General features: G+C 39.1%; 1 protein-coding gene across 4 annotated transcripts; it reads right to left on the reverse strand.

Annotated features, from left to right (window-relative positions):
* Nucleotides 1–25,611: 25,611 nt before the first annotated feature.
* On the reverse strand, nt 25,612–92,013 carry FBXL4 (F-box and leucine rich repeat protein 4). 4 transcript variants are annotated; one of them, XM_014868382.3, is made up of 9 exons: nt 91,893–92,013; nt 75,233–75,350; nt 74,008–74,591; nt 66,887–67,232; nt 57,698–57,942; nt 51,807–52,020; nt 34,473–34,544; nt 30,548–30,860; nt 25,612–26,157 (listed from the first exon to the last, which is right to left on the reverse strand). In XM_014868382.3, exons 3-9 carry the CDS (start codon nt 74,517–74,519, stop codon nt 25,994–25,996), a joined length of 1,866 nt encoding a protein of 621 aa, XP_014723868.2. In that variant the 5' UTR covers nt 74,520–74,591; nt 75,233–75,350; nt 91,893–92,013; the 3' UTR covers nt 25,612–25,993. The 4 variants fall into 4 exon arrangements, with proteins under 4 accessions (XP_014723868.2, XP_014723871.2, XP_070352368.1 ...); XM_014868385.3 differs by having other exon boundaries at nt 75,262–75,350; nt 91,893–91,992; XM_070496267.1 differs by having other exon boundaries at nt 75,262–75,350; nt 91,784–91,948.
* Between the last annotated feature and the right edge of the window lie 52,166 nt (nt 92,014–144,179).

Genomic DNA, 144,179 nt, shown 5'->3' on the forward strand with positions numbered 1-144,179 from the left:
AAATCCTTGCAGAAGTGTTGGGAGTTCTTTCTCTCCTCCTGTTAAGAAATCTCATTCCGTCAGAGGAATTTTTCTGTTCCACAGCACATGATTCTGGAAAGAATGACTTGACATTAATAACTTCTGTTTCTTTGCTCCCCTAACAAAATATTCCTTCCAAGTTGTTACAGCGCCTGGGCCAGGCGGGCGAGGGGGCCGCGACCAGCATCTGCTCTGCGCCCGGGCGCAAGGGAGGCGCCCCCGCCTCGCCGTGCGCCCCTCACCTTGGGGTAGCGAGGGCCGCTGGAAGAAAGGCCCAGCCACCCCGCTTGTCGGCGCAGGGACCGGAGACAAGCGAGAGGAGCCGGGCATTCCCTGTCCTCCAGTCCGGGCCTTCTCTCCGGGATGCTGAAGAGCCCCGGAGTGTTTGCCAGGAATGGGGATTCTCTGCGCCGCCGGGCTGAGACGCCTGAACCCTGATGGGGAGGGTCGACAGCCCCGACGTCGAGGGCCATTCCATCACTCTTCCTTTTCAGGGAGAGCTTGGAGGTGGGGGAGGGGGGCAGCCCGTCGACTAGGGGTGGGTTCTCCCACCCGGGGCACCAGCCGAGGTGGCGAGGAGGAGGAGGGCAGATGCCTTAGGTACGGCGGCCGCCCCTGGGAAAGTTGGTTTCAGTCGCGGCGAGTTGGCGGGGCCTCTGTAGGGGCGCGCGTGGCAGGGACAGAGATGCGATGGGGCGCAGAGGTGACTGAGGGTCAGTGGTCCAGGGGTGGGTGAATCTCCTAGCTTTCTGCCTGCGCGGTTTTTCTGCTTGACTCTGCAAAGTTGGGCCCAGGACATTGCTTTTTGCATGGGAGAGGCAATCGTGGGAAAAGGTGGCCCAAGAGAAGAGGGTAGAGAAGGCAACTGCAGAAAAATCAGGGAGGAAAAAGTGATCAGGTGCCTGTGAAGTACAGTAATTTGGCCTTTTCCTGCTTGTTGGGGGCGGGGGCGGGGGGGGGGCGGTGAGGGGGTGGGGGAGGGTCAATGAGTGGAGCAAGGGAGCCGAGGCTGGCAAGGAAGTTCTGAAGCGTGCTCCCTTCAGCTCCCACCCATCAAACTTCTGGCTGCTCCTGACCTCAGCTCCCTGCCTCCAGTGGAGAGGAACCTACCCTCCAAGCGCTGAAGCCTGGAGGAAAGCGAGCCTCTAAACCCCGGAAACCGACCACTCCCTGCTGGGCCTCAAGTCGCTCTTCTGTCTACACAGGAGGAAAGCCAATTCCCCAGCGCAGGGAATCTGGGGGCTCCTCTGGGCGCCCCATCATCCCAAGTCAGAGCTGAGGACAATGAGCAGGGAGGGGCCGCCCCAAGACCCGAGGCCTGGGGTTCTCTTCCGGGGGCTGGGCCCTCGCAGCAGGAGCGGACGCCCCTCTTAGCCCTCCAAGGGCCCTCGGAGGAGTCTCCTGGTGGGAGGAAATCACTAAATTCTGAAAATCCTCGTAGATGGGCGCTGGGAGTTCTAACAAGGCCTTTCGCCTCCGGAGTAGGAGGTGAGGCCCGGCGGGGGAGAGGGGCTCCTGGGGCCTGGGGTGCGCGGCGGGGCCCCTGAGGCTGGAAGCCGGCTGAGGAGGAGTGGGAAGGCGGCCAGGGCAGAGGCAGGGCTCTGGCGGGGCGCAGATCGGTGCTGGCGCCCAGCCGGCCTCCGCCCGGCGCGCCGGGCCTCCTGCTCGCTCCCGCCGCGCCCGCTCGCGGCCACTCACCGGGCCCTGCGGCCAGCCCGGGCGGGGACGCACGCAAACAAGGATGCTTCTATTTACTCGCCTCTGCCTGTGGATTTCTAAGACATTCAGCAGGCACAATCATTAAACTAATTTGTATTTGATTGTTTGGGCGGACGGAGGGTAGTTTTATTGCGCTAAGCATTCAAGCAGGCACGCATCGCTGATTACCAGTATACATTAAATAAAGTTGTTTGTACACATTGTCTTACCACATATAGGCAGAGGCTTATTATTCTAATTACTCTAATTAGTGCATTGAAATGTTTTCTACTTGATTTGAGGAGACAGTGATTAGTTCTATTACTTCTTTTAACTCGTATTTTATGGAAAACTGTTGGTGCATGTTCCAATTACTTTATTTGCCCCTGGAATATAACGTTGACCCAAACGCAGTGAACTGCACGGCCCTTGTGGGGCCCCAACTTTGATGTGGGCCTCGGCTTGGAAGAGGCGTCAGTTATTTATTATCCCCCCCGCCCCCCCTGCACTGCCGCGGCTCCCGGGACAGGTCCCACCGCCCCCTGCCGCATCCTGAGCCCCAGATGCGCGCCCCACGCTGGCCGAGTCCGAGCAGACGCGGATCCGAAATTCGCTCGGACGCCGCGTCGCTGGCCTGCTGCCCGTCGGTTCCCTGGGTGCGATTACTTTTAAAAGACGCCCTAAAGCATATTTTCCGTGAATCTGTTTCTTGAGCTTTAATGTTACTATTAATTGATAAGATCAGCTCATCAAACATACTATTTCGATAGGGAATTGTAATTAAAACCTTAATCCTGTTTGAGACTCTTTTCCTTTAAATTCCTTTTTCTTATGGAAGGGGTGCAAAGTTCACTATAAAAAGTATTATAACAGGGAGATTAATTCGTTATCTAAATAACAATCTTTGCTATTGATCCAACGTACTTTCCGCTACCTTTTGTGTTGGTCGGGGAGGCCCTTAAAAAGGAGAATATGACAAAGCAGAACATTTGGACCGAGCCCCGCAGACTCGGATCGGCTTGGCAAAGCGAGGGGGTCCGCGGCCCTCCCCGCTGAACCACAATCCGAGGAAGCTCCCGAGGTGGGTCCTGGCGGGCCCAGCGATGCCTGGGGGATGCGCCGCGCCAGAGCCGCAGGCCTGGGAGCCGGGCCTCCTCCGCGCTCCTCTCCCCTGGCAAAAGGAGATCTGCTCAGTTTCTAGGTAAATATTCCACCGGTTCTGCTTTTACTGTTAATATTTAAACTCGGATTATCCCGTCTCTAAATGTGCGTTCCTAACCTTTGCCGGTGGCTGGGATGTAATAAACCCTGGCGGGGCCGGGGCGCTCAGCCTCCCCTGGTCGCGGCCGCCGCCTCCAGCCTCCCGCCTCCCGCCCCCACCCCGCCCCGCCGGCCCCCGCCCCTCGCCGCCCGCAGCCAAAGCCGCCCCGGAATGAAATCAGCGCCTCCCGGCAGCTGACGGCTGAGCATCCAGGACGCTCACAGGCTGGGGGGGGGGGGGAGGGCGCTTTACCCCGGCTGAGAAGTCCTCGGGGGCTACAGATGGAGTTGGGCAACCCCGGGGCGCCCAGGAGGAGAAAGAGCCCGGCGTCCTGGAGGTAGCAGACCCCACAGTGGGGTGGGAGGCGGGGAGCTTGGGCGGGGCAGCTGGTGTGTTTGTGGACAGCAGATTCTCTCCAAACCTGAGTCCCCTCCTCGAACGCCCCCTTTAAAAGAGGTCGTGGCCTCAGTTTGAGAAGACGCCCAAGAATTTCTGAAGCGAAGAAGAGCGTCTGTGCTCCTTGGTCAGTTCGGTGGTCCGAGATTTTCTTCTTTTCTAAGAGCTCGCCCCCTCCCCCAACCTCCTTCTTCCCTTCTAACAAAGTCTTCTTCCTCCACGCACAGACTTGTTATGTAACAAAGTCTCCCAGGCGAGTTTAAGTGGAGAAAAAAGGACACCCCAGCCCCACCCCTCCTTTCCTTTCCCTTCCCTCCTTCCTCCCCCCTCTCTTCCCCCAGTGCATCTGTTCTCCAGGACTTCTGTCCTTGCACCCAAGACGGCTGCAGGCCTTAGCCGAGTAGAACTTTGGCGCCCCACAGTGGCATCGGCTCGGAATGACTCTTGATTTTACAGCCTCCTAATGTGTTCAAATGTTTTGTTTCAGTTCCAATTCTCCTTTCCCCTCCCCTTCCTCTCCCTCGTCACCCTGCATTCTTTCCCTCCACTCCTCCTGGCCAAATCTTTATGAAGGTGACTCTATGCATACGACTCATGCAAAAGTTTCTAAACATCCATGTCTAGGTAGTTCCTGAGTAGGGATTTGAAAAGCTTCCTCTGGGAAGGCCATACATTCTATACCAGAAAAGTTCCCCAAGGTAAGAAGAAAAACATCGCTCCCCCAATTCTTGGTTCCTACATGTTTGGACTGTGGTAGGCAAGTCTTCAGTCTCTCAGAGAAGCCCCAGCTTCTCAGGGCCATCAGGACCCAAATACCAGGTAGGAAGCAATGGTTAATAACAGGTAGGATCCTTCAGCAGGAAAAAGGCAGCCCAGTGAATGCTATTTTAACTAATCCCAGGGTTCACCTGTGACTTCTTCCCATACAGTAGGTTTGTTCATAAGCTTTAAGGTTCAAAAGTGAGTTTCCAGCTGTCACTTGAACAGGGACCTATCCATGGAAGAACTTTCCAGAATGGAGAGAAAACATCCCCCCCACTCCTAGATACAACCACCAACGATGTCAATTCAGCACGCGGAGCAGAACTTTGCTCCCTTCAGAGCCCAGTGATTTAGTCCTTCTCCCACACTGTAGGCCGTTTCCACCACAACTGGTGATTTTTCCTTCTGCCTTTATGCCAAGTGACATGACAAGAAGGAGGAAGAGGAGAACAAGGCCCACAGGCAGCCCCCAGCAGACCTAACAGAACGGGAAATGGGCCTGCATCAGAACACCTGCATTTGTGCACCAGCTCTGAGCTTATGTGTGAGCAACCTCGAGGAAGTCAGTTGACACCTGCAAATCTCACTTTCTTCACGTGCAGAATGTGGATAATCCCACTTCTTTCTTTCCAACAGGATTTAAGTAAGTCCCAGAGGAAACAATGTCTATAAAGTGCAAGGCCAACGTGAAGTGCTGTTGTGGCCAACTTCAGGGGAGGCCTCTGCTGTGACTGTCCAGCAAGATATGTTAATTTAAAAATAATGATGCAGCCTTACGTGTATCAGTGTGGGGAAAGAGAAATGCAGGGACAGCCATCTCAATTGCATTATCCAGGAAAAGCACTAGTGATTCTGATGAGCTTTAAATCAGGGCTGCCACTGCAGGGGATTTTTTTGTATTTAGGATGTTCAAGCCCTGGCTTGTAGCTAAAACCATCATTAGTGCCTCCAGCGCCACACACCAGTAATCACAGCGATTGTAGCTCCAGTGCGATGCCAGGGCTAGCCCAGTGCTCCTGCAAACCACTCCATTCCTTTAACATCTTACCACCGCTTGATGTTTATAGCGTCCTTCTCTGGGTGTCATTTATAGCAGCCTGCACTAGTCAAGAAGGGATACTGGGATCATACTCTTAAAACCAGTCACACACACACACAAAGCAAAGCAGCAGCAGCAACAGCACTAACCACCAGCAGCTTATCTTGTATGGATACAGGCCTCCCACCTGTGGAGAGCTCCAGCGGGCTACGGCCACATCCGGTCCCTGGGCTTGGAAAGACAGTTTGGATCCAAAAGGCGCTCCGCGACATCCCGGAGTCGCCCGGAGGGGCGCTGTGGCGGAAGCCGGTCCCCAACTCTGGGGTCCCCTCCGCCACTCAGAGTTCCCATCCCACTCAGAGCGTCCTTCCACCACCCCAAGGTCCCTTCTGGGGGTCCCTCCGCCACTTTGGCGGAGGAGGAGTGGCCCGGCCGGTCCCTCCCTTTGCCTGCACACGGAGAACCCCCCGGGGCACCCAGCCAGTCAGAGTGGGAGGAGAGGGGCCGGGCGCTCCCCGCCCGTGGCGAAGCCGGGCCCCCCGCGGGCCGGGTGCGGGTGAGGCCGGGTCTCCGCGCAGTCCCCGCGCAGCGACCCGACGGCGCGGGCGGGCCCCGGGCGCCTGCAGAGCAGACAAGGAAGGGTTTCGCCCCGGCCGCTCCGGGGCTGCCTCCTTCTTCTCCTAGTTGGCAAGGCAGGGGCGGCAGCTGCTCCAGGGCCAAGGTTTACAAACACTTTGTCTCCCCAGGAATTCTCAGGGAGGGGGTGGCGAGAGGCGGTTGGGGACCAGAGCCGCCACCCCGAGCGGAGCAGCGGGGCCCCAGCATCGGGACACCCGCGGGACCCGGCAAAGTCGTCTCACGCCGACCAGGAGGTGGCCAGACCGGGAAATGACCAGCGGCCTACGGTCCCCTCCTCTCGGCCCAGCCGCGCTCCAGCGGCTCTCGCCTAGATGTTTCCTTCTGAACCCCGGAGGCCCCCGAGGCTCCCCCATCCCATCGCGCGGGACGGGAGAGCCGCACGGCCCAGGCTGCAGATGGCCCCGACGGCAGGCAGCGCGCCTTGCCGGCGGGAAGGGAAGTAGGAAGACACCAAGACGGTCTCCGAGAGCCCGCCTATCCTGCCTGAGCCGAGCACCTTCATCTGCTGTTGGGAAAAGCCAAACCACTAGCCGAGGTCAGCAGGACTTCTGCCAAATGCGGAGTCCCTGAACCAAGCGGTGTGGGCACTGCCCCCGCAACCAGGCGTCGATAATGCGGATACGTGACACGCGCGCATTCCCGAAAGCACAGATCCAAGTTCAATCCATCAACATTCTTAGTTGGAATAACCCAAGTTGGAAGGGAAAGGTAATTTAGCAATCGTTCTTTTTTTTTTTTTTTTTTTTTTTTTGGGTTGAGAGACAGGGAGCTTTGGCAAAAAGAAGAAAGAGGTGGACTGGGCACTCTGGGTAGGAGGCAACTGGCACGCTGTGAGGCAGGGAGGCTGGGCCGGCTGGGCCGGAGAACAGGAGCCGCGCCCGGCGTGAGAAGGCTGCTAAGGGAGCCTGCGTATGGAGTTAATTGGTAGAGGGTCTTGAAGAAGTTTTAATTAGATTCAGAGGCAATTAAGAGCCATTGTAGAGGAGTGATCCGATGAAAATAATGCTTCAGGAAGGAAGAGAGTTGGTGTAGTGCATCGGATAGGTTGGAGAGGATGAAAAGCTCGGAGGTAGAGAGGAGGCTGCGGGAGGAGTGACGCTAAGTGGTCACAGAGGTCTGCAAAAGAGGCGGATGATGGTGCCGGAATGGCTATAGGGGCTCAAAAGGAGAGAGAAAGAATATCGAGACCATGATTGGGTTCTTGCGGAATCAGATGGACAAGGATAGAGAGATGGGAACCAAGGAGAATTGTAGAAACTGTGTTCGGTTTCAGATATGCTAGTTTCACTACTTGTTCTCTCTCTCTCCCCCTCACACACACATACACACACGCGCACACACGCACAGGCAGACACACAGAGTATCATGAAGCCATCAGGATGGCAGGTTTGTCAGCAACATTTATCTTATATTGAACCCACCTCCAACGCTGACCCTAGTAAAATCAACGTAATTTCAATTCAGGAAATTTGTATTAAGTATCTACCACATGCTAGGCACTTTCCTAAATGATGTGTCTGTAACCGAGCTGGAGAAAATAGGAAGAGAAAAAAGTGAACTTAAATCAGAGGCCACACGTTTTTCTTAGACGGTAGGCGCTAACCACGGTGTGGAGAAACCTTTACAGGAGGACCGCAGCCAGGCTTCCAGCAACTTCCAAGAAGGAGGCCTCCTTGAGCCACAACACTTCTTTTTTCACGTATCTTCTACCACATATTTTCATCCAAATCTTTATTTGCTTCTAAGGGAGTTAAAGAAAGGAGTCTATTTTAAAGAAATTTAGACGGACATTAAACTTTCCTTATTTAACGTGTCAAGTCAACTAAAATTATGAAGGGTTAGATTTGGGGATAATATATTTGTTTATATTTGCTATTATTTCCCAGTTAAAAGATAGGGATGCTCTACTGGATTACTCTGAGTTAGGAAGAAAGGACAGCAATCTGAATAGAGGCCAGTGGAGCACAAGCATGTCGATATCCTCTTGAATATAGTTTAAAGTAACTGACACTGCCTGGCTTAAAACACAGAGCATGAACGGACTTCCATACCATTTCTCTTCCTCTTTTGTGTGCCACAGATAGTCAACCTACATTGCTTCTATTTTCCACTTCTTATTTAAAATCAAGCTCACCAGAGGACCTTAATTTTCTTTTTCTTGGAAGCATCCTAAGTAATATTCAGAAAAGGACTTTCCACCTGAAAACGTTTGTTAGATATTAATATTTTGGGGATACTGGGGAAAGAATGAGAAACTATTTTCAGCAATATATGTCAGAATAAGATTTAGCCCTAATTTGTTAAGAGGATTAAAGTTTACTGGGGTCCTTTTGCAAGCATCTTTTTCAGATGTTGACATACAACTCCCAGCCCACCCCACCCCCTGCCATGTTTTACAAAATGTACCATATAAGAAACCTTTCAGGTGCAACTAAGTGGCCAGGAGAGGCTTGTGGCTCCGAATGAGAAGATGTTTGTGTGTAGTGGAGGAGCTGCTGGATGCTGCCTGCCTGGCTGCTTGTCATTACCATAATTAATTTGGAAAGAAGAAAAAATGGTATTATGGAATGGTGCTGCATGTGGGCTGAATTATCAGAATTATCCGTATAGTGAGGCAACACTTTAGAAACCAATAGAAAAATTATTTCTGGAAGAGTTCCAGGTAGCATAGATTTGAATGATAATTAGAAGATAATTATGAAGTATTAAATTCTCTTTATAATTTTGTAGTATTTAATATAGAAATATCTTTAAAAAAAATAACAAATACCTGCATAGCTGCCACACCATTTAAGAAATAAAACATTGCCAATACGTTATTCACCTCTCAGTTAGGGGTCCTCGATGGCCTTCTCCTCGCTTCCCCGCCAGAGGTAACAACCATCCTGAATGTAGTATTTGCCATCCATGAGTTTCTTTCCATTTTTACACAAATATTTTTATTCTTCAGTTTCTTATGTATTAAAACTTTATATAAATTATATAAAACTTTTGAATAAACCACACCATAGGAAAAATGTTAAATATCTCAAATGAAAATAACGGCATTGTGGATACACTGCTACACTTCTCAGACTTACAGAATGCAATGTATTGGTTCAAAGGCCTGTATGACTCTTTCAACCTAGTTATGTTTTCAAAAACTAAAGCTCTACAGAGCAGAGTAAAAGGCAGAATGGATAGTAATTACAATATTTATGTTTTGCCTTTTCCAACAAGAGCAGAATCTATCTTTTTTACAAATTATCAGCTTAGCTGTGTATATAAGCCAAAGAAAATAGACTAGCATATGTGTGTACTTATAAATAACTGTATGTCCTAATACATGGCACTTCAGAAATATTTACTTTGCAATGAAAAGCATTATTTTTCATTTTGAGTACTTTTATAAGTATTAAATGGTTCAGGAAGGATTCTATTGAATGCACCAAGAGGATTTGGAAATAAAAAGGTGCACTGGTTTTTCTCCAATTATAAATAACAACAACAGGGTTTCCACAGATGGTCACCACAATAGCCCGCATCCTGCACAGTTTCTGCGATGAGGCTTTGCCACTGCTCTCGTCAACTGGTGGAATTATTCCCCCTACCACCAGTCCTGCTTAAGCTGGGCTGGTCCTTGCTTTGATCAAGAAAATGCGACCATGCAAATGACTCTACATGGGTTGTAAGATGAGCTTCTAGAGACCTTGAAACTTCTATTTTTGCACTCTCGGAACCACTGAGGGAAGAGGAGAGGTTACCTCAGCCACCAACCTGGCAGAACCCAAGCCCGGCCAATCAGCTAGGTGAATGCAGCCATAAGTGAGCTTGGGCAGGAACAGAAGAATTGCCCAAACAATCCACAGAATCACGGGAAGTAATAAACCATTATTGTTTTAAGCCGTACATTTTGAGGTGGTTACAATGCAGCAACAAGTAACTGAAAGAAAACAATATGAGAATGGGCTCGTGCTATAGGTCTGGCGTATTTGCACTGTAAGGTGAGGCCATAAGAAAACGTTCACAAAAGGAAGTCTTCCTAGTTCTACATCACAGCAAAACTCAACATTTAAAGGTTCTTGGGGTGTCATTCCTGCCCAACTCCCAGTCCTCCGAGGTATGTCAAAAGTGGGTGAAAAATTTTCAACCAACGAGTCCAAATGACACAGTCCTTGTTGCTAAGGGTGTGGGGAACCCTGAACTACTCTGATATCAATACTATTTATAACTGCCACAAGAAACTTATAATCCAAGTACACAAATACATATCAATTTCCAGAACAACAGAAGCATGTGAATAGTATGTGTAAGCTGACTCAATTAGAATTCTGAGTTGGAGGAGAATTCAAAGCTAGGAAGGGTAATATAAGAAAATGGTTCAGCAGTGTTTAATAAAATGAGAGATATGATTTGGCAGGAAGAAACGGGATGGTACTTTACAGAGGGAACAACTGGAAAAGACACAAAGGGAACTTGCCCTTTATGGGAAATGAGTGGGAGAATTATAAGAATATTTTCTTCAAAGTAGTAATATATGACTAGTAGTATATGACTTTCATTTGTAAGTAACCGAAACTAAATCAAACAGATTTAACAAACAACTAAAAAATAAAGTTATTGGGTCATGCAACATAAAACTTCTGAAATGACTCGATCCGGGAGGACAAGAGCATCAACAGGACTGAGTCGGGCTCTCTTCCTCTTCTGGCAGGTGAACTCATTCTGGTGACTGGAACTGCTGGCTTGATGATAGGTTAGGTTTGTATCCTGTCCAACAAGGAGCCGCACCTTGAAGAGTTGCACAGGAGGCCCAGAATGAGTCTTATTGCCCATCTTTTTAAACACTCCGTGTCTGGGTGATTGCAGCATGAGTGCATGGGTGAGCGTGCGCGTGTGGACACCTCTGCGTAAGGGGGTTGCAATGCTCTGATTGGCCAGACCTGAGTTCACGTGCCAACTTCTAAAACCAAGGAATTGGCTCCATCCAAACCACATGTCCTGAGAGTCTGAGAGAGGTGTTTCCCCAAAGAAAGGCGGGGTGGTGGTTCAAGAGGAGTCAAAAGATGGCTAAACAGGAAAAAAAAAAACTAAAGAAAAATGAAAAGTGTCTACTAGAAGCAGTGCACTTTCAATACAGTAATGCTTTTATTTTAAACATCTGCACGCTAAGACCTAAAAGTAAGGGTATTTGGAAAGCTCTTTTTCTTCTCTATCTTGACTTAGCAACTTAAAGGAAAACGTTATATCAATTTTTAAGTGAGTTAGAACAGTGAAGATTATTAGTCTCTTAACCCACAGTTTCCCTATTTTTTCCTGTAGAGGTAATAGACCTTTCTAGGAAACTACGCTTAGAAGATTAAAAGATTTCAGCTAAAAAAATGTACTTATTTGAAATTCCACAACATTCTTAATGAAAAAAATATTATCTGCATAATTACATTAAATGGCTTCTGGAATACATTACCACTAATGATGCTAATAGAGTTAGTCCAGATGCAAACTATAAAAACATCCATTATCTTTTGTCCTTGAAGGAACTTCAAAAATTGCTTTTTTTTCCTTGTAGGAAGCCTACTAATGGTATACTCTAATTTCTTGTATGTTGTTGTGTAAACTGTTCTACAGAGCCTCAATATCTCACAGAAGTTTCTGAAATGATTCTGAAAATATATCCCATAATTTTGTAATTTTTTCTGTGGCCTGATTTCATATTGATTTAATGAATGTAGTAGCCAACATATTTGAGTCTGATTTTCACATTCCTTCCTAGCTTGTATTCAGCTTACCAATGTTAGGTAGCACCATACACAATAAAAGCATTTTTTACTATTTTGTAAGAAATAAGTTACCATTATTGATAATACATAAAGTTGAAAACAAATTTCATTGAGCATCAGTGTTATGTTAACTTACAGAATTTACAAAATATGTCTGCAGTGATAAAGTGTTTAAATATTCTGGGTCTCAAGTTCATTAAAAAAGTCCTACGAAAATGCTGTTTATTAAAAATAGAGTAGATGTTTGTAAGGTAGGCAAGATCATGGCGATAGTTCAGTCTACACACTTAAAGCTCAATGAATGACTAGATCTCTCCAATAACGTATGTATAATGCAAACTTCTGCTACCTTTGAGTGATTGTATGACACGGTCATTAGTACAAACAAATGTTTTGAATCTAGTTAATAAAATGTCTTTATTTCCTTGTAAATAATTTTAGGTCACAGACTTTTTTGTCCTTGTTGGGAAGTGTATTAGTCAGGGTTCTCTACAGAAATGGAACCAACAGGATATGTATGTATGCATGTATGTATATATATTTATACAATATTAGGAGGAATTGGCTCATGGGATTCTAGAGGCTGGCAAGTCCAAAATCTGCAAGGTAGGCTGACAGGCTGGAGACCTGGGAGAAGCAATGTTCCAGTTTGAGTTCAAAAGCAGTCTGCTGGAGAACTCTCTCTTGCCTGGGAGAGGCCGAGCTTTTTGTTCTAGTCAGGCCTTCAACTGATTGGGTAAGGTCCATCTACATTAGTTAAGCTTTACTCAAAGCCCACCAATTTAAATATTAATCTCATCCAAATATAGAACACACCCAGAATAATGTTTGAGCAAATATCTGAGCACTCTGTGGCGCCAAGTTGACACATAAAATTAACCATCCTGAGTGCACCCCTTGTCAACTTGGCATCCATACACACCTCTTGAAACCATACTTAATCTCCAAAATAAGAGAATAAGAAGGGCATAATACCACTCAACATGAAACAACTATTCTGCATACAACCAAAACCACACTAATGCTTTCCACAGAAGAGGATGCAAAGTCCTTAGACGATGATCGCTCGTCTTGATATCCCGTAACTTAAATACTACGATGTAAAGTTAACAATACTTAACTACTCTGATATAAAGTCAATACATCTTATATTACATGATAAGGAGATAAGAGAGAAGACAAAGATATTTGCTGTACAGACACACATAAACATATTCATAACAAAATAAAGAGGAAATACTCATGACAATTACAGTTCTTATTTCTGAAAGTGTTCACATGGTCATATCCATGACCTCCTCCTTCCACTCCTCATTCCATATTCCCTTTGCCTTTAGCAAGCACCTCTGCTGGTCCTGGTTCTTTACCTGGAAGGTGACACGCCCTTCATTCCAGACAGTTTACTGGCACATAGGGCATTTCTAGTACCTGGTCTGGTAAGTAACAAGCAGGGAAGTCTAGGCCAAGGCAGGGAAAATGTCCAAATAAGTGGACTATTTTAATTTTATTTTAGTAAAAATGTTGTAAACATTGCAACAGCTGCTTTTTCTCCTTTAGTTTTCAAAGTGCTTTGGACCTATTGCCTAAATAAGCTCAGTTCTCTTATAGTCAGTTATATTTTTATGGCATAAAAACCTCTATTGATACATATGCTGGTTTTAGAGGGCATGAATCAGAGGATGCTAAGGAATAAATTATCCTTTTAGTTAGTTAGTTTGTTTTTTAATCAAGAAGATTTCTAGTTTTCAGAGGAAATCCAGAATGCTATTACCCACTCATATACCTACCTCATATACGTAGCACATAAAGGTAAGTGCTCAGTTTTATGGGAATGTAAATCTGGTGCCTTTCACCAACAGTGAATTCATAGTTGGAGTTTCATATTTCAATTAAGTAATTAAAACTTGTTGAAATGAAATATCAACTTTAAATTGCCCATAATTCAAAATAAAGTATCACACATAATTAAAAAATAGACTAGAAAAAGATGGAAAGAAGAGAGTTTGCAAAAAGGATGATGAATCTGAATTAAATTAAAATCGCTTTCAAAATAGATGGGAAATTAAGAGAAAATAAAAAGCCTTTAAAACATTGTCTACTTTATAAAACTTAGATCTTAATAGTCTTGCCTTGTACTGGAGACAGGCCAAGCTGCAGAGAATCTCCAAAATTTATTCAACAAATATTTATTGAGTACCTACTATGTGCCAGGTATTATTCTAAGCCCTGTAGATACAGCAGTGAACAGAAGAGTCCTTGTGCTTATAGACCTAAAATTATAGAGTGGTGGGTATAAATCAATACATAATATGTCAAATAGTTATAAGTGCTATAAACAAAAATATAGCAGAGAATGAAGGTTAGTGATTGATGGATAGAAGGGAATATGCTATTTAATTTTGGATGGTCATAAGGGCCTCTCTCTGAGTAGTTAATATTTGAGCAGAGACCTGAAGAAAGTGAGAGCTGTTATGGTGAAGCCATATGGAGAAGGGTATTTCAGCGAGGAGCGAGGTGCAGAGGGCGAGTGGGGATTTGGGGAGATAAGATCCTACAGGAGCCAGGAAGAGGGCTTTGGTTTTTATTCTGGAGGATTTTAAACAGAGAAATGACAAGATCAAGTATGTTTTAAAGGAGTACTTTGGCTGTGGAGATTCGACTGTAAGGAAACAAGAGAAGAACAGGGGGGCTGGATGTAATAAGCCAACTGTAGTCTCGTTTCATAGCATTTCATTCTGAGATGAATCTGCCCTGTATGCATTTAGAGAATGTTAATACCAAAGCACTTTCACTTTAAAGGTATATTAAGATATTTTGGTTTCCACATTTCTAAAATTTATATATGAACATAATTCCGTCACTTACAGAGGTCCAATACACTAAAAGTGGTAACAAAAAAAATTAAATTCATGAAGACAAAATATGAACACCCAATAAAGAATGTATAATTGAGAAGCATGCTATTATCAACAACTAATTTTAAATTATTATGATAAGTATATAGGATCCCAGTATGTGGGGTTTTATTATTATTATTATTATCAAAATAATTTATAGGGTTTGTAATGCTTAGACTAGTTTGGACACCTGGGGTGCTTGTTAAAAATGTAGTTTTCTGGGTTCTATCTAGTTTCAGAAACTCCAGGGGTTTGGGGACTGCAAATTTACATTTTAAACAAGCTCCCAGATGATTCTTATATATAATGATGTTTAAACCAGCAAATCTCAGAGTAACGGAAGAGGACTAGTTTGAATATCAAGATTAACAACAAGGAGGACTGTATTTTATCACTTTCCCTCAAATACATTTTTGAATAGGGTAGGATATGAACAAAGGAAAATTAAAATTGCTCTTCTATAATTCTAAGAAAAACAATGAATTAAACTATAATAAAAATTGCAGAAGTATATGCTTTGTTAATTAAATGACAATAAAAAAGCAGTAGAATGAGAGCTTTAGAGTAAGAATGACCTTAGGAAGCTTGTGAAACAACTTTCTTATTTTACAGATGAGGAAATTGAGACCCAGAAAAGTTAAATAACAGCCAAAAGGCAGCGCAGTCCAGATTGTGGACTCCTCATGACTCCTGTTTCCCCTCTGTCATTTCCATTGCTACACCATCAGTTATCTAGGAATGTCTATTAACTTATATTTTTTATTTCCTACAGAATTAGGTGATAGTGATATTGGGAAAAATTTCTTTTATTTTCCAAAAACAAAATAAAAAGAGTGGGGATCCTTCTAAAAATTCTGATTCTAAACCAACATAATCAGTAATACATTTCTTTTTAAAAAATTCAGAGGTAATTCCATTTTATATTATTTTGACATCCTTGGGCTACTCTTGGTGAGCTCAAATATTTGCGGTACACTGTGTTACCTGGAGTACTGTTGGTTAAAATCATTAGTTCCCAACACTTTTGGCTATGACTTATGATGGTTTCCTCTAGGAAGGGGAGTCTTTTCGCTCAATGGTTGGGCTTGGCCACGTGACTTGCTTTGGCGAACAGAATGTGAACAGACTTGATGAGCAGTATGTCTTAGACACTTTTAGATAAATTTAATGTTGCTGCCAGTTCTCCTGCATCTGTGCCCTCTGCCACTAGAAGGGCATATCCCAGGTAGGGCCTTCTCTTTCAGCCTGGGTCCTGGACGGAGCAGACCTGAACCCAAAACACAGCCTGGAGGACAACCACAGCAACCCATTTACGGTAGCCAACATGCCACATGAGTGAGAAATACATGCTATTGAAAGCCACTGAGATTTTGAGGTTGTTATTCATTGTAGCCTGACAAAAGCTAATATATAAATGCTTCCAAATCTGGACCAAAAATGTGGTACCCGAGGCAGAAAGATATCAAAAGTAAAAATTCTGAGGTTCCTAAACTAAGAATCTTTGTTATAAAAATGTGTAAATATCTTATCAATGTGCCTGCATATATATTAGTGATAGAATGTTTTTATGCAGTTTAGAGTTCTGTATATGATAAGTACATATTTGAGTTATGGTCATTTGCGTTGGGAAAATAGGTGTAATGAATCTACGTGACAATTTCATAATATAAAATTGGACCAACATGCAGAAAGGAAATGTCAGAGTTTATCTGGGGATATAGTTTTCAAAGTCTGTGAAAATATAGTGGGAGGTTTTTTAAAATTGTAATCCCACAAACACACACTGCCCCATCCATTTAAGTGACCAACGTCAGATTTACATCAGCAAAAACAATTTGCTTCTCGTCATAAGTTTTTTCAAAGTTTTTCTTCTTAATATTCTTAATTCTCCTACTAATGATTATTGGATATTAGTTTAGGAAAATTTATTTTAATTTTATTCTTTCAGTGTATTCTGTGGCACGGAAGAATTGCACAGATTTTGAAGGACCACTTGACTACGGATATTACCATCTCTGGGGGAAAACCAGCTATAGTTTATTATGACTACTCTTCAGAAATTATGAGATCAATTTCAATAACTTTATCTGGCAGTGGTGAGCTGGAGCCGGTTCATATCAACTCAAAAGAGCGAAGTGTGTGCATCTGATCCCAACCCAGCACTGAGCGACTTCACAGTGAGAGCTTGAAATCCGTCACAGTGGGAGGACATATTTACATGACAAAAATTGGAAAGCACTGCAACTCGCAGCTTTCCTCAGCTCCCCCACCACCACCCAGAGAGTTGGTGGTTAAACATTTATCAGTGTACCACTAGGCTTAAAAATTCACCTTCCTTGACCTTTGGTACTTTCACGTTCAAAACATAAAAATTAGGGGGCCTAATTTGATTTATGGGGGAGGACTGAAAGCCAGAGTTAACACTGAAGCCAGTGGCTTGTCACAGAGGGTTAGAAGGCTGGAGGCTCTCAGGAATGAGGCCTGATAACGCTTCAGGAACACTCCTGCTCCGACTGTAGGCCCTGGTAAAAGAGATGCACCGGGAGGAGGAAATGAGAGCCTTGACTTTGGCAAGGAGTGTCCCTAGATGGAAAATCAGAAGATATTTTGAGAGACAGAAGGAAAACAGTAGTCTCATAGTTTTTCTCTCTTCTGTGCAGATACCCATGGTCAGACACAGTGCTGACAAACGGGAAGGGAACATCTGCTGGGAATACACATTTCGAGGGTCTCTCAATTTTACAAATATTTCTGATTATAAGGACTTACGAATATTCATTTTAGGTTTTATTGGTTGAAACTACCTTTAGGACTTTTGAAAAAGTAAACAGGGCTTCAACACTATCAATTCTTTATTTGAGGTATCTATCAGCAGAAACATCTCAAGTGAGAACAATGGTGTGCCAGAATTTGTGTTAGTATTAATTCCCTAGCTTTTGTTGTTGTAATCTTAGTGGCAATTTATAAATATTCTATAGAAACCATAGCAGAAATGTAACTTCCCATTAAAAAATAGTTTAACAAAATAAACACATATTTCCTTGATAGACTGAAATGAATATGTGTGTGTATATATATATATGACCACATATATAAAATAGGCTTCATATAAAAGTATCTATTTGGGAAGAAATGATTCTTGTAATAAACTACCGCCTTCCTTCATTCACAGACTTGAGTAAAACAGATGCTGGTAGTGAATTTTTACTATATCTTTCTTTAAAAAAATTATTACATATTAAACATTTTTTAAATAGTCGCTCATCAGAATTTAATCTAAAATTTGTAATTTTTTTATTACTACAGAATTGATTAAAATAGTTAATGGACTAGCACAATCTATAAATATAAATAAAGCCACTTGACAGTGAAATCCTACATTCAAGTATTAAAAGTCATCAGATAGCACAGCAGTTCCTTTAGCCATTCCCAATGACTAGACTCGGATTCATATTTCACAGAATTCTAGGATACTAAAGGTAACCACATATTCTAAAAAACCTAATATATGAATAAAAATTGAGTTAGGAATTGTGGGCCAAAATAAAAAGTAACCATGCTCAGAAATATTTTGTGAATCACATCACCCAAGTATTAGTCAACTTCCTCATCTTCTTAAATAATAAAGACATTTTTCTTAGAAACAAATTACAATGCATAATCTTTAGCAAGTATATTAAGTTACTGTAGTGAATACTTTTTATAATACATCATATAATGCTGCTTAGCAACATTGTCCAAACTGTACTCTGAGAAAGTGAAGTTTCCACAGAAAACTGGGAAACACTACAAAACTTAACTCATTCCACCTTCACAGTGTCCATGAGATATCAAAGGTTTTGCAGTTCCGCAGTAAAGAAACCTAACTTTGTTGAATTCATTGTAGCCCATGTTTATTTCACCATAGAATTTTTTCTTGGCATATAACCATTTTTGAAAATTGCTCTGTGGTTTTTATACGCATTCTGTAAACCTGGCCCCATTACCCCAAGCTGTGCCTAGCACACAGATATCAATATATATTTGCTGTCAATATATATTATTGACTAAATAGATGAATGAATGTGTCTTGTGTTTGGGTGTGACTAAGAACTGCTGAACGATTTGGGAGCTAATTAGCAATGAAGGAATTGGCTTCTATAAAAAGCAAATACCACATTACATGATAACTTAGAAGTAGGAAAATGCTGTATCAAAACTTTGGTTTGTTCTAAGTAACAAATCAAACAAACTTCAAGTAAATAAATCTTATTTGGGGAAATTACTGAGAGAGCAGAAAGAAGTAAATAACAGAGTGAATGCCATTTACAGTTTAATTGCAGACTCATGTAATTGTAGAGTTTAAAATGCATCTGAGCTGATGTCATTTTATAGCCTGAGGACGGGCTGTTAGTGTTCAGCATGTAGATGACAGCTCATCTTCCGGGCTTAGCCTCGTCTCATTTCAGAGGCTGTGACACAAACCTATTTCCCCAAACCTTCCATTACATTCAGCAGTGTCCTGAAATGATCAATTTTGAAAGTGAGCTAATGAGATACTCAAGCTTATCTTATTATTCTAAAGTACAGAATAATACAAACAATAAAAATCATTAGACATTGAACTACATTTTTATACAAATAAAATTTTAAACATCTCAGTCTATACAGATTCTCATTTGTAATAGAAAGAGCTGTCTTATCTTTGGTGTAATCTACTCGTCTGATCATATGACTGCTTTGCTTTCAAGTTTTTCCTTAAAAATTTTATAGCTCAGACTGCACTAATTTGCTTTTTACCAAAAACATTAATAAAGATCTTCCTTCCTCTGAAAATGTCAACTTCAACATAATTACTTTTTTCCTTTCAAAATGCAATCAAATAAACCAGTAACAGTATTCATAAGTACAAAAATTCAAGCCAAAAATTCAGACTTACAGGCAAAAATCTTAAATATACTTTCTGCTGTGCCAAGCGTAAAATCTTGGCCTCTATCCATATTTATAAAAATATATATATAATAAATCATGATCTCTGATTAAAGTATCTTTTCTCTTTGACTTGTAGCTATTGCTGTCACTTATCACCTCATTTGCTTATTGACATTAGTGCACCACTAGGGAACTAGGCTGCAAGTATAAAACCATGGTTGCTAGCACAGTTTTTTGGCAATAGTTAACATTTTAAGGGTCATTGACAAAATTTTCAGAGTAGCTGAAAAGAAAAATTCTTCTCAAGTATCCATGTGTTAAAAGCTGGAAAAACTAGATGCAACACTGATAAATCGGCATAAACGGCTTTGAAAATGAAAATTACTCTATAACAAGCATCCTTTAATACCCTAAAGTGAAAAGTGAAAAGCCAAACACTCATTATTAATATACATGGTAACCAAATGTAACTTTTTTTTTGAGGAAGATTAGCCCTGAGCTAACATCTGCCACCAATCCTCCTCTTTTTTGCTGAGGAACACTGGCCCTGAGCTAACATCCATGCCCATCTTCCTCTACTTTATATGTGGGATGCCTACCACAGCATGGCTTGCCAAGTGGTGGCATGTCCGCACCCGGGATCCAAACTGGCGAACCCTGGGCTGCCAAAGCAGAACATGCAAACTAAACTGCTGCACCACTGAGCTGGCCCCCAAATGTAATCTTTATTGAGTCTCCTTGCTAGTGTTATTACACTTGGAAATATGAGCTTTCAGTCGTTAGTTAATTCCTGGGAAATACCAAAAAATAAAGACTTCTGCAAAGAAATCAGTTTTTCTTCGCTAGGTATTGGTTCAAAACTCATCACTCCAAAGGGAAGGAAGAATAGTAACTGTCTAAATGTTTTGCTACATATTGTATATTTTCAGGGTCTTATTTCAGAGCAATTTACATTGAGAGGCTCCTTTAATTATCCTCAGAGAGTCAGGGATATATCTTTACTATTACTAGCCAATGGGAAGAAATTTATCTTACCAAAATGCTAAGATAAATGATTATTACAAAGTTTAAGTCAGCTGACAATGTTAATAACTCACTCGGCTTCAAACTTTCATGGTAGTCTACATATTCTCTCTTGTTAGGGGAATCCTTGTACACTGTTGGTGGACTGTAAATTGGCACAGCCATCATGAAAAATAGCATGGAGTTCCCTCAGAAAATTAAAAATAGAAATATCATAGGATCCAGCGAAACCACTCCTGGATATATATCCAAAGGAAACGAAACTAGGATTTGAAAGAGAGATCTGTACTCCCACATTCATTTCAGCATTATTCACAATAGCCAAGAAATGGAGACAACCTAAATGCATGCCAGCAGATGAATGGATAAAGAAAATGTGGTGTGTGTGCTTATATATACACATCATTATATATATATATATATATAAATGGAATATTATTCAGATTTAAAAAGTAGGAAAGGGGCCGGCCCCATGGCTGAGTGGTTAAGTTCGCACGCTCTTCTTCAGCAGCCCGGGGTTTCACCGGTTTGGATCCTGGGTGCGGACATGGCACCACTGGTCAGGACACGCTGAGGTGGCGTCCCACATGCCACAACTAGAAGGACCCACAATCAAAAAAAAAATGTATACAACTATGTGCCAGGGGGCTTTGGGGAGAAAAAGGAAAAAATAAAATCTTAAAAAAAAAAGTAGGAAATACTGCATTTGCAACACGGATGAACCTGGAGAACACCGTGTTAAGTGAAATAAACCAGACACAGAAAGAAAAGTACTGTACAATCTCACTGACATGTGGAATCTAAAATAGTCAAATTCATAGAAGCAGAGAGTAGAACGGTGGTTACCAGGGACTGCGGGAGGGGAAATGGGGAGATGTTGGTCAAAACGTACAAAGTTTCAGTTATGCAAGATGAATAAGCTCTGGAGATCTAACGTACAACATGACTACGGTTAACAATACATTATCATACACTTGAAATTTGCCAAGAGGTTAGATTCTAAGCGTCACCACCAAACAAAAGTGGTAACTCTCTGAAGAGACAGATATGTTAATCAGCTTGAACGTGGTGATTATCTCACAACGTACATGTATTATCAAATCATCAAATTGTATACCTTAAATATATACAATTCTTTGAGTTAACATACACTGCCAATCCTCTTTTTGTAGGTGAGCTGCTACCACAGCATGGCTACTGACAGATGAGTGGTGTAGGCTGGTGGCTGGGAATTGGGCCTGGGCAACCGAAACAGAGCACGCTGAACTTAACCACTAGGCCCCCAGGGCTGGCCCCAAATATATACAATTCTTTATTATCAAATATACCTCAATAAAAAAGAAAAAAATTCCAAAATTCTCTTGTTATAGTAAAAAGTTTTTGTTTTCTTTATGTCCATAAAATACTGTTCTTCATTTTAAAATCTAAATGGTAGAATGAGAAAGATAAAGGCTGAGAACAGGTTTGATTGTGGTTTATAAAATTAGGGATGGGCAAACCTGGGTTTACTAACTGATTTGAGAATATCCTAGAACGGGGGTTGCAAATCCAGTCCACAAACCAAATCCAGACAGCCACTTAAAAATGGTTTTTACATTTTCTAATGGCTAAAAATAAAAATCAGAGGAAGAATAATATGTTGTGACATATTAAAACTCTATGAAATTCAACTTTCACTGTCTATAAGTAAATAGTTTTACTGGAATATGGCCACATTCACTGATTTATGCACCCTCTATGGTTGCTTCCACACTACAATGGCAGACTTGAGTAGTTGCAGAGACCTACCTGGTGCTCCTATCCTTTGCACTGCTGCTTGACACATTACAAGTTGCAGCTATAACTACCAGCATTTTGAATGCCACACATAGTCACACGACAATATTTTTTAAATTTTTTATTATCAGTGCATACCCATAATGTCCTAACAAAAAAAAGTAGACTTCAAATGTCATGTATTTAAGGCACAGTGGAGTATGGATTATTTTGTTACCGAATTAGATGGCAAAGCATTGTGTTTAACATGCAATGACACCGTAGCTGCTCTGAAAGAATACTTTATATACATCGGAATGACCAGACGAAGTACTCATCACAATATTCTCAATTCATAGGAATGCAGTGGAGAGAAAAGTTAGAAAATTTAAAACAAGGTATCTCATCACAGCAGGGTTCTTCACAAAACTAAAAAATGAAAATAAAGCTGCAGCCAAAGTGAGTTTTTGAGCGGCTCATTTATTAGCCAAGCACGGGAAGCCTTTTACCAATGGTGAGTTAATTAAATTGTTTTTGATTCATCAGCTGAAGAAATATGTCCAAAGTAAATGTGCTTAAGACTATTTAAATTAGCCATTTGGCAAGAACAGTTGCTCGAAGAATTGTGAACATTGGGAAAAACATCAGTAGTAATAAAAAAACAAGGCAAATGATTCTGAGTGGTTTTCCTTGGCCCTTGATGAGTCATCAGATGTTACTGATACAGCCTAGTTATTGTTTATTTGATAAGTCAAGGCCAAGGTTGAGGTGACTGTGAGTTAGTTTCTATGAATAGTCTGAGTGGAACAATGACAGGCAAGAATATTTTCTCAGAGTTAAGAAAACGTGAATTCAGTGCAATCTGAAGTAGAATCTGGTAAGATGGATTACAACTGGAGGTGGTGAAAATGCATATGGAATAAAAAAAGGCTTAGTTGGTCAAATTTACAAAGCTTGTGAAAATATAAAGTATTTAAAACCAAGGGTTCTTTACTGTATTATTCATCAGCAGGTACTCTGTGGAATATCTGACTCAATCTTGTGTTACTGAAGCAGTCGGGTCAACGGTGAATTTCCCGTAACCACCATCAGTTATCTTTTGTCAGGTAGAGAAGCTGAATACCCAGACTGGCCCTACCCCACAGCAGTTTGTTGGCTTAGCAGTGGTACTTTTACTGTGACTTTTTGAGCTCAGAGCTGATACTGAAATTTTTCTGGACAAAAAGAAATACCCTCAATCACTATTAAGAGAATGCTGATGGCTTTGGAATTCAGCTTTTGTTGCACACTTGAAAATGTTTTGTAATGACTTCCATCAAAAATTGAAACAGTGCAAAACAACACAAACTGTTATTCCCACTGTATGTAGGATTCATTGGGGTTCAGGAAAAGGCTCCAGACTCAAAGAGAGTTCTAGAGCAGTGCTTCTCAAAGGCAGACCAGCAGCATCAGCATCACCTGACTACTCAGTAGAAATGCAAATTCTACTGCATCAGAAGCTCCAGAGGTGGAGCCAGCAAATCAGTGTTTATACGTGAAACCTACTAAAGTAATTTTGATGACAACTAACACTGTGTGAATCACAAAGTAACCCAGCAAGCTGCTTTGTATACTTCCTGTGCTATCAAAAGGTAAGACAAGAAGTGAGATCTCCATTCTCAGGCGAATTTGCAGCAGACATATTCTCTGAGGTTTCCTCACCTGTAAACGGGAGTAAGTGATGGTATCCATCCTACAGGGCTGTTGTGAGGATGAAGTGAGCCAGTAAATGCAAAGAACAAGAAACAGGGCCTGGCACACAGCAAGCATTAATTCAATGTCAGCTGCTGATTTAAGATAAAAGTACTGCTTCATCCAGTTGGTAGTCAAATGATAAATCTCATCCTCCTAAAAGGTCCACCGAATACAACCTTTAAAATGCTTACATATATTTGTGAGTGAAAAGAAAATCCAAGTGCATGAAGATAACAATGGAAGATAACCAAGATCTTTTCCAACTGCCCCTTGCTTCTGCCATCAAATAGAAGAAAGGGCAGGGCAAACAGGACAACAATTCTCACACAGATGTTTCTTACATGGAGGAGATCATTTTAACATTTTAATATTTTAAATGTCACAATATTACTTTGTATTCTATAAAAGAATAAACACAGTACTACTAGTAATAATTTATAACACCTACATTTTTAAAATTTGACATATTGTATGGCTTAACTCAATAATATATTCTTATTTATTCAGTAAATATTTATTGAATGCCTAGTATTTGCCATACGTATAATTCACTAGCTTAATAACTTTGGGGGGAAAACGCTTTCATATACGTACTGTGGAGAATACCCTCAAGAATTGCCTACAGATATATATATTAACCATGCTAATTTTTTAACTATGTGCTTTTTCTTAAATGCCTATATCTAATAACACAAGAAATTCTAGAATAATGCTGTCTGATATGATAACCACTAGCCTCAGGGGACTAGGGAACCCCCGAAATGTGTTAGTACAAATGAGGAATGTGTTAGTGCAAAAATGTGCTAGTACAACTGAGGAACAGAATTTTTTTTTTTTTTTTTTTTTTGGTGAGGAAGAGTGGCCCTGAGCGACTATCTGCACCCATCTTCCTCTATTTGTCTGTAGGATGCCTCCAGCATGGCTTGCTGAGTGGTGTAGGTCTGTACCCTGGATCTGAATCCATGAACCCCAGCCGCTGAAGCAGAGTATGCTGAATTTAACCACTACCCCCCCAGGTCAGCCCCAGGAACAGAAATTTTTATTACATTTAAGTTAACTGAAATTAAAACAGCCACACATGGCTCATGGCTACCATACTGGACAGCAGAGTTCTACGAGATCACTCTCAGACTTGCAGATGTTAGAACATTTTGCCCTATGTGGGAAAATAAATTTTGTTACATTATACCCTTAATATCAGTTTGGTATTCAAAATAGCCCTGCCTTTTCATGCCACAGAATATTCTGTCTACTTTCTTGGCAGCAGAACTAAATCAATTCACTGTTTAGCAAAACAATGTTTCTTCTTCCACTATAGCTGACTTCTAATTATTTAAGGTGCTAGGACACAGAAAAAGAAAACCCATAAAATCCACAAATAATTCAAGTCTTAAACCTTTCCCTCTGGCAAATTTTTAAGGCATCTGCTTAACAGGTGGAAAGCTAGTTTGTTCAGTAGTTTACACCTTGTTCTAGATTATGCCCATATTTTTATACTGGTATTATCCAGTTATAAAACAGATAAATACATCAGAAGAAAAGTAGAAAAACTAAAAATTTTCAAGTTGAGGAGTTACTGTATCAGCTTAAAACAATAATCTTAACAGATGAAAAAGTAAGACTCTTTTCTCCAGCTAACTCTGACAATTTTGTACATATCAAACAAAATACTGGCCAGGTCATAAGGCTTATTAATAAGGCATCCTTACATGCAGGTGTGAAAAATTCATTTTATTTTGCATAAATATCATGACAGTTTATTGCCCAACGTGTTCCTTTAAAAATAAGTTAAAATGTTTCCATAATACTTTTTTTATTAAACACATAATTATTGATGAAAGCATAATATCACTGATTAACATAAGATAAAAATAATATGAGCCACTCAAAAATTCTTGAAGAAAAGTGCTTGCAATATTTTGTGAAAACATTTGTTTACATTTTTACTTGATTTAATGGACAAATTCATATTTTTCTTTAAAATCTACAAACGTCCTAATTCCCACCATTATAAAAACTAAGCAAAACAAAAAACAAAACCACCCCCAAATAGAACCCTAAAAAAGAGCATTAATTTTATTATAGACTATACATTAAGTCACTGAGTAAAGCTCTTTTTTATGAACACTTTTGGAAAGCTCGCATTGAGTTCTAGCACAGCTCTATTATCAATCTGTGAACAGAAGGACACATCAAGTAAGGAGAGATCTCTACAAGATTCCAGGAGTTTTCTTAAGGATGCTGGACTTACCATTCTTGTCCCTGTTTAAAAAAACAAAATCAAACAAAACACCTTAAATATAACATTTACATAATATCCTGATAAAGAGTCACTTAATTATTTATTGTTTAAAATGCATTTAAAATAATTTGCCTTTTAAAAATGTAAAACATTTCTTTAAACAAAAGCCTTCATACTGAAACAGTCCTCTAAAAAAATACAAAGTGAGTCTTCCCAGCCAACTCGGCATCTAGGACCTGAATTTTGTCACTACTCTATCCACTATCTTCATTCCTGCCTCTTCTCCCTTCCGATCAGCTCTCCAGACTTTCCTATTTCTGTCACCCCAGTTCAAAAGGATTTGCACATCTCAGTTTCCTCAACCCATGGGTCAAATCAGGCAGCAATGCTTACAATGATTCAACCTCTAATTCTGAGCAATTACTGAGCAACATCCCTGTAGAAACTTCTGTTTCAAGCACCCAAGATGCAAAGATGAATAAGACCTGTGTCTGCCTCAAGGAACTCTTGGATCAGAGTTGAAAGCAAATGACTACAACACAAGGTGATCGGTTTTACAGTAAGTGGTGGGTATAAAATGGCACTACTGGAAGATGGACGATGAATACTATTTAGCCCATATTTAATCTGAAGTGATTATGGGCTATTTGGATGGAAGCTAAATTATAGAAATTATGTAAAGCACGTGATACATGGCAGGCACTCACTAGGCTCAGATGATACCGTCAAAACATACCTTGCTTTAACTACAGCTTCACTAGGGAGGAAAAAAAAATCAAAATTGTATTATATAGACACATCTACTGGGATGGGGATTAAAGTTTCTGAAATGTTAACCTATACCTTTTTTTCTGAGAACGCCTTTCTACTCTCCTCTCTGCCATGGGCTCCAGAAGCTGTAACTATACTGTTACCCTATACTGCTGTGATTGGCCCCACACCAAACCAATACAGATTCTCCTGGGAATTTAGAACTGGAATTCAGCAAAGCCTTCAGTGTCCACAGATCCCTTGAACTAAAGACATGGACAACTGGGTTGGGACCGATATATTGGGCCATGGTACCTGGAGAAGGAGACATAAAGGTCCTTGTGAGGGTACTGTGGCTAAGGGCAGGGGTAGGACACAGGGCCAGGGGACAGGTGCCTGAGCATGCAGGATAGGAAAACGAAGGAAAGAGAGAAAACAGCTTCCTTGCCTTTTGATGGTTTTCCAGTCCCTCCTGAGGGCTGACCATAGCTAGCTCCTAACCATGGGATCTGAGAGAGACACCTGTATCTTTATAATAATTTTCTTTTGCTTTTGCTTAAGTTATCCTGAGTGGGTTTCTGTGAGATAAGATCAGAAACCCTCAACTAAGACACTTGGCGATGGGGTGCTCTTCACGTAGGGTTGTGACTGTTCTTTATTTGCCTGTCTGGGTCATTAGAAGCTGAGTTTCCTGATAAATCAGGAGTTCCTAAAGCCTGAGAGAATGCCACAGAAGGAAGCTGGAGACTGAAAATTTAACTAGGCTAGCATCCCCTGTCCTATGCTTCCAGAGCACCCTGCAAAGCTTTTCTTTTGTTATCCACTGATGACACAACTATGTTTTCAGTCAGCTTGATCCTTCACGCAGGGGCCATGTCTGTTTTGTTCACTGACATATCTCCAGTGTTTAAAAGAATGCCTGACACAGTATATGCTCAGTAAGTGTGTAAAGAATGGATGAATGAAGGGATGGTAGTTAATTTCCTAATACTATCACCCTGGTTTGGACCCTCATTAGATGGATTATTGCAGCTAATCTCTCTGATTTTGATCTCTTCCTTCTCCAATTCACCTACTACTTGTTTCCAGATTAATATTCCTAAAACACAGCTCTAAATATATCACTCATACCCCTAATTAAACCCGATAATAGCTCTTGCTTGTTTAATTTTGTGCAGATTCCTCATCCTGGTATTCAAAATGCTCCATGAAAGCCTCATTATTCTAACATTCTAACTCAAATTAGATTGCCTATTCTCTGAACATATTCTGGATTTTTAAGTCCTATGCTTTTGTTTCATTCTATTCATTCAGGCTAAAATGCCCTCCTCACCCTATTTCTTACTCACTTTTCAAGGATATTTTTCAAATACCTATTAACCTTTTTAATTAAGCTTTTCCTTATTTCTCTAATCATATACACTCTCTATTCTTTGAGGCCCACCAAAATGGACTTGCTTCTGGCTTGCATTACAGTTATTTATATATTTGTTTTACTCCTCCTTGCTGTGTAATAAACTCTCTGAAGGTAGGGACTGTATCTAATTCAGCCTTGAACTGATCAGGAAGCATTTTCAGCATGAAGAAGGTATGCCATTTAACACTCAAATGTGCTCATCAGAAAATGACAAATTAAAATAACTATGAGCTTTATTTGACTCAGAATCCTTAAAAAAAAAAAAGGGATTCCAACACTTAAGGATAAAAGGAAACCAAGAAACAACAATAAAAATAAAGAAAATACAGCATAGTAGTTAAGAGCATACATTCTGGTTTAAATCTGGATTCCTTATTAGCCATGAGACTCTGAGCAAATCACTTAACCTGTTTCAGGCTGTCTCTTCAATTGTGGCTAACAATAACGACCTCATAAGGTTGTTGTGAAAATTAAATCAGCTAATATACACTTAGAACAGTATAAAGAATACAGTAACACTGCTATTAACATTACTATAAATTATTATTATTGATATCATTTTTTACTATGCTCTTTATATTTGAAATAAGATATTCCAATATATTGGCATGATGGCTGTCTGCCATCTATAATTAGTTTTGACATACAGATAATGATACTTCCTTGCTCTTATGCTCATGAAAGTTACAAATGTTTTCAAAAAGAAGTCATTATACTTCTTACCTATTTTTCTTTTATGTCTCTGCCAAGTAATTCATAAACTTACAGGCCAAGCTAGGTCACCTGACAACAGACCCCACTGTTCATCATTGTGAACAGTGCTTTTGTTTTAGAATCAGTGTTAGTGATGTCTCTGTGGTTCTGTAGCATCTCTTTTAGACACGAGCTACTCTTCATCTCTAGCGTATGAATCTGGTATTTTTTTCTTTTTTTGGTGGGGGAGAGTTGTAAAATAGATCTTAACCAAAAACACACCATCCTCTCAAATGAAGCCTGATGCAATTAGTGATCCATTTTAAAAGCCCTAGCCGCCTTTCTTCATTCTCCCTGTAAATTCATGACTCCTTGAACTTTGCAAAATATTTCTCTTATAAAAGGTCTAGGCTAATTCCAGGAGAAGGTGGGTAGGAAGGAAGGAAACAAGCAAGGTAAGTGGGTATGCTGTAATGAAAAAACAGTACAGACTGTGGGGTCAAAAACCTTGGGTTTGAACCCTTGCTCTGGCATATACTAACTGCTGGGTTTCAGTACCCTCATTTATGAAAAGACAACGATGTCCAACTCCCTGAGCCATGAAGATTAAGGAAAATACAACACAGATAAGTACCTAGCCCCAAGTGTGCATATATTAGGCAAGAATTTCTCCCTAAATTTTTAGCTTAAATAAGTAACATACAACTATATAAGCAACATCTATAAATGTATCATCAACCTGGACTGTGGAGAGATTTTTAAGTGAAACCACAAACACAGGTGTTGAAATCTCCAGGTTTTCCTTTTGTTCAATGTTTAATAAACAGGAACAGATATAATTAGCACTTCATGGACTATTCTATCAGTAATTAGTAATGATTAGCATTAGTAGCAATCCACTGGTAATAGATTACCAGAGAACACAGTGCAAGTGCTCTGTGGGTTCACAAAGTCCCAGTTGTGTGGGCAATCGTAACTGTGGCATTGCTAGCATTTCTGAAAGTTAAGGTAAGAAGGCACAAAATCTCCCGGGGCTCCTGGCTGATAAATTGCAATAAGGACACAAGAAATCCCAGAACTGGGAAGGATTTTCAATAGACCTGCCTTGGGATAGAACTACTCCTAAAAACTAGAATCATCAGGGATGGAGATCTTCCAAAAGTCCTTAATCAAGTTTAACATCAAGAATGAACTTGAATTCATTTTACCAATGGATTAACTTCTTACCCGGCCTTCATAACAATGGAGACCACAGCTCATATAAGTTCTCACTCTTCTTACTAGAGCAAGAACTAATGGTCATTTAGAGCTTTCTGATAGGTTTAGACTAAAAAATTCTGTTATTGTCCTCACTCTTTTACTTAAATTCATATATAATTACTCTCTATATCAGCTGGCCTGTCTTGCACTTCTGATCAAACCAAACAGTCTTAGTAAGACAAAATTTTTACTGCATCCAAGAAGTTTTTCTTTTCCTTGCAGGAAGTCTGAGATTAGCTTTTATGTCAAAGAAATAGACGTTATCACAAATTTATATATAGTATCCTTACCTAATATGTCCAGTTGCCGTAATCGGGTACAATTACATGCCAGCTCTTCAATGTCTGTGTCACACACAGACCTGTTAGCCGTGAGGAAGAGTTTCTGCAAGTTGGGGAGCTGGCGCGCCAGTCTAGCGAAGCACCCGGTGCTGCTCTGCAGAGTGGGACACCAGCCGAGGTCAAGCTCCTCCAGCAGCAGACACCCAGCAGCCAGCTCTGCTATCCCGTTCTCAGTGATGTTCTTACACCTCCACAGATCCAGAGTGCGGAGTTTTTTGCACTTGGCTCCTATCATGCTAGCTATCACATCATAGTCTTCAATCTGGAAACCAAGAAATTCCAATCTTTCACATATTATGCTCAGAAATGCAAACTATTGAGAGCAAGTTAAGACATTCTTAATCATCTCCTATTGTTTGTTTCCATGTAAACATACCCACATTCTCATTAATACAGATCTGCCCACTCATCTCACAGATCTGCCACTGTTTCATAAAACAGCAAGAGTAATCACTTACTTAAAAATCCATTTAACAGAACTCCAGACAGAGGACGTTAATGAATTGAATCCCAAGGCAGTTGGAACTCCTCAGTCCCTCAGGAAGAATTTGAGGATTCTGCGCTGTTCTTGTAAGCCTCCCATTCTGACCTTGCTGCTGCTACTCATTGAGACGGCTAGTCTCTCCTCTTTTATATATGATGATTAATAAACTGGTAGGTATATAAGATCTCCCTGAGAAGGGTGTGCACTTCGCTAGGCTCTAAAATAGTATGTGAATACGTTGATAGTACTAAAAAGGACCTAGTTTTGGGTTAAATGAGGCATCTGGGGACTGAATATACGACATGAAAATAATTGAGATTAGGCTATGTTCACTGTTGTCAGTTACTGGAGGTGTCACCTGATTTATCTCATGATCACAGGATAAACCTCTACTAATCAAGGAGTAAACACTTCCGTTCACAGGCTTTATATGCTTCAACAACGTTTCTTTAAACAGGTTCTTGTAATTGTTTCATTTGATTTTGTTATAAGCAGGTGTCCAACCTACACCAGAAGTCAAAAAGAAATAAAATAGCAAACATTTCCAATGATTATTTCCTTTGGATCATTTGATTATTCATACTTTCAACTACCATGTGCCAGCACCACTCTCGATGCTAGGAACAACAGGGAACCAAAAAAAACTCTGTTCACATTTTGGGGAAAGACATACAAATAAATGAGCCAAATAAATTCAGAGAGTAGTATGACAATAATAAAACAGGGTGACATGAGAGCAAACAGAGTGTCGGGTGTTGAGGGAGGGAGTGTGGTTGTTGGGATCTCCAGGAAAGAGCGTGGCGCACTTGAGGAACAGAAATAAGATGGGTATGTCTCAAGGCAGCAAGGGAGAGGAAAGGCTGCGAGGGCAGAGGCTACACAGGGCCAGGCGAGTAGGCCATGAAAGGATTTGAATTTTTAAGTACTAAGGAAATCAATGGAAGGTTTGAAACAAATATGATTAACATTAAAACAAAACCAAAAAACCGCTCTGGCTTCTGTCTGGAGCATGGTCTATGGTGTGTAAGAATGGGGGTGGAAGCCCAGTGAAGAGGCCTGCACTAGCTTGGAGATGAAGGGGCTTGGACTAAGGTAGTGGAATTAGAGACATGGACAGATTGAAGGCTATATTTTGAGTAAGAACCAAAGGCTTAGACACAGTGGTGATGATTTCTGAGGTTCTGGTCTTCAGCGCTGTGTATGTAGAATCAAGTAGAAGACCAGGAGAAACAGATTGGGGGAATGGAACTATCTAGGTGAGTGTACCCAAACAACACAAAACCATAGCTTTGATAAGCAGTGCAGCCAATTAGCTTTTTTAGAAAGAAGCAATTTAAAAACTTTACATAACTCATGATTCTGATTGCTATTATTTTGATAGTCAAAAATAAAATATCAAACGAATCATCTTGTCTTTTGGTCAATTAACAGGAAAGAAACTGAAATAAACATGGTACTAAAATATCAACCAAGAGCTGTCCGTGTTACTGTCCTGGTGAACCCTGGACAATGTTTCAATCTTTATGTTAGTGGCGGTTTCGGTAATAGCAGTATTTCTGAACTTCAATGTCAAGTCCTTAAAACCTCATTTCCTGGCAAACAAATATCAATGGTAACAATACTTTACTGGTAACTACATACTTTAATTTAAAAAATAGTCTATTTACCTAAAGTAGTCTTTCCCATAATATAGTACATATTAATAGATATAAAATGAAAAAATGAATTCGGTAGTCAGGTAAAGTTGGAAAAGACTGGTTTAAGCAAAGGCAAACAGTTTCTTTGCTGTAGGACATACCACTGAAAACTCCAGGAGGACATAAGTAGCCTCATTTCCTAATTTTGACCAGGAAGCCCTACTTACCCTCTCCCCAGCCCATAGACATCTTTTATTAAGTTAATATCTTTTAGGACTAATGATCCATGGGTCAACTCTGGAAAATGTTGACTTGAAATACACCTAATTCCAACTATAAACATATATATATAATTCCAACTCTAAAGTGACTGTGGTCAGAGACCTGCTTTCTAGAGAATGCTGCTCCATTTTGAGGGGAGGTAAATAAGAGGCAGAATAAGGTACTTCTAGCCAAAGTTAAATAAGGTCCTTAACAATCTAGAGAGGGGAGGCTAGCAATAAGTAAAGATCCAAGTGGCAGTAATTGGCAGGTTTGTTGTCACAGAAAGTGCCATCAAATGTCACAGGGCCCTTCTAGAAGAGCCACTGGAGGGACCCAATAGAAGCCCATGAAATGGCTTGCTATGGTAAGAATTTGACCATAAGTAAGGAAAACCTAACGCTGAGTTACTGGGCTCCCAAGATTGTTTCCAGAGACAGGAGAGGGCCTGAGCCCATACTTGGGGTTTAATCAGGCTAGCGATCAGGATTAAAAACCAAGGAGACATGGAGATAAATTTGTCATTAGAACAGGCCTCTCTAGCCCACACTGCCAAATCTTGGGGCATCTCTAAAGCCAGTGTTGAGCTCACAAAGGTGCTCAAATGCGATCTATTTTAGGTTGAATCCAAGCATAGGGCACCAGGAGAAATTCTCTGATCTTGCAAGCATCCTGCTTATTCAGGTCTTCCTAAAAAGAGGATGCAAAACTGGAATGGTTTCTGCTTTGAAGGGGTAAGGACTGAAGAGGAATGGACTGCTCCACCGTCAGTTATACTGGGAGATGCATTTCCTGTGAGGGTCCGTATATGTGCATGCACACACACACGAGTTTTATTGTTCCTTGAGTCTCAATAGTATTTACAAGCCATGTAAAAAAGACTTGACTTGTCCCATGAGCTCTTTCAATGGCACATAAAATCGTAATTTTAAATCTGGGAGGACTTTAAAGACTATGTAGTTCAATAGTCCCTGGGCTTTTGGATTTCACAGACCAGTAACATTTCAAAACAATCTGAGTTCTGACATAGGGTGTCCATCTTTTTATCTTACCCAGAAAGAACAGTGAAACAAACAAAAATAAACCTATCTACTATCATCAGCATTTCCAGGAAATAACCTCAGAACTTAAAAACTAAAATTGGCTTTGTGAAAACTTACTGAACTGCTGGCATTTGGGTATGATGGATATCTTATTTTGTAAAGAAATCCAGAGAGGTAAATAGCTTGTCTGAGATAACATCTGCCTTGAGGCAGAACCGAACTCTTTCCACCACACTGTATGCTTTCCTTGCTCTCACAGATAAATAATGTCAATGTTCCACAGACATATTCTCTGATTTAAGAAAAATGCTTGAAAGTGGGGTACACAGTAGTGAACCATAAACCTGAAAAGTTGTGGGTGGGGGCGGGGTGGGGTGGCTCAGGATTAAATTCACCCATGGAAAGAAAGAGAAAAAGTGATTGAGTGAAAAGAATTTTTAAACACTTACCATGACACAACTACCCAAACTGAGGTGCTGAAGCTCTGAGCAGAAGTTCAAAATGCTGAGCAGCGCAGTTTGCTGCCATCAGGGACCACATCAGAAGCAAACGTGAAAAGTGAAAGAAAGTGAAACAAAGAGAAGAGGTCAATTAGACATTAAAGGCTGTCACTGCTTTTCCTGAAATAGAGCTCAAAACCTACGTTACAGACACCACAAATGCCATTTAATGAGTCCCCAGTGCTCCTGCCATTGATTAGCTTGGAGTCAAGGTAATCATTACAAGTCCCCATGTAAGCCGTCACTTTGTATATGGTTTTGCATGCCCTAAACACACCTATATTCCCTCTGACCTCTCAGTTCATTTCCCAGAGGTAAGCAATTTGGAAGTCTGGTTAGGACTGAACAACGAGACAAGCTAAACAACCCCTCCCTCCAAAACACCCACAGAGGGCTGGTGACACTCTGAAGAACAGAGGCAGCTCTGACATTCGCTGATCAGCTGCAGCCTGATGGAACTGCCAATAGAGTCACCCCAAATCAGGACTGTGCTGGTGACTTTAATGTCAAAGGATTCTCTCTGCTGACAAGGATACCAACAACCATTGAGCACCTGTCACTAGCAACATGCCGACTGAAATATACACAATGTGCACTTTCTAGTCATGTTCCTGCCATTTAAGCCCATCTATCCTGCACAATGAAAACGGTCTCACCACTAAAGAAACTGAAAGGGACGCTACACTGCTCCATAACCACGGTACCTAAAATATTTCTAAACAGTCATAATTTCATTTGATAACATGCTTGCTATGAAAAATTGTCAAAAACAAACAGTGAAAACACTCAAATTTACGGTTTTTCTTTTACAAATTGAGAAAAAGACTATCCAAACTTATGTGGCAAAATTTCTTTCTAAACATTTGAACTAAATCATATCTAACCAATTAAGATGATATGACAGAAACTCTGTTTAATCTGTTACAAGTGATCAGAAACAGAAAAGCATCAGTTGGGAAGGGGATGAAGGAGGTGTCAATGACAATACAGAACATTTGTGCAAACTCTAGATAAGATTCTCATTGAGAAAATAAAGTATTTCAGATAAATAAACTTAGTTAAGGCAAAAATAAAATAATAATAGTTCTAATAGGTCCTAGGGCAATACTGGACTTAAGACTGTTTCCCTGTCAGCATTTCTCTAAATTTAAGCAAAAAATAAATGTCTACTTGATTTTATGCTTAATTTTCAACACAACTTATAATATTTACAAGACAATCCCATGTAGCACTCAGAAATCTGACATTAGACGAGGTATACGCACATAAGTTAATTTTCAGATTCTCCAAACTAAAACTTAGCTATTTTAACTTACTACCAGATGGGAAAATGACGTTAGGTTTGTTTTTATTAAAGTACCAGATCCTTATAACAAGGTTATTTTATAAGATTTTCCCATGAGCAAGATCCAGAACATATTAGAGGATGAAATTAAAACAAAATACACACATTTCATTCATGGAACCTGTTTGGTAATTTGTTTTTAAATTACTTACAATGAAGACTTTGAAACAGACAAACAAGTATAGAGTCTAAAATAATGAACATCCATGTAGCCATAACTAAGATTTATCAAATCTTAACATTTTGCCTTCTTTGCTCATCCTTTTCTATTTGTGTACCCCTCCAACCATTCATATACTTCCTCAGAGGTAACGTTTATCTTGACTCAGTGTTTAAAAACATGCTTGAAAATTATGCAAATTTACTATACGTTATGGATCCATAAATAGCATATAATATTATCCCACAGGGTTTTTACATACATGGTATTACAGTGTGCATACACTTCTGCATCTTCCTCAACAGTATCTTTGAGGGATTTGTCCATGTTGATATTCACGGCTTTAGTCCACCAACTTTTTAACTGCTGTATACTATTCTGTTATGCAAATATACAATATACACTCTCATTTGATATTTACTTTAGAGTTTTACCATAACAAAGAATGTTAGACTAAACATTCTCCTATGTGCTTCCCATGCATTTATAGAAGAGTATTTCTCTAGAGCACATAGCAGAGGAAGAATTTCCAGGTGTTTAGGTATGCTCTGACTATTCGATTCTGCAAAATAGCTCTCCTGAGTGCTTGTGTCAACTGATGCTCCCACCACAGTGTAAGAATGCTGGGTCCCCACATCTTTGCCACTGTATAGTCTTTTCACCCTTTCTAATGTCTGCCTATCTGATGAGTATGGAGTGGGATAATGTTCATTAGTATGATTACTAATGGGGTTGACGATCTTTGCAAATGTTTATGGGCCACTCATATTTCCTGCTCTAGAAATTGCTTAATCATATGCTTTGCTGATTTTTCCATTAGGCTGTTTCTTCCTTCTTGACCTGTAGGAAGTCTTTTTTATCCTGGATACCAATCTTTGCCAGTTATATCCATTACAAATATCATCTCTAAATCTGAGACTTGTCTTTTTGCTTTGTTTACAGAATCTTCTGAGACACGAAACTTTAGATTTTAATATAGTCACATCAATCTTTTTTTCCCCTTTATGTTTGTACTCTGTTGTCTTTTCTAGAAAGTCCCTCTTTACCCAAAGAAGAATATTCTTCTATTTTTTTTTAATGACAGCTTTAAAGTTATTTTTTTTTACAGTTGGGTTTTTAACCCAACTGGAATTGATTTTTATACATGGTAGGATATCAAATTTAATTTTTTTTCCTTAAGAATAACCACTTGTCCCTGTTCAATTTATTGAAGATTCTACCTTATCCACTGATTTGTGATGCTTCCTGTCAGAAACCAAGTTTCTGTATATGTGTGAGTCTATTTTCTGGGTCATTTTGTTTCACTGGTCTATTTGCTTTTCCCGGCACCAATCCTTCAGTCTTAATTATTATAGTTTGTAATAAGTCTATAATTCTAGTAAGAAAAATATGCTTTCCTCATTCTTCAAAACTCCCTTAGCTGATTCTTGGCCCTTTGTGCTTTCAAATGAATTTTAGAATCACCTTAAAGATTTTAGTTTACCTTTTTAAAAATAATACAAAAAGATTAGGTTTTTCTTCTTCCTCGATATTTTAATTTACTGGCATTTTATCAATTTCTGTGTCATAATTGCTTATTACATCTGATACCTTCTTACGGAATTTTTCTTCTTTTTGAAGAATATTTTTAATAGTTCTCTTCACGAGTGTCCCTGAGTGGCAAAATCTTAACAACAATCACATTTACCAAGTAGCTAATATGTCAGGCACTGCTGTAAATTCTTTATACATATATCTTCATCCTCACAACAACCCTAGTGTTCATATGTTTAATCTTCACAACAACCCTGTTCAGTCGTTTACTCACTCAATAAATCTTTATTGAATGCCTACTATGTGTCAGGCAGTGTCCAGGCACTGGGATACATCAGTAAACAGAGCAGATAATAACCTTAAGAGATACCATCATTCCCACTACACACAAGGAATTGGAGTCAAGGGAAGGTGAGTAACTTTAGTTTTTATACTTCCCCTGAATCTTGAATGAAAGTTGAGCCAGGCTGAAAACTTTAGGGTAACTATCTTCTCTCATCACTTTGAAAGTATCACTCCATTACTCACTAGCCTCTACTGTTTGGTAAGAAGTCCACTGTCAGTCTAATTGTCTTCTTCTGCAAGGAATGTCTTTTCTCTCTGACAGCTCTTATCCATTTGTGTATTATATTCTACAATTTCATCACAAGTATGTCTAGATAAAGATTTACTTTCATTTATTCTGTTTAGTATCCTGAGTGAACACTTGATTTGAAGACTTGCATCGTTCTTCATGAAAGATGAAGATTCTTAACATTTCACTCTTCAATTTTTGCTTCTCTATCATGCCTTCCATTTTTTTTCTTTTGGAACTCCTACTAAATGAACACTGGAGTCTCCTAAGTACCAGTGCCTAGAGCAGTTTAAAAAATATGTCCACAAATTATTCTGTACTTCTTCCTTCCAGAGGTGGAGATTAATTCTTCTCCCTTTGAGTGTGGGCTGGACTTACTTATCTCTAACAAACAGAACAAAGCAGAATGGTATGATGGTATGTTAGGTTATTGTGATGGTTAATTTCATGTGTCTTGAGTGTCATGGCTCACTTGACTGAGCCATGCTGTGCCCGTATTTTTGTTCAACCATTATTCTGGGTGTTTATAGGAGGGTGTTTTGGGATGGGATTAATATTTAAATCAGTAGGCAGAGTAAAGCAGATTTCTCCATATTGTGGGTGGGCCTCATCCAATCAGTCAAACACCTAAAGAAAACAAAAGGCTGACTCTCCCCCAAGTAACAGAGAATTCTTCCTGCTTCAAACTGGGACATCAGCTTCTCCTGACCTCAGACTGCAACTGAAACATCAGCTCTTCCTGGATCTCAGGTCTGCCAGCCATCAAACTGGAACCACACCATTGGCTCTACTGGTTCTCAGGCCTTCGGACTTGGACTGCACCACACCATTGGCTCTCCTGGGTCCCCAGCTTGCCGACTCACCCTGTAGGACTTGGGACTTGCCAGCTTCCATTATCACATGAGCTAGCTCCTTATAATAAAGCCACACACACACACACACACACACATGTCCTCATTTCTGTTTCTCTGTAGAACTCTAATACGGTTACAAACGGGCTGTGGCTCCTCTTGGGTTCCTCTCTCCTCCAGTGCTCACTCAGGCAAAGTCAGCTGCCATGTCATGAGGACACTCAGGCAGCCAACGGAGAGGCCTATGTAGAAACACTAAAGAGGAACTCTGCCAATAGCCACGTGTGAGCTTGGAAGCTGATCCTTCAGCTGCAGTCAGGCCCTAAGACAACGGCAGCCCCAGCAACAACTTGGCCGCAACCTTATTAGAGACCCCAAGAAAAACTACCCAGCCAAACCGCTCCCAGAATCCTGACCTAAGAAACTGAGTGAGATCATGAACGCAGGATGTTTTAAGCCATTACATTTTGGGGCAATTGATACACAACAATAGATAAATAATACAGTGACTGGCACATAGTAGGCACAATATATTTATTAAAGCAATTGCTATGAGGATTGAGTTTATACATATATATACATAACAAATAAACTACTTCAGTGGTGCCTGACATTCAAAACTTCTACAAATTTAAGTACATTCCTCAGACCTCTCTTCTAATTTAGGAATTCTCTCTATATCCAATTAAGGATTTATGAACTTATTTTTTTTATTACAATGACTGTCATTTATTTCCTAGATTTATTTTACTACTTGTTCTTGCTGTTTTAGCCTATTAATGCTCCATGATTTCTTTTCTCTTTAAAAAGATGCTTTCATTTACTTCTTTGAACTCCCATGTGCCGACCTCACTCTTTTTCTTCTTCCCTGTCTATGGGTCTTGCAGACTGCCCCCATCCAGAACCGGACTTCTATTGAAAGTGCAGTGGTCGTGCTCTGCAGTGGTGCTGGGCATACTGCAGAACCAGAAGGAGGCTTGGCTCAGTCTGACCATGAGGTGCGGCCAATGCCAGGTCACTATATACCTTTTGGTATATCTGCCCAGGCCCAAATCCCTCCTTTCTCTCAGATTTCCATCCAACCCCTGGGGTGGCTTGGACAGCCATCCAACACCGTCAGTCTAGCTCTAACCAATTACTCCCATACTGGGACAATGAGATCCTCTTGATATAGTTTGACATTTATTACATGGTGAATCAGTCCTTCTAGTTAAAAATAAGAGTAGGACAAAAAATATTTGTTGTTGAGAACACCATATTAACCTCTTGGACTGTTCCTTAGAGGAGCTGTATCTATTGGTTACTGCCCCTCTTAAAGATTGCATGTAACTTTAAGGCATAGACTTAACTCACTTTTGAATTAAGATTCTCATAGTTATACATCTAGACAACATTTTGAGTAAAGGTAGATGTATGCTGGAGGAATTTCAAATTGTAAAAGAGCAACACATGGATACGACACTTAATCAGGCAAATATTTTATAATAACTATAGTCTGCCCATTAAATTGGGAATTAAAGTTCATTTAATAGTAGAGAGAATTATCATTTTTCATTCCCCTCTTAAAGAAGTAACTAACATAGAACAAAGATATGCATGCTGAACAATATCACACATCTTTGCTAAATAAGAGATGGGAGATCAAATGTTGAGACCAAGATATAAGGGGACGGAGGTGATGGCTAAAGGAAACAAGGACGACCTTGGAAGAGATGCTGTGAGGAATGTAACAAGGAGTCAGACAGAGATAAATAAAAGGGCTGACAGGTAGCACTGAGGTGAGCAAGTAGAGGTTAACAGTTTCATGACTTTCTCCAGCAGAGCTCATGATAAGCCAGAGCCTGAGGGTGTACCAAGGTTGGTAGAACAAGGTCTATAGATTGGTATGCAATCTCTCTAAATCCTTTTACCCAGTTTCCTCCTAGAATATCTTTAGGATATCCTTTCTCTATGCTGTTAATATTCAGAATTAAAGTACTGCAATTGATACTAAAACAAAGAGGAGAAACTAACTCTTCATTTCCAGATATAAAAGGGCCTGATTTTGGAGAGACCACAGGCTCAGTGGTTTAGAGGAGAAGTTGGCAAACTACTGCCCACAGGCCAAATCCAGCCCACGGCCTGTTTTTGTAAATAAAGTTTTATTGGAACAAAGGCACACCCATTCATTTATGTATTGTCTAAGGCTATTTTCACACTACACCAGCAGGGATGAGTAGCTGTGACAATGACCATATGGCCTACAAGGCCTAAAAGATTTACTATCTGGCCCTTCGCAAAAATAGTTGGCCCACCTCTGCTTAAGAGAGTAATTCTGCCATAATGAGTACTTGCAGCACTTCTGCACATCTAGAACACACAAATAGGTGCATTAAAGCTACATGATTAAGTGTACTATGAAAAAGGTATTCAGAAATAAAAAGTGAAAAATTTTAGGAACTTCTTATTAAGACCTAAGGTATCTTTTAGATCTCCAAGTCCACACAGATTCTGCTGGTTTGTTTTGTGAAACTGAATAGAAGCACAAGAATAATTCTATAAAATTAAAATACAAGTTTAATAGTTAGAAGCTTTAATAATGGAAGGCAGCAGATTCATTTCAAATGAGTCTGTAATTTTTAAACAAAGGCCAACCTTATTTAAATCTCTGTGGAAAGGAATTCACTAAGAAGTGACTGGATCCATGTTAATTTCTTCTATAGAATTATCAAAACATGCCCTAGGTGAATGCTGGCATCTAGTAGCAGAATATATGATCATAAAGAAAGAATCCTTTTGTATTCCACCTAAAATCTACCTACTAACCCTGTTAAGCAGCTTCAGAATCTAACGGATAACTATAAGTTATAGAGAATTATTATTAATGCCTCTACTTGTCACAAGGAAATCTATTGAGGTGGAAAAAAAAGGTAGAAATTCAAATTTTCATTAACAGCTTTTTAAGAGATACTACCCATAAACATCAGAACCTCCCATCCTCCAGACGTCTAAAGTGCTAAGCAAAAATACTTAATAAAATGATAACTGAGGTTTATTATACTCACATATAAGTTTTAGACAGTCCAGATTTACAGCTTAGTAAGAGTTATATTTATGCATACATTATGTATATTTCAATAACATAGTGAGACCTTGTATAATCAATGTACGCAGTATTCTGTTCACTATTTAACATTAATACAGGTTTATAGTTGTTATAACTAGTTTATGACTTTTTTTGCTCAGTTAAAAATTAATTATTGCTTATCTTTAATAAAGAATGCTTCCTTTAATTATAACACTTAATATAGCAAGGTAGGATTCTAAATCAGCATTCTCCACGCTGAAACATGGTTCCTAGAAAGCATATTAAAGGAACATATAATGAGTTTATATACTACAGACATACGTTAGCTAAAATATAGACTAGTGACATCACCTAAGAACAAACAAATGTACTTTCACTGATCATGATATATTTTAAACACATCAGAGCAATATCTACAAGTAATGAGACCTGATTTTATAAAAGCATATTTGCTAAATGAAAATTCATAAATTTGCATAACAAATACCACCAAAGAAATCCTAAGAACACAATCGCTCAATTATTAGAATTTAAAATACATATATATGTATAGATTTCTCTTTCTGTAATTTTTTTTTTGGTCCCAGTGTTCCAATCTCAATAAATTTGAGGAGGGGAATATAGAATAAAAGTTGAAGCATTTTGAGAACTATTTAAAGTGCTTGAAACTAACTCTATGTAGAAATAAATAATCATCATTCCAAAATGCTTAAATTCAATTACTTTACAGAGATTTGCTCTGAACCATCTACTACAAATTCTTCTCTTTTATACAGTTTAAATATACAATATGGTATAGGTTATGTGCTGATACATAATCATAACTTGAAAATAATATTCTTTTATAGGTTAAACTTTAAGATCAACATTGTGGTGGAAAAGTTAAACTTCTGATTGATCCCTAAAAAGAAAAGGTTAAAGATCATAAATGAACATAAATTAATATAAAGCTCTTACACACGGCTTTAAGGAAAAAAATGAAAGTTCTCTAAACCTAACTGTAAATGGCTAAAGTTACTCAAGATCACAGACTTAGAAATTTGGCTATATACTACAAGTTTCAGTATAAGGTTCAAATAATTTGTTACATTACAAAAGTCCATGTGTATGATAGAATAAAATCTGAGACTAAATCACACACATTCACCTCCCCCTGTAGTCTCATTTCAGAACCCTTTTTACCACGGTAGTGGGTCTCTCCTATAATAATACAGTTGAATACATCTTTGCTCACAAATGACTAAACTGATCGATTTCCATATCAACCCATAATGGATGATGGCAGAGATCTGCAGTCAAAAAGTCATGGCAGTTTGCACACCAGCTAGATTTTACAGTAACCTTATTGACTATCTAAAGGAAGAACTTTTGCTCAGAGGAGTCAGGGGTGAACTGTCAACATGTAAGAGGAGTCTGAGGCATATGTTGGTTGGCACTGTTCATCTAAAGGATGCCCAGCTAAGAGAGTGCACTGGTCCAAAGGTTTCATCTATCTTCTTCCAAAAGCATCTCTTTCCTTCCTGTTAAGATGAAGGTGTCAATCTGTTCTGTGCTGATGCCTTTAAGCATTTAAGGCACATAACTAATTCTCAGTGTTGTCATTCTAAACTCACTAAAGAAGTCTTATAACTAATTTGGTTTCCCTCGTGACATGCTAACAGTACGAGACTGTGTTCATCAGCTCTCTCTAATGAATGGTGTCCTTCCCAGGTAGATGTCTCATACCTGGTTTACTGGTCACAGTCATGAATGTGGATAACGAGTCCGAACTCCAAGAGATGATCACCCTCCCTACCACCACCTCACTGCACTGCCAAGTCAGGCTTCTTGACCCTGACTGAACCGCACACTCAGGTCACACACACACACAACTCAACCAAAAGCCTCATATTCCCACCAGAACTTCTATAAAGCCAATCAGGATAGAGAGAAGTACAGATATATTCTTGCCTGGAGACATATCAAAGACTTTTTAAAAGTTTGTTACTTTTAGTATCTGATAGTCAATAAGTTAAATATATTAAAAGTTATTAAAAATCTTAACTCGACTCTATTTAAGAATAATTATTAATATCCTTTTGTTTTATATGTTATCTAGCTAAATTAATCTGTCTGAAATTGACTGTATTTTAGGTGACAGCTAATGACAGCCTGCATTAGTCAACTTAGATGATCAAAGCAGTTTCTTCCTATTTCAATTTCTCCTCTTGGTCTTAGTTAGTTATCAGCACTGGCTCTGTTAGGTGAGAGGCCATCCCTTTCATTTGAGTTTGTTAGCTGTACGGCCTCTATTAAAGGAAAGGCCATGCCTGCTTCTTCTTACCAACATGAATAATGTGTTCTTTAAATCAAATAAGAATGCAGGGACCGGCCTCGTGGCCGAGTGGTTAGTTCGTGCGCTCTGCTTCGGCAGCCCAGGGTTTCACCGGTTTGGATCCTGGATGTGGACCTAGCACTGCTCATCAGGCCATGCTGAGGCAAGGTCCCACATGGCACAACCAGAGGGACCTACAACTAGAATATACAACTATGTACTGGGGGGCTTTGGGGTGAAGAAGAAGCAGCAGAAAAAAAGAAGACTGGCAATAGATGATAGAGCTCGGGTGCCAATCTTTAAAAAGAAAAAAGAATGCACTAAGAAGACTACCATTATCTATGTATCGGGAAGGAAATTCATGGTACTAAATCAAATCATACTGTTTTCAAAAGACAGTTTATATATCTTTTGTAGGAAAGCCCAGGTGCCTTCATCAACAGACAGGATGAAATGAATTTTTACTTATATATCTTCTGCTGAATTACTCTGCCAAATAAACTGGCACCAGAGGAAAAAAAATATGAAGCGAGTTGATATCCAGCAGAAGTAAAGATCAACTACTTTTGTTGTCTGCCAGTTCATGAGGACGAAGGCAGCGGGGTCCTTGAAACTGTCCTCCAGACCTAGCAGGCCAAGTAAACCGTTGCTGAACCATACTTATGGATTACTGTCATATACTAGTCCCCCACAATACCTATAATCAGTTTTCTCACTTCTTCAGATTCTTTCAATTTACGCTCTATCATTCTTGAAGTGAGGCAATCAAAACTGGATGCAGGTGTTCCATTTATAACTCCAACTTTTAAAAAACACTCTTGGTTTCTTGTCTGCTGCTAAGCAACAGAATGACATTCTTACTGAGCAACCTTTCATGTCCCATCTCAACCCCGAATCCAGATTTTTTTTTGCAAACAAAGAATAGGTTAACAGGCTCAAACTTCTAACACTAGTCTAGATTGTCTTAGTATATACACAGGACTTCTCTTAAAGACACGTTTTATGCAATACGCTAAAAAGTTATTCTTATGCCATTCTTACAAGTTGTATTAGTTTACTAGGGCTGCCATAACAAAGAACCACAGATGAGGTGGCTTAAACAATAGAAATTGATTTTTTCACAATTCTGGAGACTAGAAGCCTGAGATTAAGGCGTCAGCAGGGTTAGTTTCTTCTAAGGCCTCTCCTCTTGGCTTGAAACTAGCTATCTTCTTCAGTTATCTTCATATGGTCTTCCCTCTGTGTGTGTCTGTGTCCTAGCTTCATCTTCTTAAAAGGACACCAGTCATATTGCATTAGGGCCCAGGCTAATCACCTCATTTAACCTTAATTAGCCCTTTAAAGAGCCTGTCTCCAAATACAGTCACATGGTGAGGTACTTGGGGTGAGGACTTCAACACATGAATTTTGGGGAGACACAATTCAGCCCATTACACAAGTATTGAAGAGTAGGCTACAGATATATGGCCTTTTAGGGATAAAGGAGAATTATATCTTCTACTTATTTTCAAATGGTTCAGAAAAAAAATCATGCATATAGTAGGGGAATTTACTTTTTATGCAACTTTTCTGTAAGTCTGAAACTATTTCAATATAAAAGGTTTTTCCTTCTAAGTATTTAAAAATCTATTCAATGAGTTAAATTTTCACAGCCCTCCTCATGAAAATACATCATCATATGGTTAAAGAAGTGCCTGCAATCAATGTTTATGATACATAATAAGAATCTTGTGAATGGAGAAAAAGGGACCAAAGGGACTGAGACAAAGTCCTTCTAATCATCATATATCTTACTCTACTATAATGACTTCCTTGTCACGCTGGTAAAAGAAACTAAGTACAATACAACTAAAGTTTCTTTCCCGTCTGTTCCAAGTTGCCATCTTTTGCCTAAAGTGTTGTCTATGTAACCCTAAAAGATCCGCCAAATTCAGTAAAAAGGAAATTACCCTATTTACCAACCCATTCCATTAATTACTCTGGGATCACACAGTAAATAGGGCCTAAATCTCAGCTTGAAGGTCATCTCCTCTCAAAAGCTTTCCCAGTACAGACCATTCTCCAACCAAGCACAGATGTGTGGCACTGCCGGCAAGCCTTTGGACTTGACTGTATACCAGTCCACTCTCTCTCTTCAACGTAACAGTACCTCGTTCTTTACCAGGCACATGTTTACTGCTCTGCAACTATTGAACTTCAACAACTGTATACTACTAATGCTGCAAATAGCTTATTTAGTGATTTTTTGGGGGTTGGTGTTATGACACTTGTTCTTTCTCTGATAAAGCGATTTTTTCATTGCAATCCTAAACACATGTAAAGAAAGAAAAAGATCTCATGAGATAAACTAACAAAAGAAATTAAACTATATTTCACTATCTTTTCGGGCTAAAAATTCTGAATACAGTTCAAATATTTTCTTACAAGTTTTTCAAGTTGCCAATCCACTCATTCATCTGCTTAATGTTCAGTACAAAGACAAACTCATCTCATGCTTACTAACTTACCTAATAATGAAAAAATGAATTGATAAGAGATAGCTATCAGTCATTATTTCAACACGAATTTACTGAATATCTACTATATATATTCACTACGGTGAATACCAGACATTAGTCTATGTACTAGATGTAAAGAAGTAAAGAAACATGGTCCCTCTCATTATGGAGTTTACAAGTTAGGAATGAACGTTCCTTTTACCAGAAACAAATCATAACGGTGAAAGAGACAATTCAGTCTAAGTCTCTCTTAGCATATGATGGAAAAGGTACTCCTATTTAGGCAGATTTATAGGAATACTTCACGAATGTGGGAACAACTGTGTAGGACCACGATGAGTAAATCTATACTATCATTTTCACATTTACACATGCCCATCTAATTTATAAAGTGTGAGCATTGTTTTTACATGTATGACCTAACTGGGTCTTCTCAATAGCCTAAGTGATAGGGTTTTTTTTTTTTTAACAGATAGATAAACTTTTAGCTTAGTATAAGTTACTTACCCAAGCACATAAATCTTTCAAGTTGGGAAAGCCAAGATAAGGACTGAGTTTTATGACTAGGGTCCATGACACAGACTAAATAACAAATATCTTCCCAGTTTTCAACCATCAAATAATGTATCAATCAGATACCCGAACCTCACTGCTAAGCAGTTTTGATCTTAGCTAAAGTCTCAACAAGATCCTACTACTGCTTTCTCTCACTGTAGGATGTTAGCAATAGTATTTCCAAAGCAGTGGAGCTGGAGAGAAAAATCTTCACGAGCTAGGCCAGACCATAAAAGGCTGGGCTTGAAAATTACTGGCAATTTTTGAGTGACACCTGGGACTTGTTTTAAGGTTGCTCTCATTTTAGTTTACTACCAAAACAGCAATCAAGCAGTACAAAGGATGTGCACTAGGATACCACCCCGGTTCCTGACAAGGCTACACTTGAGGCTCGGTGGTCAACGTAGCAGCCTTGTTGGTAACATCTGTCAGGCAGAGAGAAGCCCAGCGCCTGAGGCCCACTGCCTGTTTCACCACTGGCTCAGGGAGGGGCCACATCAGCATGCCAGGATCCACCCTCTGGCATATAAAGCAATTCTGATCCTCCCATAGTTTCATTCTCCTGGGTTCTCATTTTTATTGAGTTATCAGGCCTGCAATAACCTGGCTATGCCTAACCACTTAAGAACACATTCATATCTTCTTTTTCTTCTCATATATTTCCTTAGAGCAAACAGAGACACTTGAAGTCAAATGCTATTCCTTTGTTTCAAAACAGTTTATAACATCTGAATGTACGGCCAGTGATTACGTGGAAGGTTTAGAGAGAAGCCAGTCCTCTAAATCTTGTCTTCTCCTTCCCCGTGTGCTCTCCTCCACCATCATCATCGAGTGCAGGACCGAAAGGGTGGGTGTACGGAAGGGAGAAGGGGGTGACATGAGGCTTTGCTTAAGTGACAAGGGAGATGTGTACAGATTGTATGAAGACCAGGGCTGTGGCATCTGCTTGTTTCAAAAGAGACCAGCTGATGGTGTTGCCTTCTCCCTTTATTCTCCTGAGTTACTTAGTGCCCACGTGGGAGTCTGATATAGATCTCACAAATGAGAAGATGATAGAAGGGAATAAAGTACAGGCAGAGAGCAGTGAATACAGAGTTTGGAAGCAGAAAAAGTGAACAATGCCTGGGGAAGTTTATTGTAATTTAAAATTTTGCCATTTATATCACTAAAATGATATTATTTTTAATTTTATTATAAGTCAACTGTAGACCAATGAAAATCAATTTTATAAATTTTTCTACATACTCAATGTCAGAAAAATTGTATAGGATAAATTTATAAATGATTTTTACAGTATTTTAGCAAAGGGACTACTAAAAACAAACTTCAATAGGTGGTAACAGAGGATACAACCCAAATTTTAACGCATTCACACAATGATTTTATATCTATATTTAAGCAACTGAGGGAATCTGGAGCTGATGCTATCTAGACCTAGATACACATATATAGATCTCCACTCTTGAGATATGAAATCTTCTCAATCCTTATAAATCATATTTTTAAAAAATATAATCATATTTCATAAGTTTCTTGAAGTAAATTGAAGAAAATTATGGACTATTTAATGATTCTCTGACAATTAGATCATGTAAATATACGGGATATATTTTTACAAATCATCACAGATTATATTAATTAGCAAGCTACTAAGAAGGTTTCTTAGTTTTTACCCTATTTTTTTCCCAAAGGTTTATTTAATAATTAACTCTGCTACATTTCCTCTTAAAGTTAAATTTAATCAGAAAATTGCTAAATGAGGCATTATCTTGCTCAGAGAATCTTAGACTTTATACTACAGACCAATAAAATAGTAACTATGCTAGTAAAAAGCAGGTATGGCATAATTTCGAAGGGACAGGCCTAGCCAAGATAAGATAGCTGACAATTTTATACCCACACAAATGGTGAGTCATTTCACCACAGACCAATGAAAACACGGGTTAACACTCCCTTCTAACTGGCATTCAAGGACGGTTGTCCTCTCGTTTTACAAATAAAGAACCAGGGAATTTGACGGACTATGTGACTTAACCTAGATCACTAAGCTGTCACTGGTAGGGCCAGAACTAGAATCAAAGTCTTCTTTCCATGATACCAGGTCGCCAGTTAAACTCTAGCTAAACATTTTGCCCAAAATCAGGAATACTGCATTAAATAGAAGATCTCATACGCATACACTATCAGGCTTCCATAGATTAGGAAAAAAGCTATGTCTAGAAAAAGGTATCTATTCTTTACCAATTTTACCAATTGGTAAAAAAGGCTATTTTATTTACCAACAAAAAAGGCTATACATTCAGATGGCTTTACAGGTAAACTCTATCTAACAGATAATTCCCATTTATTCAAGTTATTCCAGATCAAAGAAAAAGGTGGAAGTTTCCCAAATCATTTTACTAAGCTTTCATAACCCCAGCCCCAAACTTGATAAAATAGCATGAAAAACCACAGCTCAATTTCCCTTAAAAAGCAGATGTAAAAAGTATTTATGTGTTAACCCTTAAAGAATATTTACTATGAACCATGCACTATTGTGTATATTAAATCATTTAATCCTCACAACAACTCTTTGAGATGCATACTATCATTATCTGCACTTTATAGAAGGGAAAGCTGAAGCACAGAGGGTCAAGAAATATCCTCAAGGTAACACAGTTACTAAGTGATAAAGCTAGAATTCAAATCCAGGCAGTTTGGCTCCAAAATATTAGGAAATTAACCTAGCTACGTATTAAATTTAAAACACATAAGGATTACCCCAGGAACATAAGGACTGTTCAACATAAATTCATATATTAATAAATAAATAGAAGAAAAAAGATGAGTGAGTTAATGGGGGCTTAAAAACTTACAATATACATTTTTGATAAAATAATCAAACAAGAATGATAAAGACTAACTATCAGAAAGCAACATCAAACAACACATAAGATTAGCAAGCCATATGAGGAGTTGTCTATTTAGCTCACTACTTAAGTCCTACTGCTTAGAACAGTGCCTGGCACATATAGGTACTCAAATATTTGTTGTATAAATATTAAAAAAATGAAACATTAAAGACATTCCCACTATATTAGAAATAAGATTGATATACCTGTTGTGACTCTATTATTCCACATTATTTAGGAAGTTCTATCTAATGTAGCAACACTTCAAATACAGCTGTCCCTCGATATACATTTGGGATTGGTTCCAGGACCCCCACAGATACCAAAATCCATGGATACTCGAGTCTCTTATATAAAATGGCATAGTTTTTGCATATAACCTACACACATACCCCCGTATACTTTACATCATCTTTAGATTACTTATAATACCTAATACAACATAGATGCTATGTAATACTGTACGTTATATTGTATTCTTTAGGAAATAATGACAAGAAAAAAACTCTGTACATGTTAGGACAGACACAACCATCACAGGTCTTTTGATCTATGTTAGGTTGATTCCACAGATGCGAATTCAACCACCGGATACAGAGAGCCAACTGTATTGTAAAAGGAAGAAAAGTATATTAATTTCCAAATTATATAATTGCATCATCAGAAAATCCAAAAGATAAAAGTAAAAAATTATTAGAAGAATTATAAGCATTCAGTAAGGTGAGCGGATACAAGATAAATATACGAAAACCAAATTTTTATTTACACTAACAATAACCAATTAAAATTAAATAGAAGAGAAAATAGTATCTGAGACTACAAAATGCAAGGGATAAATTTAACCAGAAAGACATAAAACCTAAGTGAAGAAAACTATAACATGCTCTTGGACATAAAACAAGACCTAAATGAACAGACAGGAAGCCTTATTAAAGAGTAAAAGGGAATATAATGAATGTGCTTCTAATAAAATCCTTGCTGAAAAAGATACCTGGAAGAATAATATACAAGGATTTAAAAAAAAAAATCCCAAAACATTTAAAAAGAATAGAGAGAGGAGACTTTCCCTACCACATAATACAACATACTACAAAACTACCATGATGATATTATTACTACTACTGTTATTAGCAGCTCATATTTGTTGACAGTTTACTACGTTCTAGCACCCTCTAAACTACTTTACATGTAATTTAATTCTCATGATGACCCTAGGAGAGCTGTATTTTTACTATCTCCATTCTAGAGGTGAGGAAACTGAAATATTGAGAGGTTGAACACCTTGACCAAGGTAACATTCAAGCCAGACAAGGATTCACTATAATGGAAAAGCCATTGGTTTATCATTTAGGAAAAGTAATTTGGTTATATTATTCATTCACTTAATAAATATTTATTGAATGGTCAATTTTTACCAAGTACTATTCTAGATGCTGGACACATGGCAATGAAAAAGATAGACAAGGATCCTACCTTCATGAAACTTATATCTTACCTCTACTTTTGTTCGATAGAGAACAAGTCGTTTAAGGCCACATAATTTGGCAATGTGGTTGAAAGCTTGAGGTGGCAGTTTATCACAGGAAGAGAGATTTAAGTCTTGTAGATTTGGACACATCTCAGAAATAATCTCCAAGCACGTTTCATTAAGAAAGTGGCTGCAAGATAATTCAAGGCGCACTAATTCAGATCCACAAACCTTTAGAAACCTGTAAAGACAATGTTCCATGTGAATTTCGTAAAACTAAAAGATTTTTGCAAGTACTTTGAATTATATCAACTCTAAGCAGACACTTTCAGAAGAATAGGTTCCTATTAAGGAAAACATAAAATTGTTTCACTTAAATTTTCATTTACTGCATACTGAAATGGTTAGGCTAAAATAATCAACCCAAGAAGATAAAATGGATTCACATCACATAAAAAGTCAGCTCATGCTATGTGGAAAATTAAGGAAGCAGAGGGTGTATTTCTCCTTCTTACCTGTAATTCACACCCGAGTTGGCAGAGCCAAAAAACAAAATATGACCAAACTCTAAACTCTTGGAAGCTATTTCCCCCTAAACAGTACCCATTCAGTACTGGATAATTTATTTTGAATGTGGCACACAAAGTGAGAGCTTTAATTAAATGACCTTAAAACAAACCAGAGTAGCCTTCTCTCAACTCAGAAAATTTCTGGGTTGGTTTTACTGTACTATTATGATACGTTCCTTGTAACTGTTACTATTTAGCAGCTAGACTGATGTTGAAATTATTACAAGACACACAATTGCAGCTTCACATAAAATACACAGAAATAATTACACTTAGAGAACACAAAATTCCCTATCAGAGTAGGAATAACAATATTTATCGTAGTTACATTACAGACGGGGGGAAACAGTCCTGTCCACCACCATCATCTGAAAATAATCTAAAAGTACATGCAAGTCTAGGAGTATTTGCATGCATGAAACTTTATCAACTGAGTAACTTGAACCCTTAAACAGGTGCACCAATCATCCCTGTCCAGATCTCTTGACATTTTCTTGCTTCAGTGTCACATCAGTAACATGCTGTTTATTTATGCCACATCTTTTCCTAAATGATTTAATTAGCTTACAGACACACATACAAAAGAAAACTGACTAAATCAAACACTTATGTAAATAAAGGAAGTGCCCAGTTCCACTACTTCTTAGCATGGGACCTTAGAAAAGGTGTCTAGCCGAGTCTCAGCATTTCCTCAGCTAGAAAAGGCTGACTGGAATTATATAACAGCGCTCACCACGCTGCATCACAATCAACATGCAACATCAAACAATATGTGAAAGCAGTCTGTAAAGGCCAGAGAGCACCCAGAAACAGTAAACTAAAAGTTAAATCTTGGCCAACTCACATTCAGACAACAGCAAAAAAAAAACTCAGTTGCTACAAATTTATTTTAAATATTGCAAATAACTCAGTAGCCTACATGTCTTATATACACCTGAATACCCATTATTCTTAATCCATTGCAATACGTGTTCTCTTCTCCCTAAATTCGCCCTTTGCTTTTAAACGTCAAACTCAATGGCCTTTCTTTTCAGTCTTTATAGGACTGATTGTAGCATTTCACACAACTGCCCACTCCTTCTTGAAAATTCTGACACCCCTCAAGCTACTCCCTCTCCTGGATTTCCCCCAACCCCTCTTACCACTGTTACCTTAGCTAAATTGCAGTTTGCATCAAGCAGGTTCATTTGTTCATTCAACAAATATTTACTGAGCTCCTGCTATGACCCGGGCATTACTCCAGACACTGGGGAGTTCACAGTGGACAAAATAAAGTCCCTGCTCTCATGGAGCTCACCGACTTTTTGATCAGAGAGGCAGACTATAAACAAACAAATGAGTAAAATAAACAGTAAGTTACAGAGTGAAAAGTGTCAAGGAGGAGATTAAAGCAGGGAAGGACAACAGGAAGTTAACACTTGGTTAATATCACCATACTCTCTCTTCCTAAACCTACAAGGTCTACACTGCCTACTTCTTCATAACATCTCCGTTCCAAGAATGCAGAGGTAGCAGCAGACTCAAAAACTTAGCCACACAAACACTTGTCTCTTTCCTTAATGCTCCTCATGTAAGTTTCATTTTACTGCATGATTATATGTATGTTTTTGGCTTGGTCATCTATTTATTCACCTCAGTTCTATACTGGTCACCTGAAAGGAGGACTACAGCTTCCTTATTTCCTACAGCCTATTCATTCCATGTGATGGAGTCTCATAAAGTGTTTCTTGATATTGAGGGTATTATGAGAAGACCTAAGTTCAGATAAACAATCCCAAACTAGGTCTCCTGCTATGAGAAAAGAAGTCTCTAGAGAGAGAAATAAATTGCTTATCCTTATGAGGTGAATTAATTTTTCCAGAATAATATAAGTACATAAGAAGTAATTTACTAAATGGTAACTTGTATCCCAAAATAATTAACGTCATGTGAATGAACGATTTAATCTGAGTTTACTCATCACAAAATAAAAGGCACTAATCCTCACAACCTGTCTGATGTCTAAAGGAAAGGAGAGAATGAGATATAAATATCCCTGGCTTCTGGTTCCTAATCTTATGTTTTCTTAGCTGACCCTCACTGAGTTTTATAAAACAGCATATTTAAGATAATTTTTAATCCAAATAACCTTAGAACATTATTTAATATATCTGATCCAAAATAAAGTCATTAAAAACAAAACTTCCTGCTCAACTGTGTATGGTATTATCCAGCAATGGGAGAAGGAAGAGGAAAGGAAATCTTAAAATAGTCTCCATTCTCTAGGAATTGACAATCTAAAAGAGACACTGTGTAAAGCATAGGTAGGCAATGGAATAAACAAATATATGAATAGGCAACAAGCTCTTTATCTCATAAAACTGTAGCTCTGTGTTAAAACATCCAATAAAGTTCTTGAATCTAGAATGCATCCAAGAATGTTTTCTGAAGGAAACAAGTAGAGGGGTTAGGGGTAAAGATCTCTACATAACTGAGGCAGAGATCAAGGTGATATGATTAAGCCTCAAAGCACAAACAGGCAGGGAGGAAAAGGAACAGCCAAGACTTTAGAGAACTGCATTATCAAAGAAAAGTGGAATTATAAGAGATGTGATTTTAATGAGTAATGATATGCATGAGCAGTACTTGAAGCTGCAAATCACAAATCTGTAGACAGAATAGGATTTTAATAACTGATTAAAAGTTTTAAGTTCTCGTTATTCCAATTTAACCTATTTCCCTGCTATGTTGAAAAATACAAATTCCTAAAAAGTTCTTTAAAATCCAGTTAAATAGTTCCAACTTGTGAGCATAAGGTTTTTAGGCAACAAAAATAAACTATATCAAACTCTACCGGGGCCGGCCTGGTTTTCCCAAGATTATCTCAAAAAGCAGCTCATCATCATTGGTCTCCAGTTTAAAAATGTACCCTTTTCCTTTAAAGCATTATAAATAAATCTTCTTCACAGTAATGAGCATAAATAGACCATACTTATTCATAGATTATTCATTAATAATCAAGTCATGAATATTTATTGTTTATTCTGGGAATGCTGCCTACAAGCCATCATGACTATGGATTCAGCAGTCAAGTCAAGGGGGCCAACAGCAACCAGCAGGCAAAACTCCAACATCTGCCACCCCAAAAAAGAGTCTCTCTCCTTGCTTTTTAAGCTTTCCTTTTCTTAATGGGAACAATCTCTATGCTTAAGGAATGCCATCAAGATTTATGGTTTTAGTGGCTGAAATACTACAGTAAAATATGGAAACAAATTTATGTATATACTTTTGTGATTATTTACACAGTCCCACAGCAACTAACATGGCTGAATTGAAAATGGAAGAGAAACTGCTGGCAAGAAAGCAGACTGAAGATTTAACCTTGCAAAAGAAGATCTTTTTTATCCATTATGAGTCTAAAATTTAAACACAGCATTGCTAAGTTTTCTTCTCACTACTTTTGTTTCTGCTCATGCACCAGAATGAGCTACATAAAGAGAGTTAAAAAAAATTGATTTTTTTATTACCTTTACATTTTATTCATTATATTATGGCTATATGCAACATTTCACCAAAGAAGCTGGACTTCAGCCATTCACTACCAATGTTTTCTTTAATGTCTATACTCTACAGTTGCCACCCTATTTTATTTATAAAAATATAAGGACATATTGATATGTTTATATCTTTATCTTTTCTGTAGCCTGAAGGCAGGAACTATATTAGCCATCTCCTTACATGGTCAACACCACTCACTAGAATGCCTTACACACAAAAGCTGAAAACAAACACTTGAGTAATTAAAGTACCTGAAAAGGTCCTTATAAGGTAAAATAATGCTTACTGAAACCAATTGTTCTATGTGCTCGCAAAGTCAGTTAGTCTTGGTTTATGATCCACAGAGCATGCTCTAACCACCCACAGTTCAGCTTAGCTTCAGTTCTTCTTGGTCCTATTAGCGGACAGGAAAATTTCCAAATGAAGTCTGTGTGTCTGGGACAAGAGGCAGTAGAAAGGACTAAGCTGTGTTTCGCTGGATAGCTGTTAAATGTCCAGCAATTTTTATTCTATAAAAATTCACTGAAATCACACTGCCAAAAGAAATGCCTTATCTTTTCTACTATAGATATCCCCTCTTAAGCAAATTTACATAATGACAAAGAATGTTGCATCCATAGCATGTTATAAAGTCTTTAGGCTCTCTGACCCACAACACCATTCTCTTTTATCTAAGATCCCCTTCCCCGATTCTATTTCTGGCAGAAAAGAAGGAAACTCAGTGCATCCATGGTTTCAACATATGCTATAAGCCATTACCGCCTGTGTTTATTTTTTACTTTGATGCATGAACTATCAATATCAGCATTTTGAAGACATTATTACTATTTAAACATTATTATTTCATCCAAATCTAATGGTATCAAATATGTATTTCTGGAACTGAGACTTTATTTTTGATAATCTGAGTCAAGGGGAAACAAGGCTCAATACACAAATTTCTAATTCATAAACCACTGTTCAAGAATGCACCCACTGGGGATGTGCGTAGGGAGAGCTGTAGTTCATTTCTAACTTCTAAAAACAGAATAGAAGATTATTCATTAATCAAAAATAGGTGATTTCCCCAAAGTTTCTACTCTTCATTATTTAACAACGAAATGATGGGATTATACTGTAACATACAATGAAAATAAGCATCATCAAGGTTAAGAGAAAAACACCTGTTTGTATCATAAGACCAACTACTATGACATTACTAATGAAATCGCACTTGTGCAAGCTTTCAAATGTTTAACAGGTGACATTTAATAGTAAGGAAACTAAATGCTTAAATAGAAAGGAGCAGAAACACCTGGGCAGGTCTGCAAGTATGGTCGCCTGTTTAGCATGCAATTGCATTTTCAACATAATTAGTTTAAATGAGCTTCTAAATTTGGGTGATGTACTGCACATGTAATTAAGATTTAATTAAAAATGTTCTATAATAAATTGTTTTCCATTTCTGACAAATCACATTAGAGAGGTAGATTTTGATTTGGAAATAGTTTTTAAAATGTGTTAATCATCTTTGCTGAAAATATGAGAAAGGAAAAAAAAAGGAGCTCTGTTGAAAGTTACTTGGGATTTTAAAAATATGAGGTAAAGGGCATAGTTTCCCTTCCTATTACCGTGAATTTTAGCTCAAGAGGATGGTGAAACTCACTCACTTTCACAAGCAGAAGCATTCTTGAACATAACAATACACAAAATGTCTTTCTTGTTCATTTCTGTAAAGTACATGGTCTATAATTCCAAACTTTTATTATGGAAACTACGACACAGTAAGTACACCCTGCTGGTGAAATAACTTCTGCAAGGCTTGGTACTAACCTGCTAAATCCTGCAACCGAAATGAAGCCTCTATTGCCAGTCCAAGATAAATTAAGCCACTGGACGAGAGTGCAGCGAGCCTGCAGAAATTCCAGGGAGGCGTCATTGAGTTTTGCCCAGTAGGGCTGCAGATTGAGGTGGAGGTACTGCAGTGGGTCACAGCAATGCTGGTTCAGGAGTTTGCAAGTCTGTGCTAATCTACACAGGTCTGGGAGAGTAAGGTGATTCAGAATCAGCTGAATGAGCTACACAGAACAGAGAAAGCAAGATCATCAAGACTGAAAAACACTATCACTTTAGTAAGCATATAATATGGTCTAACATAGAACAATAGTATCATATATTTTATAACAATGTTTTCACATCCTAAATAAGTCAACATTCAACAGAATTATTCAGATCAGAAGAAACCACACATACATAGGACCACATTACATTTCAAAACTATTCAAAGTATACTCAGCTCATGTTAACCACTCATTTTTTTTACAGTGCAAAGACATATTTTGGTAATCTGTTGAACAATACAATTTTTCATAGACTCGACATTCACTGAGCATCTACAACACACCAAACACTGCTGACAGAGAGAAAAGAGTTTCCATTTTCAGAGTTTTCAGAGGTTGGTGGAGATTGGTAAGTATGATGATAAGTACAATGTTTTCATAGCTTTGATGAAGAGAAGCATAAAATGCTCCTAGAGCCTCAAACAAAACACAAGCCTGACCCCAAGTGAACGTGTATTTGTGCCAGGAAGGCTCTGCTTTAAAGGGTGAGAGGCCAAGCAGGTGAAAGGAAAGACTAGTTAGTGGTAAGGATTGGGTTACAAAGAGCATCATGGAGGAGGCTGGATTCATCCCAAAAGCAATGAGGAGTCTTGAAGGGATTTAAACTGCAGAGCGACATGGTCAGACTTAGAAAGATCAGTGCAGGAGGTACTACCGGAGGCAGGGAGACAGGAAGGGAAACCAGCCAGGAGGCTGCTGCAGAATTCTAGGAAAGAGAACACAGGGGCCTGGGTAAGGTAGCCGGCAGTGATGATGGAGGAGCAAACAGATGCCAAAAAGTATTGAGGAGGAATCAAAAAGATTTTCGGAGCAGGCCTGGTGGCATAGTGGTAAAGTTCGGCGTGCTCCACTTTGGTGGCCCAAGGTTTGCAGGTTGGTGGCATAGTGGTTAAGTTCAGCACACTCCACTTCAGCAGCCCAGGGTTCGTGGGTTTGGATCCCAGGTACAACCTACAGCACCCATCAAGCCATGCTAGGGTGGTGACCCACATACAAAAATAGAAGAAGACAGCCACAGATGCTAGCTCCGGGCCAAGCTTCCTCACAAAAAGAAAAAAAAAAAATTTGTCTCTAATTAGAATAGCTTCCTTCAGTTAGTCCAAGATTTGTTTTTTCCTTATGGTAAACAGTTGAGGGCTTCCAAACAAATTTTCAAAGAACTACTGCTGATAGCCTATTCTGAACCAAGAAACATAAAGAAAAAAAAAGACCAAATATTTGCTAAATGGTAAAAATCTTTAGATGAGAGAGAAGGTGGAGCTTTTTTAACTTAATGCAGTGCATTTATCTAGCTACAGTTTTTGCCTTGCAAATATGCCCTTTAACCTAAATGCTCTTCCTCAATTTATTTGACTATGTAGGCCCAGTATTGATTTCAGGTCAGAAGTTCACTGTTTTTGGCCAAAATATTACAAAATAAAGAATGACAACAGCATGATATGTAAAATAAGTTTGCTTTTTTCCTAAAGATTGGCCCTGAGTTAACAACTGTTGCCAATCTTCTACTGTTTTCTTCTTCTTCTCCCCAAAGCCCCCCAGTACATAGTTGTACATTCTAGTTGTGAGTGTCTCTGCTTGTGGCATGTGGGATGCCACCTCAGCATGGCCTGATGAGCGGTGCCATGTCCACACCCAGGATCCAAACTGATGAAACCCTGGGGCGCCGAAGCCGAGCGTGTGAACTTAACCACTCGGCCACAGGGCCAGTGGCCACCGGGCCAGCCCCCTAAAATAAGTTTAAAGAGTGTATATAAAACATAGGCATTTCTGACTAACATATATATTGAGTATAGCAAGGCTTGAGGTGTTTTTGCTATTTTTTTAAAAATTTCTTTTTTCTTCTTCTTCCCAAAGCCCCCCAGTAGACAGTTGTATGTTCTAGTTGTGAGTGCCTCTGGTTGCGCTATGTGGGATGCCGCCTCAGCATGGCTTGATGGGCAGTGCTAGGTCTGAGCCCAGGATCCGAACCAGCAAAACCCTGGGCCGCCAAAGCCGAGCGTGTGAACTTAACCACTCGGCCACAGGGCCAGTATTTATTTTTAACATTTGAACTGGGCTTTTAAAAAATAACATTAAGGTGTACGTCTGTTGTTATAAAAACAAGGAAATATAAAGAAATTAAAAATTAGTCTAAAATCTTATCCAGATAACATGTAAACTGTTGACATGTAAAATATTATACAAGCAACAAAAGAAAACTTCAGGTCCAACATTAGAAAACCCAAACACTGAAGAAAAGGTAGAAAATAAGAAGTTTCTCCCTCTCTATTCTCAAATCTTACAGTCTCTCTCTCCATTGGTAAGCCCTGTTAACAGCTTTTCTGATCTCTTCCAGATAAATATGTACGAAATTCTATTCTTTGATTTGCACTCTAAGAATGATACTATGTACACTGTTCTGTACCTTAGTTTTCTCATTTAATGATCTGTCTTGTAGATATTTCTATATCTGTACATACAAATCCACCCCACTCCATTTTACAGATGTGACATGCTGATTCAACTAATTTCTCATTGATGTATTTCCTGGGGTTTTTTCCTATTGCAAATAACACCACAATATCATTGCATGTATGTATGCAAGAACATCTTGGCCAACTTTGCAAATATACTTTAGCGTAAACTTAAAAGTTTTGATATAAGCCCAAAATTGCCCTTCACAATGTTTGCATCAATTTACCACAGTGTATAAAACTACTTATTCTCTTATATCCTAGACAGCACTGCTATCAAGACTTCATTTTTTGCCATTCTGAAAGGCAGAAAAAGAAGGAAAAAAAAAACCAATATGGCACTGCTGTTTTTATTTGCAGTTTTGGGTTTTTCTTTTTTTTAATTATAGCAATGTAACCCTTTGCCAAGTGGGCTGCCAATAATACTTCCTCTTTCGTTTGGTCTGTTTCTGGACTCCATTCTGATCCATTTATTTATCCACTATTTCTCCCATGTCAGTAGCCCTGTGGATCAAATAAATACATTTGTTCTCAATTTTTAGAAGTTTATGTGTGGGAATGCACTGGATTGTTTGGTTGCAAAAGAGACTCAATCTTCATTGTCGACCCACAAATATCAGTATTATAGCTTCATAATATGCTTTATCTGGTGGGATAGTGGCCCTTCCATCACTTTTTTTTCCCAGAATTTTCCTGAGTATTTTCATGGTTTTTCAGATGAACTTTTCAATTAAAACACGAACAAACAGAAGTTCTGTTTCCGTTTTAACTGGGACTTCATGGAATACATAGATTACTTTAAGGGAAACTGACACCTTTACTGTGTCCTCCTACTCAAGGGCATCTATGATTTATCATTTAATGATCATCTGTGTTCCTAGAGTTCCTAAAGCTATTGATTTTTGTCTATTAACTTCGTAACCTGACAACTTACTTATTGTTCCCAATAGTTTTTGGTCTATTTTCCCGAGTATTCTAGTACATAATCATATTGTCTGCAAATGATGATGACTTTACAGCCTCCTTACCAAAAACTGTGACTAATTTCTGTCTTATATGTTCCAGCAATAACGAGTACTTCCAGAACAACGTTAAGTAACATCGTTGCCTTGTTCCTGGCTTTAATTTGAATGTGAGGCACATACGTAATTTAAAATATTTTAGTAACTACGTTTTTTAAAAAGTCAAAAAGATTATAGTGAATAATACAGTATGGTATACTTGAAAGTTGCTGAGAGTAGATCTTAAGCATTCTTATCACACACACACACAGAAAAAGAGTTAATGTGAGGTGATATATGTGTTAATTATCTTGATCAAGGTAATCATTCCACAATGTATATGTATATCAAATCGTCATGTTGTATACTTTAAATATATACAATTATATTTGTCAATTATTCATCAACAAAGAATTTAAAAATAAAATAAGGTCAAAAGAAACAGGTGATATTAATACATTTCATTTAATAAGATATTAAAAATTATCAACATGCAATCAATTTAAAAATTATTACTGAGATACTTTATTCCCTTTTTTTTGTATTGTCTTTGAAACTCTGTGTGTCTTACACTTTCAGCACGTCTCACTTCAGACTAGCCATGTTTCAAGTGCTCAGTAGCACATGTCGCTAGTGGCTACTATATTAAATAATGCATACCTAGTGTTTGACAATTAAATATGATGTTTTGGTTAATAGCTTTTGGTTAACAACACTTGGTAGTGGACAATTAGTAGATAGCTCAATAAGGTATTTACTTTTTAACAGAGATAGATAAAAATTTGGATTTCTATCCAGCTGTCATTTATCAACCAATTTTGTACATCTACTGAGATGATCATGGGCTTTTTCTCCTTTTGACCTAGTACTATGGTATTATTATATAGATTCTCTAATATTAAAACAACTTTGAATTCCAGGAATACATCCTGAATGATTCTATTATCTTTTAAAATAATTCTATTGCTATATTTTATTTGTTTGCAGAAGTAAAATTAGTCTGTAGTTTTGTGCGATATAGCATTACACTGGCTTCATAAAAAAGCCCCAAACTTTCCTTTTTCTTTATGCTCTGAAACAGTTTAAATAATATAGGATTTATCTTTCTTAAATGTTTGAAAGAACCTATGAGCCATCTGGGCTTGGCCACAGTAGGACCTTAAACATTTGTAGAATGAATTAAAAATGTGTTGTTTTAACTATAATATTAAAAGTTACTTCAGTAGAATTTTTAAGCAGTTAGTGCAAAGAGGCATTAAAAGTTAAATATATCCCAGTATCAGAGGATAAATAATTTACTTTTTCCAGATTGTTTGTAATTTAAATAACTCCCAGCAATTTCTGGCATTATTCCAAACAAAAGTCACTAATATCCAAAGATGCATAATGTGTGAAAACATTCTATGATCCTTAATATTACATTTTAAGCAAACATCAAAATAGAAAAAGAACAATGAAAAGTCATGGAGACCATGACATTGACATGTGAAAGAACACTTTGGGATTTTCATTAAATAAAAGATAACAGGTTTCAGGCCTGTTACCCAGACAATACCCATAAATCATTACTCATCCAGTATCTAGTGTCTGTCAAAACGTGTTTTTATATAGGGGTATCCTAGCATAAAGTACCATTTGATACCATGGTGAATGCAGGATGTGATGTGTTGGGAAGGACCCCCAAAACACAGTTGCTCTATCTGCTCTCAAAACCCACTCTATTCATAATACAATTACTTTCAACTATGCAAACATTTTACCACTGGATATATTTCAATTTTTTTTTCCTTTAAATAATTTGGATTTCCTTTAAATAATTTGGGTAACTTTTATTTAAAGGAGTGTCTTTTTGTACTCACTATGGAATCATTCAGTGTTTTGTAGTATTAACTCTTTACGCGTGGTACTCTGCTTTTATCATGGCTAATTAACGTCCTCTAGGACCTCAGATTCTATCTCTTGGTTCCATCTACATGACTTTGTCAAAGTGATTAAACCCCCTGCATGTACTGGAACCTTTCCCTCTCTAGTGGCTCCTTCCCTTTAGCAAATAAACATGTTCAAATCTCTCCCAACCTGCATCACAAACAGAAATCTTCCCATTCTGCTGTCATCCACCACTCACTTGTCTGTTTTCCCTTTAAAAACTAAGTTAGGGGACTGGCCCCAGGGCCTAGCGGTTAAGTTTAGTGTGCTCTGCTTCGGCAGCCTGGGTTTGCAGATTTGCACCCCAGGCGTGGACCTACACCACTCATCAGCCATGTTGTGGCAGTGACTCACATATAAAGTAGAGGAAGATTGGCAACAGATGTTAGCTCAGGGCTAATCTTCCTCAGCAAAAGAAAAAAGAGGTAGGTTAGAACAGATAATATGTGTAATAATTTCATACTCTCCTTCATTGTGATATGCATTTTTTGAGTGTAACATAAAGGGGTGGAGTGTTAGTTTTGATGCCAGGTGTTATTCCTTATTGGTGGATAGTCTTATTCATGTTAGAGCCTATATTAGAGTATATTAACAGAAGTATTTTTCTGCTTATACTCAGAGTAAACACTCTTTGTCTCTGCTTCCTCCCTGCTCCTTGATGCCTTAACTAAATATGGTCAGATTTTCTCATCCCTCACCCCATGGTCATGGCTCTGTTGAACTGATAACAGTAAAGGATTATCAAAGATCTCCCAATGACCAAAACCAGTGGGCACTTGTCACTTGGCTCTCTGCAGCAATGTGGCTGACTACATCCTTTTTATGGTTTTTACACCTCTTTAGTTTCCTATTGCTTTGCTTTTAAGACTCTCATCTTTGTCCCAAGTGCCCTTTCTGACTTGTCTTTGTCTATGGTACTCTTAGATGTTAGTATTACCAGAATTCTATTCTTGACCCTTTATTCACACTCCACAGAGTTTTGCTGCCAATTTTATCTCCATGGTGCCCCTCCCCTCTTTCAAGCAGACTCACTCAAACACAAACTCAGACCTCCTTTTGGAGTTTCAAACTCAAATAGCAACTGCCTACTGTCTTCACCCAGACAGGTCTGCTCTGATGAATCACAGGCACCTCAAAGTCAAATGCTCTTCCCACCTTCCCCCACTGTTTTACGGTTAATGGCATGTCCATCCACCAAGTTATTTCAACCAGAAACCTAAAAGTCCCTCTGATGTTCTGCTTCATCTCTACATTCACTAGTTACTTTTGATTTCTACCTTCTGCATCTCTGAAATATTTCTCCCACTCCTCGCCTTTCCAAACCTTCCAGTATCCAGGGCTTCATCATTTCTTGACTAAATCACTGTAGTAGCTTCCTAACTGATGTCTCTGCCTCCCACCTGGACCACCTTTTGGTCTATTCTTCATTTACCAACAGAGTAATCTAAGACAGAAATCTCATTTTGTTATTCTCCTTTTTAAAATAAATAAAATGAAACCCTCAATGTTTCCCTACTAACTACAGAAAAGGTTCCCAATCATTTTTTATACCATGACACATATGAAAGACAAAATTTACATGAGGCCAAACACCTGGGCAATTATGCTAATTGTGAGCCAAAGCATGTACAAAAATGCCTGCATATTATGGATAATTCCTGGAATGTTCGCTATTATTCCACACCTTTCTCTCCCACTCAAAAAAAGCATATGAAGAATATAAGAGAACCCGACAAAGTGAGTGTGAAATTACTACAGCTATAATCTTGAATCTGCTCTAATTTTTCACCAAAAGTAAGTTATTTATAATGTCTGGAGTACCTATGACTCTCCCAACTGATTCTGCTGTGTACTGGAGAAACACAGCACCTCGAGGACCACTGGCTGAAGGGATAAAATGCAAACCTCTTGGTAAAACCCACAGGGCCCTCTATGATGCAGCCAAGCAGGCTGTGCATGCACTGCCACCGCTAGGAGGTCCCAATCATTGTCATCTATGTGAATGATGTCCTGAGGAGTTATTCACTGAGGCCACCTTGAGCCTCCATCCAATTTCATTTCTTGCAGCTTCTGCTGCCAAATCCTGTTCCAGCCATAATGAAACAGTGGAGTTCCCAAACAGGTCACAGAGTTTTACGTCTTCTCACCTTTGTACAATCTCTTCCCTCTGCCTGAAGTTCCCATCAGTTAATCATCTGATTGCTATGTGTCAAGCATTTTATCAGGACTGGATAGAATTCAATAAACTGTTTAAATATATTTGCTGAATTTAAATTTCTATTTTGTAGTTTTAGGAAATGGGTAAGAATCAAAGTGATTTAGTTTCCTCCAGACGAACTGCTCCCACCGCTGCCAGGACAGATCCTCCTCAGAACAACATTGTCAATATCCAATGCTCCTCTCTTTCCCCAGCTCAACTCTTTCTTCGTCTTCTCTCCTTCCTCCCACTAAGAGCCAGAGGGTCTTGTCCAATCTGCGAAGCCTCCTTTCCATAACACAAGACTTGACCTAGAAGGCTTAGGTTGGATCCTGGTCCCATGGTTTACTGACTGAATTACCTTGGATCCTTAAATTCAACTTCATGTGGCAACTTTCGCTACTGCACAGGATGCACCATAGCGTTTTAACTGTAAGATGTTGCACAGGCATTACAGTTACCGTCACGCATTGAAGGGGCTACCGTATGGTTCCATGCAATTAAGCTACCTGTGTTATTACACTGAAACCTGAAATACTCACCAATTTGGAAGGGGAGATAGTCTGAATTGGTTAAAAGTTGACTTTATACATTTTTCTTTAAAAGATTTGATTATATTATTTTTAACCACACACAGCAGTTCTCAGCAGGACACAGAAATACCTGGCCCAGCCCTCCCTCGCCCCCCGCCCCAGGGGTGCGCTACTGGCATTTGATGCCTGGGAGCCAGGGAGGCTAAATTTGCTGCAGCAATGCCCCTGTAGGGACACACTGAAAAAAGACTTTCGATAAAGGCACTCTGCACCTGTCTAGAACAAAAATTATAGCTAGTTAGAAGAATACAGAATAGAGTTAGTATAGAAGAATGAATGACACTTGGAGAAACTGTGGACTATTAAACAGAATAAACATTTCTCTCACAATCTTGTTAATGCTCTTATTTTTAATAGCAAATCATCTTTAACATAACTGGTATAAAGTTAAGCACACATTGCCCATATTTACATTGCATAATTATGAATTAAAGTGGAGTGTAATTTATAATTGGTTTATGTATTTTGGTTATTGTTAATCCGTGATATAGTAACATATATTTAATAGTTTATCCAGAATCACTAAAGTCAACCCAGAACAAAAGCGGTGAAATTACTCAACATCATTTTGCCTAGTTTTTCCAAAATCAAAATAGACAATACATCAGATTATGCACACCTTACCAATGCTTCTATTTCTCAGATGTCTAGCAAAAAAAAAAAAATCATGACCAAAAAATTTAAAAATTATAGTGCTATGTCCACTATTACTACTAAATATCTTTGGCTTACCTCATAAGGTAGTTTATCAAAATATCCATTATTTGGCCCTTCCCTGAGGGCAGTACTGCTGAACTTTTTGTTAAGATTGTCCATTCCACAACCATCCTTTTCTTCATAGTCGTCATCTTCTAGATAATTCATGTCAACGAGTGAAGTCTTGAGGGAAAGCACTGGCTTGTCCTTCATACCATGTAAGACAACTGCATCTAATTCAGTGTAATAATCCAGAAGAGAACTATTTACTTCCAGCCGTATAAGATTTGTGGGAAAGTTTATCTGCTTAATACAAGGTTTAAACTGGCGAGCCTGGGAAGCATTCACCTTCGTAGGTCTCTCTGACCAAAGAATCTCCCATCTGCCAAAGAAAGAGACTTCTCTATAATACCGTTGAGAATGAGATTTGCTGTTACCTTATGGTTATGGCCCCACGCCCAATACATGACAGTGTGAAGCAAAGGCATTAAATAAGGTGAATAGAACAAACACAAGTATTGCTTCCAGGACATGAAAAAAATTTAAAAACCAAATGCCATAGATCGTACTACTTAAAATATTTTTACTACTTAAATTATTTTCACCACTCCTAGAAAGTCCTTTTTGGCAGATTTCACACTGGTCAGTTAAAACTGGAATAGGCAGACAGGGACACATGAAGAGTGACATTCGGCTTTACTGGCATCATAAAAATGCAAAACTTTCATTATCTTTGATTTTCTTTTATCCAGTCGGTAGGTTTTGTCCAATTTGTCATGAAATTGTCTCATATATACCCTTATCCTAAATTTCCATTATTGTCATCTTTTAGTCATCTCGTACCTAGCAAGTATCTACCACATAACAGGTAAATAACATTTTCTCCTGTTCCTCCAAAATGAACTCCCACTTTCCAGCCAGATTAACCATTACTTTCCACATAATAAACTTATTTCCACCTTTGTGTCTTTTTTCATGTTGTCTTCCCCCAAGGAAATGAACAACCTACTATTATCTGCCCAACTGTTCTTTAAGGTCCAACTCATATTCCGTCTCTTCATATATACCTTCTTATAAAACTATTTCCCTAAGTTATTTAAAGATTCGTTATAGTATCATTAGATACATCATATTCTTACATATATGTCATAAGTAACCATTTCTAATATTGTTTCCTAATATATCAGAACAATTAGAAACAGACAAAAAGTACTTTAATAAACATCTTTCTTCTATTTCTAATTATTTACCTTAGCAGAATATTTTAAATAAAGATTTCATCTCAAAGACTATTTTCAAGTCTCTCAATACACACTACAAACTGCTTTCAAAGAAGCTTATGCCAGTAGTATATAAGAATGACCACTGAAAGCATTATTCATTTTTAAAAATAACCTCTAATTTCATAGAGGCCATATCTCCATATGAGGTAATTTATAATTCACTGATTACTAATAACACTTAAAATGTTTTCACACATGTATTAATCACACGAGAGTTTTTTTCCCTCCAATATATTGTCAGTTCATTTCCTTGGCCCAATGACCTATTGAGATGTAGGTAAAATCTGATTACAACAAGGCATTTGGAAAACTGAACTAGACAAAACGATGTGAAACTCAGGGAAGAAATCTGAGCACGAACTATAGAAATCATCAACATACAGGTAACCTAAAGGTTTTTAGGCCAAGATGGGAGCACAAAGGGCAGAGAGCACCAATCTTGGGAGAATAGAGAAAGGAAGTATGGTAATTCCTACCTTTGGGAATAAAAGCAAAAATCAGAAGCTCAATGGGGATCCTAGTAAACATATCACTAAACATAACAGTGGGCACTTCTGCAGTTACCAGAACCTCTATAATCACCCCACATTTGCTAGTTTTGCTGATTCTCTCTTGAAAATTAGGACTAAAACCCATCAAACATAAATTTAAGCCTGTGAGTATTTTTATTTGGAGACGACACGAAAGTAGGAATGGAGAGATTGGTCCCACTCTATAACCAATCCTGGGAAGCTGGGGAAGAGCTCCAAGGGACAGAGCAGGCTGTGGCAGGTTCACAGAGGAAAGGAAAACAGGCTGGGCATCTTCTTCTTCCTGTGACAAGGCAGAAAAGCAAATACGGAATGCCAGCCTAGACCCAAGAGCCCCTAGAGCTGAAGGGCAACAATCTTGAGGGTTCCTAACCATGGAAGTGCTCTGAAGGTTCCAATGTAAACCTATACAGCTAAGCGAGCCAGCCACCCAGGTACAGTGGAACCAAAGGACGAAACATTAGAACTTGTTGGTGGGAAGACACACTCCTAATTTTGGACAGGATACTTCCAAGAATCATGGCATAAATGGTGGAATGCATCAGAAAATTCAAACTTTGGTTTTACTCATCCTTTTGTTGCTCCTACAAAATGACATCAGATGATCTTGAAGGAATTTTTCATGTCTAAGAAACGGGACTGTTCAGGCCCCTGTGAAATAACTGCCAGTACTAGTTCACAACACATGTGGACTAAACCAGCCCAATTTACTGCTGAGCTTCAACGAGGGGTTTTTACAAGGCTTAACAGAAATACTAACAATGTAACAGAGAAATCACCTCTGACAGGTCCTTTGCAATAAATGAATACACAGAGAACATATGTTCTTCATGTATAGCTTGAATTTCATTATAATGTAAATTACATTATAAAATTACAAATATAAGCTTAAAGAAAAGCATTGATTAGAGTAGAAATATTTTATTTTAATAATGTGTTAATCTACTCAAGTCCTCTCTGTCCACCTTGCAGAACGGACAAGGTTAAGACGATGCTTTAAATTGACATCCTTAACGCTTCTAGTGTGTTTAAACTTAGCAAGTTTAATGCTATTTTAGCATCATTTTTGCTTCTGACTTCTATATAGCATGAATATATATATATTTAGTTATATACAAGTTGTAAATATGATAGCATACTTAAAGTAGAATAATATCAAAATATTTAAAAATATGTCTAAATTTTAAAAACTCTCAAGTATCAGTTTTATTTTGGTTTTTCTTGATAATCTAAAAAGTAACAAAGAAAAATGATAAAAAGACATAAAAATTCTTTTACAGGTCTGTGGCCATTTGAATTAAGTTAACATTAACTATGAGACCAATACAAATTGACTTGGGGTGATCTACATTACGGTGACTTTTTGTTTAAAATTCCCTAATAGAAGTGGAACATATTATTTCAAAGTAGAAAGAGAAAGGTATCTATTTTACCCAACAAGAGAATATGCCAATATCTTTTTATTCTGGAAAACTAAAGCCTGAATCTTGAAAACTAGTCAGTGAAAACAAGGAAACAAATACAAACCAATGCACACACACACACACTCTCTGTGACACAGCCCCAACTCTTTTAATCCCCCAGACCCAGGGCAGTGTTGACGTGATTAAACTACTGTAAGCCATGGCCTTTGTAGTCTGTACTTTTACATGTTTACTGTATATGCTCACAATACTGTATTTATCTACTGGACAAATCGGACAAATCTGACGTCCTATGTAAGTATTTTAAATGTACGGTATCATATGTGCAAAATTCAGCTGGGAATGCTTTCAGGCTGTGCTTCAGTCTGCTCTTGGAGCACTTAATTCTGGGATGGTAACCAATAGCATTCTCTTTACCGGCCCATTTATTTCTCTTTCTGTTGACTGTACTGAATAATGGAACCATGCATCCAGTGCCTAGAAACAAAGAAACAAACCACTCTGTCTTTGTGACTGTTGACCTGTTGTTACCTTACTAAGAAAGTCTGTCTAGGGCTCCCAGGAAGCAGCAGGTAGACAAGACAGAAAGAGATGTTCATCAAGGGAAACCAGAGAAAACATGTTTTCCTTCAGGTTGGAAGCCAGGCACATGAATGGCCAAACCTTCCTTATAACCAAAATTCTCCTGGTTAGTAAGCATGTCTAGCAGCCAGCGCAAAGAAAGTTCTCTTGCTAACACTGTTCCATTTCACCAGCTGCAAGTGAAAGGAAAGAACAGAAAAACAAACGAAAGAAAAATATTCTGATAGGTGTACCTACTCACTGCCTGCCTCCCAGCCCGTCTCTAACTGGAACTAACAAACTGGCATCTGCTTTAAAAAGAATCAACCAGTAAAGGCTCTGGTCAATTGTGATTTAAATGAGACAATCAAGTTTCTTGGCCCATAAAGTCAAGAGGACCAGAATATGACCAATTTGTGAAATCGTTGCTTAAGCAACTCCCTTTGGCAGCAAATTCTCTCTGTGACAGCCACTTTTTCTTTCCCTGCTTTCTTAACTTTAATATTATATAGTTATAATGCTTTTAACACTCAAAAAAACCAAGATCCATACCACTAAATTTTATCCCCAAATAAGTTTATTCCAATGACTTTCTTCAATCTGATCTGACTTTGTCATTTTCTTCTTCTCTTTTCACTGTCTCTCTCTTCTCACGTGGAACCCTGCACTAGGCGACTTTCTGACTCTTACACAAGCATCCGTTAAGATCTTATCCTCAGGACCAGTACACTCTATATTTCCTTTTTTCTTTTCTCTTAATATGGCACTAGGCAAGGTGTCAGAAGACTTTGAGATCTTATAGAACTACCTATAACTTTCCTACTTCACTCACTGAACAAAGAAATGCAGCCAGACGAATGGGGGAAGGCTGCTTTTAAAATTTGAATGTTCTGGGACTTCAAGTCTATTTCCTGCAAAATACCCCTGAGCTACTCCAACACACTCTTGTTTGCCAACTCTGAAGGTGGGCATAAAACCATGTGCTCAATGACTTAATAGGCAGTATAGTCCAGTGGGTCCCAAACAATTGCGTGTGATGAAGCTTTCTATTACTAAATGTGAAAAATAAGGAACACATTGGTATATATCAAAATACGCACACATATACATGTACACGTATACATGTAAAATTGCCAGCCATTCTTTATTAGAGACTCTGATCTGCTAGTTTATCAGTAGAAATTGAGTTTTCTTTCATGAAATGATGGTGATGATAAATGATGTTGCTATCTCATTTGTTTGTCTTTTTAATGTGTGCTTACTTAGCAGAGTAAATAATCTGAGAACCCTGTATCAGTCCTCTAATTTTTATTATACTATTATTATGTTTTCTAGTTTATCTTAGCCAACTTTCCCTACCTGTGCTCCGCTCAGATCTTCTGGTGGGTTCTGTGTGCCCACCCTACAGACCTGCTTGCTTTCTCCTAAGGGCTTCCAAATGCAGCCTTCTTCAGAGAACTGCCTGGGCTCCTGGAGCCTCTGCATCCAGAGGGGAATGTGCCTGGAAGATTTCCATTCCTTTTCCTACTCCCTCAGCCCATAGCTCAAGACACATGGGTGCAGGGGTGTAAGAGCCCAGCTCCCTAGCAAGTTTGCCTCCAGGCAGACGGGGACTTCAGGTGACATTGCATCCTGGCCTGACTTCTTCCCTTCCCTCCAGCACTTTCCCCACTCCCTGCCCAGTTTCTCCAGGAGCACTTCCATAACAAACCGTTTGCACAAGAATAGTCCTCTCCAGGTCTGCTTCTGGGAAACTGGACCCCAAAGCTCTGGGAAATCCCAAAGTCTGGAAACCACTAGTCTAGATCTTAAGAATGCCACTCCTGCGCTTGCAGCCCTTCAACAGCTGGTTCTTACACTCTTGGACTCTCCTCACTTCTTCGAACACCAAGCTCTCACCTCAGGATTTCACCTCTGCCTGTGCTTTCTCTCTCCACTTTTCCTATCCAAAATAATCCCTCAACCCTCTGGTCTCAGTTACGTCTCTTCCTCAGGGAAGGCCTCTCTGAGCCCCACAGATGAGGTGTTTCCCTCCACAACAGACGCTCTCTGCGATATCACAGTCTTCCAGGCTGGCCTGTGAACTCAAAGAATAGGAGCCAGGTCTGTCTGCCTCTCTGTTTTGTTCCCAGCAGTGAACTGGCAGAGAAGGTGTTAATCTTTCTGACTGTCTAAAGAAATTCGCAAAATGTTAATAGTTACTGAATCTGGGCAGAAGAATTGCAGGGTTTTTTTTTCCTGTATATTTTCTTTTTTGGTATTTTCTAACAAGTTTTTCAAACAATGAAACATCTATTGATTTCATAATCAGTAAAATTTAAAAAGTTCTTTATTATTCTGCCAATAATATATACTGGTTAGATTCTTTTTCTCTTCAAATTTAATGGTATTTTCTGTGGAATAAAGCTAAAAATCAGTTATGCAAATTAGAGATACATCTGTAAATAAAGTTGTCACTTTAATCCCAATCACACACTACAAGTCTCAGCTAGGAACCCACGAGCATGATTTATATTCAAAATCAGTTAGGCAGACGTTACGTTTTCAATTAGCAGAAAGACATTACATGTTTCTTAGATCTCATCCCCAAATTTGTTCAGCTTTTTAGGAAAAAAGTAAGTAACTCTGTAAGAAAGAGGCAAAGAATGACAGAGTCCAATAAAAGAATTCTCACATAAGGAAGGATCCTATCTGAAGTACTTTTTTCCTCTCAGGAAAAAAAAAAAAGCTGTATATTAAAGGATGCTGGTTTTCTGTATTTTAAAAAAATTGATTCATTAATAATATTGTTCACAATGAATTATCAAAGTAGTTCTGAAAAGAACAGATAAAGATTATACCAGCAGTCTCCAGCTTGAGTTGAGCTGTACTCTGCATTGCTGTCCTGGTGGGCTGGAGAGGTGTCCCTTAGAGCCAAGGGGACAGGGACTTCAAGGAAGCAGTGTGTCAGGTGGCAGTTGATCCCTGCCCCCACTCCTCCTCCACTGGCAGCCGGGGTCCTACAGTTTAACGGGTGCCCACAAACTGCTCTGTCACTAGAATAAGCTCATAAAGGCAAGGATTTTGTCTATTTTTGTTAAGTGTTCACTGATGCATTTCCAATACCTAGAACAATGCTTAGCAATGGTAATACACAAATATGTAATGAATGAATTAACTCATAAAGTCATAGAAAGACCTAAAAACTGATAATATCAACAAGTAATAGTAAAATGGGCAGATACTATGATCAGATTTGTTTACAAATCAAATTTGTTGAAATTACTTCAGACAATGCTTCCAATAAAAAAAGACCTCCAATATTAAAACAACCAAAACCTTTCAGTCATGTAACTTGGTCATTAAAAAATGAGTCTTACCTTACTTCAGCTGGCGGGCTTGGGGAATAGGGATTTGCAGAACAAGCTAGAATTCTAATGACTGCTCCAGGATGATAGGTTTCCAGAACATGAACAGCTGTAGGATACACCTGATGTTCAAAAGTAAGTTCCACATAGTCTTGGCTCTGAAAATTAGGCGGTGTCCTCTTGAATGGCAAGGAAGCACTAGGACACTGATCCCACCATGTTCCATAAGTTCGAAACACAGCTGTCTGGGTGAAGTCACCGGAATTTGGGAATACATTTGGTACACCTGCCAAATTCCACATAGTATAGGACATACTATTCTCACTTCCATAATGGGAACTGAAATCCACTACTTCTTTGGCATACTGGACCACCTCTGCCTTGAGAGGGGAAGTCCGGCTGTTTGATTCTATGGGTCTATGGCTGTTCATCATTTCTCCTCTTGTAGCTGTCCTGGCTCGGCGCCAAAGGCATATATAATAAAACATAGTCAGAACTGTTAACATGGGGAAGACTGGTGACATCTAGATGTGAATTATGAAGCTTCAAAAGGTCAGGTGTCCTCAGTAAGACGCATGAACTCTTTGAAGGATGTTCTAAAAAAATGAATGGCTTGGTGAAGTAAAATAATTTAAATAAGCAGAAAAATGCATGAAGAAGCTAATAAACAGGATTTTTATTCAATGTAATCTCCCAGAATGAAACTAAGGAACAAAACTCACTGTAAATGTGAATCTCTGGTATAATTTATCTAATGTATTTTTAAGAAACCTAAATATTGAAAATGAATACAATTTTATGCTATACGGGAAGCAAAACTGATATTATAAGGCAATGGAAGATGTATGATCCAAAAAGTCCTATTTTATACAAAATTATAACTATCCTTCAAGAAAGTCCTTGAACTTTTAAAATTAAAATTATTTAAAATATATGGTGAACTGCTGAAATACTATAAATCCAAAAGAATCTTAGGAATTTTATAATTTCACATTTTAGTAAATAATTCCCTATTGTTAATTATTACTCACTTCTAAACACACTAAGTACATGTTTCACATTATGGGAATATAGTTTTCTGGAGCTGACGGTTAATCCAGACGAGCTAAATTAACTGCCTTACACATCACAGATCACCAGACAGTGTTTAATTTATAACCCTTAGCATTATTTGTTAGGGCAGTCCCTGGCTGGCTGGCATCTGGTTTGTTGCCAGCTACTCTTAGAAATCACTCACTCCAGATAGAATGGTCACAGGACACACACACGAAATGCAAAAGTTGGCATCCATCCATGCGGCTTGAAAATTGCATGCTCATTTCAGGTACAAAAGTTGAAATGTGACATTCTTTTACCTGTAAGACAAGAGTTTTAGAAAATAATTTATTTCCAACTTAGTAAGTCAAATCTCCCAAAAAGATTATCATCATAGATAAAAAGCTACTTCTTAGACACAGCACTTTCTAATTGAACGGGTCACATTTTTGTGGACAATTTTAAATAATATATTTTTTAAATTTTAGGATAGAATGTAATAAAAATATAATAATGAACCCTTTCTATATAGAGGTTGCAGACCCAGAGCTTATGGGTCATACTATGCTGGCAGATATTTTATGGAGGCCAAACAGTGTTTTTTTAAATTTGGACTAGTTTGCAACCTTTAACAACTGAGAGGACCCCTGTGAAAAGAGGCTTGAGCTCTTACGGAGGCCACTATTGCTGTTCCCACCCTGCTCTACTAGTTTATAACACATGCCTGACCCCTGTCCGCATTGAGTGGGTAACCTCTTGTCTACACAAACAGGGAAATCAACATACTTATTTTTGTACCTGTAAAGTCTCGAGTTTAACTTCTAAGTAAAGAAGGAGAACGTACCAACTTTTCTTCATAGAGAAACGTGCTAGGCTTTCAAAACTTTACCATTAAGATTATAAAACATTAAATGTCCCTCACACTCAAAAATCTCCCATGGTTTTTTCTTACCACAAGATATAATCTAAATTCTTTGGTTTGACGCTTCAAGGCTATCCTCAAGCTAGCCCCATTTCTTCTTGTCTAACCCAATAAATTCAGTCAACTTCTAAACATTCTTCATGTTTTACCTCGAGTCTCACTACCTCATCATTTCTTTTCCGACCACTTTATTCCACATAAGCAGGCTATTCTCCGGCACCTACTGGCACCATCTTTGTATCAAATGTATACCCTAGCTCTACAAGGGCCTATATCAGGACCAAGTTTTTGAAGGAGAGAATCTAGCCAAATATCTTGATTTCTCAAAGTACTCAATACACAGTAGGCACCAAATATTTGACATGTTGACAGGTGATGAACAAATTTATAAAGAGCTAAAATAATTTAAAATTACATAACAGCATCGTTCTGCCTCTCAATCTCAGCCACATCCACACACACTGAAATGAATGACAAAATACAACCAGTAAACCAGCAAATAAAGACCTGAGCTTGAAACAAATGAGGAAAATTCAAGGTGTGAGAAACAAAGAGGAAAAGTCAAAGAGCTGAGAGCAGGAGCTGAAGCTGATATGACTCATGCAACCAGTTATAGGCCATAATGGTTATCAGGGGACTTTCTAACACCTATGCAGAGAGGTTATTTCAAGCCACAGGGTACATTTGGAAGGACTTTTATAAAGCCAAAACTTAAGAAAGATCACCCTATCTTTGAAACCAGGAATGCGAAAGCTTAGCTCACTGGCCAGGAAGGCCAAGGAGACATGACATCAACTTAGGCAATGGGGGAAAGTCACCAGAGGAAATCAGAACCCTGCTAGGCAAGTACCGTGTATAGTGTGGGCCTAAATTCACACTACCCTATGCTTTATTATCCCCACCTCAAGCCAAAAAATGTAAAAAGAAAAAGTAGTCCTGAACTGGTAAACCTTTAGGACCTGGTAGGGGCAGATGAAGACCTCTTTGCAGGGATGCTTCCACAACACTGAACAGACGACACTGTTACGTCACAGTACAGTTACAGTAAAGATGCAGCACGGCGAAAACTTTCAGACCACGAGAGAACAGGAACCACGATGAGGCCAAGTCAGTAGGTAGACTGTGGAGGAACTCGCACCCCACGAATAAGAAATAACGGAACAATCTGAATAAGACTTTTGCTATAGAAGAGTAACAAAGCATGTACCAAAATAAACAAGGTGTTTCTGCAGCACACATTCCTAGTGCTGATGTTTCATGAATCAACGAGCAAGATTCACCTCAGGAAGTGTAACACCCAAGGGCTGAAGTATAGGTCATGTTATAAATATAGGAAAAAGTAATTATCTAGTATACCACTTCTTTACTCAAACATTTCACCCACCATAAATATAAATCTGTCAAATAAAAAAATATTTTACAGCTGCACAAATCTCAAATCCTTAACACCAAATTTTGAAATGATGCAGCTCTTTCTTTTACCATATATACTTTATTTCAAAATAGGCTCCTAGGCAAATTAAGAAGTGTTATGTTCCACAGAGGTTATTTGGTCCTTCTCTTTCTTAAAAGAATTAATGAAATACACTTAAATTGCAAAAATAAAATTCAGGAAATAACACTGTGCAAGTATCCAATTCAATGGAGAGATGAGCTGATCTGGAAGACTGTGGCTGCGCTATTGCTGGAAATCTTTGCAGGAAGGACAGAAAACTTTATCTCCCAAGGTGCATGGATGAGTTTGACAGTATAATTGTTGGACATCACTTCTCACTCCATGGTCTATAAACGGCTTCAGCAAAGCGTCTTTCAATTTCTTTATAAAACTGCACTTATCAGAAAGTAAAAGTTTTATAAAACCAAAGAAACATCCATAAAGTAAGATACCACCATTTAGTGAACTTTCACAATGATTCTTGGCAAAAAGATTGAGACAAATTGTGAAAGTCGAATTCTATTTGACACACCAAGCCACAAACTTTGTAACTGTTTCCCAGCTAGCTTTCACCATTGTAGGTTATGGGATATCAAAAGTAGCAAGATTGTCATATGGGCAATATCATTTTTAAGCTGTTTTAAAGTTAAGCAAAATTTTGCATTGAGGCAACATTTGTAAAAGTGAGTTATAAACGGTAGATACATGTATTACATGCTCAAATTTCTTCAGTGCAGAAATGTAAATAGATGCTTTATATCTTCCAACTATGGATAACAATAATCTTTAGAGTTCGTTTTTTGTGAGGTAAAGCTAAAAACGACAGAAGAAATTTTTGAAAGAAGGAAAAGCAGTGTATAGTAAACTGAAAAAGCAAATATATTTATTCTTTTCCCAGCGATACTATCTGAAAGAATGTAATGAAGTTAAAACCTGTTTTTGAAAATAAACAAGGCACAGAAATAAAAAAAGGAAATGTGCAAAACCACTGTTAACATCCTTCGCTGATTCTAAACTCCTTTCCAACCAAGATGACGCATAAAAGTGTTTTGGGGGTGGGGAAGAACATATGGAGAAGAAAGGATAGCTCACTCTTCTTTTCCCTGGGAAATGAAGCTGAAAAAGGGAATAGACCCATAGTCTCAGGACTCAAGTGGGCAGCAACGACCAATGAGAAGTCCAAATTGTCCATGTACTGCCTGGACTTTTGCCAAGGCATGGAGGCAATCTGTGATAACCAATGAATATCCCAATGGGCAATGAACCAAATGCAAAAGACACAGTAACCATTTGATGAGGAGAACGGGACTCAAAGACAAAATGATTTTTCCCACCTGGTGCAGATAAATAAATATTAGTCTGCTACACTAAATTTACCCAGAAGGGTGATTATAAAAAAATACCTTTCGGGAGACATTTTCCTTTCCAGTTCACTCAAAAGACTAATTTTAAAGACTCAAAACATATAAAAAGATTACTTCCATTTAACAAAATTAGAAATAGGGTGATCTTTATTTCATTAGCTGTTTAATCCAATCACTTATCAACGATGGTTATGAGGTGAGAAATTCTCTGCAACACACTGAACTTTTATCCCAGCACAGTCAAGGAACACAAAACAACAGCCATTTTAACTTGTATCATGAGACTTTCAGACTCCTTGGGAAACAACTTGCTTTATACGACATGATTTTATCATAATACAACTTTACTTTCAACCACATCTTTCATATTATAAAGTGCTTAACAAAGTTAAATAATACAATTACAGAGAAAGCAATAACAGTGGAAAAGAGAAATTAAGAGGTACAGACAAGGGAGAACATATGTTTACTACTGAGATTTGAAGTGAGATGGGGAGTCGATGAGGCGGAGAGAAGCAGGATGGCAGGAACCGCAGAGAAGACGGCTTGTGCTTGGGCAGAGGAACAAGGAGGAAGGGAAAGGACTTTGCACAAACTAAACAAAAGGAGGCAATTGGAATGAACCCGAGCCAGGAAAACGCAAGGCTAGGTTCACAGTGTGATGATCTAACCAGGATCATTTAGACTTGTTTAGTCTAAAACTCAAAAGAGCACTCTCACTTTAAAGTCAAAAGATATACGGAAAGATAGAAAGGACAGGCAATAAGGCACAGCCACATATTGAAGGCAAGTCATAACACAATACTTACTTGCAAAATAGCCCACACAGACAAGACAAATGAAGTGATAGAAAAATCGAGGGCTTAGGCAGCTTGGCAGCATAGTACCAAAATATAACAGAGCGCATAACGTGGTAACCAATCAAAAGTAAAGACTGAACTTTAAATGTTACCATTTCTGAATCCTGTTGAAATTGATGGGGAGACACTATTTTGAGGAAGACTTTTCTGGTGGAGTTTAGAAATCAAGACATTGGGGAACGGAGGAAACTATCAATCGAGAAGAGTGGAATTATATTTGAATTTGGTGTAGCAGCTGACACTCATAACCAGTCCTCTTTCCTGGCCCGCCCCCTCTAGGCTTCTATGCCACCACATGCTCTTCTATCTCCTTCCGCCTCTCTGATAACCTCTGCTCAGTCTCCTCCCTGGGTCTTCTTCTTCCTCATTCTCAAATATATAGAGGTACCATTAAAGGATGGCTGTCTTTTTGCTAAAATGATACATAAGAACGTTCCATCTACCTTGGCACCAGCCTTCCCCACTCCCTTCCACTTCCGCGCACCCACCACCCTCGCTGTAGACCCACCAGAACATCTACCTCGCCCTCACTTGCACATTTGCTTTCACATCTCAGCATCTTCAAGTCTTCCTCCGAGGCTGGGTTGCTCTGGAACGCCCTTGCTCTTCCTCTGCTTCGCACCCTCTTATTCATCCTTTAAGGTCAGGTTCAGACCTTATCCATCACACACTTTTTCTTTGCTCTTACATTTTGTTCACTTTTTCTTACATGCTAAGATATTTTTCTACCCTAATAGACTATGAATTCCTCAAATTCAGAGGATGTGTCTTAATTATAACTATACCCTTAGGGCCTAGCACATGCTAATATATGCTCAATAAACATTTGTTCTGTTTTTTGAAAATTGGCAGAGTAGATGGTAGCAGAAAATTAAAATAAACACAGAAATGAAACCAGTGATTCTTCAAGATAAGGCATACGTGGACCAGAAAAATGAGGCAAAAACCTTCCATGTATTGATATAGAGAAAAAGAGGGAAAAAATGTATAACAAAAACCAAAACACAATAGGTAAGAATCAAATGTATGACTTTTGAAACCATCCAATAAGGAATAGCACACATATTGAAATTTTACTGTTCAAAGAGAACATAAAAAAGTTGTAACTTCTGTTAGTACAAAAGCAGCCCCTGAAGATATAAGACACTTGATCTTGGCCACAAAGAAACTCTGATTGAAATTAAAGAAAGATTCATGAAAGAGGTGACTGGAGAGGGAAAAGAAAGCTATTTTCTCACAAGGATTTTTTTGAACGTCCCAAATCTATATCAAGACCATAGGGTGATTATGGGAAACTGGAAAAACTATGAATGAAAAGAAGTTCTTTAAAAAAGGGATAACCTAAGAGCAAGAGGGAAGAGAGAGGCCAAGAGAGGCAATCACATAAGAGCAGGGGTAAAAAGACAGGTTGATACTTCTGGTATTAGACATGCTGGGGAGGAGCACAGGCCAAGTGTCAGCAAAAGCATCCCTTTTTCTTCATCATCATTATTTCATTCCAATGTGTGTACCAAAAACATGTATCAGGAAGAAGACTACTGGGGACGGAATATTACAACTTTATGTGCCTCTGTCTTCCTCTAAGTAAATTCTCCTCCAATCAAAATATTTCTATTATGATTATAGTTTTTAATCAACAAGGCCCCAATCTAGAATAAATAGGTAGAGTCCTTCACTGAACCAAGTCAATGAACAGAGAGAACAGAGCCTCCTGACCAGCTTCAGAGATTCTCTTTTTGCTGTTTTTTTGGTTTGCTTTTCATCTCGAAGATTGACCCTGAGCTAACATCTATTGCCAATCTTCCTCTTTTTGCTTGAGGAAGATTGTCACTGAGCTAACTAACACCTGTGCCAATCTTCCCCTACTTTATATGGGATGCCACCACAGCATGGCTTGACCAGTGGTGCTAGGTCTGCACCCAGGATCCAAACCTGCAAACCCCGGGCTGCCAAAGCGGAGCCTGCGAATTTAACCACTATGACACTGGGCCCACTCCCAGCTTCAGAGCTTCCTGAAAATCCAGGCAAATAAAGCTGAAGGAGAAGGCAGGGGAAACAAACAGGAAGCGATAGATAAATGGCAAGCAATAGGATATATTGGGGTATTTGGTGTCAAACTAATTCGGCCTGGCCTGACCTTGTTTTTCCAAAAGGGCCTGACATGGCCATCCAGCATGAATTGTATATCTGCCTTAAGTATTTATTATGTCCCAAAGATAAAAACAATGCCCTTTAAGATAAACAAAGATGTAACTACCCCCACATTGGCATTTCCTTAAGGATAAGCATCTCTCCCTAGGCTAGGAATTGATTGCTGACCTGCTGTGACCACCCAGCTGGAGACCACAGACCTGCTACCTGCTGTATTCATTAATTGCTATGTGAATCGCTGTACGGGCCAGGCAACCTCAAGTGAATGTTGTAAAAGGGACACTCCTATCATACGTAATACATGTTCTTTGACAGTATATAACCACTCTGCCCACCCCCACTTCTTCGGAGTGCTCCATTCCTTTGTGAAAAGACTCTCCCAGGCTATATGGTCCTCAGATCTGGCTCATAATAAACTCACCCCAATTGTGATTTATAGATTGGTTATCGATTATTTGCATCGACAAAAGAAAAACCTAAAGGCCAAGGAAAACTCTTGAAAACCAAAGAGATAAGCAGTACGTCTCTTTCTTCTACAAATCAAAATAGGTTTCAAAAATACAAAAAGGATGGAACCCAGTGGGCTCTTCAAAACTCTTGCTGAGTTAATGAAGAACTGGCAAGGACTAAGCAAGAAGCACCTAAGAAGTCGAGCTGGGAATGAACTCATCCGAAAACAAGGGATGAGACAGAGAACCAATTTAAACTAGGAATTGAGAACAGTTAATTCTGCAGGATGTTTCCTCTCTCCTCTTTCTTGCCTAGACTTTAACAAGCATATCTAAATTTATGAAATATTTCATAAGCAACCTTTAGCAGCAAGAAAAAGAAATTAAGGAATCAATTTTTTTTTTTTAAAAAAAAGCAGAGTTTTAGAATAAGTGAATGGTGATTTTCTGATAAAATGGATCTAGAAATGCTCTTCCTGCCCAAGGTACAAAGTGACAAGGAAGGACATGTTTCTAATTAGACAGGTATGATAATATAAAGCACCTTAGATAAAATGCCACTATGCTAATATTATCTGTATTTTACCATGGGTAAGAACAGACCATCTGAATGGGAAGACTACAAATTTAGAATAACCCTAAGTCTTTAGGAGATATACAATGTACATTTAACTAAAACCTAGAATATTAAAAATTAGGAATACTTGACTGAGGATAATTTTTGTGTACATGTGAGGAAGATTGTCCCTGAGCTAACATCTGTTGCCAATCTTCCTCTTTTTGCTTGAGGAAGATAGGCCCTGAGCTAACATCTGTGCCAATCTTCCTCTGTTTTTTGTGGGATGCTGCCGCAGCATGGGTTGATAAGCAGTGCTGGGTCCATGCCCGGGACTGGAACCTGCAAACCTGGTCTACCAATGCAGAGCACGAAAACTTCACCATCACACCACTGGGCTGGCCTCTGACTGAGGATAATTTTAATGGATGTACTAAAGAGAAAAAATAATGTCTCTCTCCAGCTATTAAAAACCATAAAGTAAATGTGAATTTACTTTAGCCGAATTCTAGCTATACAGTTTTGTATGTTAAAACAAAGAGCACTTTACATAATAAAAATATACTGAATTTAGTTAGCCTTTGTAACAAAAATCCTAGTGCAAGATCATAGGTATGCCACTGTCAGCCATTCAAGCTAAAAGAACAACTAACTAAAATGGTGTATTACTATTAAATTAACTTTGGGATATAATTTACATTCCAAAACATGTACTCCATTTTAAGTGCACAGTTGAATGAGTTTTGACAAAGACATATACCAGTGTACACCACAACCAAGATATGGACATAGACTATGTCCATCCTCCCAATCATCCATGCCCTCCCTGGGCCAGGAATAAACTGATCTGCTTGCTGTCACTATAAATCAGATTGTCCTTTATTCGAGAGTCACATGTAAGTGAAATATGCATGTACTTTGTGTCCAGGTTATTCTGCTCAGCATTATCTTTAAGATTTATCCCTGTTATTACGTGTCAGTGGTTTGTTCCATTTTCTTGCTGAATCATATCCATTGTATGGACATATCCATTCCCCTGTTGATAGACACCTGGATTGTTTCTAGTGCCAAAATGTTTTCAAAATGGCTCTAGCATTTTGCGTTTCCAGCAGCAATATACGAGAGTTCCAGCTGCTCCACATCCTCACCAACAGTTAATATTTTCAGTCTTTAGCCATTCCAGTGGGTGAGTGGTAGTATCTTGTGGTATTAATTTGCATTTCTCAGTTGACTAATAATGATGTGGAGAATCTTTTCATGTCCTTACTTGCCATTTGTATCTTCTTTAGTGAAATGTCTAGTTTGACCATTTTTTAAATAGGTGTTTTTTTTTTGTTGAGTTGTAAGAGTTCTTTATATATTCTAAATACAAGCTCTTTATCAAATATATGTTCTGCAAATATTTCCTCCCAGTCTGTGCTTGCCTTTTCATTTACTTGATAATGTCTTTTAAACAGAAAAGTTTTCCATTTTTATTAAGTCTAATCATCATTTTTTATGCCACATTTTTGTGGGTCCTAGCAAACATTTTACTTAAGAGCAGTAGCAGGCATAGTGTCCAAAAGGTAAACCCTGGGATGGACAGTATTTAATATTTTAAATCTAGGAACCATTAATTACAGATTAATCAAATTTTAAGATGTTACCAAACTGCATACTGCAAACACTTCCAGTGGGAATGCAAAGTGGTACAGCCACTTTGGAAAAGTTTGGCAGATTATTATAAAGTTCAACATACCCTTACCAACCACCCAGCAATCCCACTCTTGGATATTTACCCAAGTGTATTGAAAACCTATATTCAAACACAGGTGTATAGCAGATTTATTCATAATCACGCCAACCTGGAAACATCTAACATGTTCTTCAACAGGTGAATGGATAAACAGTGGTCCCTCCATACAACGAAATACTACTCAGTAACAAAAAAAGAATGAATCACTGATTCATGCAATAGCACAGATGAATCTTACAATGCATTTTAGAAGTGAAAGAAGCCACGCCCTAACGCTACAGATTAAACAATTTCATTTACACGATACTCTGGAAAAGACAAAACTACAGGGAAGGCAAAAACATCAGTGGTTGCCAGGGAGGTAGGGGAGAAGACAGGGTTGATTCCAATGACTAGAAAGGGGTAGCAATTCTACAAAGGAATTCTTAGGGTGACGGAACTGTTCTATATGCTTTTGTCTTCAGTCTTTGTTTTGGAACAAAATAAGTCAAGTAGAAGATCTGAAACTCCAGCATCGGCTTGTTTATGGGCCTCCTAGCTTATCAATCTGTTCTTCACCAGCACACCCTGAGAGACAGCTACGAGTCGGCATGTCCTACCCATTCATTACACGCAGAGCAAAGCCTGATCACAGAGCCCCAACCGCTCAGCTGGCCTGAGGGAACTACTTGGCCAGAAAAGAGCAAAGTGACCTTCATGACTTCACAAAGACTCCTGACCAGGAACAATATCAATATAGTGAATATAGCTCCGCGTTTATATATACGAGTAGAATTAGTCATCTTAAAGATGGGGGAAAAGTTGGGCGATTAGAGCAAAGGGTTTCCAATAACGGTTAATGCAAAAATATAGAAGGATCATTTTAAAGTAATTACTGTTATTGTTAGTGTGAATTAATCAGGTATTGGATCCATAAAACAAGTACAAGCTAATTTTTTTAAATTTTTAAGTTCCCAGAAATTAAAAAGATGGTGGTTAAAATAAATTAAAAATGAAAATAATGATAGGTGACCCAGAACACAGTTTCAAGAAGAGACTGAAGCTGATGAAAATTCAAGCAAATGTTAGAAGATATGTAATATTCTGGAAATTCTAAAGGAAAAGAACTGACTCAAACTCTTATTCACATAGAAAAACAACAAAACGAAAGATATTTCTAGACACGCAAGTGTACTTCCCATAACTCTTTTTGAAAACATTACTCAAGAAAGCATTTTAGTCAAAGAACAAATGAATTAAAATAAATAATTTTAAAGAGGAAGATACAATGTTCCAGTAATCAGTGACCTTATAGTTAAATTCAAATCATTATAGATACAGTACTGGTAAAGTTGAAAAGGATGGTTAGAGAAAAAAACAGAAGATAAGTAATAAAAAAAAGAAATCAAATCAATAAAACCAAGAATGTGAGGAAAGCAAGGAGTCAAGGTCCCACCTTATTAAATGGAATCGTGAGAGCAACAGAAAGTCAGTTATAGATGGTTTTAAAATTTCCAAACTTGCAAAGGGGAGAAAAAAAGGAAATATGAATAGGTTAAATTTTCCTATTAAAAGATAAACTCTTTTGTGGGCCAGCCTAGTAGCATAGTGATTAAGTTTATGCACTCTGCTTCAGTAGCCCAGGGTTTATAGGTTCATACCCCAGGCGTGGACCTAGCACCACTCATCAAGCCATGCTGTGGCGGCATCCCACATAAAATAGAGGAAGATTGGCACAGATGTTAGCTCAGGGCCAATCTTCCTCACCAAAAAAAAGGAAAAAGATAAACCCCTTTGCACAAGAGATCCTTATAGTGGAACTGTTCTGTATTTAGACTATGGTGGTAGTCACAAGATCTACATAAAATTGCAGAGAACTAAACACGCACACACACGTCTGTAAAACAGATGAAATCTGGATAAGACCTGCGGGTTGTAACAATGTCAATTTCCTGGTTGTAATATTGTACTACAGTTAGGCAACATGTTACCATAAGGGGAAACTGGGTGAAGTAAACACAGGATCTCTCTGCATTATTTCTAATAATTGCATGTGAATCTATAATTATCTTTAAAATAAAGTTTTTTAAAAATGCAAATAAATAAATAAAGGCAAATTTTCAAATTGGGAGGGGAAAACTGGAAGGAAAAGTAAGTCCAGCTATAAGATGTTGATGTTTATAGGAGAGGCAAGTAAAGCAAAATGATGAAGAATAGCTGAAAATAAACACATGGGCAACAATGAGATCTATCCAGTACACAAAAAACTGACAGAGATAGCAACAGTAATGTCAGACAATGTAGAGTCCAAGGCAAAAGTCATTAAACAAGGCAGAAAAAGATATTTTATATTTTGTAAGATTAAAATCCACTAAGAACAATCTCTGTAATCTATAAGGATGAAATCAACCAAATTCCTGGTCACAGGAGACTAATATATTTTGCTTACTGATTTTCCAGTTTTGAGAAAACAATAAATAAAGATACAGCATGTTATGAAAATGTGTTAAGTCAAAACAACAGGGAAAGGACAGCTTATTAAAATAAATGTTTTGAGAAAATGACCAGACATTTTTAAAAGTAAGTTTAGAATATTATAGCATTTTTAAAAAATCTAAATATATGATACAAAATATCCAATTAGAGAATATGTACAAAGAGTATTTTAATAATCTTCAGGTATAAACTCAGACCATAAAGGAAGAGAATAACAGAAATATCACATACAAGATTTCTATATATCAAAAGCTCCCAGAAATAGCATTAAATAAAGAGATTATGAAAAAGTTCTAGCAAATGGCACACCAAGTCATTAATAGCTACCATATGTAAAGAGTTATCACAAATTAATAAGAAAAAGAGGAACACTTAAACAGAAAACTAAGCAAACAATATGAATGAGTAACAAAAGATTACAAATGGCCAACAAACATTTACAGATATTCAACTCCATCAATAAGCAAAGAAATACCAAATTACAACAATAATAAAAGTTTCCATCCATAAAATTACTAAAATGTACAAAATGACTGTATCATCTTAGCAGTGATTGTTTTGAGACAATTCTTCACAAGTCTCTCACACGTTTCCATGTCTTATAAGCAGGAGTACTGATGGCTTTTGTTCCAGACTATCTTTTCAAGGGTGTTTATATAGCAAACATCCTTCACAGATAAAGAGAGCTTTCCTTCTGGAGTAGAGGGCAGGTTTGTTTACTAGCCAGCATAATAAAGATAATCTCTCTCTCTCTAGTGCAGAGTTTAAGCAGGTTTACTTGCAGCCCATTATGAAAGAGTCAGGTTCCCTAAGCTCGGGGTTCCTCTCCTGTAATGCAATCTACTACATGTGCTAGAGTCATCTGGCCATTGTCACATCACCCTGCAGAAACTGGGGCTCAAGGAAGCACCACAAGAAATGTGATACTCTGGCTACTGTTGTTGCTCTGCTTTGTCTCTGACCCAGGAGTCCCATGTCTTCTGCCAGTATCCATGAAACTGCTAGCTTGCAAGTAGGGTAAAATCTCAGATCCTTGACAATTCTCAGCAATGACGTGGCAGCAGCAGCATTCTTATAAACTGTATAAATTTACTCTTACAACAACCTTTTGAAGAGCAATATTCCATAATCCATCATATTTTAAAATGTATGTAGCCTTTGACCCAGGAATTGCACATCTAAGCACTTACACTAAGGAAATTAACAAACATGCAAATACATACATACAAAAAGGATCTCTGTAGTATTGTTTGTAATGGAAATAAATTTGGAATAGTGTAAATATGAACAGGGGATTGGTTAAATAAATTTTGGTTATTCCTACAATGAAATACCAAAAAGACTTTAAAAAGATAATGTTATATGCACTGACATAGAAATATGCTCATCAATTATTACTGACTGGAAGTTATAGAAAATTATAGATAATACACTGCAACTTATGAAACAAATGTAGACTTATTCACATGTATTTTTAATGTCTGGAAGGAGAAAGAACAAATGATTAAATAGTGATGATCTCTGGGAAATGGGGTCATAAGGTAGGTGGGCACACGACATTTTCATTTTCTCCTTTGGCTATATCTGTATTACTTGACTTTTTTTTTCTAAGATATACATTTACTTTATAATCAAACAGAGTTTCAAAGCATCTACTATAGCAACACCTGAAAATTCATTATATTTAAGATGTCCAGTTGGGATGGTAAAATACAAATGGATGTGAAGCTGTCTCAGGGATCACTCCTACAGGCGTTTATCCCGTAGAGCTGCTAGAACGAGGTACGGAATGTCCCAAGTCACAGCTGATGCGGAGAGACACACTACACTTGCTAATACACAATGCAAAGTCAGGAAATGCAAATCAAAACTACAATGAGATACCATCTCACACCCATCAGAATGGCTATCATTAAAAAGACAAGAAATAATGAGTATTGGAGAGGATGTGGAGAAAAGGGAACCCTCGTACACTGCTGGTGGGAATGCAAACTGATGCATCCACTATGGAAAACAGTACAGAGATTTCTCAAAAAGTTAAAAATAGAAACACCATATGATCCAACTACTCTACTTTTGGGTATTTATCCAAAGAACGTGAAAACACTAATTTGAAAAGATCTATGTATCCCTATGTTCATTGCAGCAGTATTCACAATAGCCAAGACTTGCAAGCAACCCAAGTGCCCATCAATGGATGAATGGATAAAGAAAATGTGGTATATATATATATACAATGGAATACTACTCAGCCATAAAAAAGAGGAAATTGTGTGATTTTTGACAACATGGATGCACCTTGAGAGTTTTTTGCTAAGCAAAGCAAGTATGACAGAGAAAGACAATTACTGTATGGGGGCCAGCCTAGTGGTGCAGTGGTTAAGTTAGTGCATTTCACTTTGACAGCCTGGGGTTTGCAGGTTCTGATCCCAGGAAACGCACCTACACACCACTCATCAAGACACATTGTGGAGGAATCCCACATACAAAATAGAGGAAGACTGACACAGGTGTTAGCTTACTGACAATGTTCCTCAAGCAAAAAGAAGAAGATTGGCAACAGATGTTAGTTCAGGGCCAATCTTCCTCACCAAAAAAAAAAAAAGAGGAGAGAGAGAGAGAGAAACAATTACTGTATGACTTCACTCACATGTCGAAGATAAACAAACAAATACATAGATAGGGAGAACAGATTGGTGGTTACCAGAGGGGAAGGGGGTACAAAAGGGATAAAGGGGCACATACATATGGTGACAGACGGAAACTAGACTTTTGGTGGTGAACACAATGCAGTCTATACATAAGCCAAAATATGATGTACATCTGAAATTTACATGATGTTATAAACCAATGTGACCTCAATAAAATAAAGAGAGATGCAGATTTTTAATTGAGCTGCTTCTCTATGTACAACTCTTGAGGAGCAACTCTACGTGGGGAGTTCTGAGTTAACAGGAGAGAGAATTTATTTAACAATGGTTAATTATTGACTGACCATGGCAAAGGCAAGCTGAAAAATAGAACTTTGACAATAGGCAAGAAACTTTAAGGGAAGGGAAGAAAGGAGAAAAACAAGGAAATCAACTTACCCCCACTAAATTTATTCATCCCCAAAATATTTAGTGATATCTACAATATGCCAGGCAGTATTTAAATCACTAGATATTAAACACATTCTAAAGCTAGAGTAATAAGAACAGCATGGCATTAGCACCAGAAGCCAGAGGTCACTGAATAACAGTTCAGAAAAAGTCCCAAGGATATACAAGAATTAGAGCCTAGAATAAATACAGTATTTGTTATCAGTAGGAAAAAACATAACTCAACAAATGATGATCCCAGTCACTGGCTAACAATTTAGAGCCTTCTTTCCTTTTTCACACTAAAATATGGTTGAGGTAGGTTAAAGATTTAAATACGAAAAACAGGAGCATTAAAAGTGCTAGAAGAAAACAAAGGTGGATATTTATATACAATTCATGTGTCCAATAGTCTTTTTAAGAGGACACGACAATTAGCTCCATGAAGTTAAGACAGAGAACTGCTGATCACGGGAAAATTAAGAGGATGAGGCACTGAAACCAAAACAGTCAAGGAAGAAGGAGCAGTTTTTGTTAACTGACCACATGGAAAGCAAAAGATAGGCAGTTAGCAATATTTTAAGATGCCACTGCACAGACGACTACAATTGCATTACTGGATCATAGCATGAGTAAAAAGGAATTAACCATCTTACACTGACCTGACCTCTCCGATTTTCAGGTCCATAACAGAAAGGACGACCATGAAAATGCAGGGTTCAGAAAAGCCAAAATTTGGGACAGTAGTTACAAAAAAAGAGTTGATACTCGGAAAGGAAAAATGGAAAGAAGGATCCAATTCAACGAACAATTACACAGTCATTACAATTACTATGGGGTAACGCACACTGCCACTAGAAAGAAAAGTAGCTGTGCCTTTCCCCCAAGAACTTAATATCTAATAAAGGACTATAGGTGTATGGATGTATCAGAAGAATCTCCCTCTAGTCAACCAACAGGTACAATATGTAATAGAGGAGAACAGAAGCATGAAGGGAATTTTAAGGGAAAAATATGCCTATATTCTGAACTTAAGAAACCGCGGAGGCCAGGCCGGGAAGCAGTAAAGGCAGCTTGTGTGCTCAAACAGGCCAGAACAAGCAAGATCGCCGCACCTGGTGTCAGCGAGCATTCCAGGGCATAAAACCAGACATGGTGTCCTGCCAGCAAAACTACCTGACCACTCAGGTTTCTATCAGTTTGACTTTCTTTCTAATCATTTGTATATTTCAATTAGTGAATGCATCCCGGGCCTTTGTGGCAATGAGCATTTGGGAAACCATCAAGGAAATCCAAAACCACTCTCACTGCAAACATGTTGACAAGGAGGCCAAGTGGATGTTCATCATCACACTACACTCTAAGGACATCCCTAAACATAGAAACAAGGTTGCAGTCGGGTAGCTTGTGGCCGTTCGGAAGAAAGACATGGGCCTGGTTAGGCAAAACCCATCAGATGCCAGAGGGCAATCAAGGAAGTACGCACAGCAGCAATAACTACCCAGGCAGCCGGTGGCCAACCCAGGACTGCAGTCAGCCAGCCCCGCAGACCCCGCGGGGTAAACCATCACGCGCCGCGCGCACGTAGGGGCAACGCCCCACGCCCTGCGGACACGCTGGTGCAGAGAAGCGGCGCCCAAGTCACGTCAGCGGATTTTAGGGTCCCCAGCAAGCTCCGCCAGAGCAGCGCAGACTTTGGGGGAGGGACGACCGGCGGGGACCTCACCCGGGCGCCCAGGCTCCCCAAAGCGCGGCGCTCCGCCACGGCCTGGCCCCGCCCCAACGCCGAAGGAGCAAGACAGAGACCCTCGGGACGAAGAAGTAAAGGGCCGTACCCTGCAGCGTCCGGGACAGGCGCGCGCCGCGGGCTTCACCAGCGACCGGCCAGCGCGGGAGCCCCGCCCAGAGCGACCCGGAAGGAAGACGCGAGGAGGGGCGGGGCCTGGGAGGTGGGGCGGGGCCTGGGGCGGGGCGGGGCCTGGGGGCGGGGCGAGGGGAGGCGGGGCGCTGCGCCAGCTGGAGGCCCTCCGCAGCGTCTGGACCGCCTTCTCCCAGGCCGAGGGGAGGAGCTTCCAGCTGGTTTCCCAGCCCCGGTGGTGCCCTATAAATTGCCAGTTGCGCTCCAGTGGGCAGTGGTTGCAAATCCATTGCAGGAGTATTTCCTTTCTCCCACCGGCCTGCCACCTGTAGGGTAGTCCTGCTAGGGCTTCTTCAGTCCCAAGTTGGTGGGTGAGGTGAAACATAGGGATTACAAGTAAAGCCCTTAGAGGAAAAGTGGAACATAAATTATAGGCACTCTAAAGGCATAATTCACCAAGTTTGCAAACCTCTTCTGCCCCAGATAACAAATCCTTCCTGCAGGTTCATCTCTCTTCCAACATTCTGAAGCCCGTGATCATTCCCTCTGATGAAGAAGATGCGCTCATGGGCTTCCTTACTCAGTTGTTTTTATTTATTTTCAGTAGATACAATGTCACCCTTTTTTTAGTTTGCATCAGATTTATCTCGTTACAAGGTTTCTGTTAAGATGCAAGAACATTTAATAATGAAGAGATGTTAAACTACACATTACTTGCTATCTAATTTGCTCCTAAAAGGCAAAATAGTAAGGATATTTATTTATAAATTATATACATGAACTGAGCTGATACATGATGTGCAGTGTAAATTGTATCCAAAAATGAAGATTTTGAAAAGAAAGTGAAGCTTAATTTGCATCCCACCCCCAAACCCCCTTGCGTATGGCCAACATTTAGTGACTTTCTTCCAAAGAACGTGGAAAGGAGGGAAGAGTATCGTGGAGAAACCTGGTAAATAGTACCTTAGTGAGATGAAAGTTAACACCATCAGCAGTAAGCTGAGTTGATAGCATGCACCCTGATATGGTGTGAGGAGAAGGGAGCTTCATCTCTCTGCTGTTCTTCCTCAAAACCTGTGAATCCCGTCTAACCCTGAGACAACATCAGAAAACCCAGATATCCTACAAAATACCTGAACAAGCTGTCAAGTTAATGAAAAAGAAAAGCAAGGAAAAACTGAGAAATTGTCACAGACCAGAGTGGACTTAGGAGGCAGCACTACTATATGTAACACAATATTTTGAATGGGAACCACAAACAGAAAAAGAACATTGGTGGGAAAACTAGTGAAATTGGAATAAAAAGTGGCACTTAGTTAATAGTAATGTACCAGTGTTGGTTTCTTAGTTGTAACAAATGTACTATTGTAATGTAAGATGTTAAAAGTGGAAAACCCATAAGTAGTGTAAGGAAACCCTATGTACCATTGTTACAACTTTGCTGTAAGTCTCAGCCTATTCCAAAATCAAAAGTGGATTACAAATAATAAGTTAACTTATGAATAAGTAAATAAAACTAACTCTTTTATGGTTACCAGTGAGACTTAATTGAGTTGATGCCTTTAGGGTACTTCGCCCCAGTCTAACTAAAGCACTTTCTCATTTCTAACACAATTTCTGGATAAACTTTTCATTGAAGTATAAAATAGACTCAGACAAGGACACGAAATATGAGGGTAGAGTTTGATGAAAAGTGAACACACCCATGCGTTCACCACTCAGATCAAAAAATAGATCATTGCTGGCACTCAGAAACACCCCACTTCACCTCCTAAATCTTCCCTTTCCTCCTCCCAAAGGTAACCATTATCCTGACTTTTAATACCACAGGTTAATTTTGCTAAGTTTTTGTCTTTATGTAGATGGACCCATACATTATACAGTCTTTCGAGTCTGGCTTCTTTCTCTCAACATTAGCTTTGTGTATAGTTTTTCGTGTTGTTGAGTGTAGTGGTAGTTTCTTGAGTTTCTATTGTATAATTATACCATAATTTATTTATCTATTCTACTCTTGATGGACATTGAGCTGTTTTTAGTTTTGATTGTTATAAACAATGCTGCTATGAACATTCTTATTCATATCTTTTCGTGCATATCTTTTGCATGCCACTCCATGCATTTTCATCTCCTCGGTGTCTAAGAGATGTGGTAGCTGGTGGTGTTATTTGTTTAGTGTTTTTGGTGAGTTTTGTTTTTAAAGGCACTTAAAGTACTGCTTGGAAAGTATATAAGTTTATATTTAAGAAAAGGAGAAGATTAGGGCAAAGTTCCATTTCTCTGACTAGCCGGAATTTTAGTCATCACTGCTCAATCTCCCCTTCCTCCAACCTTCTCGTCTTGAGGGCCAAGCCATTGCCATGCTTTGTTTCCTGAAGAAGAGCCAAGTGAGGCCATGGAAAAGGGCGATACTTATCAGTTAGTGATGGCGCTGATTTAATGGATGAACTAATGCCTAGTTATTAAAAGGAATGTTGTTTGGAGCTGAATAGCATCCCACGCCGTAACAGGACTATTACAAATAAAGAGAGTCCCAACAAAGCTTAATTGTGCCTAAAGTCACGAGCTTAGCAAGCTGGTTATGATCCATTCTATGTGAGCTTCAAAAGTTACAATGTTCTTCTCAGACAGGGAGGCGGGCAAAAAAGCAGCAGGTTCAAAACTCCTCTGTCTCTAACTCTGGAAACACTGACCATCATACCCTCCACTATTTTCGAGTGATTTTTCTGTATCTTAAAGCAAAATGTCTATCAATTATAAACTTTTGGGGTGAAGAGTATGCATGACAATGACACTATATCAGGAGGGTAGAGATATTCAGCACACAGCAGAGAGGGCCAAAAATGTGTCCATAATGAGCTCCCGTAGCTTTTCTATCATTGGTTCCCAAGGAAGGTCTTTGGTCAAGTCAAGACCTCTCAGATAATGCAACTCCATGCATTTTCTACATAACTCAGCCAAAATCATTTACCTCTCTGTGAAATCTTAGGTTAACTAGTCTGTTGGAAAGTGGTATTCAGTCAGTAACATTAGTCCAAGGTTTTTAAAAGGCCAGTGGCCAAAGAGCTTGAATAATAGCCAGTAGAAGTGATCTCTTAGTGTACTCTTTTTTAATCTCTTAGAGTCTATAAAAAAGTTTCATTTTAATATCAATCTATTATAATATTAATCTAGAAACAGTCACAGCCATTAAAAAGAAAATAAGAATTTTAAGCAAGAAGTAAGCCCAAAAGTCGTGAAGTCCAAACCCCTTTTTTTCACAGATGAGGAACCTGAGGCGGAGAGAGGTTAAGTGACTACCCCAAATCATAGTGTCAGAACTGTCAATGAAACTTACTTCTCTGACGTTCAATCCAGAAGGGTTTTTTTTTTTAACGATACTACATTACTTTATGATTTAACAAAAACTTAGCTGATCATTCTCCCATATGACCATAACCTTGAATTAGCTGAATAAAGCTGAAAGAAGATTGAACTGAGGCATGGGAGAACCCGTCCGTCCAGCTCTGCTACGTACGTCACTCTGCCATCTTGGATAAGTTACAATTTCTCTGAGCTTGTTCCCACTTCTATGAAATGTGCCTAACTCGCTGGCACTGGAGAGATTTAAAAGAGATCTTATAAGGAAAAGCACTTTGTGACCTATAAAGTAGTATGCAAATGTATGAATATTATCAATATTTAGTAGAACATGTTGAAGATCAGAAATTGTCTTTCCAGCACAAAATGTGAGATTAGCACCTTCAAGTTCATTCTAGTCTAATCCTTTCAATTTTCACCGAAGGAGAGAAAAGCCTAGAGAGACTGGGTAATTTACCCAAAGACTTATGGCAAGTTGCTAGCAAAGCCAAGACTTAAATGTAGGTCTCCTAACTTGCAGTTTCCAATGAACAACTTCTAATATCTTTGATAAGTGAATACTAATTACAAACCAGTAAGATGGTTTCAAATAATCTGATAAAACTTTAGACTGAATTTACATGGGCCTAGAAGGGATATCCTAAAATATTTTTTTAAATATTTTAAAATTACATTTTAGGGGCTGACCTGGTAGCATAGCAGTTAAGCTCACATTATCCACTTTGGTGGCCCGGGGTTCACTGGTTCGGATCCCGGCATGGACCTACTCAAGGCTTATCAAGCCATGCTCTGGCAGGTATCCCACATATAAAGGAGGGGAAGATGGGCACAGATGTTAGCTCAGGGCCAATCTTCCTCACCAAAAAAGAAAAAAAGAAAAGAAAATCTAGCTGTGCAAAAGAAAACTATCATTAAATCTAAAACCACAATAATGTACCAATGCCTTGCAGATTCAGCAATATTAATTGTATAATTTCTTTCATAGTGCTGAGGGTAGAAAGGTCATTTCAGGATGTGAATAAGGTGGTCCTATAAAAACAGTTTTGAAAAGGGCCTTAAGCATCAACATTTTTTTAAAAAACCAGGCCACGAAACATAAATGAGCTTTCCTGCTACTACTACTGTCAGAATGCTGATACTTCCAGTGGCCGGCCTGGTGGTGTAGTGGTTAAGTTCCCCTGCTCCACTTCACCTGCCCAGGGTTCGCAGGTTTGGATCCTGGGCACTGACCTAGCACCACTCATCAAGCCATGCTGTGGTGGTGTCCCACGTAAAATAGAGGAAGACTGGCACAGATGTTAGCTCAGGGTCAATCTTCCTCCCAAAAACCTCCAAAAAACTTAGCATTAATAAAAGATTGTCAGTGGTCGAGAATGCTGCAGGAGAGATATAACCTGGAGACAATGGACAGAATAGGTCTCTTCCTGAGATAGCTTCACGCCTGTGGTTCTGCAATGGCTGGAACACACAGCCATGAAAATGAAGGTCATGGCCAAGGCTTTGGGTAAGCCCAATTGAGGCTACAATCCCTCTCCTTCGTACTTTTTCCTTTTTAAGTGCAGATGCTTTTAAAAGAGTTCCTGTGTATCTGCATTAGCCAGATCCCTATAGTCCATCCACAGAGTAACATGGTAATAAAGAGAACAAAAGCAAAGATTTTCAGTCCATAAGGGGAAAGCAAAAGCAATATGTGACTTTCTAAGTATCAATATTAATATTCCATATAACTCAAAGTCTTCAATACTTCACTGTTATTTTTTCCTCAATGGAAGATTTGAGGGGACCGAATTATCCACATAAACATTCAGTATTCACCCATTTATTTGTGCCCTTGCACAACTGTAAATGTCCCTTCTCCATTGTAACATAATCTGAGTATTTAAAACAAAAAATTCAAAATATGATTTTCTGGGTTGCCTATATCCTTTGGAAAATAAAGAAGCGTATCCTATTTTCCCCATCTAGTTGATATGGGTAACAAAATGTATATAGTCAATACAATATTTTCCCCGTCTGGTTAACATGGGTAATAAAATGTATATAGTCAATGCAAATGATTCAAGAGTAATTTATTAAGCGTAGTTTAAAATGAAATCTTGACAATAAATGATGAACCGTTATTACAAAGCTTTGCCCAAACCCAATACCCTTTGATGGTGCATTTCCTTCATCTAGCTGTCCTATGTCTCTCCTGGACAGGGTGTGGAAGGACAAAGGTGATCTGGTAAGTTGCTTTCCAAAGGTGCATCTTTAAATATTATCCTTTGTGATACTGTAGCTGTTTGGGGTTTCTCAGTTAGATTCCTCAGTGCCTTATTGGGAAAAACTCCTCTATTTCAATGTCATTAAAAAAACATAGAGTCGGGCCGGTCCAGTGGCATAGTAGTTAAGTGCGTAGGCTTTGCTTCGGCAGCCAGGGTTCACAGGTTTGAATCCTGGGTGTGGACCTGTGCACCACTCATCAAGCCATGCTGTGGCAGCATCCCACATACAAAATAAAGGAAGATTGGCACAGATGTTAGCTCAGGGACAATCTTCCTCAAGCAAAAAAGGGAAAGATTGGCAACAGATGTTAGCTCACGGCCCACCTTCCTCACCAAAAAAAAAAAAAAAAGACAAAAAAATCCCATAGAACAAGTTTAAAAGTAGGCTTGCTTCTTTTTCTGGTTATAAATTGTATAAATTTTCCAGAATTTTGAGGAGGAATTGACTTTCCTCTTAAATAGGTTTCTCAAAATGTTACCAAAGATAAAGGTCCCTATTATAGACTTGCTGTGTTTTTTTCTTGCTTATCATTTCAGCTTTTAATGGTGAGAGATTTGATTGCTTTAGAGTAAGGGTCTTTTCCTCCAAATCAAATGACTCACAAAGCAAGTCACTAAGAGAAGAGAGTGAGAAGCCAGAAAGGGCTGTTGGCAGCGTTCCCCCTTCCGCCCCCCCCCCCCCCCCCGGCCTCCTGCCCCCTGAGAACGCCTGCAGCTGCCAGGACAGCACAAACAACTTGGAGATGGGCCAGACAAGATTTAACGATGGTCAGTTGGGATGGATCTGTTATGGAACTGGGCACTTTATTTACTATTTACTAAGTAGATTGCTATTCATATAGTGTTAGGCTATTTTATAGGATGAGAGGTCTTGAGCTAATTTCATATATGTGTGTCTTATTTCCCTAATAATGAATATTTTTCCATAGCCTCTAGTGCAACTAGAAAGCAAGCTTAATGCAATCACTCAAAAGTACCTCTTTAGGGAACCAACACAAGTATTTGAAATTCAGAAGAGTGGGTCTTGAGCTACTTTCTTTGAAGGTCATATTTTGAGGATGCGAGGGGTCACTTTTTGTAAGGACAATATCAGTATTTTGTTCTCCCACTAATAAAAATTTATGTTCATTTTGACCAAGAGTTGGACCTCATATACAAATTGTATTTGGTGGGTTTTTTCTATTCGAATTTTGTCTGTGCCTCCAACTACAGAAAGGAATCTAAGCAGGCATTCTTTCATATAGAATGCCTGAGACATACCATTTTCAGTAAAAATAGAAGTCCTATAGGCCAATACTTCTCAAACTTTAATGTGCAATGGAATATTATTCAGCTGTGAGAAAGGAAGATATCCTCGAATTTGTGATGGCATGGATGGACCTTGAGCTCATCACACTAAGTGAGATAAGTCAGACAAAGGAAGACAAATACTGTATGATCTCACTTATATGTGGAATCTGAAAAGGTTAAACGTGTGAAAAACAGAGAGTAAAGTGGTGGTTACCAGGGCATGAGGGGGTGGGGAATAAGAGTGCTGGTTTTTAAAGGTACAAACTTCTAACAAGAAGTAAATAAACCGTAGAAATCTAATTCAGAATATAATGAATGTAGACAATAATATTGTACTATAATTATGTAATGTGATAAATATTACTACACTGGCAATCATATTACAATATATAAATGTATCAAAGTTACACCTTGTACACCTTAAATTTATACAATGTTACACGTCGCATTTATTCAATTAAAAAATAACTTTAATGTGCATATGAATCTCCTAGGAATCATGGTAAAATACAGATTCTGATTCTGGGTGGAGCCTAAATTCTGAACTTATCACAAGCTCCCAGGTGATCTGGATGCTACTGAACCCTGAGCTACACTTTGAGTAGGAAGGTTTAGGCCATTTCCCTTGCAGAATATTGTATCCAAACTACGAAGATTTAACATGAACAGGTACTAATATGATAAAGCAATACCTCAGCTTTAACTAGAAACTTGAACAAAGTAAATGGATAGAATCCTGTAGAACATCTGTGTTGACTCCTTTAGGTGGTTTTAGGTTTCCTTGGGAATGAAGGGAAGTAATCCATATTCCATTTTCATTTTACTGAAAAGGCAGGTGCAAGAGATAAATCTATGAGGTGATGGCACAAGTGGGCATTCCTTTAGTTTCAGCAGACTATGGCTGGTCCATCTTGCAAAGTAATTGAGGAAGCCAGCAGCTGATATTAGAAGAGTTTTGGGGATGAAATTCTGGCGTGTGCCAGGACTGCATGAGTGTGACCAGTTCAACTTTCTGTATGTCAAAGTTCTCAACCGGTAATGTCGCGTCTCCAGATGCTGTTCTACTCCAGCCTACCTTTGTTTTCATCAAGTGCAAGCACAGCTCGGAAATGAGGGCATAAGAAAGCATCAGATTTGTTATTCACAGCAACAGCTCCAAACCCAGACAGCTCCAAAGTAAATCTGAGCAAGGTCTTTCTGTGACTTTGTGACCAAAGACTTAATGTTCTCATACCATTAGTGGGCTCTGGCACTTTATCAAACCTGTGATATTGACTAACTACCAGTAATTGCTGATTTATGGGCAAAGTTTTCTCAGCCTTGTTTTCTTCAGGACTCTAATATACTTCCATCTTCCGGAAAGGTGTTGAATCAGTCAGTTCACGTGCTCTGCAAGCTTTGCTGTTGACATATCTAAATAGAGGACGTCTTGCTCTTTTACCTGTTGCTGTTGAGAGGAACTTATAGTACTTTAATTGCCTTAAGGTGTCTCTTTAAAAGAAACAACCACACTTCTGTGAATGTAGGGAAGGCAACTAACAGAATATAGCATGTGGGAAATAAATTTCATTGTTCTATAATTTTCAGAAGCTCTTTACTTAAGCAGGATAAGGTAATGATGTAACTAGAAGGGTTTCTAGAGATCATCTAGTCCAGGATGACAAATGGTGTCACTTCCAGTGCCATAGGACAGGGGAACGAGGGCAGGTGTGCCTTTTATTTTCCAAACCAGATGTAGTGTCAACCCTCACTTCTAGTCCATGCTTTTCTTTTCCTCTGTTTCTATCTTTCTTTCTCTTTTTTCCCCATTATCTGGAAACCTCTACCTAAAACAATTACCAATCAGGCCCCAAAGAGGAAGGATTAGGGTCTCATCGAAAGCCTAGGACTGCTCTACCAATTTGATCTCACCTTCAAATTTCCTCTACCCCTTCTTCCATCATTGACCAGCACCTGGGCCTCCCCAGAACCACATCCACAGCAACATTTGCCCTCTAGCATTTCCAAAGGGGGTTGTAGTACTACTGGATGCTTTGTGCCTGATTCCATCATCACAAATGATCATGTTACAGCAACCCTTGAAACATACTATAGAATGTTCAGGACCAAGCCACAGCTCACAACAGATGGAAACATAGATATGCCTCTGGTTTTCATTTACGTATTTTTTCAGAATCAAGGCCTCAAAATTCCCATCAGGTGCCTCCTCCATCTCTTTTCACACTTACTCATTCATTACAAACAGCATTGGGAGGGAGGCAGAGGTTGGTGACAGCATCATTTGAGACCTTATAATATCTTGGAAGTGTCCAAGTACAGAAATATATTTTGTCTTGTTTATTTCTGGGTTCAGGAGAGTGCTAATTGCAGCCAAGACGTGTAGAGCTGATTTAAACTTCTCTCTGGCTCTGTGACCTTGGATGAGTTACTTCACCTTTTTGATATTTTGTCAAGTGTGGATAATGGCATCTGCTCTTAAATGTGGTTAATCAAAGAAGATATGCAAAAGAACTTTGCTCTCTCCACAGGAAAAGTTCTAGTCTATATAAACACAAGGAATTATTAAGATACTGATATTTTCGGGCTGAGTTAAGTGTGATTGAATTTTACACCATTAAATGTGCATGTTCAGTGATTTCGTTATTGGTGGGCTGATTCTTGGTATGTTAATGAGGACCTATGTATAGTTTTCTTGATTAACTCATGCCTCAGGACTTGTTACTTCAAGCACCAAACAAGATTCAGTTTTTTGAGGCATTGCATCCAATATCTCAATTATTCATCTTAGGAATTAGTGTAAAATTAGCACAGATCCCTGTTCATATGGAAATAGATGGGTATGTTAATTGGAACGCTGTAGCTAGAAAAAGTCTTGCATAATGAAAGGATTGATATTAATGTCTTTGAATGGAAGATGTACATCATATTGTTAGTAAGGAATAATTCATTCATGTGTGCTTGTTCTGAACTATTATGTGGTTTGTTTCACTTTCAAAGTAGATGCTATTCAATATATCTAGCAAATATTTTGAAACAGAAATATGCTAACACTTTTTAACTTAAAGGAAAAGCTATGTTAAAACATTGAAATTTCTTTCTTGCTCCTTCTTATATTTTCTATCACTTTTCATGTTCAAATTTCACTTTCAGCTGCTGTAAGGGTTTATTAATTCTAATCAGAACTGGATAATTAGGATACACTTCCACTAATGATCCAGATTAAATACCATGTGTGTGTGATAACTTGCCATCACTAAAATTCCTTGGTTCTTCCAGATAGGTCTCTCAGAGGCTTTTCTGAGTTGACATACAAAGTTAAGCCCAGATAGTTGCAACAATAATTTATAGAAATGCTGAAGGAAATGAGATACCAATTTACATCACATGTAAATATATATACGCATACTTATATATATATGTATACACGTACACACACGCACACACACATACCCTGGACTCAAGTCAAGGCCTCTAGTCAGTTTTAAATTTCTGAAGCTTATTATAATATCTAATATATATACATTACATATAAACCTTATTATATTATAACCTTATTATAATATTTCATCATTCCTTTTCATTTAGAAATTTAACTTGATAAACTTATATTAAAGCTCTGTTATGTGAAAGACATTCTACTGAATGTTGTAGAGGAAATAAAGACCAACAACAACATCGCTATCCATGTGTACAAATATCTTAATCACAAAAAAGGGTTTAAAAGCACTATAAACAAAATTGTGTGTGAGCATAAAGTTGGACAAGATTGCCGCTAAGCGTGGCTGCTTAAAGGAGTTGGCATGATTAACTGAGCTAAAAAGATAGGTACAATTCCAGGGATTTCCAGGCAAAGGCAACTAGCAAGGAAAGCCTGCAGGGAAAAAAAGGCAGGAAGTAGTTTGGGGCTGGTGATGAGAGAGTTGCAAAAAGTAGCAAAGTAGCTCCTACCCTTTTTCTACCCAGAGCACTTTGTGATAATTTTACCTCCGCTTCGTCAATGCTGTGAAAATATAATTTTTGAATAAAGATTGATATGTGAAGAAATTCTAAAGCAGAGATTTTCCAGGGAGAACATACATAACGATTTCACTGCTTCAAATTGCCCAAGACAACTGAGGATGGCATTAACTAAGATTGTAAACGTTCACTGGGAGCCTAAGGAGTACCTAAAAGGAGGAAAGAATCATCTGGTAATACAATGTGGGCAGCCATCTGACAAGCCCGGTGCACAGAGAAGTTGGCTGGCAAGGCGTAAGAGGCCACTTGAGTGAGAATCTGTCAGCAGACACTGTCCAGGCTTCAAGTATCACTTCATGCTCCAGTTGAAACCCCTAATCCTGAAATGGAGGGGCTTCTCCAACCATTTCTAACTCAAAATTCTGGGAAGAGAACCCCTAAACTTACTATGTATCTACTTACTTGCCCAAAGGGCCTGTTCTACTTAGTATGACTACATAACAAATTAGTCTACAACCTAGTGGAGAAAAGCGATTTATTATGCTCAGAGAAACTGTGGGTCAGGTTTTTGACAGAGCATGGTGGGGTCAGCTTGCCTCTGCTCTGTACTGTCTGGGGTTCAGCTGGAAGACTTGAAAGCTGAGGACTAAAATTGTCTGAAGACCCATTCACTCACTGGTCTTGCAGGTAACTCTGGCTGTCGGCTGGGGGCCTCAGTTCCTCTCCACTTGGGCTTCTCCATGTGGTCTCTGCAAAAAAGCCTGTTTGACTTTGTCACAACACGGTGGCAGAGTTCACAGGGCAAGCATCCTAAGGGAGAGAACCCAAAGTAGGCTAGCTATATCCTTTCTGTGCCCAGGCTGTGGAAGTCATGTAGCATCACTTCAGTCATATTTTACTTGTGGAAATAGGGGCAAGCTCCTGCCCAAATTCAGGGTGAGAAAACAGAGACCTCAACTCTTGGTGAAAAAACAGGAGGAATGGCAATGTTCTGAAGAGCATGTCAAACCAAAAATACTGCCATGGCCATATTTGGAAAATACAGTCTGCCACAGGGCCCTTGAGAGCTTGTAGAACAAATACCACACCGCTCTCTGTTTCTGCCCCATCCTTCCCTTTCCTGTAACTTTTGTAACTATTGCACTTTCTTGAATAAAGAGAGGCCAGAGGACTTAACAAGAAGATTAGACTCTGCTTAGGGGAATTATTAATAAAGTTTATTGTGAGTTTCCAAAATTCCAACTCAGTATAGATTAATATTCCTGAAGCATGGAAAGGAGAAAGGTATTTGGAGAGGTGATATGGGAGGAATCGTTGAAGACTTTAAATGCCATGCTGAGAATTTAGGTTTTATGCCAGACTCAGGACCTTGTTCTGTGACAATGGAGAGACGGCTGCATGTTTGTGGTCAGGTGAGTGACATAATCATTTAGGAAAATGACTCACTCCGAAAGCCCTGGGAAGGATGGCAAGAGTTTGGAAACTGAGAGAGAAAAGAAGTTCTCTTAACTGACATTCCCTTAACTGAAATGCCACATTAGTCCTTTCTCTCAGTGTTGTCCCTAAAATCCAGGGACTGATTTGCAGGGCACTCAGGATGCTGAGACCAGTAAGACACACTCTAACACTCCCTAGTATTCCTACTTTTTCCAGATGAGGTTCTTCCTGAGTCTTAACTTATCTCCCTGCTTTCATAACTGGTATCTCTGCCTTCATGCTTTCTTCTTCTAATCCATGCCTCACATTGCTATCAGAGTTATCTTTATAAAACGCAATATGATCATACTACACAAATGGTTAAAACTCTTCAGTGGCTCTCCATTGTCTGTAGGACCTAGCCCCAAATTCTATAGATGGTACATAACACACGTGACACGTTGTGATCTGCTCTCTGCCTCTCTCTCCAGATTCATCTCTACCCCTTACACTCTATGAGCAGCCACAAGGAATTTTCATGAAAACAACCCCACTTCCAAGAATTTACCATTCAAAAACTTTCCACAATGGAGTTTTCAAGGCAGAAAATCTTAACTTGATTAATGAGGAGCATCTCTATTGCTTCAAGGATCTTTCAAGAAACAGAAAAAAACAATCTCAATCCAAACTTTCTGAATTCATTTTAAGAAAGCTTACCTAGCATCACTCTCAGAGGAAAATCCTCAAAAAGGGATGTTCGCAATCTATATTTTATTCTAAACATTTGTTTTGTGACTTTATAAGTATTTGCTTCTAGTTAACAATTGTATATTTTCCTTTGTTTACTTTGTGATTAATATTGGTATTTTTATAGTATTAATAGGACCAGAACTCTGATTTGTAATATTGTATCTATAAGACAAAAAGAATTTATCTAAGAATGACTTGACTTCTAACAATTATACAAGCACCAATTATGCTGTCAGAAGTGCCCTATAGAAACAACAAATGTTGGAGAGGATGAGGAGAGAAGGGAACCCTTGTACACTGCTGGTGGGAGGGCAAACTGGTACAGCCACTATGGAAAGCAGTATGGAGTATCCTCAGAAAATTAAGAATAGATCTACCATATGATCCAGCTATTCCACTGCTGGGTATTTATCCAAAGAACTTGAAAACACAAAGGCACAAAGATACATGCACCCCTATGTTCATTGCAGCATTATTCACAATAGCCAAGACTTGGAAGCAACCTAGGTGCCCATCAAGGGACGAATGGATAAAGAAGATGTGGTATTTATACACAATGGAATACTACTCAGCCATAAGAAGTGATGAAATCTGGCCATTTGTGATGGCATGAACAGCCCTTGAGGGTATTATGCTGAGTGAAATTAGTCAGAGGGAGAAAGTCAAATACCACATGATCTCACTCATACGTAGAAGATCAAAACAATGACAAACAAACACATAGCAATGGGAACTGGATTGATGGTTACCATAGGGGAAGAGGGGGGAGGGCAAAAGGGGGCATTAGGCTCACATGTGAAGGGATGGACTATAATTAGTTTTTGGGTGGTGAACACGATGTAATCTACACAGAATTCGAAATATATTACGATGTACATCTGAAAGCTATATAATGTTATAATCCAATGGTGCTGCAATTAAAAAAAAAAAGAAGCACACTATACATAAAGTTAGAAATAAAAAAGAGAACAAGAGAGGATATTAAAAGAACTCCAAGAAAACACTTTGCACAGCTCTATAATAATAAAATCTAAAAAAAAAATGAACAGTAGTCTAAGAAAACATAAATTTCCAAAATTGGCCCTTGAAGAGGTAGTAAATCTAAATAAATCAATTTTCATGGAAAAAATAAAGTTGTCACAGAACTACTCCTCAAAAATGTGCAGGACCCAGATGGTTTTACAGATGAATTGTTTCAAACTTTCCAGGAAAAAATTGTTTCTTTGTTACATAAACTGGTCCGGAACATAGATAAAGAAAGAATCTTTCTCTATTTCTTGTATCAAGTTAGCATCCAGCTAACAGAAGAGCACAAACTTCAGACCAATCACCCTTAAAAGAACTGACATAAAACTCATAAGTACAAGATGAACCCATTACTTTAAATATTTTTAAATGTCAAAGAATGACCTAGCAAAGTTAATTTCAAAAATACAAGGATAGTTCAGTAGTAGAAAATGTATAAATAGATCAAAACAGGAAAACCATATTATTATCTTGTAATGCAAGAAAAAAGTATTTATTTTGGTAAACTTGAACTAGGAGGATGCACAGATACTCCATGTTTGGTGTAACTATCACCTACTCTTAAAATGGGTATGAAATGGTTAAACAATAAAGCCCTGAGTTGCCACAAGGTATCATAAACGCCATACATTCTGTGCAGTGGAAGAGCCTGTTTCGGTTCAGTTCTGTCTACTTCCTCCTCCCAGAAATGGAATGAAAAGTGAAATACTTCCCACAGCTGCCCTGGAGCAGGGTGCGTTTAGATAGAGCACAGGGAGACAAGGCAGGGAGCAGAGGGCACTGCACACGTATAAAAACCCCAGTCCTGGGAAAGCAGGCAGCCACAGCAGGCATTTAAATGAGCACGTAGACAGGGAGAAATACAACTGATGAAGCAAATGCTGATTCAAAGGCTGTTCATTCTCTGAAATTGACATTACGGCTCTGGTGTGAAGAGGTGATCATTTAACATAGATGACAGAAGACCTGAACAGCAGGGGACAGAGAAAAAAAGTCATTGATCCAGCTCAATACAAGAAGAGCTTCCAAACTCTTAGCCACACCTGGAACCACACTGGGTATGTGCTATAGCTTTGACTATGTATTTATAGTTAAGTTCATTGTACAACTTGTAGGGTAAAGAAAGAGAGATGTACTAGTCATGTTACACCAGTCCATGAAGACCTCTGTGCCTACAGGGTACACTGCTCCTTTCTAAGAAGAGTCTCCTGAACTGTTTTGTTTTGTTTTTTCTCCCTTCAAAAGGTGGGATGAGATGTGCCTCCAGCTACAAATGAAAACAACCTACCACTTTAGCCATTGCTGATTGGGGAAGAGATTGGTACATGAAGCAAAGCTGGCCTTATAGTGGAGCCTATAGACATTAAACTAAGAGTAAATAATGAAAATTGTTTATAAAGCAATAAGTTTAAATTTAAGTAAAAAGATGATGTTTGAACTCTAAGTACGTGATTACCTTTTGAAAATATACTTTGGTGGCTTGTGTGCATGGGCAGCTGTGTCCAGAGTCCCAAGACCACCTTCAGGCTGAATGGTTCATTGAAAGGACTCACAGGGCTCAAGAAAGCTGTTGTACTCGTCGGTATGGCTCATTACGGTGAGAGGACACAGACGAAGATTAGCATAGGGTAAAGTTACACAAGGTGAGGTCCAGGAAACACCAGGCACAAACTGCCAGATGTCCCTTTCCAGTGGAATTGCACAGGGACACACTTAATACTCCCAGTAACAATGTTTGACAACACATACAAGGTGTTCCCAAGTAAGTAACTCAACTGAGTCTTGGTGTCCAAGGTTTTAGCTGGAAATCAGTCACGTAGGCATGCCTGGCTCCTTGAATGATCATAGCTACTGAGACTCCACCCACCTGCCTAGAGCAACAACAAGCATTCACCATAAATCACATTTTAAAAAAAATAGACCTTATTTGTTACAGCAGTGTTAGGTTCACAGCCATATTGAACAGAGTGGACAGGGATTTCCCATATAGCCCCACCATCCCCACATCCATAGCCTCCCCCATTACCACCAGAGTGATACATTTGTTATAACTGATGAAGCTACATTGACAAATTATTGTCATCCAAAGTCCATAGTTTACATTAAGCTTCATTCTTGGTGTTGTACATTCTATGGGTTAGAGAAAATTAGTAATGTGTATCCACTATTATAGTATCACATAGAGTAGTTTCACTGACCTAAATATTCTCTGTGCTTAGCCTCTTCCTCCTTCACTTTCCCTAAACCCTGGAAACCACTGATCTTTTTTCGCTGTCTTCTTAATTGTGCCTTTTCCGGAATGTCATATACTTGGAATCATTCAGTATGAAACCTTTTCTGATTGGCTTCTTCACTTAGTAATATGAATTTAAGGTTCCTCCATGTCTTTTCATGGCTTGATAGCTCATTTCCTTTTAGTGTTGAATAATATTCCATTGTCTGGACGTATCATAGTTTATTTATCCATTCATCTACTGAAGGACATCTTGGTTGCTCCCAAGTTTTAGCAATTATTAATTAAGCTGCTATAAACATCCATGTGCAGGTTTTTGTGTGGACATAAATACCAAGGAACTCAATTGCTGGATCACATGGTAAGAGTATATTTAGTTTTGTAAGAAATTGCCAAACTGTCTTCCAAAGTGGCTGTATTACTTTGCATTCCCACCAGCAATGAATGAGAGTTCCTGTTGCTCCATACATAAATCTCATTTTTAGGGTAAACTTATCTAGTTGAATAGGTATAGCATGACCCAGGGTCTCAGGCACACAAAAACATTCTTATCAAACAGAATATTCCAAGGTCTCAGAGGTTATCTCCCAGAAGTGTGCCAAGGGCCAGCCGTGAAGACAGGCCTTGAATTTGAGCAGCCAAGCCTGCCAAGTTAACCCTTTCCTGCCCCCACAGCCCAGGTCCTGAGAGCCCAGCTGCTCTCAGTAAGAATCTGTCTCTACACCCAATTAGTGTCATAATTGGGAAGTGCCCCATGACCTTCTCCGGCAGCCTGAAGTAACAAGAAGCACCCAGCCTGAAATGCTGGTCCTTCTCTGCTCAGACCATCATTCCCAGCTGACAGCACTCCAATCCCCAGTTCTCACCTTTCTGCCCAGCTGGCACTGCCCCCTGCCTAGAGAGATGAGAAATGAAGCCCTCTCCCATCCTCTGGGCCAGAAATGCAACCCCTGCCCATCCACAGGGTCCGAGGGAGGCTGGGAGGAAGCACCGGGTTTGATCTGGAATTGGTGAGTTGGAGTTCTTGTGAAAGGATCTATTTGGTTAAAGGAAAAGAACCTGCTCTCAGTTCCTTCTTTGGAACTAAGCAAAATATTACCCTTTAACTAAACTACTTTAGAGACAATCTTTTGCAAGGCTGGGATGTGACCCTACAGAATGAACCAGGTGCTCTGGATCGGTGATGCCCCATCTCTCTCACAGCCAGAATGTTTGGGTCCAGAACACAAAAGTCAGAGGTGAGGGTGATGCCACTCATAACGACACCTAAGGACCCACTCTGAACATTTCAAGTTAGACAAGGCCAGACTAAGAAAAATAGTGCATGCAATGTTAAGAAAGTTGGATTTATCCTGGAGGTAATGGGATACTATTGAAGTAACTTACATGGACCACAGCGCACTAAGGTTTATATTTTTAAAACATTCTTCTGAACGCAATGAGGATTTAAAGGAACAAGAGTGGATGCCATTTTATGAGGTTACTGCATTAGTTAAGGCAAAAACTGACTGAACTAAGATAGTATCCATGGGAATGGAGAAGAATTCAGATAAGAGATATTCAGAGAATAAAACTGACGTGTGCTGGAAATAATCTAGCATGATGCCCATATTCTGGGTTGGATGAGAGGAAGATAGAGAATCCATTAGTCCAAGGCTTCCAGTAAGGAATACAGAGGAGGGAGTAACACCTCGCATGGTGAACTACACATAGAAGGGGTTAATACTTCTTTATTAAACTGAATGTTGGCAGAGGAATTTTAGGAACATTATTCTGGAAGCAATAAGTCACAGGCCCTGGATAAGGGCTAAACGAAAGCAAGAGAGACTTCGATTAGAGTGTGACAGTGAGAATAGAATCTAAGGCATAAGCACTAACGAACTTTTAAAGGAAAAATCCATAAGCTCTGATGACTGATTAATAGAATACAACGTATGAAGGAGAAAACAATGAGTTAAATGTGCCTCCTGTTTTCCAACTTTTAATTCCTGGCTAACGTACTGTATATGACTGAAGTCCCATAGATGAATAATATTATTAATTCTAGTAAGAAACTTCAATTTGAATTTTTATTATATGGCTAGATTGTTTTTCTCCATTTGGCACAAAAGTCTCATTATATTTACAACTGTTATCCCCATTGGGAAAAGAAGTTTTCTTGCCCAGAATTACGCTGATTGCCAAGTTACCATTTGTGCTGATGATGCTTAAGTGCCATAGCTTTTGTTTCTGTTACCCTTGCTCCCTGAAGAATGGTCATTTAATCTGTGTAACTGCTTAGTGCACCAAATTTTAAAGCCTGATGGTAACTTTTAGTTTGATATGTTTGACCTTTTATCCACATTTAAATATCTGAAAAACATTTAGAAACTTCAGCTGGAAGATCAAACAAAATTCTGTCACAAAGGTTCCAGACCTTTCTACATTTCTGAGAAAAGGAATTAAGACATCGGGCTTTCTTAATACACATTTGAAACCAAGTTCATTGATTGAGACCTTTCTGTTCTGCGTTTGTCTCCTCGGCTTCACCAAATGTCAGTGTGAAATCTGTGGCTCTCCATTCGTTTCTTTCTCTTTTTCCCTCTAACCTCTATAAAGTTCAAGTGACTTTCAGTTGAGCAAATACAAGACCAGATTCTGTTTAGGTTTGAGTACATATTGCCAAATTGGTCAGAGTCTTCTACTGGAAAGCTAAAATATCAATAATCCTAACAATGACTGGCAGAGAATTTACTTAAATTTGGAAACTCAGTCTTGTTTTCATTTTAATAAAACTGAATGTTTTCCATTTCTTCATTTATTTACTCAAGGATTTCTTCTCGGGGTGTACTGTGTGCCAGATACTTGGTGTACATCAAGGAACAAAACTAAGACCTTTCACTCATAAAGCTTACACTTGAGTGGGGATGTAATACAATAGGCGTAGTAAACAAGTAAATCTATGGTATGTGAGGAGGTGATTACTGTTCTGAGAACAAGAAAATCTAGAGCAGGCTAGGGAGGAAGGAGGAGAGGGGGTGGGGTATATGGACAAGGTGGACTTCTTGGGGGAGGTGAGATAGGAGCATAAACTTGAAGGACATGAGGGAAATAACCAGAAAGATATCTGGGGAAAGAGCATTCCAGGCAGAGGAAACAGCAGGAGCAAAGACTCTAAGGCAGGATGGTGCCTAAAATGTTCCAGAAACAGCAAGGAGGCCAATGTAGGTGGAGTGTAGAGGGTAGGAGGATAGTGGTAGGGGAAGCTGTCGGAATTGTACCATGAAAGCTGCAGATCAGCAGGGCTTTGCGAGCTATTGTAAGGTCTCTGGCTTTACTCTTTTTTTTTTTAATGACTTTTTTTTTTTGGTTTAGCAGAGGATGTAGGCTATTGCAAACATAGGCATGTAGAGGTACACAGAAATACCTCTTGACAAACTCAAGGCCCCATTTGATCTGTCCATAACTATGTAATCATTTTTCACCCCCCAAATGAATTTTCTGCTGTTAAGCTCATGTTTCCTCCATCTCTCCACGAAATTCATGTCTAGTTCTATCTCTATGCCTGTGCACATTCCTCTTACACCACATTTTGTACCTTTCTCTTGGTAGTAAAATTCTCTCCTTTGCTAAGGTCTACCCCATGGTTCATCCATCCTTGATGATGTTTTCCCTAGTGTTCCCTTACTAATTTTTTTTTTTCATTTACGCGGTGCAGCACATTTTATCCCTTAAGAATTGGTTGTCTTGTGTCATCCCTTTATCACATCGTGCATGTTACTCTTTTCTTATAGAGTATGTGCTTGTGGATGTCCCAGATCATGTGTCATACTTTATCTATATTTAACTAGCTTTTGCAGAGTGTTTGTGTCATATCAAGCACGAGTTATACAGAGATGAATAAGACTCCATCCCTATCCTGCAGGAGTTTAATCTGGAGAGAAAATGACTGGCAAATCAATAAAGATGATGCTGTACGATCGATGTACAGCTATGATTCTGAGAGAGACAGCACTCTGAATAGAGAGGAAAAGAAGAACCAATACGTATCAGATGTCACACGTTATCTTGTTTAATTCCTGCAATAGTCTGGCAGATAGAGGTTTTACACCTCATTTTAGAAGATGAGGAAATTGAGGTTCAGAGAGATGAAATTTCTTGACCATGGTTACTCAGGTAGCTATGATCAGTCCTGGGACAGGAGCTAGGCCTTGAGTTCCATTTAACTACCCCATTCTTCCACTTGCCTATTTTCCTTTGCCAGTCCAAAGAACACAGCAACTAAGAAATACATTTCACCTCATCCAAAAATAGCGATTTTTCATTTGTCCTTATGTTGCCTTTCAAATATTAGAGAATGCCCATGGTAAGCATACTTTTCTTTATTTTCTAAACTTCAATCTTGTCTCTCCTCAGACTTTGATTTAAAAAAAAAAGAACTCTAGTTCTAGCTATATTTTTCTCTTACAATTCCTATTATATGTTTGTTTAAAGATCACTTGTGAAACGAAAGTGTCAAGTTCAAATTCTAACTCTGCCTTTTATTTATTATTGGTTACTCAGTTTAGCAGTTTTAGGTCACTCCATTTGCAAAATAGAATGCCAATATGAAGACCCTGGTAGGGTTAATTAATATTTTTAAAACATCTGATACTATGCAACTGAAAAATGTTATTTAAGTGAACAGAATTACAATTTTCCTTTCATGCTTAGAACACACTATAGGGTACAGGCATTAGACAATTGTGTGACTTCTGAAGTAACTGTTGTGGCAAAAATCTAAGACCATTCAAATGAGGACAGAGGCTATTCATTCAGAGCTTGCTATAGCAAGGGAGTCAGCTGCCATCACTTATATTTTGGCAGAGAGTCAAGGGCAGGTAGGGGAGCGGGAAAGCTTTATAATAGGAAAAAAGGAAACTTCAGGTGTGCCCTGACTGGAGGCTGTTGGCCTGGGGAAGTGGCAGACAGGCCAGCTAGAAGTGGGGCATTCCATGTGATTGGTTAATACCGTTTATTTGGCTCTCTCTGGTTGGTCCTTAGTAGGGAGCAGGAACAAAAATTAGGGAAGCTGTCAGTTATTAATGAAGTCCTGGCCATTTTTTTACAGAGGTTATTGTTTAGCTTTCTGGGTGTGTTGCTAGAGACAGTGGTCTGACTTCGTACAAGTCCGGCTTGTAGCAGGTCATCTTGGACTAGTTACTGCAGATAATGGACTGGTTTCCTGGGCTGGTTGCTGCAGATGGTGGGCCAAGTTCTGGTTTTTTTTGTTTGTTTTTTCTTTAGATTTTATTTTTTCCTTTTTCTCCCCAAAGCCCCCCAGTACATAGCTGTGTATTCTTCGTTGTGGGTTCTTCTAGTTGTGGCATGTGGGACGCCGCCTCAGCGTGGTCTGATGAGCAGTGCCATGTCCGTGCCCAGGACTCGAACTAACGAAACACTGGGCCGCCTGCAGCGGAGCGCGCTAACCTAACCACTCGGCCACGGGGCCAGCCCCCAAGTTCTGTTTTTATATACGGCTGGCCATCATCTGTTTGTATATTCAGATTCAGATTGTAGACCTATCAACCCCTTATTTACTAGGTATCTATGATTTACAGAACTTTATATGTGCTTTAATGAATTGCTATTTTTTAAATTCATTCCAAATTCATCTAAAGTACATGTACCAATTTTTCTAAGCATGAATCTCATTAAATTTGATGTTAATAATTTGAGTGTTTCCTTCTCTTGTCAAAACTTTTAGCTAAGTATTCCAAATGTGACCTGAAATTTCTGTCATGATTCATTAGATGATATATGTAGGGTGGAAAAGTCATTGTTGGATGCTAAAGAGTTTATTACCACTCTTAATTAGCCCTCCAAAAAAAGTTAGGTTGACCTAACTATACATATATGTGCTCATATACTCCAAAAGCTTACAGGAAATAAAAATCTATAACTGGAACTCAAGGTGCTATACATTAAACAATATGAAATTTCTGGAAAATGAATTCATTCTCAAAACTCTCCTTGACAAAAATCACAGTCGCCAACACAGAAGAGGTAATTCAGATAATGCGGAGAGAGTCACAAGACTATTATCAGCATTGTGGCTTTAGTAAGTACTCTCTTGGTAACTTACATGAAGAAGGCCAGAAAGACAGAGTGGACATTTGTTGTTTGCCTGCCTGGATAATTTAATGCACCCCTCCTCCACCCTCAGTTCTCATTGTCAAGGCGAGATGAGGCTCCTCTCCTAGCCTTAGAGGGTAGACCCAGGCCTAACCCAATCAATATGTCAAATTTCATGACCACAATGATTGGTTCGAAGATGGAGTCATGACCTAATCTGGTTCAATCAAAGTGAATGTCAAGACTTTAAATGAGAATGCTGGAACAAACACTCTTACACTTTCCTGGTGAGTACGAGCCAGGAAGACTATACACCAAGGGCAGTTGGCAGCCATCTTGCAACCACAGGAAGGGTGCCAGTCTGAGAATAAGATCAACAGAGCTGAGTCACAGTCCAGCAGTAAAGAGAGAAACCAGAGAGCAACTGATCGTATCATTATATCTATTTTCTATTTGTAACTTTATAGTTTTTCCCTAATTATAAAACAACATGGCAAAGCATAAAGAAAACATAAACAAGGCTAAGGAGGCAAATAATCCCACTGCCCGTAATTCTATCATCCAGAGATAACCACGCTAACATTTCAGAGGACAGAATTTCAATTGGCAGAGTCAACTGGAGGGAGATAAGTTTGCAGCTGGAAAATGAGGAGTGTATTTAGGAAGCAAACCAGAACAGCAACATTGTAGAATACTTATCATCAATAGCAATAGATGGCAATTGCCACACAAGATAGAACAATTTCTTCGGCAAAAACTCTGTGGCAAAGATGATGATTTCCTGCAAGGAGGAGCTGTAACCCCAAACCAAAAAGCGGGATTTGACTACAGACAACATAAGAAACATGGCTAGTCTAGCTCAGGTTTGATCAGACAAATTCACTCATTTAACCTTAGTGTCAAAGAAAAATTGCAAAGTCACTGGCTGAAGCCAAGACAAAAGTCATTGCTCTGAAGGGGGAGATCTGTTTAGATGTCCCTGAGGCTTCCCTTCCCTCAGAAAGCTTTCCATCAAGAAACTGGCTTCTCAGCCCTTACAGGAAGTGAAATAGGCAGTCATGGGCGTCGTGTGATTTTAGGACTACAAGTCTTCATTTGATCAGAAAAGTACCTTCAGGTTGGGCCTTTGATATGCCATGGTACTTAAGCCAAAAGCTCCCACCCCAGAGACATTTCTGTGCCTTAGAGAACAAAGCTTAGTGCACCAGTCTTAAAAAGATATTTTTTACCTCTACAAGTAACAAAAGTCGACAGAACCAGAGTTGAGTAAATGAGTCAGAGACAGTCCCTGTGTGTTAGCCTAAAATGGCCCCAGTGTTATTTACTTCTTCACAGCAGGCTGAGGCCATTAGACCAGAGCCTGTTGGCACCAAGCACAAATTCTCACACATCCAATTGCTTTAAATAGAGTCCATATAAACACATTTTTAGCCATCTGGAGCCTACCTACTTTACATACCCTGTGAAACTGCACCCAATATCTGCTAACCATAGATAAGACGAAGCCTGCAGCTATGAAAGACACGGAACCTCAACCTCCGTTGCCCTTCAGAGCTCTCTAACCCAGAATCTCCCACCTGCTGCTAGACACGAAGCCTCCCCTCCAGTTTCCCCTTCTGCCCTAGGAGTTCCCCTGCCCTATTCCCCTTTGAGGTGGTGGCCTCATGCTGCTCTCTGGAAGGTCTCCTGCTGGGAGGGGCTCCCTCTGTCATGCAACCCTGTCCAAGCCCTCCCCAAGAAAGCTTGTTGTATGTTCCTGCTGCTCACGGTCCTGTCTTTCTTTGTTCAACCGCAAGATCTCTGAACTTACCAGAGCTAGCTGAGTCCAGCCTTTCTTAATGCACTTGTACCATTTTGTTCGGAAGAAATGTGTTCCCAAAATCTTATTAATGAAACAAATTTAATTGTACATTAATATTAATGTATTTCCCCTGATCACCCAAGTTCTGAACTGACTGAGAGAAAAAGGAGTCAGGGGCAGGTGATCAAATTTCTGATAAAGCTATGAAGATGATGGCATTTGTGTGTGAATTCAACAATGGGCTTCCTATTGCTACATGCAGAATTAGACAGATTTACTCACTCAGTCTCAGGCGGGGCTGAGTTTCCCACTCCAGAGGCAGATCAGAGCTCCTGCTTTCTCCAGGCAGCCAGGCAGATGCACCCCAAAAGGACAGGCAGAGAAAGGGGCTTAGTCTTTTCCCAAGTGCATCAGCCAGAGAAGACACTGAGTGATGGGAGAATACAGGCCAAGATCTTCCTAATGGATGGCCCTTCACATGGAAGGAAACAGCAGCATCGGAAATAAGCGTTCTCCCCTAATAACCATATCCTCTTCTGTCATTGCATCCTTATAAAGGAAGAAATGCTTCTGTGGAGAAAGTTTAGATCTAAGATGGTATGATTTGACCCGAGAACCACCACTTTTACAATCATATATTTAAGGGAGGAATACTATTATCTCTTTTGATAAAATGCTCACTAGGATACTCAAATTATATCAAGGAACATGACCAAATTTATTTTTATGTTTAGAGTAATAATATATATGCCTAAAAATAGGTCAGCTTACCTGAGCAAAACACAATGGACTGACTAACCCTTAGTTTAATCGATGAAAATTTCATACTATATTCTATGCTAGGAAAACACACTACAGTTTCGGGCTTGCTTAGAAAGTTTTCTAGTGATTGTAGTTACTTTCCGGCTTTTCAAAACGAATGATTCTGTCTTGGCTTTCAGAAAGATGAGGCGCTAAACTCCAACAGTGGTGACAGCCTAAAATATAGCAACAAAGCAAAGGAGAAGATGTGTGGGAACACATCAACCTAAGCATCTCCAAGGCAGGTTGTCAGGTGACATTTATCAAATCACAACCTTGATTACAAATTCCATAAGCTCACTTATCTGCCTGGCGTGCTTCCATGTTTTGAGGTATGCTTGTAAATATCAACTGGGTGGGAAGGAAGCATAGTAAACCTAAGTCACAGGAAACAAGGAGGGAAAAGTTTTGAGCACATGAGAAGAGAGAGGTTATATGAGGGTACTGTGGCTTTAACTGTAAGCCCTGAAACCCTGAACATGTTGTGACACTGTTGTGACATTTAAGAAGAGTTACACCAGACACTTTAGATTTCACTGTGACATATGCTGTATAAATTCTTTAATGTTTAGCTTATCTTGCACTAAACAGCAGAAGAATACTTAGTAAGTGCAAGTAGGTCAACATCACTTTAATTTGCATTATCAGTTCAGAAGAACATTTTACACTATATGTGTTGTGATAAAACACTGTGTCATTTCTGTCACCCAATGCAGAGTATTTTTAGGTCTTTGCACATTATGTGTAGAGATATTTGGTATTGCCTTTAATGTAACTTGCCATCTGTGTTCTAGTTTCTAAGCATTGGCAGAAGTGAGCTAAAAGCATTGGCCAAACTTCAAGGGGTTAAGATTTTTGCTAACAAATATGGATTATTTGATATGAAAACCATCATTGTTTGATGTGTCAAATAAAACATTTGTCAATCAAAAGTCTTTAAGCACTGGGCTATGTGACATTTACTCTTTTATAAACCAACAAAGTCCCTCGTGGCATGCCTTTTTTCCTCTCATTTAAATAGTGGTAGGAGAACAAATCATACTTCAGGGCAAGTTGATAACTGCCAGTCACGATTCCTGCCTTGTTTACTATAATGAGGAGGGTAATAAATGCATCTGACCATTTCGGCTGGCATTTGCATAGATGAATGATTTGTCCAGTCAGTCGCTCTCCAGTGATTTGGGTCTTTTTGTCAGCACAAAGAGCATTCAGTCTCTCTGGAATTTACAGCAGCCAAGCTCTCATTAGCAAACATCCTTTACCATGAATGATTCAAATAATTACCACTGAAATAATAAACTGTTTCACAAAAACATTTTATTTGATGGCCCCAAACATCAACTTTTCTGAATTGTTGACATTCAGATAAGCCAGAGAGCTTCATTGTTAAGGAACAATGGCGCTCTTGTTAAAGGGTGGGCATTGTTTTACCTCCAGTAGACCTTTAAACTTGGCCAGCTATCAAATGCGTCCCTCCAACGGCCAGCCAACTTTCTGGGTAATCAGAGGGCATGGACCAGATGGAGCTGTTAAAACTTTACGCATTCAAACTCCAGGAAATATTCTTTAGATTTTCTTTTGAGGTTGCAAACCTAGAACTCCAGATTAATTTGCATCTGCTACTTTGTATCTTTTTTGCACCTAGTGGAGCCAAATAATATTAAATGTCCTCACTTATACTGAGCTATTCAAGTGCGAGTTCTTTGCTGTAACGGTATTCTATGTGTATAATTAAGTGTTATTTGATATAGTTTTGGAGTTTAAGCAAATGAGAAAGCAACAATTATACCTTATTACGATCTTCTCCAGTGCGTAGCCATCGGGTTGCTCTCAGTGCATTACCAAATTCATAGCACCAGGCAGGCAGCAGTTCCTGTTATCAACTTTTTTCACCCTCCGCGCCATGCATAATTTAGAGAGTTTTATTAATTTTGAGCTGGTTTAATGTATGTGCATGTTCTAAAGATCTAGGTAGATTGTATGACTAAGTTTAGCTTTCATACTGCAATTGTTTATGCATGTAAATGTCTGAAAAATATTTGCCCTCAAAGCTTAAAAAGCTATGGTTTCATTTAAATAGATTAACTTGCACATTGCACCTTCTTCCTTACCTGCAAGGAAAAATTCAGGAAGGGAACGAATGGAATATATTTCTGTGCTTTGCAAATTTCCTCATTACTTTGCTTTCACTTTCAAATTTAGACATGTTATATATAGCAGGAATGGGAAACCGTCAACGATACTGAAATATCTTGATGTTTATACAAAATCACAACACGATACAGGAAAGTCGCGATCATTGGTAAGCAAAATTTTAAAATGTTAACTTTATGGAAGAGCTTAAGGACATTAGTATATCAAGTAGATTTGATAGACCTTATAGCCACTCTTTCATAGAAGTCAAGGACATCAAAATTACCCTTCAAGATGGCCTAATATAGGCGGCCACTTAAAATGGCATACAATTCCTTAAGCTTCCATTTCTATCCCACAAGGATGGATGCAAATTAGACACACAATTTGTCATACTTAAATAATTTACTTTCCTTTATTGAGACTTCGTGTCCAAATTCTCAAGTTTCTCCTTTGCCACCAGCTCAGAACCTTTTACTCCGAATGAAGTAGCTTTTTCTTTCTCCTTTCTCATGCTGCCTGCCCTGGTTGGTAATCATGGTCAAGACTACAGAGCCCATTTTTCATTTTGTTATTTGGGTTGTCAAATCAAAGGTCAAGAGATGATGAAGAAACCCCAAAATAGCGCACGATCGGCAGATTTTCCCCCAAGTTTTTGAACGGAATTTGCTGCTTATGGAATTGAGGGAATAAGGAACTGGCTATAGCCATAAATCATGCAGGCAAGAGCTTTCCAAGTTTTGCACAGTTTCACTGCCTAGTGCCCAGAGGCCCAGAAAAGAAAAGCAGGCATCGTACCCTTCATAGTGGCATCTTCAGGATCTCAGGACTGAGGGTGTGCAAGGACAGCTTTCTGACACTGGCTCATCCCTTATGATGTCTGTGTGGACAAAGAAGAAGTGCAGCCTTAGCTTTTTAGCTGGGATCCCTTTCAGACATGACTTGATATATGAGGAATATAGAATCATAGAGTGTTAGTGCCAGGAGCAACATCAGGACCACAGTCAGCAGCAGAACTTGTACCTGAATCCAGGTGTCTTGACAGTCTAAGCAGAGGGCATTCTCCTAGAGGTAGACCACAGTGAAATGCCCCTACAGCTTGAACCTTACTTGTGAGGACACTTACATTACAAGTTGACACAAGCACATGCCTCATACATGCAGGCACTTTCTTTCATGTCAATACAAATGATTCCACACAGTGCTGCTCTTGGTCAACAGGTCTTTCAGTGATGATGTCACTGTAGGAGCTGGACGAGAATCATTCATGGAATATTGTCAGTTCTTCTCCACTGACCAAGGCAGAATTGTCTGGTATTGTGCTAATAGAGTAAGGGGCATATGTTCTCTTTAAAAGGCAGGGGTTTTTGTTTGTTTTTTTTGTTTATGTTTTAACAAAATATTCCAGGGATTGCTACTATCAAGTTGCTGAGATGTTTTTAAGCCCAGATCTTAACTCATGTGGGCAAAGGATTGGTTTCAGTTCCAGTTGGTAGGGAGAAGAGAAAGTCCCATAGTTCCTTTTGAAACAATTAATACAATCTCTTGAATTGTCCCAAAATACTGATGTATTTGACATTGTGGTTTGGTTGTAGAATGTACGCAAGTATTTTCTCTTTATCAATGCTTTCATACTATAAAATCTGCTTTAAGCTCTGTTATGGGCTGAATTGTGTCCCCCTAAAATTCTGACGTTGAGGATCTAGCCTGCCATATCTCAAAATGTGACTATATTTGGAGATAAGGCCTTTACAGAAATGATTAAGTTAAAACGAGGCTGTTAGAGGGGCCCTAATGCCATCTGACTGGTGTCCTTATAGGAAGAGGAAATTTGGACACAAAGAGAGACGCCAGGGATGCGCCCACAGAGAGAAAAGATCACTTGAAGAGGCAGCAAGAGGGCAGCCACTTGCGAGCCAAGGAGAGCAGCCTCAGAGGAAAGCAACCTTGCCAGCACCTTGATCTTGGACTCCCAGCCTCCAGAAATAAGAAATGAGAAAAAAAGTTTCTGCTGTTTAAGCCACCCAGTTGGTGGCATTTTGTTACAGCAGCCCTAGCAAACTCATACAAGTTCCTTGAATGTGTGACTTTCTCTTACCTCGAAAGTAGCCCTTGCTAAGCGCTCTACCTGAAATGTGGCTCCTCCTTGTCTTTTTCCTGGCTAAGTCCTACTCATTCTTCAGTTTTCAGCTTAGATAACACCTCCTCCAGGAAGACTTCCTTCACTGTGCAGCCCTGGTCCAGTGCCCCCCTGGTCTGGTGTCCCTTCTTTGGGTTCAATAGCATGTCACAACTCTCATCACGTGGCATTAAGCAGTAAACCTGAGTTGGAACTCTTGAAAGCAGCAACCAAGGGCTAATAGATTTGACATGTGACACTATCTAGCCCAATTTCAATGGAAAATGCATTATGTTACAAATCTTAGTGACATTTTCAGCTTGAACATCTGTAAGGAAAGTGAGAAAGTTCTACGCACATGTGCCCTGTACTAGCTTTAGTGAGACATTTTCTTAATTAGGGCTGGTAAAAAAATAGCATAAACCAAAAAGTTAGAGTTAGGGTAGGCAATAAAAGTTGCACCTAAAGGGTTTCATAAAGCAAGACATGTGTCGACCCATAAGTGAGAACAATGTAAGTTAAAAATTTGGGGAGGTTCTGTGGTCAAAACACATACGCAATGGAAAATCATCAACTTGAGAAATCAAATAAAAAGCAGCATTGTTAAAGTCTTGGACTTAGGCTCTCAGACTTGCCATGCTGACTGCTGGTCTACTAGAGACATACATGTACACACATGCACACACACATGCTCACACGTACACACTTGTACACACATATGCATGTACACGCACACGCAAGTGTGCGTGCATTTGAGGAGGAGGCAAACTGGACAATCCCAGAAGGGAGCTGTCACTCATTAACACTTTACCTAATCATGTGTATTTTTCCTGTTTAGCCTTCATTAGCTGTTTTGAGACTGCTTTTCACGGTCAGTCTGATGTGGAAAGTCTTCTGATTGGGTAGCACTTAACTAAAGCAAGAAATTCACCTAGTGGAGTTGCCTCCTTACCCTGAAGCTCCCTGAGAGCAGGAACTGCTTCCACTGCATCCTCAGTGCCCGTGGGCACAGGACCTGGAATGTACAAGGCAGCCAATAAATATTGTTCTTGAGGTGGAAAACAGTGAGAGAGGGAGAAAGAAAGAGTAAAGTCAGGAGAGAGAGGAAAGGGAGGGCAAGCTTTCTTAGTATTCTTGTTCATTCCTCAACTGCTTGCCTCAAACCCAACAGCCTCCCGGATTTGCATTCATTCTTTTTGTACTTGAACCTCTGCCAAATGACCATGTTTACGTTTCTTTTTAATTTTGAAAGGGATGGATTTGAATCCAGGTTTTCTGAGTTAGAACAACAAATTCTGCCTTTCCTAGCCGACTAAATAAAGATACAGCGACAACCCTTCTGATAACTTCTCCTGTTTGACTCTAAATAGTTATCATGAAATAATTATAGATGCTTTCTCCTGTTACGTGGAATAATTGCCTCTCCCACCCCTACCCCTCAACTTATTCACTAAGCTTTAATCATCACAAAAAATTTATTTATGCAAGGAAATAGCAAGTTATGCACTCAGCTCATTTTATTCACCATTGTCTTCTGATTTCTTCACACTACTTCATTTAGCACGTCAAGGTGAAACGATCAGTTTTTCTCACCTTGACACAGCTATAGTCCACTGACAAAACTCGTTCGTGGACATTCTTGCTGGATACTTTCTTTCTAGTAATATCTGTCTCCTGAATTACTTATTTTGGTTGGTATTTCCAAGTCAGAATAAGTATGTGACCAGCAGGTAAATCTAGTAGATAATAAATCAGAACAAACAAGGGCATCGAAGAAAACGCCATCTCTTAGGACCGCTACACACAATAAGTGGTTATTTCAGATCACATCTGCTTTTACTCCTCTTGATGATAAGAAAAGCCCAATTAACACCCTCACTTTAAAAAGATGCAACTTTTTATTTATCTGAGACTCTACTGCTAAAAACCTTGCCAGATTTACAATTCTAAAGACAACAGCTTTTTGTAAATGTGTTTTATTTGCAGTTATAATATCTATAGTTAAGTCAGTTCATTAAAAATAGAGTTGTAAACTATCTCCCCAACTGCCATATTTGAGTGTTTAAAACAAAATGATTAAATCATATTCTTACACTGCATTTGGGTAGAACTGTGAAGTCATCTAGTATACAAAATAATGTCCCTAGATAGGAAATCCTTCCTTAATGAAGATAGAGGTTAGGGCCGTGTAATTTTACATTACATATCTAGTCACTCAACCCAGGATTAGACAAGAATTGTCCCCAAGCACTTTACTGTGGTCGTATTTGCTACACTTAACTTCTAAAGAGTTGTTACCTGTCTATGTCTCAAGGCAAATGAGCAAGAGTATATGATCAACAGAAAAAGTGACACCTTCTTAAGGCCGGAAACAACCACGGAATACACTCAAGGTACAAAACCTTTAGTCTAGGTGAAAGCAGGCTGTTTTTGCCTTTTGAATTATATTATTTCTTACAGGCTTACTTGGCTTCATTCTTTTCACAAGAAAGCTAAGGGACTTTTGCCTTTTAATAAGAGCTGAAAAGATCCTAGAGTTTCCATGCGGCTCTGTTGTGGAAAAAGTCCTGTGAACGACGGTGCACAGGCAGGAGAAGAAGTTGTGGACTCACAGCCAGAGACCTGGGTCCCCAGGGCAGCCCTGCTCTGCTAATTGGTGATTTGTGTTTGTCTCTTAATTGCCTCTTTACCTTTATGTCTTCATTGTTAAAACAGAAATACTGATAGCTGCCCTGCCTGCATAGTTGTTATGAGGATCAGATGAATTAATAGATGTGAGAATGCTTGGGAAAAGTTGAAAGTGCCACTCAAGCATTAGCTATTCTTATTTGACTTTCATGTTCTTCGGAAACCCCATTTATAATAAGGCTTTCCCAGAGAAGCAGCTGTGTCTTGAAATCCCATGAAAGCTTTATCCTTGTATTATCTCCTATGGGTTCCTTTGGAAGTTCAGCAAGTCTGTCTGTTCCCCCACTGTGCTGTGCATACATTGCCCCAAGTGGTTCTGCAATGGACGGTCTGCTCAGCACATGGTCAGCGGACTGGTGCTATGGTGATGAGATTAAAAATACATATGCTGTTACTGTCCTTTTTTGGTTACTAAAGTGATACACATTCTTAGTAGAACATTTTGAAAGGAACTCACAAAGAAAGAAAAAAAATGTAAACTACCCTCAATCTTACTACCTTAACTCAAGCATTGTTAACATTTTGATGTATATGAGGTCCTTCAGACCTTTTTCCATGTATATGTAACACATGTTGTGTATTTGTAAATATGCATATTGTTGTGGACTAGATGTTTGTGCCCCACCTCTCATTCATATGTTGAAGCCTTAACTCCCGATGTGACTATATTGGGAAATACGACCTTCAGGAGGTAATTAAGGTTAAATGATGTCAGCAGAATGGGACCGTGATCTGATAGGATTAACATCCTCATAAGAAGAGGCACAGAAAGTCTCTTTGGTCTCTCCCTGCCATGTGAGGACACAGCAAAAGGCCTCCTGCAAGACAGGAAGAGAGTTCTCACCAAGAACCAAAGTGGCTGGCATGTTGATCTTGGACTTCTAGCCTCCAGAAGTCTTAGCCTGCCATATCATTTGTGTTTTTTCACTTAGCAGGATATGCTGAACATTTCTGCATGTATTAACCATTCTACAATGTGATTTTCAATGGCTTTAAACTGAAGAAACACAGATGCAACCTAATTTTTTAACAATGCTCCATTATTAGACATTTGGATGATTCCCAATTTTTGGTTATTATAAATAATGCTGTAATGAATATCCTTGGATTTGTCTTTTTGAGTAGCTCTCATTCCTCAAAGTAGAATGGCTGGATCAAAAGGAATAAAAATTTTTAAGTTTTTGATATATGAATTAAAACGTCCTCTAGAAAGACTGCATAAATTTACACTCTGAGAGTTATTTGAGGTTGCCTATTTTCAAGAACTCCCACCAACAAAATGCACCAGCATTATAGAATGATACTGTTGATTTGAAGGTAAAAAGCTATCTAATTACTATTTTAATGTCTATTCTTAATTACTAAAACTGATGAATTATGTTTATTTTGGATTTATTCTTTAGAGATAGAAAGGAATGAATGTCCTTCTTAACATGTATTATTACTATTAACAATTTTATTATTAAAATCTTAATTTTTCAATATAGTACTTTGTTTTATGACATACAATTTACCACACATAGAATACAGAATGTAATCACCAATCCTGTAGGTTCCAACATCATTTGCACAACCTCACTGCTTCACATTTCATGATTCTTAGAAAACCCCAGAAACATGGAAGTTTTATAGGTTTTAAGGGAAACTGGAATTTAAGTCTGAATTAGACTTTAAAAACTTCCAGGAATCCTTAATACAGAGGATTATGAAATGCTTCAAGATAAATGATATGCTGATAAAATGATAATAGGATCTTCAGAATGAGTAAGTTTAATTTTATTGCCTGGGTGTCTTTTTCTATAAGCCTTAATTATCCACTCTTATTCTTCATTATGGCACATAGTAGATGCAAAATAAATATTTTTTAGATGAGTCAATGGATTAAGAGGGGAATCATCTACTATTTTCTTGTTTCAAATAGAAGCAAGTAAAATCTGATTCTATTCTAAACCATTTTAAATTAATGACTATTATCTTATCCATTCCTATCTCCAATGTAATCCTTCTTTACATTCCCCTTTGTTATGACGAATTTTACTTTTTTCTTCCAAGATCTCCTGAAAGACCATCTTTCTAAAAGTTACTGAGTAGCTAAAGGCTCAATTGTTCTGCTAATGCTCTAACTGGATGACCAGGTCTTTAGCTGAGTTTCAAAGTAGCAAAGGGTAAAACTAGGGAAAGTATGCTTCACAATTTCTCCAAGTCAGATGGAGAACAAGTGACATGTAAAGCTCCCCATTTACTCTTTTATTTCATCAGCAATTGTCATAGAAAATTTGCCCTAAATTGGCCTTGGAAAATTTTTTTTTTTTCAGCTCATTACCCCAGGAGGCTTTTTGATCTTTATTTTCTTTGACTGAAACTAACCTTGATCTACCCTCCACTTTTGTCCACTCCCAATGAAAATATCTGTTTTTAAAAATTAGTGTCTATTTGATGGTCATTTGTGAAGAGGCAATTGCTGAAAGAGCTGTCATAGCATTTTTGACACAGTTAAAAAAGAGTTAAAAGAAATTTTCTTCAAAAAGACCAGTACAAAAATACTCCTACATGTACTAGGCTTTCAGATGCCTCAAATATTTTCATGAATGAAAGCCCTTTTGGTTATTTTCATTATAGGAGAAATTCTTTTAGGGAAAATTCAAACCAACAAAGGAAGCTCAGATTGCAGTTCTAACATTTTTCAGCAGAGTTGACCAAACATGAGTCCTAAATTGACGTATTATGAACACAATAAATAAGGTTTTAAAGATTGGCTAACACTGCAAAGCTTTTTGAAACAGACCTCTCCTTTATCTATCTATCTTTCTGGGAGTTCATGGATCATGAGAGGACATGGAATTTGAAGGCCGCTGGTTATTCTTACAATAGCCACAGCTAACGGACAGCTGGGCAGTGAGGGTCAGTCACTTCCGTAGAATTATCTGTGATGAATTACCCTTGTTGCCAGTTCAGAAGTGGAAGAGCACTTACATTGCCTGACCAGGCAGAGTTATTAAAAGACTGCACCGGCACTGTGACAGGTTAATTGCTAATGGATAAAAATTCAACTCAAACAATTTCTGTTGAATTCCTACTTTGTATAAGGCACAAAGATGGTAGTGTTGGCAGCTGAGGCATGGGCAGTGGTGGTGGTGATGGAGGTGGAGGCAGTGGAGGAGGGGGGTGTCTGTGATGGGGAGAGAGTTACAAAGAGGAATGACCCACTCTCTGCCCTCAAGTGTAGAGAAGCTATAACAGAAGCATAGTGAAGGGCAGTGGGAGCAAAGGGGCAGGAGACATCCATTCTAAAAGATGGGGAAGAGGTGTGGATCACCCAGGAGAAGCCAAATCGTTCTAGTCTCAAGGTATAGGAGATCAAAATTAAAGTCAATGGAGTGGGTCAAGAGGCAGAGGATAGTTTTAGAAAGAAGGGTCTTGTAGGTGGCCATGGGAGTATAGCTCAGACGGACTAAGGATTCATCAATGAGAGAGAGAGAGAGAGAGGCAGAAGTCTCATTGCAAGAAAAGCAGAATCTGGAATAGCCCAGGGCATTTGGTGAGACCTAATTCCTTTCAGCTTCTTATCTGTAATAACCTACCTACACATAGAACGTTTGCTTCATCACTGGAGTGCAAGCTCAGTGGAGGCAGCCAGTTGGTCTGTTTTGTTCATTGCCCCCAATGGAGCACCTAGAACAAGTAAGCACAGAAAAATATCAGAAGAAAGAATATATGAATGAATGTGATGGATGACTTATAGAACCACAAGAGAGGCCTGTGTTCCAGAGCTGGGATTTGCCACTCCCCTCCCCACAATATCAGGTGGTAGCATAAATCTGTAAATTGCAAACTGCAAGAAATGTGTAGGATATAACAAGATATTGCTTAGAAATTTTCTTTTATTCCCCAGGAATTGGCATCTAGGACCCAAGACTGACACTAAAAAGGAATTAATTACACCATATTTTCAAAAGAGCAGAAAATCATTAGAAACAAACACATCTTCAGAGTTTACTAAGAGTTGGCTAAATTGGTTGTGCTATTACAGGGAAAGGGGAATCAAAGAGATGGCTGGAGTCAGAAGTCATCAGCTCAGTGGGGAGTGCTGTGTGATTTCTTGCTCTTTCGTCCTTCCTACTAACCCTCCACTCCTTTGTGAAGTTAGGAGGAGGGTTTTAGGAGAATTACTTGTGGAGATTGAAGTTGTCCATAAGAAGAGGCTGCCCCTCATTCTCTGGCTGAACACGTACTATGCAGCGTACTACTCTGGGTGCCTTTTTGAGTAGAAAGAAAAGAGAGGGATGGCAGAATGAAGAAGAGGACTAAAGACAAATGGTCTGACTCCCACCATTTGGTGTGGAAAGGATGGCTGAAGTCCCCATGGGTCAAACAGGAGCCTCAGAAGGTAGCTGAGCTGAAGTCCAGAGTGAGAGGACAGCAGAAGCAAGAGGTAGTGGGGCCTATTCCTAGAGATGAAGATGGAGAGATTGGAAGAGATTGAGCTGAGTGGACCTCCCACGTCAGGGCACGGTACAGTGGGAAGGTGTGACATCCTTACAGGGCCTCCCCAAAGAGCTAGAACCCTCATGTAGAAGACCCAGAACACCTTCGTCTGATGAGAAAGATAGCATGTGGGTGCCTGCCATGCAGAGAATCTCATGGCCTGTCACTCTTGGCTAAGAAGCAGAGACAGCTATGAACAGATCAAGGCCACACTCAGGTAAGTAAGAGATTCTTGTCTCTTTCCATCGTCCTCCTCCCTGTGCCAACTCATGGGAGGAGAATGAGACCCAGCAAGAGAAGAAGCCAAGCCATTTCTGGGGAGGGAAGAAAGGATGAATGTGAAATTGAATGTGAAACTAAAAACTTCAGTTAAAATGGACTTTTCCTTTTTAACTGAAAGAGACTGTTGAAGATGCTATGGAATGATGAAAAAGGAGGATTTGGCAGACTATAGTTAAAGGCTGTGATTTGGGGGGAAAAAAGATGATGTTTCTACTGTCAATATCAGACTGCTCAATAATTGATGACAGATGTAATCATGGTCTTTCCTCACTGGGAAATCAGCAAGACTTTGAGCCCAGAGGGGTAGGTTGGTATTGTTATTCTAATGCTGGCCAGATGCCTTAAATTTCAACATCCTGGTTCTCTGTCATCTGTTTAACATGTCAATGAATCATTCAACAAACATTTCTTAAATCTATAACACTATGAACTAGGTCCTGTGCTGGGCACTGGATACAGAAAGGAACAAGACAGCCTGGGTCTCTGCTTTGTGTCACAGGTCCCACAGTAGAACATGCTGGACTGGTTGTTTCCTTGGATAGAAGATTAGACACTAATTCCACCCAGTTTGCCCTCTTAATGTCTGCAGAGGTTCAAAGCCCAAGTTTCAAAATACAAAGAGTTTTTGCCTTACATAATATAAACATTTGTATTGTTTTTTTGAATCCCTTCTTGCAACTACATAGTTTCACCAGTGACGATCGGCTCAAGTAGGACTTGGCAAACTTTTCCTGTAATGGGCTAGATAGTAAATATTTTAGGCCTTGTGGGTCATACTCTCCCTGTTGCAACTATTCAGCTTTCTCTGTGGGGCATGAAAGCAGCCAGAGACAATACATAGATAAATGGGTATGGCTGTGTTCCACTAAAATTTTACTTAAGGACACTGAAATGTAAATTTTGCGTGATTTTCATATGTCATGAAATATTGTTCCCCTTTGGATTTATTTTCAACTACTAAAAAATGTGCAAACCATTCTTAGCTTGTGGGCTGTAAAAGAACAGGTCGATGGTCGGATTTGGCCCACAAACCATAATCTGCTGATCCCTGGGCTACAGACTTGATCTTTATATGCAAATTCATCTGCAAATGCCTCCTACAGAATACCGGCGTCTTGTTAGAGTTTGTGAATTTCTTTTGTCCATGAATGTCTGTAGTACTCATGATAAGAGGGGATTTATAACTCTCTTGGTTTTAGATTTTACAAATTTTCTGGACTGCATGTGATTTGGAAAACTCTTCTCCCCTTATTCAGTTCTTCCTCTGTGGGATACCTCCTGACACCATCTGGTAGTCATGAGGGTTAAAAGTGGTTTCTTTTGCCTTGATATTCTGCTGTTTCCAGCTAACATCGCATTCCCTAGAACGAGCCGTGTTCCTGCTCATCTTGGCCCGTTGCTTATGCTGTGTTTTGGGCCTGCAATGCTCTTCCAGGGACTGCTGTCTTCCTTTACCAGGCTAACTTCCCTTGGCTCTTCAATCAGTTCAAATGTCAGTTCCTCAGAGAGGCACCAAACTGTAATTATTTTTGTAACGCTTGATTAATGGATGTCTTCTCTTCTAGACTGTAGCTTTCCCAAGGGCAAGGGACCTGGGCTCTTTGGCTCACTGTTGCCTTCCAGTACCCGGGACGGTCCTTGGCATGGAGTTGTAGCCTGGTGGTGAGGAGGGTCAGCTCTGGGGTTAGATTGCTTGTTAGAATACTGGTGTCAGCCTCTTCTACCAGTCACTGCTCTAAGCCTCAGTCTTCTCATCTGTAAAATGGGATAAAAAATGTATTGACTCCATAGGGTTATTGTGAAGATTAAGTAAAATAATACATGTAAAATGTGTAGCTTAATGCCTGACACACAGTTATTATCCACAAAATGGTCAGCTATTGCTATGATTGGCATTCAGCAAATATTTGCTGAATTGAATTAATAGCAAGAGCCAATAGTATTGGGTGCTCATTATGTACCAAGCACTGTTGAAACTGCTTTACATTTATTATTTCATTTCATTCTTCAACCACTTTAAGAAGAAGGTTCTACTATCAACCTTCTTTTACTGGTAAGGGAGCTGAACTACAAAGAGGTTAAGTAACTTGCTCAGAGTCACACTGATTAAAGTGACGAAAACAGGTTAAGGAGCGTCCCAGGTCATGACATAGATTACTGGTTTCCAACAGGTTTGTTGTAAATGCTTTCTTATCGTTAACATCCTCTTTTCTGGTCCAAACAAGAGTTGTTAGCAAACATCATCTTATATGAGAACACTTATTTTATATAGATATGTACTAAAAATAGATAATTTTTGAAAGCACAATCAAACAATCAAGGGAACTTCTTCTGTGGTCACATATAGTATTTCCCACAATTCAATAAATTATGTCATTTGTATCAAGGTCATTTTGTTATTTGCTTTTATGGGACAAATGCAAATTTAGAAGATACCTTAGCATCTGTCAACCTGGAAGTGAATAAACACTACAGCATTGATGTAAATATAAATCACTCAAAATATATCAAGGTAGGAATTCTAGGAAAAGTTTGAATGAGGAAAAAAAATCATAGATGTCTATATTTGGCGATGTTCACATCGACCTATGTAAATAAGTAACAGTCTACTCATACTCATAAATATTTAATTCAGCAGTCTTTTAAATTCGGATTCTTACCTTTGAATGGAGCTTACACTTCACTCACTGACTAATTTAACTTAAAAAAATCTTCAGGCAAGTAGTCCACTTAAAGCATTTTACCCAGAAAGTTAATAATTTTTTCAGTGTGTAAGCAATGCACTGCACAGTATTAAAGAGCATTTCCTTCAGAGTCTCGTCTTTATTAAATGCACAGACAGATTCAGTAGACTGAGTAGTTGGGAGCTCAGCTCTTGAGTTATATTGACTTGAATTCAAATTCTGACATTACTCAGTCAAGATATTTAAACTGCCTAATCCTCAGTGTCTCCATCTGTAAAATGGGATAATAGCAATATTTACCTCCTGGGCTGTTTAAATCATTAAATAAGATAATCATTGTGAAGTGCTCAACAGGTTAATGACTATAACTGTTAATCTACATGAAGAAAAATAACTTCTAACCATGTTTATTAGTGGTTCCCAAAGAATACTTAGTAGATGTTTAAATTATCATTGTTGAATTGAATCGAAATTCAGAAGGGAAACTGTTGAGGGTCAAACAGCATAGTCTTAGTGTGAATGGCTATTTAGTCTTTCCCCCACACATTCAAAGACTGGTTACCTAAGACTCACCCTGAAAGCTTTTGAACATTTCGGATTCTGGTAGTCTGACAATTCTGGTCAGTCAGTAGTTCTGGGATTAGGCCGTGAATGCATATTTTTAAAAGCCCCATAGGGATTCTGATAGACAGCCAGGTTTGGGGACAATGTCCCAAACACACTTTCAATTCAGTAAAAAATTTCCCCGGTACTTCTACTGGCCAGATGAGCCCCCAGTAGATGGAAACTGGAGCCCACTCGTTCCCTGGTTAAAGAATGTCCATATCACAGCACCTGCAGCCTCATTCCAGAAACGACCTTTTCAAGTCTCTAAAGGTTTGGCCAACGCGAGGCAGTCCCAGAATAGCACCAGAGAAACCCTAGGGAAGGGTACCAAGGCATTAGCACCCGCAACCCAGAGATCAGTAGCTCTTCCCAACCAGAACGTTAGAACAAGGGGCATGGAGTTAAAAGAAGATACAGCTCTTTCACATCCTCGTTGGATTTCTGTTCTTTCATGGCTCCCTGTTCCATCTAGTACAAAGGCAGTCAAATATACTCAGTGACTAATTATTGTAAGCTTAGAAGGAGTCAGCCTCCCCTTATATCAACCCTTAATACGTATCACCTATGGGATGTGAATTTGGCCAGTGTGGTTGATTTAATTAATATGCCTCCTCATTGAATCTTATGAAAAACCGCGTACGTTTTATTCTCTCCCACCTTCATGTCTCCTCTTTCTCTAGCCATGTGTTTTAATTCCCTCCTCTACCCTGCTCTCTAACACCTTCAGGCATGCCATGGAGTCACATGCTATGGGATATAAATAACCGCAAAACATTAATCTCTGTGGTGGCAGAGAAGCTGCTGCCACTTTTTTTTTTTCCTGGAAACTTGCCTTTGGTGTGACAGTATACTACAGCAGTTTGAAACATTTTCACAAAACATTTCTGAGTGAAGCAGGGAAAGGAGATGGGGAAGTTAAGATACTGCTGTGGCCTTCACACATCAGTTTATAACTTGCCTAAATATTTATTTATCATCATGTCAACAAGGCTTAAACATGAGCCAATAATTCATTTCAATCCAGATCTGTATTCTCTGAAATGTTCTTCTCGGGGAAAAAGGTTGATCTGTGCTTCCAAACTTTTATTCCTTTATCACTGGGAAAATATCCATAATTTACTTATTTAGTGTTTTCTTTAGGAAATATAACAAACATGTAAGTTCCAGGGGATCAGGCAGTGTGTCTGTTTCTGCCCACCATCATATCTCCTGTACTTAGCATAACGATTGGCAATAGGAAGTGCCTAAAAATATATATTTTTTTAATCAGTGAAGACACGCTTTAGAAAAGAGAGTTGGAGGACTTAAGGTGACAGAGATATCTTTGGAAGACCATTTTGGGGGAGAGAGAACACCCATTTTCCAGATGGGAAATTTTTTTCTGCCAGTGCATGCGTACACACACACACGCACACGCAGAAGCATAAAGAGAGGAAGAAGACAATACAGTATTTGTCAAAGGAAGGAATTATGTCCCTCTTCCCCTTCCTTGCCCGTGATAACAAGGGGAGTGTAGATAATATATACAAGGTTCAGATAGAAGATCCTGGAATGGCTCCCAATTGCTCTAAGAAGGAAGTCTTAACTTAGCATGGTTTATAAGGCCCCACATGACCTAGCCCCTGCCCACCTGTCTAGCTCTAGTCTTATCTCCACCACTCCATCACAAGTGTCCTATATTCCAGCCGTGATGAATTTCCCTCACATTTTTTGCACATAGGCATTGGCATATGCTGTACCATCTGCCAGGAACAAGTTCACCTCTTCACCGTCCAATTCCCTTTCCTCCTTTAGTTGCCTGCTTAAGTGTCATTTCCTCCAGGAAGTCTCCTCAGGTCTTTGGGTTGGGTTTCCCTCCTATGTTTCTCCATTACGGCATCCCCTATATTGTACTGTAATCGCTCATGTAGCTGCCTTTGCTGAGACTGTAGGCTCCAGAGGGCAGTAAACAAGCCTATGTTGCTCATTATTGTTTCTTCAGCATTTAGCACAGTCCAACACATAGTCTGTAAATAATTATTGGATGAATGAAGAAAAGAAGAGGGGAAGGGAAGAAATCTCCAGCCTGAGCAAACAGAAAGGAACCATGTTAGAGGATAGATGTGGGTACACTGAGTCAATGTTGTCTTGGTTTTCCTGGCTCCTATAAGACCCATTCAGTGGAGTCCCAGAAGATGTGGGAAGGTGAACACTGAAGCAACTGAGCCCCAAATTATGTTTGGGAAAGGAAAGAATAGAAGAGTAAATGATTACTGATGAGGTTAATAGGTTTTAAAACTCAAAGATTATTTGTAGTTAATACACTATTACTAATTATGTATGTTATAAAGTAGTTATTAAATAGAATTGTCACTTAACATCAGACAGAAGTTCATGTCCCACTTTTTAGTTTTATTTTGACTTATGAAGAACATGCCAACCAAAATAATTCCATGCAACACTTTCCTAGAAAATTCTCAAAACAAATAACTTGATTTAGGTGTACAGAAACCATCAAAAGAGTTTTTAATTAATTTTGAGATTTATGTTTTGAACATGGAGCTCATTTAAGTCAGGAACTATTACTTTTGGTCTCTGTCATCTATAATTCTGTCTTGAACACTTACTTGCTCAAGGTGATGTCTCAACAAAACCATTTGTTATTCTGGTTAAAAAAGAGGGGGAAAATCAAGTCACAGTTATGAAGATGACCCAAATTGCTATGTATTTCCTGACTAGTTTAACTCTCTCACTCCAACACAACATGGTGCTAAGTTGTGGCTCTCCCACAAACAGACTTTCAGTTTACTATGTGAATGTAGTGGTCTAAGCACCGTAAAAGTGGCAGTGAGAGATCTGACAGGAGTCCTGGATGCCCCAAATATTTGGGGGGTCCTGTCTGACTTGGATACTCCCCTGCTCCCTGACTAGAGTTATTTATTTGAATTTTTGTACCCTCATTTTTCCATCTATAACGGGAAATTTTCTCATCATTAATTTTGTATAATTATATATGACTTTCTTGCAATCTATCCATCTTATTTAAAACTCTTATGTAATTTATTTAATAATATAACCATAGTGTGCTTTTTTATCATATAATTGGTCAAAGGCTTTGCAAATAAAAACTGATTGTTTAGAGATTCGAGAAGAGAAACTTGGCAGGAAACATTAATTTAATGAGCAAATCTATTTTCTATAGTTATCTATTTTATATCATCATTAGAGGGAAAACATTATGTCTAATAATTCTTTTGAATACTGCCAAGGCACTTAGCACATAGATATCCAACTAATGCTCATTGATACATGATTCTAAGCACACCAGGCACAAATCAAATATCCTTTGTCAGTCCGTGATAATTTTCATCTATGAGATAAGAGGTTGGCCAATAAGGTTTAATTGATGTAGAAATCACAAAGTTAAACCTCAAAAAAATATATATGGAGTCTCGAGAAATTGCAGAATGGAATAAGAGAATGAGTTAAAAATATGCTAGTAATGCATTAAATGTCATACCTTTGAAATTACCTTGTTTCTTAATTAGAATTCTTCAAGTATATCAATTGAACTCATGCTTGCTGAGAACCACACCCTAGGCAAATTCAAAGCGAGGAAGGGAATTATTTTCTAGCTAACGGAGCATGTAAGTTTATTTTAATCTTCAAGGTTATGATGGGTGAAATGTAAACTGAAAACTTTTCCTTTTCATCATGGGTCATGGTATAATAGCAGTACTTACTTTATGAAATAAATGTCCAATTACCATAAAACAAATGGAAAGTCATTATATTTTACTCCGCTTTTGTATGCCGTCTGTGAAATGTGTTTCCTTACAAATTGGCACGCTGTAATACTTTGTACTTGATCCGGGGAACCCAGCCTTATCTTTTCCTCCTTACAAGCAGGGCTCCATTCTAGCAGTGATCGATTAGGCTTTCTCATCTCTGGACCTTTGCATAAACCATTCTCTTTGCTTAAAATGACTTCTTCCTTCCCTCTACCAATCCATGAAGATTTTCTCCTTCAAGACCTTTCAGAAACTCATCTTTCCTACATATGCCTTCCCTATCGTGTCCTTTAATCATTTATAATTATACATATGTGAAGGTGGGGTCAGTTATCTTAATTGTCTAGATAACCCAAGTAACAAATGAGTCACTTATCTTTGCCTGAGAAAAGATTGCTAGTCTCCGCTCTCTACTGTGTTTGTTTATGGGGAGAAGGGTGGAGGGGATGGAAGGGAAAGACTAGTTAAGAGAGTTCCAGGGTGTGTGGCTCAATGCTAGTTATCACACTTGGAACAGAGTTTGCATTATACACCAATATTGCCCTTTTACTTAGGTTGTTCTTTGCAACTGCATGCTTATTTCATTTGTATTTGCTTGCCCTCACCATTAAATTCTGTTTATTTCTTCCATTTATGGTGAGTCTTTTGAAACCAACAATGTTAGAATTATTATGTATTTCTTTGATGAGGAGTGAGAATACATTGGTTGATGATGCCACGGTTATAACTCAATTGCTTTCAGAGCCCAGGCAAGTTACACAAATGTGCAAAGAGTCACAGTGTTAGACAGGGAGCAGAGGCTATGTAAACTGGAGGGTACCTGCCCAGCCTAGGGGCATTCAAGTGCCAAAATTCACAACACCCCTGCCAGTCCAATTTGGCCTTCCAGTCACTAGTTTGCAAGCCCTTACCCCTTCTTTCTTGCTCAGAGCCTGTGAGGTATGTTGCTAGTGATAGGGTGATTAGCTACATTTTGATGAAGGAATTGAAACATGGAATGGTAACTTTACAAAAGTCACACAGGAAAATCAGCTTCATGCAAAGGTTTTGTCCAAAAAGAACAGACTGCAAACAGATAAAATTAAAGTGAAGTGAAGAAGCAAGACATTTTCTTAAAGAAAAATATTTTCTAATGTTTGGAAGCAGTTTTTTGGTACATTCAATAAATTTTAAAAGCATCATTGAATCAGTCAGTCTTCTTACTGTGATTTAGATACACATTACACACACACACACACTCTTTATGATTAAATTATAATTACTTTGGGAAATTTGGCATCTCATCTTTCCTAGGAGAGTTTGACTAATATGTTAATTATGTGGATTTATAGAATATCTAATTTTACGGGGAGAATTGTTCCTTTCCTAGATGTCCTATAGGTTTTTAATTTTTTTAAGATTATGCTTTATTTACTACTATCACCCTTAGCTTTGAATGGAAAAGAAGGTTGAGTAACAGATCCTAGAATCCACTGTTTAATGTGAATGCTTTGAAATTTTTATTCACTTCTACTACAAGCTGAGAAGTAGGCAAAGAATATTCTGCAAATCAAGCCCGTTAAAATTCCACAGCAAAGCGTGGACTTGACTGACTGCAAGTGGAGCTGTCAGCTTGTACAGGCGTCACTGTCAAAGGGCCGTGTCATCTGTCAGTGTCGGTTCCAGCTCACTGTTCCACATAGAGCGAATGCACTGTTGCCTCCCAATTGATAACACGCTGCCAGAAGCATGTTACTTTCTCATCCGTCTTCTTGTAGCTGTCAAAAATGGAATCCATTAATTAGTTTGTTCTTGTGAATTTTAGTTGTTCTAAAGACATGTAAATTTCAAAGTAAGACAAATGAAAATCCCAACCCAAACCATGATGCCAATAAGGGCTCAAAATCCCAAAGTGGCAGCTGTTGCTGACAGTGGTGAGAACTGACCAGCTAAACTCTGCCTTAAGTGAATGTAATGATGTGGCTAGTTCGCCATCTCTTTTAATGAGAGCAAGCTTCCCACAGCAGCAGAGGGAATGGAGAAAGCTAGAGGAAAAGGCAAGAGATGCCCTGTATACGGCTCTAACTAGTCAGGCAGTTTGACACAACTTAGGGAGTCTGGTTGCTGCTGCTACTGCATGATTACCTTTTTGTATTTTATTCGTCTCCAGTGGCTTTCAAAAAAAGTTTGATGGGCTTTATTTCTCTCATTTTGAGGTCCCACAATGCTTAGGCAATTCTGTAAACTCCATATACTTTACACAGGGTGCCTCATGTGTAATTCACTCCAGCACTCCAATATAGAGTGTATCTATGAATTGAAGGAATATTCTATAAAAAACTTGAAACAAATATATTGAACAATCTTTATGTCTGGAATAGTATATTGTAAAAATGAGTATGGTTCAGCTTGACCCAATTTTTTCCCTTTCCATCTTTTCAAGTCAGTGATAAAGGATTGCACTGACACTAAATTATTTTATTCTATTCAATTCAATGAGCATTTATTAAGTGACGACCCTGTGTAACTCACTGTGCAAGCTACTCTGGGAAATACAAAATGATTAAAATACAGCCTGAGTCTTCTCGAAGCTCATGCTTTAGAGGAAGAGGCAGGCACATCCACAAAGAGCCCAAATTCAAGACAGACTGTAGGAAGTATGAATAATGAGCCATGGGAGAGGGGAAAGAGAGATGAACTCCATCCCGGGGGCTCTCAGTTGGATTCTTGGAGTAGGCCATGTTTGAGCAAGGCTTTGAAGAAAGGGTGGTCTTCACATGGCTGTGACAGCCTCAATTTTGAAGGATATACCATATATGGAGGGAAAAGTATACATTCAAGGAGTGAGTCTACAAATGACCAGGAAGATTGACCCTGCACAGGTGGAGATGTGCAGGGAAGGGCTCTTCATACAGAGGCGCCCGCACGAGGGCTCACCCAGTCCAGCACAGTGAGGATTCCAGGACAGAGACATCCTCCTATGCACTGTGCCAACAAAAACTGTGCTCCTTTTGTGAAAAAGGTACAGAGAAGCATTTATTAGGTTTTGAACAATTTGAATTTTTAATGATTTGAAGCATTAGTAAGTGGTAACTATAACCAGAAGTATCTTTCTGAGATGTTTTTCTTCTTTTCAGATTTGCTCATCTCCAGCCAGGATATAATATACAATAGAAAATTATGACCACTAGAATGAATGAAAAATAAGATAAAAAATCGTTTAGCAGAATCTTTTTTAAGATTCTCAGAACATTTAGGGAATTTCTGATTCTTTTCCTGCAAACAGCACAGTGGCTTAGGATCAAGACCCAGGAGGGAAGGGACTGCGTTTTGCTCATGGCTGAATCTCTAAAACTCATATGAGTACATGGCTCATACTAGGAATGCCATCAGCATTCGCTGAATGCACTTTTCACAAAATCTATCAACTGTAGCTCAACAGAGTCTCAGAAGTGGAACAAACCCTGCTTCGCTCAGCCTCATGCTGCCCTCAGATAGGATGGCTACCCTCAGTTTGGGATGAAATGTTAGCAGAAGGACAGGGCTGTTTATTATGGGTTTAAGATATGGACATTTGTCAATTATTTTGGTCACAGAGATTTCTTACAATTTGCATAACAGTGATTTAAAAGAGAAGAAAACTTAAATTGATGCCTTAGAAAAACGAATTATTGGCAAAGGAATTTTGCTAATGCTAACAATGTTGGAAATGCTTGTATTTCTTGCTATAAAATGCTAACAGTAAGAGTGTACCTAGAACAAACTATCTGGCTAATTTAGTACCCTTAACTAGCCAATCTGAATAATTCAGACAGCGAAGTGTATTTTATGTGAAGCAATAACACACTTTGACTGCCTTCTCATCTAAACAAGCCAGATAACGGCAGCCTCTCAGCTTCACTTTGGGATGTATGGGCCCAGTCTCGGTGTTAAGAGGCCAAAGAAGTTAACCAGCTGCTTCATTGATAACTACGGGTAATTTACTTATGTGTTTCCGAATGAATAGGAGTCAGTGTGGTGACCTGTCTAAACTGAAACAACGAAGGGGACACCCCTAAGAAACATCTGTGGAGTGATAGCTAAGCACACAGCGTAGACATAGGCAGAAGCAGTACTCAAACTATTCAACACGGACCCCTAAGAGTGAGCACTGGTGGCGGCAGGGGTTCAGAGTCCTGCAGGGCCCCTCCTGGGCCAGGCCTTTAGTGACGGGATAGTGAGGGAGAGGCCAGGGCAGCAAGGGTGGAGAACTTTGAGTTCGAGGTTAGCGGGTGCTTGTGGTAGCAGCTGTTTACCACCGGTACAAAAGTATTTTGATCTCTTAACAATCGGTAGAGCCAAACCAGTGCACACTAACTGGAAATTATCCCTGAGTACAGGCATAAAATTGGTTTCTACCCAGGAGGAGCTTCTGATGAGCGCTCAGTCCCGTCCAGAAGAACACCTCACCCAGACTGAACATTGGACCAACGACCAGGGGGAGTGTCCAGAAAATTGACTGGACCCTGTACGTCTGTTCATAGATCCAGTGTAAGAACTCAGATCCTGCCTAACATGTTAATCCCTGCCTGGCTTTGGTTGGATCAAGTGGTTCCTGTTGGGGACTACTGACACATATCACAGAAAGGGATTGAAAGGCTCTCTTAAAACAATTGGGGTGTCATACTTCTGTGAGGTCCTTCACACACCTCTGACACAATGTTTACTCTTCACATCAAAATCCAGCTCTTCTTCTAGAACTTAACTCCAGTTCTACATGCGTATGACAGAACTGGAACTGACTCCGTTATCCGGCCCTTCTAAGCCCTCACAGTCAGTAGCAACATCTCGCTTGCCTTAGACCAACTTTCTTCCCTCTCTCTGTCCCTTTAACTCTACTCCACCCAATCTTCTCTCCATAAACGTTTATTAAAACCTACTCTGTGCTAGGTACAGGAAATAACTTTAAACAGGAGATCATTTTAACACTTAACTGCACACCAGTAATTCAATTAAAGTCTCCCCCAAGATTCTCCCACCCACAGCAAACCCCTTATACTTTGTGTGGGAGGAGTTGATGGTGACAGTTTCTCACAGAGGATGGATGTCGTGGGGGTAGCTAACTGTAGGAAGAATGTACTGTAGAGAAACAGTCTTTTCAATGAGGAAAAGTCATCCCTCATACAGTGGGTGAAAAGCTTTGCAAATAACACTGAAGTCTTCTCTTCACACACATGTTTCAGTGGCCCTAATAAGAATGGGCCACTGGTGTGATCTTATCCATACAAGTACCAACTGAAGAGCTGATCTCAGGTGACCCCTCAAGTCAGAGGATCAAATCATTAACTTGACTTTGATCTCACCGGAATTAAATATTGGTGAAAAGTAGGTGGGATTTATCTACTAACAATCCTTTTTAAAAATGAACACACTCGGGGACGGCTCAGTGGCAGAGTGGTTAAAGTTCCGTGTGCTCCTCTTTGGCAACCTGAGTTCAGTCCCTGGGCGCAGAACCACACTACTTGTCTCTCAGTAGCCAAGCTGTGGTAGCATCTACAGACATAGGAGAACCAGAAGAATTTACAACTATACACAACTATGTACTGGAGCTTTGCTGGGGGGAAAAGAAAGAAAAAAAAAGGAGGAAGATTGGCAACAGATGTTAGCTTAGGGCAAATCTTCCCCCACCCTTACCCCCCAAAAAATGAACACACTTGTGGATGTTGGAAGCCCAGCTATGTCCTTTCCATTAGAGGAATCCCTCAGAAGTACCTGATTGCTCATTTAACGTTTGTATACTGAACATATATATCCTTGACTATGAACTCCTCCCATAAAATAAGACAGCAATTTGGTTAGTTGTTTATAAATAATATAGAAAGATCTATTAACCTAAGTTCTATATGTAAGTTTTCCCCTTTTAATTGAATGCATTTCTGTATCTTTCATTAAAGTCAGCTTCCCATGACCTTTAAATTCAGTTGGAAAAGTTAATCCTCTGGTTAATCTGGACCAATTGGTTTCTGAAACACCACTCAGTGACAAACCATTATTTTCTAGCTCAGCTTTTAATTGGTTAGAATGTTATTGCTGCAAGATCCAGTAGCTGTCAGATTTGCCTGCTAGCCAGTCTGAGCTTTCTGGACATATTCCAAGTCATTAAAGCAACATCTCCTGTTCAAGCCGGGGATATTTATCCTGAACTCAAGCCCGACACTCTCTTCCGCTCTTATTTAATTAAGGCCCAAGGAATGTTGGAGGGAGTGCAGAGAGGGGACAAGTACGCTTCTGAGAAAAAAAAATCTGAGGTTCAGCTTCTTTATATTAAATGCTATTTTTGAATTGTGAGGTGAAATTGCCATACAAATCACTGTTTAGCACTGATGCTAAATACATGTTTTCTCGGATGTTTTATGACTTTTGCCTCAGCTTTGAGTTTTCTCTTGTACTAAAGAGCCCAAAAGAACCCAATTATGTCACAGAGTTAGAGTGAAGCTAATCTAATGTCAAAATACAGATAACTTACTACAATGATTTCACTCTTATGAGGAATAGAAGATCTCGCATTTTCTTTTTAATTGTCCTATTAGTATCTGAAGAGCCATAATTAATAACAGATGATCATTGAAGTCATCTTTCTTTTAAACAATCACGGAATCAGAAGAGATAGTCCACATATACTTTTCCAACTATGCGCCCGAAGGGGTGCTGTCTGTGGGCCCGCGTCACATTTGGGCCTAAGCTTTCTCCTGACTAGCTGAGTGATCTTCATTAAGTGGCTCAGGTTCTCTGGATTCCAGCGGCCTCCTCTATACAATAGCAGTAAAGTACTCTCTATCTTATAGTTTTCTAAGTGGTGGATGTGAATACTAATCCAAAAACGTATAGGAAGCTCTTAGAAAGCACTGAGAGTCACACAGTCAACATTTTATTAATATAAAATCATCATATTAAAGGAGCTGTTGGAGTGACAGGCAGGCAGGTTTATTCACATAAATAGGAGAATCTTATTCTTCTTGAGATCTTTCTTCTCTTTCTTCCGCCCAATCCCCCGCCAACTCCCTCTCTCCCCATTTCTAGTGCCCCAGAGTTCCCGCTCCAGCTTCTCATCTTCCCCTTGCAGTCTGTGCCCTCAATCTGCCTGATTTCATTAAGGGGTGAGTGCTAGGGAAGATGTTTCTTCCCCACTCCTGATGTTTCCTTTTGTGTGGAAATGTCCCTGCAAGTGAATCCCTCCTGGTCCCTTTCCCTCTTCTCACTTACTTGACCCTTTGGTGGGTCAAGTCGGTTACTAAATTAGTAAATTTGGAAAGAATGAACCGGGTATGCTTGGCCCAACACTTCTCTCATTGTCTCAGCACTATGTGTCATGGTAGCTCACAAGCACATGATAAGCTTCATGGTGAAGGCCCCGACTTAGTAGATATGGTCCCTGGTGGTTCACCATCACTGGGTGGTAATTCTGTGCAATTCCAGCACTCAGTGATACAGAGTCTACTTGTCTGCAGATATGAGCCATATTCTCTGTGAGTTTTATCAGTTTGGTCTTGTTTCTCCTGTTCTCTTTTGTTTTATTTCTTGATTGATTCAGAACTCAGGTGAAGGAGAGGGACATCATTATTTATGGTTGATGGACCCCCTCCAAACCTGAAAACCTATATTTCCATCCTTTTCTCCGCACCGAGCTCCAGATCCATATGCCAATTGCCTTGTAAAAAATTCTACCTGTATGTTTCATTAGTACATAAAATACATGCAAAAAAATCTAAACTAAACTAAATTATTAAATAAACGAATCGCTTTCTCTTTCACCTATCACGTTAGATCGTAATCGTGAATTTGCATGTCTCTGTATGAGTACCCCGAGGGCAAGGATCTGCCGTAACTCTAACAGGGCGTAATACATGGAGGATGATGGGGGCGCAAGACTGTTTACTGAGTGAATAAACAAGTGAGGGAGCAATAGCTAAACTGCTGGGACATGAGTGATGGGCCAGCTCCCTTTTGTGTCCTGGCCCCCTTCAGCTCCCCCAGCTCCAGACTGACCCAAATATCCTGGGTCAGGGCAACCAGCAGAGCTACACAAAGACTGCTGAGCGCACAGAAGATGAGAAGTCAACTCCACGGGCCCTCAGCTCTTAGCTGAGTATCGGCCTAGCACTGCTATTCTGCTAAGATGGATGATCCCGTCACTGTGTCACTGTACAGGAGGGCACACCATCCTCATCCCCTTGACCTCTGTACATCCTCTAATCGGACTCCATCCCTCACCCCCTCTGGATCCCTAAATCCTTCCACTGCATTCTCTGGAACACATCCAAATTCCCATTATCCTTAACATCTTCTCCCAGCATTCCTTCTGCTTTCTTGTTCTAACTGAAACCTGGCCATACCCTGAAGGCACTGCATCCCCTGCAGCCTCAACAAGTGGAAGCTATTCTTCTTACACTCTACCTACAAATGGACTAGAGCTGAGGCAGCTTCCTGACCCTCTCTCCTGCCTTTAAGCCCTCAGCTCCTTTGAGGTTCTTGCCGTCAGACATACCAACCA

The sequence above is a fragment of the Equus asinus genome, chromosome 24 (assembly GCF_041296235.1).
Source record: "Equus asinus isolate D_3611 breed Donkey chromosome 24, EquAss-T2T_v2, whole genome shotgun sequence".
Lineage (NCBI taxonomy): Eukaryota > Metazoa > Chordata > Mammalia > Perissodactyla > Equidae > Equus > Equus asinus.

Coding starts and splice junctions, on each gene's coding strand:
- FBXL4 (XM_014868382.3), bottom strand. CDS start 74,519: ATGTCACCAGTCTTCCCCATGTTAACAGTTCTGACTATGTTTTATTAT. Junction 52,021..57,697: donor TCGGTTGCAGGATTTAGCAG/GTTAGTACCAAG, acceptor TTGTCTTTACAG/GTTTCTAAAGGTTTGTGGAT. Junction 30,861..34,472: donor GTTTGGGTAGTTGTGTCATG/GTAAGTGTTTAA, acceptor CTTGGTTTCCAG/ATTGAAGACTATGATGTGAT.